Source organism: Mobula birostris, chromosome 4, assembly GCF_030028105.1.
Source record: "Mobula birostris isolate sMobBir1 chromosome 4, sMobBir1.hap1, whole genome shotgun sequence".
Lineage (NCBI taxonomy): Eukaryota > Metazoa > Chordata > Chondrichthyes > Myliobatiformes > Myliobatidae > Mobula > Mobula birostris.
The window spans coordinates 71,461,019-71,605,197 of NC_092373.1; the positions used below are offsets into that span (position 1 = coordinate 71,461,019).

At 41.8% G+C, this 144,179-nt stretch overlaps 3 protein-coding genes and 1 pseudogene across 13 annotated transcripts; 2 read left to right on the forward strand and 2 right to left on the reverse strand.

The window, feature by feature from the left end:
• Positions 1-16,752: 16,752 nt before the first annotated feature.
• On the reverse strand, positions 16,753-27,765 carry LOC140197031 (G-protein coupled receptor 55-like; annotated as a pseudogene).
• Positions 27,766-30,568: 2,803 nt separating this feature from the next.
• LOC140195940 (ubiquitin carboxyl-terminal hydrolase 47-like) lies at positions 30,569-65,775 on the forward strand. 2 transcript variants are annotated; one of them, XM_072254630.1, is made up of 14 exons: positions 30,570-30,793; positions 30,869-30,951; positions 38,706-38,802; positions 38,966-39,111; positions 43,192-43,283; positions 44,180-44,311; positions 44,790-44,885; positions 48,116-48,247; positions 49,607-49,648; positions 53,278-53,394; positions 57,616-57,747; positions 58,641-58,699; positions 58,830-58,885; positions 64,348-65,775. In XM_072254630.1, the coding sequence occupies exons 1-14, from the start codon at positions 30,783-30,785 to the stop codon at positions 64,569-64,571; spliced, it is 1,419 nt and encodes a 472-aa protein (XP_072110731.1). In that variant the 5' UTR covers positions 30,570-30,782; the 3' UTR covers positions 64,572-65,775. The 2 variants fall into 2 exon arrangements, with proteins under 2 accessions (XP_072110732.1, XP_072110731.1); XM_072254631.1 differs by lacking the exon at positions 53,278-53,394 and having other exon boundaries at positions 30,569-30,793.
• A 12,760-nt stretch (positions 65,776-78,535) lies between these two features.
• On the reverse strand, positions 78,536-100,957 carry LOC140196395 (ubiquitin carboxyl-terminal hydrolase 47-like). Of its 9 annotated transcripts, none has more exons than XM_072255522.1 (15): positions 100,637-100,957; positions 100,153-100,541; positions 98,343-98,445; positions 96,713-96,828; positions 94,339-94,427; positions 91,395-91,526; positions 89,651-89,746; positions 89,169-89,306; positions 88,262-88,303; positions 86,551-86,659; positions 86,387-86,418; positions 86,236-86,285; positions 83,391-83,516; positions 82,134-82,189; positions 78,536-79,842 (listed from the first exon to the last, which is right to left on the reverse strand). In XM_072255522.1, the coding sequence occupies exons 3-15, from the start codon at positions 98,372-98,374 to the stop codon at positions 79,718-79,720; spliced, it is 1,143 nt and encodes a 380-aa protein (XP_072111623.1). In that variant the 5' UTR covers positions 98,375-98,445; positions 100,153-100,541; positions 100,637-100,957; the 3' UTR covers positions 78,536-79,717. The 9 variants fall into 9 exon arrangements, with proteins under 9 accessions (XP_072111623.1, XP_072111621.1, XP_072111620.1 ...); XM_072255524.1 differs by lacking the exons at positions 100,153-100,541; positions 100,637-100,957 and adding exons at positions 82,532-82,551; positions 99,342-99,816 and having other exon boundaries at positions 79,757-79,842; XM_072255525.1 differs by lacking the exons at positions 78,536-79,842; positions 100,153-100,541; positions 100,637-100,957 and adding exons at positions 79,881-79,959; positions 82,532-82,551; positions 99,342-99,817.
• An 11,588-nt stretch (positions 100,958-112,545) lies between these two features.
• On the forward strand, positions 112,546-130,128 carry LOC140196397 (E3 ubiquitin-protein ligase DDB_G0292642-like). Of its 2 annotated transcripts, none has more exons than XM_072255528.1 (4): positions 112,546-112,954; positions 118,379-118,476; positions 118,571-118,744; positions 128,913-130,128. In XM_072255528.1, exons 1-4 carry the CDS (start codon positions 112,894-112,896, stop codon positions 129,591-129,593), a joined length of 1,014 nt encoding a protein of 337 aa, XP_072111629.1. In that variant the 5' UTR covers positions 112,546-112,893; the 3' UTR covers positions 129,594-130,128. The 2 variants fall into 2 exon arrangements, with proteins under 2 accessions (XP_072111629.1, XP_072111630.1); XM_072255529.1 differs by lacking the exon at positions 112,546-112,954 and adding an exon at positions 117,928-118,217.
• The last annotated feature ends 14,051 nt before the right edge of the window (positions 130,129-144,179 follow it).

Sequence of the window (144,179 nt, forward strand, 5' to 3'; positions counted from 1 at the left end):
GGCAGGCAAGGAGATAAGGTGAAATAGGGAAAAGGGAATGGGAAATGGTGAAGGAGTAGGGGTGGGAGGCATTACCAGAAGTTTGAGAAATCGATGTTTATATAAGGTGTTGTTCCTCCAAACCAAGTGTGGCCTCATCATGACAATGGTGGGGTGGTGGGTGAGGACAAGAGGAACCCTATCCATGGTAGGGTGGCAGGAGGATGGGGTAAGAGCAGATATGCGTGAAATGGAAGCGATGTGACTGAGGACAGCTTTGACGGTGGAGGAAGGGAAGCCCCATTCTTTGAAAAAGGAGGGCATCTCCTTTGTTCAGGAATGAAAAGCTTCATCCTGAGGACAGATGCATTGGAAATGGAGGAAGTAAGAGAAGGGGATGGCGTTTTTACAAGTAACAGGGTGGGAAGAGGTGGAGTCCAGGTTGACTTGCATGAAATGGAAGAGATGCTGGTTCTTTGATTAAACAGTCTTTGTTGTTTACATAATTCATTAAGGGTTATTTGTAAAAGCACTTGAATGGCATATGTCATTACGCCACCGTGTCATGAGTGTGTGCCTCATTAAAAGTAAAACTAGAAGTACGCATGTTATGTCTGGGCTCCCATGTTTTTCTTTTGATTAGTTTTGGAGTTAGAAAACCTAATAATTTCTGCCTATCCCTCTTGTACCCAGAGCAAGACATCACATCATGACCCTACTGGGCTGCTCTGTCCAATGCCTGTGCCTCACTGTCCCTGGTCCCACATCTTGGTGGATTTCTTCAGAGATTTGCCCCTCTCAGATGGAAACACTACCAGTATGGTGATTGTTGATTGTTCATTGCTCTCCCCGATGCCAGAAGAGATTTTAGTCACCCCTCTTCCCTGACCAGGAGATTGATGTTGTTGAACAGTTGGTCCATTGCTATAAGTGCACGTGGGGACAGGCCAGGGATTCTCTCCTGTCTGCTCAGAAACAATTGCTGATCGGCTCCACCAATAGGTCAGATCTCTCAAGTCAGGGGAAAAAGTCCGGCCGGCATCTAGTGATCGTCTTCTGAAAGTTGAGAGCCATATGTTTGTCCCACATTACGTGGGACCATTCGCAGTGGAGAAAGCCATCAACAAAGTCTCATATAGATTGCGTCTGCCATCATCAATTCAGGGTTCCATGTTTCCAAGGTCAAGCTGGAGACTTCCTCCTCCCTTGATCCCGTCAGCCCCTCTCCACCTCCTCCGTGCTTGGTGTTCCCTGGTCTATTCTATGCAGCACCTCCTTATATCTTGTTGGGTGCGGGGTAGGATCTAGTATAAGACCATAAGACATAGGAGCAGAATTAGGCCATTCAGTCCATTGAGTCTGCTCCACCATGCTATCATGGCTGACCGTGGATCCCACTCAACCCCATACACCTATCTTTTCGCCATATCCTTTGGTGCCCTGACCAATCAGGAAACAACTTCCGCCTTAAATATTTCCATGGACTTGGCCTCCACCACAGTCTGTGGCAGAGCATTCCACAGATTCACTACTCTCTGGCTAAAAAAAATCTCTCTTACCTCTGTTCTAAAAGGTTGCCCCTCAATTTTGATGTTGTGCCCTCTAGTTCAGGATACCTCCACCATGGGAAGCATCCTCTCCATATATACCTTATCTAGTCCTTTCAACATTCAGTAGGTTTCAATGAGATCCCTCGCATTCTTCAAAATTCTAGTGAGTACAGGTCCACTATCTCATGATAAAGTATCTCTTGGATAGGGACTGGTGTGGCCCTGAGGAATGTTTTGGGTTTTGGCTCAAGATATCCTGGACAAATCCCACGCTTGCAAGTGGTCCATATCCTCCATTCCCCGCCTGTTCAGATATCTCCCTAGGTGCTTCTTAAACGATGCTTTCGTATCTGCTTTACCACCTGCTCTGGAAGAACATTCCAGGCACCTACCACTCTCTGTATGAAAAACATGCCTTGAAAAGTTTTGATTTCTTATCTCTCACCTTAAACCTTTGCCCTCTAGTATTCCTTGGAAAAGAAAGAACTTTATCTACCCTATCTATGCCTCTGCTAATTTAATGTATTTTAAAATGTTACGTCTCAGAGTCCGCCACTCAAGAGAAAATAATCAATGTTTGTCTAAACTCTTCTAAAAGCCAATGCTCTCCAATCTAGGCTACATCATGGTGAAGCTGATCTACCATCATTTCCCAGACCTCCTATCCTTCCTATAATGTGAAAACCAGAAATGTACACATCACTCAAAATGTGGCCTAATAAAAGCTTTACACAGCTGCAGCATAATTTCCCAAAATTCTTTCATTTTTAATATCTTTTTTTTATTAATTATTATTAAAGATCAACAAAAATCATTAAAGTAATCAAGTCAATATGTCAACATGTACAGTGAAGAATTAAATTAGCAAATGATTGATTAACAAAGCTAAGCGATATATCAATAATAATAAGAAAAAATAAAGTGTTAAGAATTTTTTTTTGAAAAGAAAAAAAGCGAAAAAAGAACCGCTACTGACTAAGAAAAAAACCCTACTAACTAAAAAAAAAACAGGAAAAACCCCATTGGGAGCACAACCCCGGAGCTATACGCCATATATGCTTCCATAAAAGAAAAACATCAATCCACCAACTCAAATCCATTTAAACAAAAATCGGAAGGAAACCATAGTAATTAACTCAAATCAGATGATAGTAGCAGGCAAATGAATCCCACCTTTTCTCAAAATCAAATTTATTTCCCCTAAATGATTCTGCTTATATATATGATGACATTCCTTTTAGAGTGACGGACTCTTTTAAATATTTCGGTATTATTATTACTAAAAACCATAAAGACCTTTATAAATTTGGCTCCTTTAGTGGATTTTATGAAGCAATTATTTTGTAGATGGAATCCACTTACACTTTCGTTAGCTGGCAGAATTCATGCAGTTAAAATGATGATTTAACCAAACTTTTTATATGTATTTCAAAATATCCCTTTTTTTTAACTAATAAGGTTAAGGTTAAGGTTAAGGTTGACTCCATTATTTCATCTTTTGTTTGGAATAATAAAAGACCAAGAATTGGTAAATATCATTTACAAAAATTAAAAATGGATGGAGATCTTGCTTTGCCTAATTTGAGAATGTATTATTGGGCTGTTAATATACGTTATATGTGTTTTTGATTATATTGGGCTGATAAAAATGAAAGACCACCTGGGGCTGATTTGGATTGAAAGCTGTGAAACAGTTTCACTTAACCTTGTTAATAGGAACTTCTCTACCTGTACAACTGGTCAAAATTGCTAACTTAAATTTATATCCTGTGATTAAGCAGTCATTACGAATTTGGTTCCAGTTTCGTAATTTTTTTAATCTCAAAAAATTTAAACTTTTTAGTTTAATTTTTTGAAATTATTTATTTAAACCTTCATTAAGTGATCCTCCCTTTCTTCTTTGGAGGAATAAAGGAATTTATTCCTTCCTGGATCTGTTCCAAGATGGCCGACTGATGTCTTTTGAGAAATCAGTAACTAAATACTCTCTCTCGTATTCACATTTCCTGCAATATCTTCAGGTCAGACACTTTTTACAAGAATATTTAAGTAATTTTCCATATATACAGGATTCTGACCTGTTAGATATTATTTTAAAAATGAACCTTTCAGTGAAAGATTTTATTCGAAAAATTTATAATTTATTGTTACAACAGCACAATTACCCTTCACAAGATTAAGCAAGATTGGGAGAGAGAACTTAACATGACCCTAATGACAGAGGATTGGTTGCGGATTTTGAAGTCGGTTAACTCTTCTTCGATCAGTGCCAGTCATTTTAATTCAATTTAAAATTGTACATTGTTACTATTTGATAATTTCCCAAATTTATAATCAATGCCACAACCAAAGTAACAATGCAGATTGCCTTCCTTAACCCACCTACCTGTGCTGTCGCTTTTAGAGATCTAGGGGCTTGCTCCCCAAGATTCTTCTGTGCATCAGAGTCCTGCCATCTACTGTGTACTTTCCCCTTCAATCTGAACTCTCAAAATGTATCACTTATTATTGTGTGGATTAAACTCCATCTGTGTTTTCTCCACCAAAATTTCCAACTGATCATACCTACACAATGGAGTATTATATTCAGTACCGGTCAGCTTCTTACTGAAAGGATGTGAAAGCCGTTGGAGAGGGTGCAAAGGAGATTTAATAGGATGCTACCTAGATTAAAGAGCACATCTTATGCGGAAAGACTGAGTGAGCTTGTGCTTTTCTCTTCTGTTTGGAGTAAAGGAGGATGAGAGATGACTTGATAGAGGTGTATAAGATGATACGAGGCATAATCAGAGTGGACAGCCAGTGCTTTTGTCCCAGGGTGGAAATGGCTAATATGAGAGGGAATAATTTGAAGGAGATTGGAGGAAAGTATGTGGGTGGGGTGGGGGGAAGAGTTTTCAGGGGATGGTGGGTGCATGGTATGGGCTGCCAGGGACACTGGTAGAGGCAGATACATTAGGGACATTTAAGGTACTCTTAGGCACCTGATTGAAAGAAATATGCAGGGATATATGTGTTCTATGATCTATAACTTGAAATATCCTTTACCAATTTCCTCCTCTCCACAACTCCAGCAATTTTCATGTCAACTGCAAACATTCTAATCAGACCACCAACATTTTCATCCAAATTATTAAATATTAAAAACAACAATTTCCTTATCACTTACTTAAGTGTACAATTTCCTTGTTTGTCTCTGTTACTCTTCCTAACTAAAAGAACAATATTGGCTATTATCTAGTCTTCTGGCATCTTTCCATGGCTAAAGATGACATAAAGTTCTATGCCAAAGCCTCATAAACCTTTTCCTTTGCTTTACTTGGTATCCTGAGATAGATCTGATACGTCCCTGAGGACTTACACACCTTAATATTTTTCAAAATACCGAACATCTTTTTCATATTATTGTCATGCACTGGAATATTAACACACCCCTCCCTAAGCTCACTATCATACATGATCGTCTCCTTGGTGAATATGATGCAAAGTACTCAAAAGGGATCTCAATCACTTCCTTTAGTTCCATGCCTAAATTCCCTCCTTTGTCCCTGTCTCACCTAAATTCCTGGATCCAAGGATGATGTGTTAAAATACTTGATTAATCCTGCAAGGAAATTATGTTGCTTATGGTATGGTGTGCTCACGAAGGACTGGACCCAGGTGTGGAGGAACAGCAGGATGCCCAGGAAGAGATGGAAACAAGAGGTTAAAACATCGGAATCAGAGCCTCAGAGCAGTAACTGAGCGACACCACAAGGTAGTTCATTCTCTCTGACAGAATGAGCCCACTAAGGCACTCCTCTTCTTCTCCGTCTTGTTTTACGGCAGTTGGCACCCAGCTTAATGGTGCATTACTGCTACCTTCTGCTCCAGAGTGTGCAATAGACTTACATTATAAATCCCTTCACCCACTAAGGCACTGAATGAGAGTCCTCTTTAAATAATCACAGACTGCAGGAAACACATACCAACCACAGTAAATTGACAAGATTAAACTGAAAGCAGAAGAGCTTTACAGCTCCAGTTAAGATAATAATTAGTAAATACAGGTGCTCAGAAACCACAGAAGTTCAACGCTTTATGGAAGCCACAGGGCTCATGACAGTTTAAAGTTAGTAGATACAACTCTCAGGCTATTTCAGTCTGCGTAGTTAACAATGACTTTTGATGTACTCCCTCACAATGAGATAACCTATTGCAATTAATATCTTAGCATTATACTCCTGTTGTTTTCTTGAGAAAGGAGAGAAATAACAACAAACACAATTAAGCAATTTTCACAATGTTTTTAGTATTTTTGTCATTTGCTTGTAGTGTGGTGGACTCAAGGTGGACAGCTGCATTCAGGCAACACTTGTGTTGCTTGGATTTCCAGCATCTGCAGATTTTCTCGTCTTTGACCGTGGAGAAAAGTTTCAGTCAGTTAGCTGAATTCACCTGCATGAGTGCATGGCAGTGTAATTCTCCTGAAATGTACAGCCTAAAGCTCCACTCCTTGAACACACCAGTTAGAATGGTTAACCACCTTATTGTTAGCACTAATCTTGACTATTCCAGTGCAGTCCTGATGGTCCTCTTTAATTCTAGCCCTTCCATTAGAGATTTATCCAGTATTCGCTATCATGTTCTAACTTTCACCATCCACTCCAACTATATCTCTCAGGCTCTTCCTCTCACATCAATCTCTTGAATTTAAAATCCCAACCTTTCAGGTCTTTAAAGGCCTCACTTCTCTCCTCTGTGATCTCCTGCAGATCTACATGAATCCAAATTATGAACACTCATCCATTTCTGGACCCATTTTGATTAACATGTTACTGGCATTGATCAAAATTAGGAATGCTTATGAATTCTCCCCAGAAACCCTCTATTCTGTCACCCTTTGAGACACTTCTTCAATTATTCCTCTTTGCTTAGCTTTTAGTCATCTGCTTGTAATGCCCTGGGAAAGTTTTCACTGCTAATGTAATGGTTTTTCTGTAGCAGCAGTGATTGGGTTATGACTAGAGATAATGGGGGCTTTGGAATGTGCGCCGTTCAATTAAGGGAGTGTTTTTTTCTTGTTGTATGCCTGACAGCGAGGTGTTCTAGGGCTTTTGTTCGGCGGGAGATGATACCTGAAAGGAGTGGACTTGGAGTGGGGCTGGGAGTCGACTAAACCTGGGGGAAATCGATGGAGGACCGCCAGCAGGGAAACTGTGAGCTCCAATGTGTGCATTACACTGTTTCACGAAAATGGGCCCTTTTCTTTTTGTTTTTCTTTACTAACCCTCAAGTCAAATTAAGAATTATAAAGCTAAATCGTTTAATTGCATATGGTGTACTGCTTGTTATTTTGTGGTACTGATTTGTAACAGGGGGAACAAATCACGCAGCATCCACACAAACAAGAGGTTTTGTACCTTAGATTTCACATGTTTGTCTGGGCCAGAGACTGCCTTCCCTAGACTAACACCACCGGCCGAACTTGGGGGTTACATGCTCTTTAAATGATGCAACACTTCTTGAGCCATTTTGCTATATTAAAAATCAAATTAATACAAATCAATTTTATCCCCCAGTTCATATTATCTCTTTTATTTGCTGTGCAGTAGACATGACAATTTCAGAAGATTTTGAGAAATTCATATAACATGTTCCTTTTACGATGTAATTAGCTACCGTACTCCCGTCCTCTGGTTTGTGGACCTGTTTGGCCCACATGGCAGGGTTAAATACAGTAGCCTGAATCCATCTTCTAGAGTATTTTTATGAATACTCCATGTAGAAAAGTTACTTAGCTGCAAGGACTTCATTTTCAAATTACTAACCAGCTCTCAGTCAAGGCAGTGATTTTGTGTAATGGTGAGCTCTCTTAACAACTGATTAATTGGCTGTAGAACACTTCGGGAGTTCTCAGAATACAAAAGGCATAATACAAATGGTGGCACAGCTGTGTAGCGATTAACATAACACTATTACAGCACCAGTGACCCGAGTTTTGATGCTAGGGAAATGGTGATGTTGAATGACCTGTAGAATTCCTATCAGTAGGTCATTTGTGGTGGTTGAGAAAACTGAGTGACAGGTGGGCAGACAATGGTTAAATGTTTGTCAACAGGTTACAGAAGGGGATAGAGGCAAGAGACGGACCTTGAAATGTGCCAGTTTGCATCATTTGGCTATGGACGGTTCCTAACACTAAATGGCCAGCAAGTTTCAGATTGATCAAAATGCATCTTTCACTGAACTGATAATCTTTCAGCTGTGATTGATATGTATCTTGTAGTGTGTTCACAAGAACAATTTTCAGAACATAGACACCTTAACAGAAGCTTATTATTTATGGAGACTTCCTTTGGCACCTTTCCACTGCTGGACTGCACAACCACCACCTGGATGAGGCAGTTCCCCTTTAATTTAAGCCAACACAGCCCATTCATTTATGTTGTGAAAGTCTGTATCTGTATGGATTAGCCAGTCAGTCCATAGGCCAAAGATGCTTCAACAGAAATACTAGCAGTGACGTCCAATGTGCATTGCACATTATTGGATGTTATTGCTCATGTCTGGACTCCTCCACACATGATCTCATCAGACACACTTAGGACCCAGAAAGAAAATGATAGAATTTGCGGAACTTAACCTAAGTCCTTGATTTTAGTTTTGTGAATGATTTTATATTCATGTTGAGTGAAGTTGCAGCCAAAAATTGTGGTGTTCACATAATCTATATTCCAAGCAACCTTTCTAAAGTTCATCAAGAATTAGTGCAAATTCAGGACATTCACATGACCATTGCTTTTGCGGGTGATTGAGATATATTAATGAATAACAAGGAACATTGCATTTAGAAGGTCTTTGGATATGTAGGTGAAAAGTTGGATCTGCAGGTGATAGAGTAGAGGGATAGGTAAAGATGGGTATAGACTAAGAACAATGATTCGCTAATGATCAACACTGCTGCTGGACAAGTCAAAAAGAAATCCTACCCAGCAAAAGGTGACGTATGATCCAGTTTTCTCTGAAAATGCTAGATAAAGGTTCAAATGAGGAACTATCTGGTCATACCAAAGCATTCTGAGGTATAACTAAGTATGGGAAGGATAGCGTAGGGGACAGAATGTTCGAGAGAAAGGGGAAGATGTCAGTATAAGGAACTGATGTTGTATCCAGGCTAGCTTTGCAGAAAATAATTACAGCTAACCAATGATGATTTTACATCTAATAGTATCTTAGCATGTGACTGAAATATTGTCTTAACTTGTAATCGTAAGATTTCCTGCATACGTGATCAATATTATAAATTGTGAAGAATTGTGATTCGGGGGAGGGCAGTGTCCGGACTGGCTCTTTGGGAGATCAGCCTGTAACTTCCCCCATAGCATGCTATGAATAAAAAGTAAAGAATAAAATGTTGTATTACTGTGTTTGTGGTATCTGCGCTCTTGCATTGGGTCAATCCGCCTTGACAAATAGGCGAGCCAGCCAGGGGTCCAAGACGAGGCATACCCATGAGACGACGTCAGTGACCGGCTCGGTGGCAATGACCTGAGACAGATGGGCCCACTGGGTAGGATTTACCTTGATCCTTCTCATTAATTGTCCACCTTGACGACCCCTTCGTCTGGCGGGTAATCCTCTGATGGACTCCTTCTGAAACCTGAGTTGAGGATCGCGCGAGTACCACAGGTTAAAAGAGGGGTTCGAGTTGCCGACGAGGTATAAGGCAAGGTAAGGGGTTCGAGTCCCCGATGAGGTATTGTGAGTATTAAAGTAGTGATCTATTACGTTTTTCTTTGGGTGTGTTACTGCAAATCGGGCAGTGGGTTAGTGGCAGTAGCCTATTACATTTTGGAGCTGGTAACCACTCTAATTGACGGGGGGGGGGGGGTGGGGTGTGTAGTGCGGTAAATTGACCAGCACAGGGCAGAGCAGACGTTTGGCCAAACACAGGGGCAGAGGCTCTCCCCTGCAGTCTATCCGGATGTTGTAAATTCGTTTTGTGGTACGCTTATGACAATTTGCCTGTCTCAGCATCCAGCCTTAGACCGGTTGTTAAGAGGAGAAATCTCCCACGTGAAGGTCAGGACCCTGAAGTGGGAGTGAGAAAAGGAGGCAGCTGACCCACCTGATTAGGAGGTATGGGGCAAATGTTAGATAAATCTGTAAATAACATGCCATTGTTTAAACTATGTAAAGATGACCCTGAGAGAGAGGATGATTACCGAAGGTTATTGGCATGCCTAGATAAGAAATTGGGGAGTGAAATTTGGCTTTTGGTTGGGACCTGGAACTTAGATAAATGTCTGAAGGCAGAAGAAGCAATTTGGAAACATAATGCCGGACAATGATGGAAGGTTTTAATGTCCAATTGGAAAAAAAACAGCTGAAGAATTAAAAAACAGATCTAAGCACAGTAGTTGGGAGCACAATGCACGTCGAAGAGGGATGAAGGAAATGTGGCAATGAAGGAAATTTGAAATCGTGGGAGACATTAAAAGGACTGTGTGAAGGTTAATACGAATAAGGGAAAACAGGATAGGGAAATGAAAGACAGGCAGGTTAAGGATAGACGAAAATGTAAGGATGAAGCCGGAAAAAGTAAAACTGAGGTACTTCTTGACCTGTCTGGACTGCCCATGCTGTTTGATGACAATGAGACTGAGGAGGAGGAGGTCTGGCGCACCCGACCCCAGCCCATTGCGCCACCACCCCCATATGATGTTACCGCTACCCAACCCCAGCTGCCTCAGAATACACCCTCCTCAAGCCCAATAGCCTCCCGAACCAGGGGACAACTTTGGCAAAGGGAAGGTAGTAGGCGCCAGACTAGGAGGCAATGAGACCTTTTCGTAGGAGATGGGCCCCTGGTAGACCCTGAGACCGATACTGACTATGACTCTGGTGCTGATAATGATGATCCCGAAGACTCCAGTCCACCACCCATGCTAGACCAGGTAATAGCAGTCCAATGAGACCCAGAGGGAGTAGGATCCCAAGGCAATTTCCTAACAGGACCGTTCCCAATCCTAATGCAAGACAGCAGGGCCAAGAGGCTATCCTTCCCATATTTAGTCATACCTCAGAATGCTTTGGTATGACCAGATAATTCCTTATTTGAACCTTTATCTAGCGTTTTCAGAGAACAATGGATCATACGTCACCTGTTGCTGGGTAGGGTTTCTTTCTGACTTGTCCAGCGGCAGTATTGATCATTAGCTAATCATTGTTCTAAGTCTATACCCATATTTACCTATCCCTCTACTCTATCATTCCCCCCTTTTATCATTTTATGATAACTAATTAAATGGGAATCGAGAAGGGCATCATCAGCCTTTCCGTGAAAGTTCTGCAGCCAGCGTTTAGGCAAGTCATTATCACGCAACACACAATAATTATAGCAATGAGAACAATCAGCCCGTGCAGTAAGTAAGCCCCCCAAGATCCTCCCAGCAACCATCCTAACCAGCCATCCCCTTTCTCAGAACCTTCCCTGAAGTCATCCAATTGTTCCTTAACAGACTGGATGGCTCTGATCCAGACTGATCCAGACTGGCTCTTTGGGAGATCAGCCTGTAACTTCCCCATAGCATGCTATGAATAAAGAGTAAAGTTTGAGAAAGTATTGCTTGTGTTATTGTGTTTGTGCTATCTGCGCTCTTGCATCGGGTTGATCCGCCTTGACACAGGGAGCAGATGAATTCACACTGAGTGGTTTTGCTTTGACTGGCATAATCATGATGAGCCAAGTAGCTTCTTAATGTGTCAAATTTCTCAATTTCTCTTTAAAGAACTTCAGCAAAATGTGGCAGTGAACTTCATGTGCTGTGCGAATTTCCTCTTTCATAGATTATTGGCACCATATTAAAATATTTATATAGGTTTTCATGATCACAATGTACAGTTCAGATCATAAGAAAACAATAGACCTTGATCTACAATCAGATCTTGAACAGTACATAAAACCCTAAATGTCAAAACACTGAGGAACAACAAATTGACAATTATAACTCAACCTACGGCAGAATCTGAATTTATAACATTTTATTTTCAAGCAGAATAAATTTAGAACCATAACTGATTGTTTAAGTAGTTTAAACACATGTAAAAATGAGTCAATCCAGAAGAATTTGATATATATTCTTCAGAAATTTTTACTGCCACAGTTAAAAAATCAGCAACAAATTTCAAGATGGTATGTTGATGCCTATGAGAATGGCATTGGGATTGTGGTGTACAATCATCTTGAGTTTATTTTTCCTGTCTTTCCTGTGCTTCCTTCTAGAAAGCGCTATAGGGCTATTAAAAGAAGACTGTCATACCCTCGCAAAAGTTTCTTCCCCCAGACAGTTAATCTGATCAACCATTCCAGTTAGCCTATCCCCACATTCCCTATCTGTACTGCACTGTAAACACTTTAAACCACTTTTTATTATGCTGCTTACATTGTAAATATATACTGGTATTTATGTATTTATGTACATCTTATTCCATATCTGTACTTCTAACTTTAGTGTTATCTAATTCTTTATTCTGTATAATTGTTGAATGTTGTCATTGTTGATGCATGTTGCGCCAACACAACACAGCAATTCCCTAATACATGTAAAAATACAGTATATGATGAATAAAATCGATCCTTGATATGTGGACATGAACTGTGTTGTTCATGATTTAGTTAACAGTACCTTTAAACCAAGTGCATTGCCAGCCTCAGACCTGCTCAGTGAGCAAACACTACCATTTGAGACTTTCATCTAGTTTGAAATGCTTCTCACAGTGACACATATTACCTCATATTCAACCGTGATCAGTATTCACTCAAACACTTTCCTCTTTCTTTTGCTGGACATGGTACTGTATAATCAGAAGCTACTGCAGCTGACTGGCTGGAGAGAAGTGCATCTCCTTTCTCACATTAACAGGATTTGGGAGAAGACCGAAAAGAGAGTGAAGATGGAAACATGCCATGATTCATTTTGGTACTGCTGGCCAGTTTAACTGTTGCATGTAAATTAAAAGGCTAATTTTAAAACAGGATGTCCACGCGGGGGGTCCAATGGGGAAAATGGGAACTACGAGGGCTCAGGCTTGGGTCCATTTTGTGGCCTATAGAACACTGAAATGTTTGATACAATAGCAGGCTGATCAGAAAACCTATATCAAGGACTAATTTTGCATTCACTTTTGCAGGCTTTCACTCACATATCTTCGAATTACATTGTGGGAAACCTCTTACTCATTATTTGGTTCATGCCAGAATGCCCATCCCTTCCAACACAGCAGTGGAGAGTGACTCCATTAACGCACTTCTGAGCTCAATCATAATGTAGCAGCTTATGGTGCTGCTTTGAGGGACAAACAAGCAGAAGCCGTTTAAACATCTGGGCAATCCATGGAAGGTCAGCCTGCCTTTGTTCTAAGCTCCAGTTGGTTCAGGTGACCACCATCGTGGCTTTGAATGCCATTGTTAATGGTGCTTGCAGGAAATCAGAGCACTGCAGCAGTCTGCACTGTGACACGGTCCTTCCATATGGAGAATTGCTTGAGTTTGTCTCCCCTGCAGCCCCCCATCAAGATGCCACTGTACATAGGTAGCATCCCAGAGGAGCATTGGCACTGACAAAGGCACCTGGAAACCAGACATAAGTGAATCTTGTACCAATTGCTTCTTAACATCACTGGTTATTTGCCTCTAAAACATGAGCCAGGCCACAAAATGCCCTGGTTGAGTTCAGGCAGAGTGAGTGACTGCCTGACAAACTGGTGATTTTGCGGGTAGTGCAAAACTGCCCTGTGAAAATCTTGCTCACTAACAGATTTCTTTTTTTTTTTCCGGATACTGTTGACTTCATTCGAAGCAAAGATCAATAGATTTCTGTAAATGAAGGGTCTGGAGAGATAAAGAGGCTATGCTGGAAAAAGCACCGAGGCAGAAGATCAGCCATGATATCGATGAAGGGTGGAACAGGGCCAAAGAGCTGAAGCCTTCTCCTATGTTTATATTTTTATTTTCATTTATCTGGTCTCAATGTGTAATCTGTATTCCACTTTGGTGTTCAAGGAAAACAAACAGCCAGATTGTTTTTAACACATGCATTTATTAAAACAGTCCATTCTATAAAGGTACAGTAAATTCCACTGTGTTGTAATGCAACGTTTAATGCACCTCGTGGTCAGGTGATGAAATTGGTGTGAGCAGTGGCTGGCTGATTCTCAGTGACTGCTCAGTCCATTGCAGCGTGTGCTAAATTTGACAATGTGTTCAAGTATATAACTACATTGGCTATTTGATCAAAATGTAGCATCGTTCACTGAGTTATCATGGATGGATGTTTGGGTTGCCACAATGAGTTATACTCCTTGACAGGAGTCAAACAGAGCTGCATCATCGTGCCTACACTATTCACCATCTTTACTGCTGCCTTCCTTCATCTTATTGGCCAGGACCTGTCTCAATCGTGTACAGAATGGATATGTGTTTCAACCTCAACCAGTTCAAGGCCAAGAGCATGGTCAGCACCACCAGTATCATGGTGCTTATAAATCCTAATTACAATGCAGTTGGACTTGAGATATCTTTCTATATTATTGCAATGTATTCTAAGGTGATTAATTTGTCAAGCAAAGGCTCAATCCAGACTTCCGTCTTACACAGATTTTCATCAGATCATCTATTTGTTTAGTTAGCAACTTCATCTTTACTAAGTGACACACATCAAAGTTGCTGGTGAACGCAGCGGGCCAGGCAGCATCTCTAGGAAGAGGTGCAGTCGACGTTTCAGGCCGAGACCCTTCGTCAGGACTAACTGAAGGAAGAGTGAGTAAGGGATTTGAAAGTGGGAGGGGGAGGGGGAGATCCAAAATGATAGGAGAAGACAGGAGGGGGAGGGATGGAGCCAAGAGCTGGACAGCTGATAGGCAAAAGGGGATATGAGAGGATCATGAGACAGGAGGTCCGGGAAGAAAGACAAGGGGGGGGGACCCAGAGGATGGGCAAGAGGTATATTCAGAGGGACAGAGGGAGAAAAAGGAGAGTGAGAGAAAGAATGTGTGCATAAAAATAAGTAACAGATGGGGTACGAGGGGGAGGTGGGGCCTCAGCGGAAGTTAGAGAAGTCGATGTTCATACCATCAGGTTGGAGGCTACCCAGACGGAATATAAGGTGTTGTTCCTCCAACCTGAGTGTGGCTTCATCTTTACAGTAGAGGAGGCCGTGGATAGACATGTCAGAATGGGAAAGGGATGTGGAATTAAAATGTGTGGCCACTGGGAGATCCTGCTTTCTCTGGCGGACAGAGCGTAGATGTTCAGCAAAGCGGTCTCCCAGTCTGCGTCGGGTCTCGCCAATATATAAAAGGCCACATCGGGATTACCGGACGCAGTATATCACCCCAGTCGACTCACAAGTGAAGTGTTGCCTCACCTGGAAGGACTGTTTGGGGCCCTGAATGGTGGTAAGGGAGGAAGTGTAAGGGCATGTGTGGCACTTGTTCCGCTTACACGGATAAGTGCCAGGAGGGAGATCAGTGGGGAGGGATGGGGGGACGAATGGACAAGGGAGTTGCGTAGGGAGCGATCCCTGCGGAATGCAGAGAGAGGGGGGGAGGGAAAGATGTGCTTAGTGGGGGGATCCCGTTGGAGGTGGCGGAAGTTACGGAGAATAATATGTTGGACCCAGAGGCTGGTGGGGCGGTAGGTGAGGACCAGGGGAACCCTATTCCTAGCGGGGTGGCGGGAGGATGGAGTGAGAGCAGATGTACGTGAAATGGGGGAGATGCGTTTAAGAGCAGAGTTGATAGTGGAGGAAGGGAAGCCCCTTTCTTTAAATAAGGAAGACATCTCCCTCGTCCTAGAATGAAAAGCCTCATCCAGAGAGCAGATGTGGCGGAGACGGAGGAATTGCGAGAAGGGGATGGCGTTTTTGCAAGAGACAGGGTGAGAAGAGGAATAGTCCAAATAGCTGTGAGAGTCAGTAGGCTTATAGTAGACATCAGTGGATAAGCTGCTCTGTCTGCCAGAGAAAGCAGGATCTCCCAGTGGCTACACATTTTAATTCCACATCCCATTCCCATTCTGACATGTCTATCCACGGCCTCCTCTACTGTAAAGATGAAGCCACACTCAGGTTGGAGGAACAACACCTTATATTCCGTCTGGGTAGCCTCCAACCTGATGGTATGAACATCGACTTCTCTAACTTCCGCTAAGTCCCCACCTCCCCCTCGTACCCCATCTGTTACTTATTTTTATGCACACATTCTTTCTCTCACTCTCCTTTTTCTCCCTCTGTCCCTCTGAATATACCTCTTGCCCATCCTCTGGGTCCCCCCCCCTCCTTGTCTTTCTTCCCGGACCTCCTGTCCCATGATCCTCTCGAATCCCCTTTTGCCTATCACCTGTCCAGCTCTTGGCTCTATCCCTCCCCCTCCTGTCTTCTCCTATCATTTTGGATCTCCCCCTCCCCCTCCAACTTTCAAATCCCTTACTCACTCTTCTTTCAGTTAGTCCTGACGAAGGGTCTCGGCCTGAAACGTCGACTGCACCTCTTCCTACAGATGCTGCCTGGCCTGCTGCGTTCACCAGCAACTTTGATGTGTGTTGCTTGAATTTCTAGCATCTGCAGAATTCCTGTTTGTGTTTGTCTTTACTAAGTGATCTGGTTTCCACCCATATCCCAAGACATGAGAGTTGGTGGTTCAATAGGCCCCCACCACGCAGGACATACCTTCTTCTCATTGCAACCATTAGAGAAGAGGTACAGGAGCCTGAAGATGCAGACTCAACATTTTAGGAACAGCTTCTTCCCCTCTGCCATCAGATTTCTGAACAGAAACTGAACCCATGAATGCTATCTCACTACTTTTGCTCTGTTTGCACTACTTATTTAATGTTTCAATATATATCTCTTATTGTAATTTATAGTATATTTTATGTATTCTACTGCCCTGCTGCACCAAAACAATAAATTTCAGGACACACCTCAGTGATAGTATACCTGAGTCTGATTCTAACTGCTAGTAATAACAATGACATTGCATCAGTTTCCTTTGCCTCTCAAGGAACTAAACTTATGGAAACAAATTTTGTGGAATCCATTTCATAGATCCTCAAACACAATATTTTGATGCATCTCCAGATGACCACTGGGAGTTTAAGAATGAATTTACACTCAATTAAACCAGTTACACAAAGTTGTCCTGTCGACTGGCATTCTGCACAAACAAGTATATGGCAATGTCATCTAAATCCACATCCCTCACGACCAGCCGCAGACCATTGTTTATCTTTATTTGATTTCTGAAACTCCCTGATAACAAGGTAGTAATTCATGGCATCCAGGACACAATTGACATTTGCTGAACACAGGCAGATCTGGAGAACATTGTGCAGAGGAACCCGGTACCTTTCAAGTATTAGGGACTCCTGAGCTAGGAAGTAAAACAGTAGTGCCTCATGGTGTGGCATGAAACAAATGAAGAAAGCTGACAGATTTGAAAGAACCACCTTCATAGATTTGTTGGTGTACTTGTTTTCATCTTTCAACGCACCACATTTCCGGAGTTCTGATTATCCGAATAGAACAGAAGACCATAGTGAGGGCTGAGCCAATAAATATAGTTTGGAGAAATGCAATGCTAGGCTTTTTCCAACCATTCGGATTATAATTGAAAAAAGCAAGTAGATCTGGGGAGTTGTCTTGAATAACTCCATGTGCTGCAAGACCAGACAATAATACAAACTGTGGCACCGGAGATGCCAGTTTTCTAGGGGAAGTCTGAAACGTCAGGCCAAAAAGGGGTGACTTATACAGATGTAATGATCCAGACAAATCTACACTATCATCAGCATACTTGCATGGGTGTTCACATAGTACAGGGATTCCAAAGATATACAGAATCCCTTATTTGGAGACCACTCGACAGTCTGGTAGGTGTAGATCTAGAAAGACAGTGAGAAAAGCAGCAGCATGTCTGACCTAATCAAATTAATCTTATAGATCACAGACTCGTTACTTGTTCTAAACTAAAGCACAGGATCCACACTGCAAATGCATTGAGAACCAAACCCAATACAAATGTTGGCAAATTGACAAAAAATTGGAAGCGTCTTATATATTCATCCACTGTTCTATTGGCTGCACGCCCCTCTGCAGTAAGAAAAGGAATGAAAAGATGATGGGTTACAAGGCAAAGATACATCCAAGCCCATGCTAAAAATTGTGCTGGTATGTGGGTGATGGTGGTGAAGCATGATTCTGTTGTTTGTCACCCTTTGAAAATCTCAGTTTTAAAATGCAAAACATGTTTCCTCAAAACTTTAGGTTTGTAACCATCATTTAACACATTTAGTATTCTCTCTGGTGCAATCTCACATGCATTACATTAGTAACCTTCTGCTGTCTACCCAGTCATATTTCACAGTTCAGAAGGAGACAAAATCTACTTATCCTGCTGATATAGGATCGACAAATTTATCATAAAATCCCACTCCCCGTCCCTCTACCCTGCACCCCTGCAGAATCTCCTTGCTGTAATCCACCTCCTAAACCAATGCAGAAACAAAACCTCACCAAGCCGACGACAGTTTGGTTCACTTTTGCTTAGGGATGAGAACTATCAGTTTACTTCCTGCTCATTGTGTAATGTAGGAGAAATGTCTGCAAATTTTAACATTCCCCTTTACATTTTTCTATTTTGCAAACTGTAATACCACAATGGAAATGGACAAAACCTTAAAAAACACCTGTGATTACACGTAAGAAAAATTCAGCAAACTATTCAGCTAAACAGTTGTTCTTGACTTCTATCTAGCTCAAAATGCTTTCAGCTGAATTCACATTAATTATCAATTGCCATACAAACTGGCCAGCAAGGTAGTGAGGTGTTCATTTCCATTAATCTCACAGCACAGTAATGTCAGGTCATTAGCAGCATTTTATCTTTTAAACAACCATCATATGCACGTTCAACCTCTACTATTCAACCTCTCATATTTGTAGCCTAGGAATCTCATTTCTTCAGAAACTAATGCAGATCTTAAAAATATCAGGCCATAGATTTTATTTTTTCTTCTTAATTTTCTTATTTCATTATAATTTGGTCTTTCTTTTCTTTTGTTTCCTCTACTTTTTTTAAAACTATTTTGAGTATCTTGGCTAATGAAAACAAAAGTTTTTTAAAACCTCAGCAGGTCAGACAGTAGCAGTGAAGAAAATTAACATTCCAGATCTAAACTTTTATTTCAAATTTCTTTTTTTTGTAATTTATTTTTTATTGAAGTTCATCATCAAACAAACATTTCCATAAGATGTATTTCAGATATTGTACATATATATCATATAATCATATTTTCCACAAACCTCCACATAATATTTATCTGAGGTATACACCTATAAAAAAAGAGAGGAAAGAAAGAACAAGCAAAAGGAGAAAAATATGTACAAGTAGGGAGTGATCTTTTTTTAAAAATATATTCATTGATTTGTGAGAATAAAATCAGGCCTATGAGGTGTCATGTAGTTGAACCATTTTTCCCAGTATGAATCAAATTGTTTCATCTTATGATTAAAAGATGCTGTTATCTTCTCCATTTTTTAAGTGTCCATTGTAATTTCCATCCATGCATTTAAAGTTGGGCTCTCCTGTGATAACCATTTCCTGGTAAGAGTCTTTTTACCAGCCACCAGCAATATATTCATTAAATATTTATCTCTTTTCAACCATTCTTGAGGTATGTACCCAAAATATATGGTCTGACTGTCAAAGGGTATTTCACATTTAAAAATGTCTTGTAGGGCATTGTGTATCCCACCCCAATAGTCTTTAATAATGGGGCAATCCCAGAAAATATGATAATGGTTTGCATTTTGATTTCCACAATTTCTCCAGCAAACAGGGAGGTTACTATCATAATGGGATTTCTGACAGGGTGTAATAAAATATCTTATCAAGTTTTTCCATCCAAACTCCCTCCATTTCTGTGAACTGGTACACTTCCATTGATACCTCCATATTATTGTCCATTCTTCCTCAGGTATAATTACTCCTCCTTCCTTCTCCCATTTTGTTTTAATGTATGAAGTTGAATGTGTTTTAAGACTTGAGAAACCCTTATGCACGCTTGAAATGATTCTACTACTGTTATCTGAATTATATGCTTTTCTAAATAGCTCTATCAAACATGTACTTGCTTTGGTTACATTTTTAACCCTCCTATTAACGTACTGTCACATCTGTAGATACCGATAAAAGTCTTGTTTTTCTAATAAGTGTTTCCCTTTAAGCATTTCAAAACTGAACATTGTTCCTTCTTTCATTATATTACAAAGAACTGTTATTCCTTTAGCTGTCCAATCCTTACATCTAGCATCCAGTTTATTCGGTGTAAAATCCAAGTCATACGCCCACCATTTAAGAACTGCAATATCTCCCTCTAGTTTATATCCTTTTATAATAGTTTTCCATATTTTAAGAGCCCATTTCACCCACGCATTATCGATAGTATTTATGTACCTTTGTAGCTTGTTATCAGCCAAAATTGTCTGTATGGAGATGAGAAGTATCCCCTCCTCAATGTTTTTTCCATTGAGCGTCCTATGATGGGTTGCACCAACATATCACAGCTCTCAACTGTGCTGCAAAATAATAATCCCTAAGAAAAGGTAGGCCCCATCCCCACCTTTTCTTTGGCTATTTGAAAGGTTTTGAGACGACCTCTAGGCCTTTTACCTTGCCATATATATCTTGATAACATTTTGTTCCATTCATTGAATTGATTCTGATTAATTTGTATTGGTAGGGTCTGAAAGAGCTACAATAGTCTGGGCAATATATTCATTTTAGTAGATTCATTCCTTGAACTGAGACTAAAAAAAAGGAATTAGGTTCCATCTTGTTATATCTTCCTTAATTTTTTTATATACAGGCTGATAATTGCATTCTGATAATTTTGACAAACCTTTTGGCACTATGATGCCCAAATATTTGACAGACTCTGTTTGCCATGCCCAGGGATATCTACTTTCAATTTCTCCTGGTGGGCTATAGTTATATGAAAGCAATTGGGTTTTATCTACGTTGATCTGGTATCCTGATAATTGACCATATTGTTCAAAGGATTTCATCAATTTAGGTAAGGAGGATGTTGGTTACCCTAGATAGATCAAAATGTCATCTGCGTAAAGGGACAATTTATGCTCTGTCCCTTTAATAGTAATTCCCCCGATATCTTCATTTTGTCTGATGTACTGAGATAATGGTTCCAGATATAATGCGAAGAGTAGTGGTGACCGTGCACAACCCTGTCTCGTGCCCCTTTCTAGGGTAAAACTATTTGATAAATATCCATTGATTTTAATCCTGGCAGTAGAGTTGTCATACAGTGCCTGTATAGTTTTAATAATTGTGTCACGGAAACCAAACCTATGTAAAACTCTGTAAAGAAAATTCCAATTAACCGAATCAAATGCCTTTTCTGCATCCTCGCTTATCACTATTGCATCAATTTTATTTTTTTGTATATGATCCGTAATGTGAAGTGTCCTTCGTATATTGTCTTGTGTTTGGCATTGTTGTACAAAACCTGTCTGATCCTTATGGGTAGAAACTCTTCTAATCGTTCGGCCATGATGGAAGTAGATAATCTATAATCTACATTAAGAACGGGTAACACTTCTACAGTATTTTGCTGCATATACAGTGTATGCATTCAGATAGATTATTAATTCACAGCTTGGACCATGGGGATCTTCCTTTTTGGTGCTTTACCCGATTCCACTTTCAGTTCAGTTCACTGAAATTTTGGTGAGGTGGTATAGATCACTGCATTGTGTTTTTCATGCGTACACGCAATCAGATTGCTGCCAGACTGGTCATCACCAGCACCTTTATGTTTCAGCAAGAAAGACTAGGAAAAGCACCGAGGTAAATGACATAATTTGTTTGACAGCTGTCCTCACTGGAAATTGGTTTGCATTTACCACCTCAATAGCCACCTCAGAGGTCACAAACTAGAGTAGATGTATGTTATCTTCAGTCCTGAAAAAAGCTCAGAAAGGTTCAAAGGTTCATGTTATTGTCAAGAACGCAGGTATAATACAACTTTGATATTTGTCTATAAGAGAAATATACTGGACACAGTGGGCATACTGGGCTGAAATATACTGGACACAGTGAACATACTGGGTTGAAATATACTGGGCACAGTGAACATACTGGGCTGAAATATACTGGACACAGTGAACACACTGGGCTGAAATCTACTGGACACAATGAACATACTGGGCTGAAATACACTGGACACAGTGAACACACTGGGCTGAAATCTACTGGGCACAGTGAACATACTGGGCTGAAATCTACTGGGCACAGTGAACATACTGGGCTGAAATCTACTGGGCACAGTGAACACACTGGGCTGAAATCTACCGGGCACAGTGAACATACTGGGCTGAAATATACTGGACACAGTGAACACACTGGGCTGAAATCTACCGGGCACAGTGAACACACTGGACTGAAATATACTGGGCACAGTGAATATACTGGGCTGAAATCTACTAGTCACAGTGAACACACTGGGCTGAAATATACTGGGCACAATGAACACACTGGGCTGAAATCTACTGGGCACAGTGAACATACTGGGCTGAAATCTACTGGGCACAGTGAACATACTGGGCTGAAATCTACTGGGAGCAGTGAACATACTGGGCTGAAATCTACTGGGCACAGTGAATATACTGGGCTGAAATCTACTGGTCACAGTGAACTGACTTACAGTGGAAGTGTCAAGACTTCTTCCCACTTATTCAATATTGTCTTTGTGCCTAATCACAGGTGAGCTGCATGTTGAGGGGGTGATGCCTCTTTCAGTTCACAGATCTTACAGCGGTCTGTTATAGAGTCCTACATGTGACATGGGTGCTTTCTGTATGATTGGGAATCAGCTACTTTGGAGAATTATCAGGATCAGTCCACCTCCTTCTCTCTTCTCAAGGAAAAGAAAACATATCCAGCTCTTCATGAGGTGAGAGACTCTGTGATCTCCTTAACTCAGCAAAAGTTTACACATGGGCCATATCTCCAGCGCAAGCTTGCAAAGAGTCATAGACTCAGAAATTCAGCTCAACAGACTTTGCCACAGACAATGCGATCCAGAATATATGATATGGCAATAATTGTGGCCAAAGTTTGTGGATGATCTCAGAACAAACTCTGCAGAAGCTTTGCTCCCCTGTCATTTATGTAGAAATGTTTCCAGGAACAACATTGTGGCCAGGGCTTCCTGGATTATTTCTTCTTCTCCCAATCTCCTGTCTAACACATTGTGTTATGAGAATGCTTGTCCTCCTCCTCTTTCAAAGTTCAAAATACAAAGTAAATTTATTATCAAAGTACATATATGTCACCATATAGAAACTTGAGATTCATTTTCTTGTGGGCATATACAGTAAATCCAAGAAACTCAATAAAATCAGTGAAAGGCCACACCAAACAGGACGGACAATCAGGCAATGTGGAAAAGACAAGAAATCAAATCAATCAAATCCAGCCAAAAATGGTTACATCCAAGAGAGACAGTGTTCTGGGGCCAAGGTGCAAAAACATACATGTGCATTCAAAATAATGAGAGAGAAGAAAAGAACATAGTCATGCAAGAAAACACATTTTTAGTTCAAGGCCCTGAATGACACGTCCTGCAAATTGTTGGTTCCCAGCACAGCAGCCTGTAACTCCACTGATTCTGATTCAACACTGAAAGGCAACATTAACAGGAGAGGCCATGCCAAACCAAGCACGGACACCACGCTACACTGCCTCTGGTGCCTCCTCCTCACCTGGACTGCAGCAGCATGCAAGACCACGGCTTCAAGCCTAGTCCCCACTACAACAGAGGCGGCACTGCTACCTCCATCCACTAAACAAGGGAAACAGGCCTGCGGGGTCTTGCAATTGCAAAAGAAGTGTTCAAGCCTGTTACTCACGACTTCTCTGCATGCTGCCTTTGTATGCCACATCCTCTGCAAGAGAATCAACTGAAAGAGAATTAAGAAAGGTATTGGATGATGCTACAGCAGTGTTCAAGGACGGCATTGTTAATTCAAACATATCAAGGTTAAAATAATGTTAAATGAAAATACCACTCTCAAGTTTTACAAAGCCCGCTTGGTTCCTTACACAGCCTGTAATAATGTAGCCAGTGAGCTTGATCACATGGAGGCTGAAGGAATTCTTTCCAAGGTTAAGTGGAGACCATGGGCAATGTCAATGGTCCCAGTAGCCAAGAAGAATGGGTCCTATCAGGATCTGTGGTGCTTTAAAATCACTATCAACCCATCACTGAAAGTGAATCAATACCTTTGCCCAGAATGACCGATACCTTTGCAAGCCTTTCTGGGGGGAACACTCAGCAAAGTGGACTTATTTCAGGCCTACCTACAGAAGGAGATGGAAGAAGAGTCCAAAGTGTTTCTCACCATAAACATTCACAAAGTGTAACACACTCAGTGTTACCTGGATGACATCATTATTACTGGTTCAGGGTGTAAAATGTACTTGCATAGGAGATAGTTTATCTTCATTACTGATTGTCAACCACTAGTGTCCATTTTCAATCCACAGAAGGGCGTACCACAAACAGCAGCAGCACGAATGCCAAGATTGGCTCTGCTTCTTGGAGGACACAATTACAAAATCAAATTCAAGAGGACAACTAATCATTGAAGTGCCAATGGACCATTCAAATTACCCTCAGTAAAGGAGATACCTGAAAAATTTACATTTACATTTCCTCTTGACATTTTCTCCTTAATTCAAATCAAGTCTCTATATTATGGCATAAATGATGCAAAGGGAAACCAGAAAAGAGTCCACACTGTCTCAGTTCTACATGGCCACCCAGAATGACTGGAATGTGCAGCAGAAATCCCAGTCCCACCATTTTATAACCAGCTCTTGACAGGGGCTGCTTTATGTGAGCACTGAGAGTCGTTGTACCATCCAAACACGCTCCTGGTCACGTAGGCGTGGTGAAGATGAAAGCGTTGGCTCGAGGCTTTGTCTGGTGGCTTAGGATAGATCAACAGATTGAGCAGCTTGCCATGCACTGCTCAGAATGCCAGCAGGTCCAGAAGAAAGGTGTCCTGAGCTGTCAGAACCACTTCCTGCAGTCCCAGAGTCAACTCCTACAACCACAGAGGGAGCCCCAGAACCTGAGAATGTCTCACAACCACGAGTCTCACCTGCCAAGCAGGGTGACTCTTCCCCGACCCCCCACCACATCAAAAAAGATGTTATCCCTCAAGAGTAAGGACTCCTCCACAGCAATTAGATCTTTAAGCCCGAATGAGACAAATTAAAATTTACCAAGCAGGGAGCAGTGTTGTGTATTAATTATTGAAGTAATATTGTAAATATACTGTTTGATTAAGAATTCTTTGTTTGTTTAAATAATTCATTACGGGTTACATGTAAAAAGTACGTGAGTGGCATATATCATTACACCACCAGGTCAGATTCAGAATCAAAATCAGAACACAAAAAAGAGAAAATCTGCAGATGCTGGAAATCCTTCAGTATTCTGTATCTCCTTCCTGACAGTAACAATGAGAAGAGGGCATGTTCTGAGCGATGGGGGTCCTTAATAATGCACACAACCTTTCTGAGACACCGCTTCTTGAAGATTTTGTTTTGTTGCTGTAGTGGTAGAGACCACCCTAAACCACGAGGGGCCGCCAAACACAAAATGTATTTGTTTGTAGAACGTGTAAAGGCAGTATCCACAATTGGTCCCAAGAATGTGGAGGTAAACTTCTGCAGTCTTTCTAATGAAGGCATTTCTACGGTGCTGTTAAGCAAGGAAACTCGGGATTTAGACGCAGCTATGATGGAGGAACACTGGCATATTTCAGTCAGGACCTATGTACCCTGTAGGTGGCGCCATCCCCTTGCCTGTGAAAGTAGACACTTTCCTCAAGATAACACAATTCAGCAAAGATGGGCAAAGAACGATTAAGAGGGTGATTTTGAAAGAAAATGTGCAGCGACCATAAAAACAACTATAAAGGAGTGAACAGAAGGTTTATGCAGACAAATGTAGGTTCCATGTTGCCCAAAACAGGCAAATTAAAATTAGAATCAAAATCAGAATCAGGTTTAATATCACCAGCATATGTCGTGAAATTCGATGTGTTTGCACTAGAAGTACACTGCAATACAAAGTAATAAAGACTATACATGACAATAAGAAGCATATATAACATACATTTAATAAGTAGTGCAAAAAGAGAGGGAAAAATACTGAGCAAGTGTTCATGGGCTCATTGCCTATTAAGAAATCTGATGGTGGAGGGGAACAAGCAGTCCCTGAAACTTTGACTCTGTATTTTCGGGCTCCTGTACCTCCTCCTTGATGGTAGCAATAACAGGAGGCATGTCCTGGGTGATGAGGGTCCTTAATGATGGACGCTACCTTTTCGAGGCATCACCTTTTGAAGGCATACTGGATGCTGGGGATGGAGCTGGATGAGTTTACAACTTTCTGACCCTTTGCATTGTCCCCTCCACACCAGACGGCGATGCAACCAGTTAGAATGCGCTCCATGGTACATCTGTACAAAAGTGTGAGTCTCTTCGGTGACACTCCGATTCTCAACTCCTAATGAAATACACCCACTGTCGTGCTTTCTTTGTAATTGCATTGATATGTTGAGCCCAGGTTTGATCCTCAAAGATGTTGACACCCAGGAACTTGCAACTACTTACCATTATTAATTCCAGTTAGAAATTGGAATTGATTTATTGTTGTCACACACTAGGATACTGTGAAAAACTTGTCTTGCATACTGTTCATACTGATCAAATCATTACACAGTGAGGTAGAACAAGGTTAAAAAATAACAGAATGCAGAATAACATGTAACGACGACAGAGAACATGCAGTTCAGTTAAAAAAAAGGTGCAAGATGATAATGAGGTAGATTGTGACCCATTATATTGTAGAAGGGAACCACTCAGTCATCTTGTAGAAGTGGGATAGAAGCTGCCCCTCACCATAGCGGTACAGGCTTTCAGGTTTTTACATCTTCTGCCCGATTGAAGATGGGTGAAGCAAGAATATCCAGGATGGGTGGGGTCTGTGATTAGGCTGGTTGTTTTACTGAGGCGGCGAGAAATAGAGACAGAATCTATGGAGGAGAGGCTCCTTTCCGTGATGTGTTGAGCTGTGTCCACAGCTCTCTGTAGTTTTTGCAGACACATGCAGAACAGTTGCTATATCAAACCTTTATGCATCAAGACTGGGTGCTTCCTATGGCGTGGCACATCAAGTAAAAATTGGTGAAGGTCGATGGAGACATGCCAAATTTCTTTAGCCTCCTGAGGAAGTAGAGGCATTGGTGAGCTTTGTGGCTGTGGACCAGCACAGAATATTGGTAATGTTCTCTCCTAAGAAAATTATAATTAAGAACAAAGAAATGGTGGAGCAATTAAACACTTACATGGTTGATCCCTTCATAAATGGGATAAAAATAATACCCCAGTGTATTACAGAACCAAGGATTTATAAGGATCATGTAATGAAGTAAATTATTATTGGCAAGGATAGTGATTGTGAAATTACTGGGGTGGAAGGCCGTTAAATCTCTCCGGATGGATTATCTAATTCCCAAGGTACAACAGGAAGTGACCCTAGAAATCATGAATGCTTTGATGGTCATCCTTCAGAATTCTTTCAACTTAGTAAGCTTGGATGATGTCAGATGTAAATACCATTATTTTTAAAAGGAAGAGAAACACTGGGAATTGCAGACCAGCAGGCTCAACACTGGTGGTGAGGAAAATGCTGGAAAATGTCATAAAAGATGTGATAGCAGAATGGCTGGAAAGCGTTAATGGAAATGGACAGAGTCAGCATGAGTGAAAATAACAGAGTCCTGATGAAGGGTCTTGGCTTGGAACACTGACTGTTTATTCCTTCCCATAGATGCTTCTTCACCTGCTGAGTTCCTCCAGCATTTTGTGTGTGTTGCTCGGAGAAATTCAGCCGTCGGCTACAGATTTCCAGTTCCTGAGGAGGAGGAGGAGGAGGAGGAGGAGGAGGAGGGTGTCAGAGTGGCACCAGCTGTAGTAGAGCCACTGCCTCAGAGTTGTCGGCATGCATGTTCATACCTGACCTCCAGTCCAGTCTCTCTGTAATTGCATAGGCTTCACGCCCCTCTACCACACCCCCAGTGCTCAGGTTTCCTCCCATATCCTAAAGGTGTGCTGGTCAGTGGGCTAATTCACCACTGCAAATTGCCCTGATTCTGGAGGTGAGTACTGGATGCTCCAAGTGAGTGCAGCTGTGAAAAGAAGAGATTACAGGGGAAAGTTAGGGGTTGTTGAGTGAACTGGCATAATCAAAAGACTGGACTGGCTTCTGTCTATTTAAAACGAATGATGAAATTTGCAAATCTACTGGAGGCTTTTAGAAATGTAATCAGCAGAACAAGTAAGAAAGAATCAGTGGGTGTATATTTGGACCTTAAGGAGTCTGTAGAAAAAGTTCCAGATGAGATATTAAAGCACATAGGATTGGCACTGAGTGAGAATTGGTTGACATAGAAGAGAAAATAGGAATAAATGGGTCTTTTTCTGGGTGGCAGCAAGTGACTAAAATACAGTTTCAGGAATTGGTGCATGGAGCTCCAGGCCAACAACATACACTCAGTGGCCACCTGCAGATTTGCTCATTAATGCAAATATTTCACCAGCCAATCATGTGGTAGCAATCTAATTCATAAAAGCATACAGATATGGTCAAGAGGTTCTATTATTGTTCAGACTATACAACAGAATGGGATGAAAATGTGATCTAGGTGATTTTGTCCTGAAATGATTATTGGTGCCAGATGGGGTTGTTTGAGTATCTCAGAATCTGCTGAATTCCTGGGATTTTCGTGCACAATTCTCTTGGTGTACAACTTTTATTTAACCTTAGGACAAAAGAAAACAAAGCAAAAGTGAGAAAATGGTCAGAGGAGGCTTATGAGGTGATCCAGGGTTGTTTTGATGTGACAGACTGGCAGGCACTCTGTGTGCCACATGGAGAGGATATTGACGGGCTCACAGAGTGCATCACTGATTACATCAACTTCTGTGTGGACTACAATGTTCCGACAAGAACTGTCCTTTGTTATTCAGATAAAAAGCCATGGGTAACAAAGGACATTAAGGACATCCTGAACGCTAAAAAGAGGGTGTTTAGAGATGGAAATAGGGAGGAGCTGAGGGCAATACAGAGGGACCTGAAAGCCAGGATCAGGGACGCTAAAGACAGGTACAGGAGGAAGCTTGAGTGGAAACTCCAGCAGAACAACATGACAGAGGTCTGGAGGGAGATGAGGACCATCACTGGGTTCCGGCAAACTAGCAACAGAGGAGCTGAAGGCAGTGTGGACAGGGCCAACGAACTTAACCTGTTCTTTAACAGATTTGACATTGTGGCCCCTGCCCATCCCCCATGAGTCATCTGTTGTCGGCCCCCAACCAACACATATTCCACTCTCCCCTCCTACCCCTCCTCACAGTTCCCCACCCTGCTCTCACGACCATACCCCTTCCCCACACGAAACCACCACGGTGGGCTTCACAGCTGAACAGGTGAGAAGACAGCTGAAATGTCTCAACCCAAGCAAGGCTGCAGGACCGGATGGTGTCAGTACCAGGGTGCTCAAAGCCTATGCCCCTCAGCTATGTAGAGTACTTCGCCATGTATTCAACCTGAGCCTGAGGCTCCGGAGGGTTCCTGTACTGTGGAAGACGTCCTGCCTCGTCCCTGTGCCAAAGACGCTGCGCCCCAGCGGCCCCAATGACTACAGACCGGTGGCATTGACCTCCCACATCATGAAGACCCTGGAGAGACTTGTTCTGGACCTGCTCCAGCCTATGGTCAGGCCACACTTAGATCCCCTCCAGTTTGCCTACCAGCCCCGACTAGGAGTTGAGGATGCCATCGTCTTCCTGCTCAACTGTGTCTACACCCACCTGGACAAGCCAGCAAGCACTGTGAGGGTCGTGTTTTTTGACTTCTCCAGTGCATTCAACATCATCCGCCCTGCTCTGCCGGGGGAGAAGCTGACAGCAATGCACTTGGATGCTTCCCTGGTATCATGGATTCTTGATTCTGGCAGACCACAGTACGTGTGGTTGCAACACTGTGTGTCCGACAGAGTGATCAGCAGCACTGGGGCTCCACAGCGGCCTGTCTTGTCTCCCTTTCTCTTCACCATTTACAGCTCGGACTTTAACTACTGCACAGAGTCTTGTCATCTTCAGAAGTTTTCTGATGACTCTGCCATAGTTAGATGCATCAGCAAGGGAGATGAGGCTGAGTACAGGGTTACGGTAGGAAACTTTGTCACATGGTGTGAGAAGAATTATCTGCAGCTTAATGTGAAAAAGACTAAGGAGCTGGTGGTAGACCTGAGGAGATCTAAGGTACCGGTGACCCCTGTTTCCATCCAGGGGGTCAGTGTGGACATGGTGGAGGATTACAAATACCTGGGGATACGAATTGACAATAAACTGGACTGGTCAAAGAACACTGAGGCTGTCTACAAGAAGGGTCAGAGCCGTCTCTATTTCCTGAGGAGACTGAGGTCCTTTAACATCAGCCGGACGATGCTGAGGATGTTCTACGAGTCTGTGGTGGCCAGTGCTATCATGTTTGCTGGGGCAGCAGGCTGAGGGTAGCAGACACCAACAGAATCATAGGAAGTCATTCCTGCCTGTGGCCATCAAACTTTACAACTCCTCCCTTGGAGAGTCAGACACCCTGAGCCAATAGGCTGTTCCTGGACTTATTTCCCGGCACAATTTACATATTTACATTTACTACTTAACTATTTATGGTTTTATTACTATTTATTATTTATGGTGCAACTGTAACGAAAACCAATTTCCCCCGGGATCAGTAAAGTATGACTATGACTATGATATAAGGACTGTTTTTGCTTAACATGCGCAATAAATTGAAGCAAAATTCCAATAAAAAAGAACAATTTCGAATGTAACCTGTGTGGCACTGAGCAGTGTCCTACATTGGCTCTCCAAACAACACAGTCCCTCATCTAAATTCCAGCGTTAAACTGCTGGCATTTCTTCAAACGAAACTGAAATTACATTTTGGCTGATGTGTGTATCTGATTAACACCCGAGTCGGGAGCGTTTATAATCGGACTACAATTTGTTCAGCAGTCAGAGAAGCTCGGACCTGAGTAACGCACCATGTCGAAAAAGTAAGTAATCTTAACTTCCGACACGAGTGTGAGAGGTTAAAAAGCGCCAGATTAACGCATTTTGTTTGATTTCAGATTAGGAGGTGTGAGAAAAAGAGAAAAACCTGCAAAACAAACAAAAACGAAGAAAACGTACCCAGACAAGAACTACTCTAAAGGTGAACGATAGAACTGTCACGTTACGAATTTATTACGGAACGATTTAGTGTTCATTGGGGCGACCTTATTGCATCCCTACCTGCTTTTAAAATAGTGAATTATTGAAAGGGGCAGGGAATTAATGAAGAAGCACCCTGTACTGTTAACACTTACACTTCCTGTCTTTAAAATCGTTCCATGATAGGCAACAGGGCTATCATGCACTGTTGGTGGGTGTGGGAGGTCGAGATGGGGCTGTTTTGCTTTCTTTCAGACTTCCGCAATTCTCTCAACATTACGTAATTCTGAAACTCCCGGTAAAGGAGGCGAGCAAGGTTGCGGCCAGCAACAGACAGTCAAACCACTGCTCAAACCGCTGAGTTCCCCAGCAGATTATTTGTTGGCAAACAAGCGAAAATCTGCTGACGCTGGAAATCCAAGCAACACACGCAAAATGCTGGAGGAACTCAGCAGGCCAGGCAGCATCTGTGGTAAAGTGTATTGTCGGCGCCTCGGGCCGAAACCCTTATTGTCCTAGTTTCCAGAATCTGCGGTTTCTTTATGTCCATCCTGCGGTCAGAGCAAGGGCTACCGAACTTAATGACATTTTAAACCATTTGATTATTTAATAGTTTATATTTTTAGAAAACTCCTTTTACATAATACATATGATTTTTGGTAAAAGCTGCGAGAATCACTTAACTGCGATTTGCTTTTTAAAGGCAAAAACTCTTATACCTGTTGAGGTCAGCTCTGCTACAATTGCCCGCCCCTTGCCTTCGGACGTACAGTGAACTTGAGCGGGAGTAGCATTTCATCTAAATATTATCTCTACACATGTATTTTTCTGGGGAAAAAAAACCCGAGAAAAGAAACCAGAGACTGTTGTTGCTTCTGGGGACGTGGCTACAAGCTACGTTAAAAAAAAACCAGAGAAGACTCGTGTGAAAGGTGGGCTTTCCATCCCACTTTACATCTTCCTTCAATTTGTCTCACCCCTGAGGAAGAGCTGGTGGATCTGTCAGATCCTTGACTCCTCTTGGTTTCCCAGCTCCCGAGAGGCTTGGGTAACCAGGAAGAGGCAAGGGTTAAAACCTTACCTATGCCTTAAGGATCCTTGTTGACAAGGATGAGGCTCCTCATATTTAACAAGGTTGTTTTGGCTGCTAGTGTATGCACTGTGCAATGTCATCTAGGTAATATAGAGACAAATGTTGCCGAGAAGGCCAGGCAGCATCTGTGGAAAGAGAATCAGAAATAACAGGTCCAAAAAATTAATGTTTCTCTTTCTATAGATACTGCTTGACCTGCTGAAAGTTTATGGCATCTGCAGATTTATTTAGCATTTTTGTGTCACAACCACGGATTTGGCAGTGCAGTAGATATGGCAATTGTGCTTGTGAATTTGCACGTGTCAGGTAAGTATTATTTAATCGTGATAGCATTTAACTACATTCTTGTCGAGACCTGGACAGAGCATAGCAAATCCTTGTTGCTGTTTTGCATTCGGCCTTCCCTGAGCCATTGGCTGACTCTGAAGACTAGCGGTATTTGTTTAATGTTTAGATGTTCTTTTCAGCCGCAGTGTAGGCTCTTAGTTTCCCTTTTGAGAGTTTTAGTTATCGGCCCTGTTTTGGCCTAGTGTTTATTGTTTTATTTTCCCTTTTTTCGAATTAAAGTTTGTGAACTATTGACCTGCTTCAGTGTCCCTCAGTCCGCACTCGGGCCATATCCGAACCTTGGTGACATTTTGCTCTTCTTGACCGCCCACGAGAATGAAGATTGTTAGTTTAATTTAGATTCAGATTTATTTTGAATATGCACATCAAATCATACAGTGAAATGCATTGTTTGTGTAAACAGCCAACACATCCAAGGATGTGCTGAGGGCAGCCCCCCCCAGGTGTCGCCACACAATCCAGCACCAACATAGTGTGCCCACATTGTTCAACACAACACGCGACACAGAACAAGACAGCAATCACAAAACCCGACATGAACAGCGAAATAAGCCCCTTTCCCGTCCTCACATCCCTTCTCTCTCATTCTCGCGCGCGCGCGCGCACCCCCAGTACCATTCAAATTAAAACAAGCTTGTGATTTGTACCTAAATGCTTTAGACTGAGGGAAGAACTTAGAAATTGCAGGGGCCCTAGTAGTGGTATTCAAAATATTCGTAGCCATGGGTGAGGTGCCATAGGATTGGAGGATAGCTAATGTTGTATCATTGTTTAAGAAAGGCTCTAAGAATAAGCCGAGAAATTACAGGCCAGTGAGACTGACGCCAGTAGTTGGTAAGTTTTTGTAAGGTATTCTAAGGCACTGGATATATATTGTAAGAATGTGGATAGACTGGGACTGATTAGGAATAGTCAACGTGGTTTTGTACATGACAGGTCATCTCTAACCAATTAGAGTTTTTCCAAAGCAGTTACCAGTAAAGTTGATGAAGGAAGGGCAGTGGACGTTGGTTATATGGACTTTAGCAAGGCAGTTGACAGGGTTCCACATGGGAGGTTGGTCAAGAAGGTTCAGTCGCTCGACATTCAAGATGAGGTAGTTAATTGGATTTAACATTGTCTTCGTAAGAGAAACCACAAGAGTGGTAGAACATCGTTACCTCTCCGACTGGAGGCCTGTGACTACTGCTGTGCTGCAGGGATCGGTGCTGTTATTGTTTGTCATCTATCTTGATGATCTGGATGACAATGTGGTTAACTGAATCAGCAAATTTGCAGATGACATCAAGACTGGGGGTGTAGTGGACTGCAAGGAAGGTTATAAAAGCTTGCAGCAGGATCTGGACCAGTTGAAAAATGGCAGAACAAATATAATACGGACAAGTGAGATATTGCACTTTGGGAGGACAAGACAGGACTTACACAGTGAATGATAAGGCACTGAAGGGTAGGGTAGAACAATGACGGGGTGTAGATCCATAATTCCTTGAGAATATCATCACTGGTAGATAGAGTCATAAAAAGAGCTTTTGGCCCATTGGCCTTAATAAATCGGAGTATTGAGTAAAGGAGGTTCATTATGATGAAATTGCACAAGGCGTTGGTGAGGCCTAATTTGGAGTATTATATGCAGTTCTGATGACCTACCCATAGAAAAGATATCACTGAGGTTGAAAGAGTACATAGAAAATTTACAAGGATGTTACCAGGACTGAGGATCTGAGTTATAGGGAAAGGTTGAATACAGTAGGACCTTATACCCTGGAGAGTAGGAGAATGAGGGGAGATTTGATAGAGGTACACAAAATTATGAGGGGTATAGATAGAGTAAATTAAGCAGGCTTTTTCCACTGAGGGATGGGAGGCGTATGAAGGGCTGTGGTGCAGGTGTGGATTGAAGGGTCTTGGTGGAATAATAGTTCAGCCTGGACGAGAAGAGCTGTAGTGTTCTGTGACTCTTCACATGGTCACCCAGTCATTTTATTTACCATACATCTGCTGGTGGAGGGGAGGAGGAATAAGGGAGGCTGAACTGAGCAGTCTCTGAAAACTCATTGCTCATGGATTCTGATACAGTCAATACACCAGCTTTGTGCTGCCTGTTCATTTCCATGTGCTGTGTGCAGTCTGTATAAACTGTGCCATTCATTGCAATAATGTCTTCATAGGTGGTCTTAAAGCTAGCCTACATGACTTAAAATATAGGCTCCATTATTAAAGCAGAGGGAATGATATCCCTTTATTACTGCTTCATGTCAAGAGTTGAAATGTAGTGGTGATGTGCATGCACTCACTGTCTCACATGGCTGCCTCTGCAATTTGTTAAAAAAGATAAAGTTATTACTGTGGATTTTCTTTTACTTGGATTTCCAGCGTCTGTAGATTTTCTCTTGTTTGTGCATGTTATTACCTCCTTATTTCATAGTGGAAATATTCCAGCCTGGAACAGCCTGGACAAAAAGTTTCAGGGTCAACACTTTCTGGCAGTGCCCTTATATCTAAGGTTGCAGCTGTGGCAGGAACTGATGACAATTTTAGTGAAGATAGCCTGTTGGAGGGGTCTTTCATTGACTCAGTTATGGTTATTGGATGTATTGAATATGCCTGGAATAAAGTGAATCTCAGGGTTTTACATGGTGACATATATGTACTTTGATAATAAATTTACTTTTGAGCTTTGGTGCAATAGAAGCATATTAACTGCTAAGGAATTATACTACAAATAGAGGGGGTACAAAGAAGGTTCACCAGATTGATTCCTGGGATGGCAGGACTTTCATATGATGAAAGACTGAATCGACTAGGCTTATATTCTCTGGAATTTAGAAGATTGAGGGGGGGATTGAAACGTATAAAGTTCTAAAGGGATTGGACAGGCTAGATGCAGGAAGATTGTTCCCGATGTTGGGCAAGTCCAGAACGAGGGGTCACAGTTTGAGGATAAAGGGGAAGCCTTTTAGGACCAAGATGAGGAAATACTTCTTCACACACAGTGGTGAATCTGTGGAATTCTCTGCCACAGGAAACAGTTGAGGCCAGTTCATTGGCTATATTTAAGAGGGAGTTAGATATGGCCTTTGTGGCTAAAGGGATCGGGGATATGGAGGGAAGGCTGGTACAGGGTTCTGAGTTGGATGATCAGCCATGATCATACTGAATGGTGGTGCAGGCTCGAAGGGCTGAATGGCCTACTCCTGCACCCATTTTCTATGTTTCTATGTTACTCTGCAATTATTTATTCAGTAATACATGGGTTTAGTTAAAGAGGAAGTGGTGGTATGTAATTAAGCCGCTTTTAATACAAGGCTCCATAATAAAGGGTTGGATCAGCTGATCCAGTGTTTGCTAGACGTAATGGGCACTGTGTGGTGTTCATTAAGCCTGCCAAACCTACAACTGAGTTCAGTTGACTCATCTCTTGGTTAACTTTGCATTTTGGCTAGCCATAGCAAACAGGAGTAATTCTGTGACTGGCCAATGTGGTGTTGATGATATCAGCATTAAAGTCACACCTTGCAAAAACCTGTTTGAATGCATACCTATTTATTAAAAGATTCATTCATACAACCCTTCCTATTATTCTCTGCTGTGTCCACGATGGCCATCTTGAGCTTTTGGTTGCAGGTCGTTTTAAATCCCTTCCCATTCCCACCTGCCTGCCTGCAGCCTTCTCCATATTGATGGTGAGGCTAAACACAAATGAAGAGAACAGCAGCTCATATTCCACTTGGGTAGTATACAATCCATGGCCGGAGCTTTGAATTTTGTATTTTCAAGTAATCCTCCCCCTCTGTGTTCCTTTCCCACTAGTCTACCAGGCACTCTCTCCCTTTGTTCATCTTCTCTACCCCTCCCCTCCTGTTATCAAGTCTCTTCACCCTCCCTCACCTGATTCTACCTGCCCACCATTCACATGCCTATCTATCAGGGTTTCTTCTTTCTGCTCTCTCAGTTCACTTTTCCCATTCTCTTCCCCACCAGGTTCCAACTGCCATCATCCCCATCTCCTCTGATGCCACTTACCACCTACCAGGCTGCTGTCTCACCTCTTTATATTGGCTACCTTGCCTGGACATTCTCGATACTCATGTGGTTGCTGACCATTCCTTTGCCTCCAAAAATGCTGCTTGACCCACTGAGCTCCTCCAGTTGTCTGCTTTTGCTCATTCTCATGTAGATGTAGGTAGAAAGTATGATCCATTAAATGACATATGTAAATCATAGGCAAAATTTTTAAATTGCACCAACATAGGAAAAAGCATTTTTGTTCACATTTGACAGATCTACAGAACATGTATACAGGTTAAATATACAGAAAGGAGCCAGAAAAAAGCCAGCAATATCATGAAGGATCTCACCCATGGACTGCTTGATCCACTCCCATCAAGGAGCGGGCTATGTAGTATCCAGGCCAGGAGCAACAGACTCAAAAACAGTTACTTTCCCCAAGCAGTAAGGCTGATCTGCATCTCCACCCACTAAACCACCCCACCACACAGCCCACCGTCTCTTCTTTAGCATTTCCTGTCGGAGTCACTTGATGTACAGACCTTCCTGCACCTAGTGTCACTTTATGGACATACAATCAATATATGTATGTCAGCTACCTTGTGTACTTGTATCTATTGTTTTTTTTATTATTATGTTCTTTATCTTATTATATGTATGTTTTTTTTTCTGCTGCATCTGATCCGGAGTAACAATTATTTTGTTGTCCTTTACACTTGTGTCCCAGAAATAATATAAAACAATCTTTCATCTTGAATCTTGGTAGAATATTGCTGTTCACCGGATTTGATAATCATTGCTGTCAATGTGCCCACCTGTGTTCACTGGTTGTTTAGAAGTCTCTGAACATGGCAATTAACCGTAAACTCAATCTGCAACACATGTATCCTATTTGCTGATATAAAGCAAGTTGTAAAATTGAGTAGTGGAAAGTAGTACAAGAACAAATCTACAATGGAAAAGCAACCAAAGAAGCAGAGTTGGGACAAAGGTTGACCTACATCTCTTCTGAAACAGTGATCTGAAAGGAATTGCATCCTGAAACCAGCATTAACAGGGCACTCACTGGACAGGAAGGATTTAACTCCACATTCTCTTTTACTCAGTAGCTAACATTGGAGATGGTTGCCTAGGATGATGAGATGTAGGAGAAAAATATTTGGATAGAGAAATGGAATACAGAATCTTAATAGATTTCAAAGAAATATCTGAGTTCTTTTGGTAGATTTTTAAAAAATTGTTTACTGTTTCCATTTTGGGAGGTTAAGCATTTTTATAGTTTTCATCTTAACCTTTTGTCTGACTGGTTATTGGAACAGAATCTAGGATAATATTTTTTATATGGTTTTATATCACACTCAGTGCGCTGGACTATTTTGGGAGCTCTCATTTTAACCCTGTTAAATGATATCTCATTGTTGATCTTAAGTTGTAGGCTGTAAACAGTAGGAAATTTTAGAGAGAAAAAGTTGATAATATGATTGATGTATAATTAGAATTGATCAAATCTGTATTTGTTTTCAAAAGGATTGTTGTACTTGGCAGGATTTACACAGAAGCAAGGTCTTAAACTGGACCTTGTAGAATATTTACACAGCATCATTATCCATCCTCCAAATCTTTCCCCACCCCTAATTTAAATACAATATTGGATCCATTCCTGAAAGGCTTGGAAAAAATTAAAGCTTTGTAAACAAATCCATTTATAGTTCAGTAAAGCCCCTCTGAACATTGTTGTAATTGCAGCAATGATTTTCTCTAATTTATTTTTGGCTTAAGCATAATTCACACCAATTTCATTAAATCTGTGATTTGTCCTAATTGGGAAAAATTTGCAACATAAAATTTGTCACTTAATTGTAAAAGATATACTTACGGTGAAAAATTTAAAGAAGAAATATCGGTAGTGAGAGATTGTTCATCTGAGAATGGATAAAACCATTTTATCAGTGGAATGCAGTCAAAACATTTGCTTCAAATTTTAATTTGCATAATTGCAGGTTGAAATCTTTATTGGGACTGCATGCAAAAAGAGCAAAAATATAGTACTCTGTGGGCAAGGATTGTGGAGTATTTAATTTTGTACCTCTAAGTAGCAAATATCCAATTTATATTTCATATTTTCAAATTAAAACAGGAAATGTGAAACTCACCTTCAGTTTCAAAGTAAATCTAAATATGAGTTCAGCAGCTACAAAGAGTATATGGGTTAATTGCATGCTTGTGAACACACATGCACATATGTGCACACAAACTATTTAATTTTTGACATGATCTGTGTTAACAAAGCTCTTATTGATGATCAGATTTTGCTGGGATACAGAATAAGGGAGCCACCTGTTACCTGAATGCACTGCTTCAAACTCTCTTCATGTCTAATGAAGTGAAGGATGCTGTCATCAGGTTTGTACACTTGGTAATAAATAATCAATATTCCAGCTATAAATTAGATAATTATTGTGATGCCTTTAATATGTATGATTTAATTGGAATTTAAACACTTATGTAAAATCCTCCTTTAAACTGCAAAGTCTTGAAATTATTCATCATATGTGCTTCCCCTTAGATTAAAAAACAGAACTGAGCCAAATAAAAAGGCCAAACAGAAGAAGAAGAAGAGCATTGCTTACCAACTTGCAGTATTATTTGAAGAACTAGATGCTAAAAAAACAGGAAATACAGATGAGATTACAGAAGTCTTGGGCATAGATGGTGAGTAAGAACGGACAAATCAGGAAATTTCAGAATGTATATAGTGAATAAATTATATAAGATGACATATTGGAATAAAAATACAAGTAGTAAAAGCTGAAATAGACCTTGGGCCTTAGCCCCGCACATCCACTCTGCCATTCAGTTGTATCAGGACTGATCTTTTACCTTGGAGAGGTCTTTTTATGTTAACTCCATATCCTTTGATTCTCTTAAAATCCTAAAAACTCTTCAATCAGCAAATTAGCTTCAACAGCCCTTTACAGCAAGGAATTTCAAATTCTTGCTTCCCTCTGGCTGAAGAGGTTTTATTTTCTCAGCCTTGCCTGGATTGGTAAACCTGCTTATATTATGATGGTGGCTACTGGCTTTTGGATACCCCAACCAGATCTAGCCTGAGATCACCTCTAGAATTTTATACACATCAATAAAATTGCTTCTTAATCTAAAACAAAACACAAATGCAAATTACTCCCCGTTACTTCATTGGGTATCTCCTGTACCTAATAAAGTGGCCACTGAGTGTTTGCTCATGGTCTTCTGCTGCTGTAATCCATCCACTTGAAGGTTCACTGTGTTATGCATTCAGAGATGCTTTTCAGCACATTATTGTTGTAATGCATGATTATCTGAGTTACTGTCACCTTTCTGTCAGCTTGAACCAGTCTGGCCGTTCTCCCCTAACATCTCTTATTAACAATGCATTTTCGCCCACTGAACTGCCACTCACTGGAGGTTTTTTGTTTTTCTCCACATTCTCTGTAAGCTCTAGAGTCTGTTATCTATAAAAATCCCAGGAGATCTGTAGTTTCTGAAATGTTCAAGGTATTCCAAATGGCAGCAACAATCAGTCCATGGTCAAAGTCACTTGGATTATCTTTCTTCCCCATTTTGATATTTGGTCTGAAGAACAAATGAACCTTTTAACCATGCCTGCATGCTTTTATGCATTGAGTTGCTGCCACATAATTGGCTGAGTAGATAGTTGCCTTAACAAGCAGGTGTACCGAATCAAAGTGGTTACTGAATGTAGTGCAGACATTGGAAATCTGAAATCAAACAGAAAATATTGGAAATACTTAGCAGTTCAGCAGCTTGTATGGAAAGACAGATTGACTTGTCTTTGGCTTGAAGTGTTCAATCTGAAATAGTTTTCTCTCTCTGCAGAGGCTGCATAATTTGAGTATTTCCAGCAATTTCTATTTTATTTATACTCATTTAAAACTTTTAAAATGTACTATATATGAATTAATCATAGAGTCATTGAACAGCACAGAACAGAAACAGGCCCTCCAGCCCATTTGGGCCATAGCCCTCCATAACCCTACCATCCATGTCTCTATCCACAGCCTCTTGAGTGTATTAGGGCAAATTAGTATATGAAACTCTTTTATATTGATTCAAACTTACTTTTATGCTGTTTTAGATTTGCCATTGTTTAAACGTGAGTAAAAGCATTATGCATATTTCAGTGGAATAAAGCAAATTACAGTGGTATGAGAGAGGAGCTGGCCAAAGTAAATTGGAAGGAGATGCTGGCAGGGGTGACAGCAGAGCAGCAGTGGCGTGAGTTTCTGGGGAAAATGAGGAAGGTGCAGGATAGATGTATTCCAAAAACAAGGAAATACTCAAATAGCAAAATAGTACAATCATGGCTGACAAGGAAAGTCAAAGCTAAAATAAAAGCAAAAGAGAGGGCATACAACAAAGCAAAAAATAGTGGGAAGACAAAGGACTGGGAAGATTTTAAAAACCTACAGAGCAACTAAAAGAATCATTAGGAGGGAAAAGATGAAATTTAAAAGCAAGCTGGCAAAAATATCAAAGTGGATAGTAAAAACTTCTTGTATGTTTTAAAAAAATATTGAGTGGAAATAGGACCGCGAGAACATGAGGCCGGAGAAATAATAACGGGTGACAAAGTCATGGCAGATGAACTGAATGAGTTTTGCAGCAGTCTTCACTGTGGAAGACACTAGCAGTATGCCAGATGTTTAGGGGTGTGAGGGGAGAGAAGTGAGTGTAGTTACTGTTTCAAGGGAGAAGGTGCTCAAAAAGCTGAAAGACCTGAGGGTAAGTAAGTCACCTGGACCAGATGAACTGCATCCTACTGTTCTGAAAGAGGTAGAGGTAGAGACTATGGAGGCATTTATAACTGATCTTTCAAAAATCATTGGACTCTGGCATGGTGCCAGGGGACTGGAAAATTACAAATGTCACTCCACTCTTGAAGAAAGGAGGAAGGCAGCAGAAAGGAAATTATAGACCAGATAACTTGACCTCAGTGGTTGGGAAGATATTGGAGTCAGTTGTTAAGGATGAAGTTATGGAGTACGTGGTGACACAGGACAAGATAGGACATAGTCAGCATGGTTTCCTTAAGGGAAAAGTCTGCCTGACAACCCATTCGAATTCTTTGAGGATATCACGTGTAGGATAGATAAAGAGAATATAATGAATGTTGTATATTTGGACTTGCAGAAGGCCTTTATCAAGGTTCCACACATGAGGCTGCTTACCAATTTAAGAGCCCATGTCATTACAGGAAATTTACTGGCATGGTTAGAGCATTGGCTTATTGGTAGGAAGCAGCGAGTGGGAATAAAAGGATCGTTTTCTGGTTGTCTGCCAGTGACATGTGGTGTTCCGCAGGGGTCAGTGTTGGGACTGTTTCATTTTATGCTGTATATCAATGACTTAGATGATGGAAAAGAGATTTTTTTTGCCAAGTTTGTAGATGATACAAGATTGGTAGAGGGGCAGGTAGTGTTGAGGAAACAGGTAGACTGCAGAAGGACTTAAACAGATTAGGAGAATGGGCAAGAAAGTGGCAAATGAAATACAATGTTTTTAGAAGAAGCAGATATGCAGACTATTTTCTAAATGGAGAAAATCCAAAAATCAGAGATTCAGATGAATTTGGGAGTCCTTGTGCAGAACACCCTAAAGGTTAACTTGCAGATTGAGTAGGTGGCGAGGAAGGCAAATGCAGTGTTAGCATTCATTTCAAGAGGATTAGAATACAAGAGCAGGGATGTGATGCTGAGGCTTTATGAGGCACTGGTGAGGCCTCAACTTGAGTATTGTGAACAGTTTTGGGCTCCTCATTTAAGAAAAGATGTGCTGGCATTGGAAATGGTTCAGAGGAGGTTCACAAGGATGATTCCTGGAATGAAGGGGTTATCATACAAGGAACATTTGATGGCTCTGGATCTATACTCACTGGAATTTAGAAGGATGAAGCGGGGAATCTCATTGAAACCTTTTGAATGCTGAAAGGCCTATACGGAGTAGATGTGGAACAGATATTTCCCATGGTGGGGGAATGTAGGACAAGAGGGCACAGCCTCAGGATAGAGGGGCATCCACTTAAAACAGATGCAGAGAAATTTCTTTAGCCAGAGGGTGGTGAATTTGTGGAATCTGTTACCACGGGCAGCTATGGAGGCCAGGTTGTCGGGTGTATTTAAAGCAGCTTGATAGTTTCTTGATTGGACATGGCATTAAAAGTTACGGGGAGAAGGCAGGGGAATGGGGCTGGGGGGGGTGGGATCAAAGGATCAGCTATGATTGAATGCTGCAGCAGAATTGACGGATCAAATAGTCTAATTCTGCTCCTATGTCTTATGATCTTGTATCAGACCAGTGTTCCATAAGATAAATTGAAGGCCATGATAGACTAATTTAAAGTTTGTTCATTATAATTGGCATTCTGTAGCTCATTACCAGAAAATAATATTTCCAGTAGTTGAATTAAAACTTTTAAGCATTGAGAACAAAGCCCATAATATGCCAAGTTTCTAGTCTTCTAGCTACTTATGTTTATTGATTGAGCACTTATTGCTTAAAAAGTTCTTCAGCATTGATTGTGGTGATTTCTCTTTGTATTGTTTATTTCACTACCACTCTGGGTGTCCATTCACTGCATTCTAATAGGCTCCTGGTGCCATTGGTTAATATTCTGATTGCCTCTCATTGATACCACCACTGTTTCCAATACTACTGTTACTTCCTGTATTTAACAATGCAATGCTGTTATTTAAAATGAAACAACAATGGTTAATTTGGCTTATCTTCAAGTTACCAAACAACAAGATGTAGTAGAACATTTCCGACGGATACTGAACAAGCTTGCTGAAGAAAGTGACGCGGAGGCTTGTACTATTTTACAGGTAAGTCATAATAGATTTCAAAAACTCATAATCACATCTCAATAAAATATATGTAAGTGGGATATGATACTGTTTTTTCTTTGGTTTCTACGCAAATAGTTTAGGCTGTCTGAATTAACACGAGGAAAGCTAATAGTGTTTAAATGTGAATATATCTTTCACATTGTGACATTTTGTATGTTAAATTAGATTGATTTTGTCATTATCTGGAGTAACGATGTGGCTAAATAATTCAATAAATGCAACTCAGCCCTTGCTTAACATCCATTCTCTTTATCTCGTGAAGATGACCATTTGTGAGCATTGATTCTGAGCCTGAGCAAAATCACTTGAAATAGGGCTGATTCCTATCATTGCTAGCAGTTAGTTGATAACACAAAGAACCATAAGACGAATTCACCAAACTTGTGCAGCCTGGGAAGAGCTGCATTTAAAGGGCATTGGTGCTACACTGCTACCCCAAATATAACAGTGACAGTTCCAAGATCCTCTTGGTAGGAGATAAAAATGCCACTGTTGTTGTAAACTTGATGAGCAATAGGATAATTAAGTCAATCAAAAGATCCTAGCTTTGTCTGGTAGATAGGGCATCAGTGTGGAGCTTACACAAGAAAACACTAGGAGGGCTTTCGCTGCCCATTTGTTACCTCTAATTCTCTGAACGCATTAAGATTACAAGCTCACTGTACTACAAGGGTGATGGTTGGTATTGAGTACCACCTGTGGCATTTTTTTTTAAAAAGAGAAACTGAAGGCAAGAATAATTTTTACTTCATTTTTTCATTTTGGAGATGTACATTAAATATGGGAGAAGGGTAGTGAGGCTCGTGGAGGGAGGGGAGTGGTAACGAAGATAGAAATAATGAAAAAGTGAAAATTATAATTTTTTTCCCCAGATCTACAAAAGTAAATTGATTAATTCCCTGAGATGTTTGGAGTGCAACACTGAGATCCCGGAAAAATGCCCTCTTCTGGTTATTCCTTTGCCTGTTCACTTAAACGATTGTGGCAACAGCATCCAAAGTGTGGTAAGCAGCTCACGAATATTCTTATTTACAGATCTGACAAAGCCTGACAACAATAGATAGGATTGCAACAAGAAACCAGACGGAACTTACAAATGTGAATACTACAGCTTAATATGCTACAAATCCTTGAGGAGTCCTCTTGATGGCAAATAAAGGCTTCAGTCACTGATGGTCTTCAGTGACACTTCTTTTCGATGGCATTCAATGTAAAAAGCCACTGATCCATTAGCTGAGGATTAGTGGTTTTCTTGTGCATATGTAATCTGAAACCGTCAATCTTGGCTAGAGAGAGAACGCAATAAGTTAATGATCACTCCATCCCAAATCAGAAGTAGTTTATATTTGTTGGTTTCTCAAGGAGAAATACCAATGATATTACATTGCTGCAAATTGCTAATTTCCCAGATAATTTGTAGACAAGTTAACCAGTTTTAAATAAAGTCACATTTAAAATAAACCTTTTAATCTTTGATTTCAGGATGCAGCCCTTCAAGACTTTTTCAAAACTGTCATTTTGGATGGAGACAATTTGTGCTATTGTGACAAATGTGAAAAGAAAACCAAGGCAACGATGGTGAGTAAATCTTTGTTCCTTTGTTCTGCACATCCAATTCCTTGTTTTGGTGGGCAGTTTTTCAGATTGATCAGAAGACAGGGCCAAGATCATTACCAGCACCTTTCTGGAGTTAAACGTGAATAACTGATGGGCCGCACTGTCAAGTCATTCAATGCTTGTTTAATGTTATATGAGCAAGCTTTGCTGGATACCAACTTTGGCAATGCCATGGGAGTGAGGATGACTTGCTTTTACTCTGGTTTTGTGGTTTTTGAAGTAGTGAATGAGCCAATGTGGGACCTGCATACTTTTCCATAGATGCTGGCTGATAGGATGGGCTGGTAGGAAGATAGTGAGGTGTGCTAAACTTCAAAACCTCGCTCTGCAACAGGATTTAAAAATGCAAACACGAAGAATTCTGCAGATGCTGGAAATTCAAGCAACACACATCAAAGTTGCTGGTGAACGCAGCAGGCCAGGCAGCATCTCTAGGAAGAGGTACAGTCGACGTTTCAGGCCGAGACTCTTCGTCAGTTAGTCCTGACGAAAGGTCTCGGCCTGAAACGTCGACTGTACCTCTTCCTAGAGATGCTGCCTGGCCTGCTGCGTTCACCAGCAACTTTGATGTGTGTTGTCTGCAACAGGATCCTTGACTTCCTCATCAGGAGACCACGGTCATAATGGATCAGCGATAGGATTCCGATCCTGATTCACTCATTATCACACGGACATGGAAACTTACAGTGAAATGTGACGTTTGCATTATCAGCCAGAACAGCCTAAGGGTGTGCTGGGAGCAGCCCACAAGTGTTGTCACACATTCTAGCACCAACCTTTGATGCTCACTATGTTTGCAGAAAAATGCAAGCAACAGCAGCTACAACAACAGAACAACAGCAACACTAGTTCCATTCCTCCCTCCCACCCACCCACTCATAAGAACATAAGAAATAGGAGCAGGAGTCGGCCATCTGGCCTGTTGAGCCTGCTCCGCCATTCAATAAGATCATGGCTGATTTGACCATGGACTCAATCTCCACCGACCTGCCTTTTCCCCATAACTCTGAATTCCCCTACTATGCAAAAATCTATCCCACCTTGTCTTAATAACTATGTTTACCGAGGTAGGCTGCACTGCTTCATTAGGCAGAGAATTCCACAGATTCACCACTCTTTGAGAAAAGCAGTTCCTTCTCATCTCCATCCTAAATTTACTCCCCCAAATCTTGAGGCTATCTCCTTATTCTAGTCTCACCTACCAGTGGAAACAACTTCCCTGCCTCTCTCTTCTCTATCCCTTTCATAATTTTATATGTTTCTATAAGCTCTCCTCTCATCCTTCTGAATTCCAGTGAGTACAGTCCCAGGCGATTCAATCTCTCCTCATAGTCCAAGCCCCTCATCTCTGGAATCAACCTGGTGAACCTTCTCTGCACTGCCTCCAAAGCCAGTATATCCTTCCTCAAGTAAGGAGACCAGAACTGCATGCAGTACTCCAGATGCATCCACACCTGTACCCTGTACAGTTGCAACATAATCTCCCTGCTCATAAATTCAATCCCTCTAGCAATGAAGACCAACGTTACATTTGCCGCCTTGATAGCCAGCTGCACTTTTTGCAATTCATGCACAAGCATTCGGATAGTCCAGGTAATTATAGACCAGTGAGCCTTCCATCTGTGGTGGGAAAGCTGTTGGAAAAGGTTCTTAGATGTAGGATCTATGGGCATTTAGAGAATCATGGTCTGATCAGGGACAGTCAGCATGGCTTTGTGAAGGGCAGATCTTGTCTAACAAGCCCGATTGAGTTCTTTGAGGAGGTGACCAGGCATATAGATGAGGGTAGTGTAGTGGATGTGACCTACATGGATTTTAGTAAGGCATTTGACAAGGTTCCACACGGTAGGCTTATTCAGAAAGTCAGAAGGTATGGGATCCAGGGAACTTTGGCCAGGTGGATTCAGAATTGGCTCGCCTGCAGAAAGCAGAGGGTCGTGGTGGAGGGAGTACATTCGGATTGGAGGGTTGTGACTAGTGGTGACCCAGAAGGATCTGTTCTGGGATCTCTGCTTTTCATGATTTTTATTAACGACCTGGATGTGGGGGTTGAAGGGTGGGATGGCCAGTTTGCAGACGACACAAAGGTTGGTGATGTTGTGGATAGTGTAGAGGATTGTCGAAGATTGCAGAGAGACGTTGATAGGATGCGGAAGTGGGCTGAGAAGTGGCAGATGGAGTTCAACCCGGAGAAGTGTGAGGTGGTACACTTTGGAAGGACAAACTCCAAGGCAGATTACGAAGCAAATGGCAGGATACTTGGTAGTGTGGAGGAGCAGAGGGATCTCGGGGTACATGTCCACAGATCCCTGAAAGTTGTCCCACAGGTAGATAGGGTAGTCAAGAAAGCTTATGCGGTGTTAGCTTTCATAAGTCGAGGGATATAGTTTAAGAGTCGCAATGTAATGATGCAGCTCTATGAAACTCTGGTTAGGCCACACTTGGAGTACTGTGTCCAGTTCTGGTCGCCTCACTGTGGAAGCATTGGAAAGGGAACAAAGGAAATTTACCAGGATGCTGCCTGGTTTAGAGTGTATGCATTGTGATCAGAGATTACGGGAGCTAGGGCTTTACTCTTTGGAGAGAAGGAGGATGAGAGGAGACATGATAGAGGTATACAAGATATAAAGAGGAATAGGTAGAGTGGACAGCCAGCGCCTCTTCCCCAGGGCACCACTGTTCAGTACAAGAGGACATGGCTTTAAGGTAAGGGGTGGGAAGTTCAAGGGGGATATTAGAGGAAGGTATTTTACTCTGAGTGGTTGGTGCGTGGAATGCACTGCCTGAGTCAGTGGTGGAGGCAGATACACTAGTGAAATTTAAGAGACTGCTAGACAGGTATATGGAGGAATTTAAGGTGGGGGGTTATATGAGAGGTAGGGTTCAATGGTTGGCACAACATTGTGGGCCGAAGGGCCTGTACTGTGCTGTATGTTCTGTGTTCTATATTTGTGTATTTGCTTTAGCGAACAAAGAACTGAATGCAGATAACATGCAGGTACCTTGTTTTACTTGGTATACTTACAAGGTTTCTACTTTCTAACACAAAGTTACTGCATCCTCATGATATATCAGAAAGCAATGCAGATTGAGCTAAAATGTTTGCAGGACATTACAGACATAATTAAGCCCTGGACTGAATCTGATTTGACATCTGCATTGATGATTGCTTGCCATCCTTTTATTTACAGAAATACCACTGTAAAAGGTTGCCACAGATATTGGTTCTTCAGCTGAAAAGGTTTGAGTTTGATTACTCCATGCAGTCTTTCAAAAAGTTGCACAACAAAGTGGAGATTCCACAGCAGTTAAAATTTTGGAAGGTAAATAATTACAATTTTTTTTAAGCTCCCCTTCAAACTTTGCCTTTCCATGGATTGTTTTATGAGTGGAGTCAGTGGATTTCCTCCTGCTGTACTACCAAAAAGTAGATTTGCTTCCTTGACTTAAGTGTAGAAGTGAAACCTACAAATTCACCATCTCTTTGTTGGCTGCAATTGCCAAGCCATAGAGGGTGTTAGTTATACTCTGTTCACATCATGGATGCTTGTTGGTGAAAGGAAAAGAATTAGACATCTGAACATTTATGTGATGCAGCTTGTCAAATATTCCAAGTTAGGAAACATTTACTTATACAAAGGCTGGTGAATCCTTCAAATTCAGCCCAGAGGAACATGAATGTTCAGTCACTGTATCTGACCAACTCCTTCTCCTATCTCTAATTTTCTCATGTGAAGTTGCACTGATACATGCTTATACATTTGTGAATAGATATATCAATGGCTATAAACAGCAATGCAATATGCCTGTCTACTCTTTGCAACAGCACAATTCTATAAAGAATGGCTGTGTTTTGCACTTCCATTGTCTTTTTATTTAAGATTTCTGCAAACAAATATTCTGCTTGGCTTAAATTTCATTATAAGACCAGAACAATCTAATCATGAGTTGTGAGCCTCTAAATCTTGCTGGTGAATTATTGCCTCTGCCATTTGATCTAATAAATTGCTGCTACTCCTTACCCGGAACATTTGATTAGTGCTTCATACTTTCGACTTTTAATTACCCATTGCACTGGTTGAGAAAGTTTCATACAATAATGAAGAGTTTAGGGATCTCCTTAACCACAGTTAATTGAATGGCAATTAATCTGCATAGTACTCTTGCTATAAAATGCTGTTCTTGCAGCCAGTGAATTTTTATAAAAGATTTGAAATATGCTTTCTTTCTTTTCATGTCTCCTTTCCCTCTACCCCTATACCTCTCAGCATCCACACCTCCTCCCTTTGCCTCATCTCCCTATGCCACCCTTCCAGTAGCTAATTTGTCTGTGATACGTATGATATCTTTGTTATTGCCATTTTCTTCTCAGTCTTTTCTTGTCATTAATTGTATTCTTGCTGGTTGCCCCCATTTTAGTAATCCCATTACCCTACTCTATGAATTCAGCAAGTCACAGCATAAAAAGAAGCTTATTAGCTGAAAGATTTAGAAAAATCTTACCACTGCTGTTGACCACAAGATGTCTGGCTTCAGCAAGATTGTGTCAATGATGTGTCCAAGAAGGCCTATGCAGGAATCTGTGAATTGAAAGAAATGCACTAAAAAAAACCCTTGATTTATTGAAGTTCCTACAAGACAAACAGAATGTTCAAAATTCAAGCTTTGTATTTTATTCACAGACTGAAAAAGACGGGAAAACAGAATGGATTCCATATTCCACGGTAAGATATTTGTCTAATTATGTTATTGTGCAACAAATGTGACAAAGTTTATCTTGCTCTTGTATTAAGGGACTATTTTGTCACATGCAGAAAGATCAGAAAGCTTCCCCCCACCTTTCTTTCTCCCTAGGCCTCTCGTCCCGTGATCCTCTCATATCCCTTTTGCCAATCAACTATCCAGCTCTTGGCTCCATCCTCGCCCCCCCCCCCCCCCGTCTTCTCCTATCATTTTGGATCTTCCCCTCCCCCTCCCACTTTCAAATTTCTTTCAGTTAGTCCTGACGAAGGGTCTCAGCCCGAAACGTCGACTGTACCTCTTCCTAGAGATGCTGCCTGGCCTGCTGCGTTCCACCAGCAACTTTTATGTGTGTTGCTTGAAATTCCAGCATCTGCGGATTTCCTCGTGTTTACATGAATAATTGGTGTTTTGCAGTGAAGGGATAGACTTGAATGTATCTATGCTACTGAGTACTTGGTGTCACAGGCAGGTTTACTCTGTGGACAGTGCTATAATATGTGGACAATGCTATAAATAAGCTTATCATTCATGCAGCTATAAGTTGGAGTTAATAGTGAATGTGGAGAGTGCAATAAATTGCAACTGTATTTAAGCATTTCAAACAAATTGAACTCTTGTACAATCTGGTAGCTTTTCATTGATATTTTCAGTGATTTGTTTTACATCCTTTGAAGTAATGAGGAAGAACTTAGCGATGCTGTCATGAAAATTGTGTAGCATGGGAATCATCCACAGTGTTAATATAATTATATTTTGATTTTACGTCCCTAGATGTTGACTGTACTTGAGACAAATTGTGGATGGATTACTCCACTTTATCAATTGAAAGAATTTTCTCTAAAAATTAAAAAGCTAGTGTGACTAATTGCATTGTCTGCTTTTTATTGTCAGACTGCAGAAACAAACGTGTTACTGTCTTTTTTAACAATTGCAAGACACTGCTGGTGCTGTAGGTACTGCAGGTCTACCCCTTCAGTGGAGGAACTAGAGGACGTGGACTTAGTGCGGACTATGTTGTTGCTTGTAACTGAAAGGAGTTGGAGGCGGTGTGCAGGCGAGTGATTGTCTTGGGTGTTTTTTCTTGTGATTGCAAGACCCTGTTGGATATTGGTAATGAAAAATACAGCAAGTCCGGTTGACTAGTTTATTAGCGAGACCAATGGCGGGGAGCTGCGTAGCCTTGGTTGTAGTGTGGGCTAAGCCTTATTCTGCGGGGTTGCTTTTTTGCAGCCTTCCAGAGGAGGAAACGCTGGAGGCGGTGTGGCACGGTGTCTATGCTTGTCTGGGGAGGCTGGCTCTTCCTGTTAGGTGCTGCTCTCTAGAGTTTACTCAGTGGAAAGCAAACTGGATTGCATTTGTCTGAGAGCTTGTTCTTCCCGACAACATCCATGCACCATCGTTCCACACGACATGATACTCGGGATATACAATTTTTTTTTTCTGTTCGACTATGTTTATTGCCGTCTTATATGTGCTACATGTGCCTTGTGCTGTGTATGACTATTGGTACTGCGTTTTGCATGTTGGCTATGGAGGATACTGTATTGTTTGGCTGTATTCATGGGTATTCATGTATGGTTGAATGACAATTGAACGAATTTTAGACAAGCATATATACATAATAAAGCATAAGTGTGTTGCTGTCCAACATATGCCTCTTATGGCTATCTAAAAACAACAAAAATGAACAGTGTTATGATTGTGTACTGTGTAGCTGAACAGTAAACTCAGCACAAAAGTAGGCTGATCCATTTTCATCAAAATGATTTTCCAATGATTTGCTAAGTCATATCATTGCCAATCTCCCTCACTGACACTGAAATTTAACTTTTATATATGTATAATTTTATTTCTTTCACTTCTTCATAGGATTTTAATGGTTTATTTTAATAGCTATTTTGATTTTCTCTTAATCCATTTTCTTTTTCTGAAGTTGTATTCACCATTCTAGTTAATACTTCCAGATTCAGATTTTGTGATGTCTGAAGAAGTGTTACTGTGGATATGTATTCTGGATAAGTAATGTCAAAGACTGCACTATTGACTCCAACATGAAGGATTTGGAATTTCACTTTATTTAAATGAAGTAATCTGTTCACTGTTAACTTTTGAAGAATGAAATCCACTAACATTACTTGGACAGGCTCGCGTATGACTCCTGACTCCAGAGCCATTTAAATGCAGTCAATATATAACTGTCATGTGAAATAGTCAAGTATGTGACTTAATAACATTTTTAGGGCTATAAATAATATTTAAGCTATCTTTCATAAAGATCCATTCACTTGAGCTGTTTTCAGCACCCCCTAATGTGAACGCATGCTGCAGAGACAGTGAATATTCTTCCTAGGTATGTCTGTCTTGCAGTTCTTCAATGCTCCCGAGTCATTTTCTGTCCTCCCATAGATCTTCTATTAATTCTAGTCCATCAGTTATTCCTGTTTCTTTTCCAAAAACCTCTTCCAGATTTTGATTCTGATAAAATATCATCATGAAACATTAACACTTCATCTGCCTTCACAGATACTGCCTGATCTGCTTTTAATTTTTTTCTCTCTTTAACTCACTTAGTCCTCTCTGAGGTCTCTCATTATTTTCAATGGTCCTCTCCCCAATCCACTTGTGAGGTTAGAATTGATCGTGCAATTTGCTTGAAAGCAGTTGTTCATTACATACCATAGCTGTAACCCTTGGAGTCATTCCAACTTGCAAGAAACTCCCTGTGTAGCCTACTGTCTTGCATGAAAAGCATTTCTAGCCCCAAAGAAATTAAAGAGCAAGTCAGAGAAATAACAATCACTAAGAGGTTTTCAACCCAAAATTGGAAGTCACAATTTGCTGGATGAGACATTTCAGCACTTGGGTCAAAGCAGACTTGCCAGCGAACTTGATGAGATTGCAGTGTTCTTATTTGTTTTTCAATCTCAAGTAATTTTCAGAATATTTGGTACATAGGCAAAGCCTCATAAAATCCCAGTATTTGCACTGTGATCTTAGAAGCTGGCAGTCCGTCATGCAGTTTACTTACAAGCACATGTTTCACATCACAGATGTTGTACTGAGTAGAAGAGTGGTGAACTTTGAACCAAGAAATGGCCTTTTTTTTTGGAGCCTGTTGATACCGTATGTGGATGGTATAGCCAGATCTTTATTGCTGCCAGACTGTGAAGAAGCCTCGATACTAGGGAACTTAGGAGAGTAGCTAATGTCGTTTTATTTGTCCTGCTAATTAGTTTGATGTGTTTGGGGAGATATCAAAGCACTGCATTAAAATTGCCATTGTGGCATTTTTAATCTCAAATAAATTAAAAGAATACTTATGATTACTAAACTGTAGCAAATTAATTGTCTCTCAAATCAAAATTTGAGCCCACAGTTTCCTGGGAAAACATCTGTTTATTTGTTTCTCAGACTATTGATAGCAACCGTCAGACTAAACCAGATTTGCTGTTGAAGTTGATTAGGTAACGTCCGACAAGTTTGGTGCTTTGTCCTTTAGCAAATGTTGCCAGGCCATTGTAAATAATGTGGTGGAAAATAGTCTTCCAAGAAGGCATCATAAGATGTTGCTCTTATTCACTGAACAGACTTTGGTTCCAAATTTTCATAGAAATCCAAAGAATCAGCAGAGGAGCAATCTTCTCCATTTGGACCTGAATTTTCCAAAAGACCTAGAAGAAACAAAGTTGAACAAAAACTGAAGTCGCAGCTGGATGGGAGCCAGAGGGTAAGCAGTGTTGAGAATGGCTCATGAAGTGAGGCTTGCAGATCAGTCTAGTAGATGAGGAATTATAATACTCTTGTATTTTCATCTCTTCTTAGGCCTATGTTGAATTCACAGGCTTTTCCAGTTTTGGGGCGGAACCATAATATTTGATGCATAAGCATAGGTTTTAAAGGTGTTGTCCTCTATCTACTGTTTTTCCTTGGCTTCCTTATATTTTCAATGAAGGTTCTCAATGATTTCAGTCCATTTCTTTCTCCTCCATTTTGAGAGGCCATGGGACTTCATCAGTCAGTGAGGCTTTGAAGACCTTTCTGAAGGGTTTCCTAATTTCTCATGCTAATTTGCGAATTCAGGGCTCCGGTTTTTGAGTTTATTGGGCATGTGGATGGCCCGGCCAGCTGCTTGGAGATGGCCAGTTCTGAGTGACACCTCAATGCAGGTGAATTTGTTGTTTTACTCATCCTGCAAATTGATTTGGTGGTTTTGGGGACACTGTAGTTGCTTTGCTTTGAAATGCTGCTGAAGTAGTTCAGCCCTCTGAAGCGGGTAGAAGATTGGATTTCATGCCCAGGGGAATGTTTATTTTTCCCTTAGGAGTAGACAGACATTCTGAATGTTTGCAAAACTCAATGCTTGTGTACTTACAGAAAGACAGAAATATTGACATTACTACTTAGCAAGATTGTTCAGATGAGTGGTTAGGTTGCTGCACAGGTAACAAGAAACCTGAGTGGAACATGTGGAGCTAGAAGTTCAAACCCCTCTACAATAGCCACAAAAAAGTCTACTTTACCAAATTTGGCCACTCTTGCCTGTTTTCATAGTCATACAGCATGGAAACAGGTGATTTAACTCATCTTGTTCACACTGATCAGTCAGCACCCATCTGTATTAATCCTGTTTTCCTGCACTTGACCCACAGCCTTCAAATCTTATGCAATTTAAGTATTTGTCTAAACACTTCTTAAATGCTGCCAGTGGCTTTGCTTCCACCAATTTCTCAGGCAATGTATTCCAGATTCTCTGCACTCTCCGTGCGAAAAAAAAGTCCTCCTCAGATCATCTTTAATTCTCTTGTCCTTGAACTTATGTCCGTGCCCTCTAGTTTTATCAACCTCTGATATGGGGGAAAGTTTCCTGCAGTCTCTGCTATCAATACTTCTCATAATTTTATATATCTCAATCATGTCCCCTCTTAACTTCTTCCATTCCAGGGAGAATAGACTTAGTTTCTCCAGTCACTCATCTTAACTGAAACTATCCATCCAGGACAATATCCTGGTGAATCTCCTCTGCAGTCTGTCCAGCACTATCACATCCTTCCTATAGTGGGGTGACCAGAAATGCACAGAATACTTCAGCTGACATCTTTATACTTTATATTGTATTGTCGCCAAACAATTGATACTAGACCATACAATCATCACAGCGATATTTGATTTTGCGCTTCCCGCTCCCTGGATTACAAATCGATAGTAAATATTAAAAATTTTAATTATAAATCATAAATAGAAAATAGAAAAATGGAAAGTCAGGTAGTGCATAAAAACGGAGAGGCAGGTCCGGATAATTGGAGGGTACGGCCCAGATCCGGGTCAGGATCCGTTCAGCAGGCTTATCACAGTTGGAAAGAAGCTGTTCCCAAATCTGGCCATAAGAGTCTTCAAGCTCCTGAGTCTTCTCCCGGAGGGAAGAGGGATGAAAAGTGTGTTGGCTGGGTGGGTTGTGTCCTTGATTATTCTGGCAGCACTGATTGGTTTGTGTGATGTGCTGGGCTGTGTTCACGATCTTCTGCAGCTTCTTCTGGTCTTGGACAGGACAACTTCCATATCAGGTTGTGATGCACCCTAGAAGAACGCTTTCTACGGTACATCTATAAAAATTAGTGAGGGTTTTAGGGGACAGGCCAAACTTCTTCAGTTTTCTCAGGCAGTAAAGGCACTGGTGGGCCTTCTTGGCAGTGGACTCTGCTTGGTTGAAGCAAGTCAGGTCATTTGTGATATTGACCCCGAGGAACTTAAAGCTTTTGACCTGTTCCACTTGCGCACCACCGATGTAAGTTGGGTCGTGTGGTCCGCTACTCCTTCTGAAGTCAACAACCAATTCCTTCATCTTGCTGATGTTGAAGGATAGGTTATTGTCTTTGCACCATGCTACCAGGGTTCTTAATTTCCTCTCTGTACTCAAACTCATCATTACCCGAGATACGGCCTACAATTGTTGTGTCATCAGCAAACTTACATATTGAGTTCGATGGAAACTTGGCTACACAATCTTTCTATCTAAATCTTTTTATTAATTTTCAAAATTATAAACTCAATAACAAAGTTGGTACAAAGAGATTGGAATAATCTTAATCAGCATGTACAAAAAGGATTTTAAGTAACATAGGTATAATAGACTTCCAAACTCACAATGAAATTAGTCATAAAAAAAGAAATAAAAAGAAAAAAATATATATATATAAACAAAGAAAAATCCCCAAAAGAAAAAGAGAAAAAAAAATCCAAAAAGAAACAGAACAAAACAGATCTAGACCAATATCTTGAATCAGACACGTTCAGTAATGTCGTCAACTCCGCTCCTCTATTCATATAATTTAAGTTTTAAAAAAAAGATTTGGAAAGGTCAGATTACATCATATGGAAATGTTGCATAAAAGGTTTCCAAGTTTCTTCAAATTTAACTGAAGGATCAAAAGTAACACTTCTAATTTTTTCCAAATTTAAACTTAATATAGTTTGAGGAAACCATTGGAATGTAGTAGGAGGATTGATTTCCTTCCAGTTCAACAAAATAGATCTTCTAGCCATTAAAGTAACTAATGCTATCATCTGACAGGCTGAAGAAGAAAAAGATCTATGTTCAACCATTGGCAATCCAAAAATTGCTGTAATAGGATGAGGTTTTAAATCAAAACATAGAACTGTTGAAATAATATCAAAAATATCTTTCCAATATTTTTTCAAAAGAGGACAGGACCAAGGAAACTTGTCTACACAATCATGGGTGTACAGTGAGTACAGCAGGGGGCTGAGTACACAGCCTTGTGGGACACCGGGTGCTCAGAGTGATTGTAGAGGAGAGCTTGCCCCCTATTTTTACAGCCTGGGTCCTGTCTGTGAGGAAGTTGAATATCTGACCAATATTTTATACAGTTGCAGTATAATCTCGCTGCTCTTTTATTGACTGCTCCAACTAATAAATGCCAGTATCCCATAAGTCTTTGTAACCTCATTTTCTATCTGCATTGTAACATTCAGTGATCTTTGGAATTATTCACCCAAGGTACCCTTTGTTCCTTGATACTCCCTAACACTCTTTCATTCATGGTGTATGTCCTGGCTTCACTAGCACACCCATCATGCATTACCTCACATTGATCTGGATTAAAACCCTTCTGCTATTTCTCAGCCCATTTCACTAATACATTAATGTTGTCTGTATGTAGCTCCAGATTTACCATTCTGGTTTACACTTGACTTTCTTCCACCTCAACCAAACAGGACAATTGGTGTTGACCAATAAATACCCATCTAGGCAAAGCTGCTTATATCCCAGGAATGAATCTTGATTCATAGAACTAAATGCCTTTTCTACAAACTTGGGTCAATTGTTCCTACCAAAGATTTCTCACTAAGTTTTACTGAGGAAAATGGTCCTTGTATCACCCAATTTTCTGCTTTAATATTTCATAGAAGATGGAGCTTAATTACCAGGGCATAGAAGGAGGCAAGAGGCCATTCATTCCATCAGGTTCATCCAAGCAATCTCTTCAGTCTCATTTCCCCTCTGATTCCCTATACTTCTGCAACTCTCTCACATGACAATCAACTCTCTCTTATGATTCTTTGGCCATTTATCTACACTAAGAGGTAAATTAATTTGAATATGGCTAAGTAACCTACCAGTATATTTTTGTGAAGTGGAGGAAAATCAGCACGGGAAACCTACATCGTCACACATAATCGCAGCACTGACAGCACGTAACAGTAGGACTGAGCCCATGTTCCTGGATCCATAAGGCATCAGCAAAATTGGCTGCACTATCAAGCCACTCTCTCCAGTAATGTTTTATTAATTATATAAAATAGTCAAAAATATGAATAGGGCCTACATTAGTTTTGGATATAATAAAGCCTAACACCAGCATTATGTTGGTGATTAAGAACTTAAATGTGTGACATATTTTCCTTTATTATCTTGACAATCTCTCTTCAGATTTTCACAACGTACAAACTGTTTGCAATCTGTGATCATGACGGAGAATTTGGCTTTGGCCATTATGTTGCTCACATTAGACCAGATACTTCCAATACATGGTACAGTTTTGATAATACTCATGTCTCTGAGGTAGGTATCATTGTTTTTGCTGAGAATATCTATGTGAATTTTAGAATGTACTTTACACATTATCAATCTGTTTCATAATCCAAAACAATGTGGAAATTATGGTCAGTTAGCTGACAACAATTTTGTACAACAGTGTTAAGGATGAAATTATAGGAAATCAAATTCATTTTGATTTTATTTGACCAAGATTTCAAAGAAGCACCATTGCAGGTTTTACAGTAAAATTTCACCTGTCGTTCTGCATCGCTCTAAAATAAATTTTACTTTGAACATCAGTATGTTGGAATGTCTACCTGTTAGTTGTCACTTAGCCAATTCCAGATGATGAATGGATGAGGCTGTAGGTGCATTTCTATCCTGCAGATGCTTTGTAATCCTATTATCACTCTCCTATCAGAGGCAGTGAATGGGGCCAAAGGTATCAAGGATTGAAATTTCTTGAGAAATCTGTTTAAAATTTAGTCCCACTTTCAATAACCTCTGATTACTCCGTGATCAAAAACAACAGTTTTAATATTTCAGCTTCTACTCAGAGCCTCTGCCAGCTCCCTAGCTGGATGTATTGTCAGACCAGCCAGAATCATGCTTAGCATGTTTCCTGGATTCCATTTCTAGGCAATTTTCAGTATGCAGAAGATCACATAGAACCAAGGCCAGGGGTTGAAATTTGAGGTAAAATGGAAAAAAAAATCCAAAACCTATTGATTTAGGCAGAAGTTCCGTAAGTTTTCTCCTGTCCTTTTTTCCCTTTTCATGTACAGCATTTTTTTGCTACTTCTGTGTAGTTTTTGAACAATGTTGAACAGTCCAACAATATTTTGCTCTTGATTGTTTAAACTAAATTCCTTTTTCTGACATTAATTGAGAAACTAATGGGTCTATTTATTTTATAGATGGAAAAGTTCTTTCCTGATGTATGCCAAGACAATACAGTCAGCATGCCTTGTAGAAGGTAGCAATGCAGTGTTTCTGGTTCGATTTTCATAAAATGTTATCTTTTCTGTTGCATTTATCACAGATCTCAATAGAACAAAATGTACAATGAAGGCTAACTCAAACCAATTTATGCGTTTATACCACAGATCATCAACAGCATATTTGCTAATGTACAGAAAGGAGAACGTGAACAGCAATCAAGGTAGATGGTTTTCCGTTCTGATATGACATTCATTAGTTATTATTCAGGAATAATGAAATCATCTACATCCAAATGCAGCAACCCAGACAATGTTCAGGGTCAGGCTGATGGGTGGCAAGTAACATTTGCAGCACAAAATGCTAAGCAGTCATGATATCCAATGTGAGAAAGCCCACATACGATTCCCTGATTTTCAGTGATGAACCCACCAAAATCAATATACTGAGGGATCTACCATTGACCAGAAACTAGATTGTACATATACACAGCGTGTCTGCATGATCACAGTGTTGCAGGGGCAAAGAATTCTTGCCACAAGTCACTCACCTTTTAACTCTCCAAAGCCTGTCTACCAAGACTATGATGGAATACTGTCTACTTACCCAGGTGAGTGCAGCTTCATAAACATTTGAAGCTCGACAGCACAGGAATTATAACAACTCTCTTGATAGGCACCCCCCCCCCCAACATTAATTCACCTACTCCTCTGCTAGTGCACAATAAAAGCAGTTTGTATCATCTCCAGGATGCATTGCAGCAACTCACCAAAACATCTAAACCCATAACATCTACTAGCTCGAAAGACAAGGGCAGCAAGAGCATAGGAAAGCAGCTACACACCATCCTGACCTCGCACTTCATTGCCACTGAATCAAAATCCTGCAGCTCTGTGGCTAACTTCATTAAAAGGACTGCAAAGATTCAAGAAGGCAGTTCACCTTCTCAAGGTAGTTTAGGGATAGACAATTAAATGCTGGCTTAATCTGTAAAGTCCATATCCGAGATTAAAGATTCAAATTTTAACTTTATTTATCAAGCATACATCAAAACATGTATATAAACGCATCATTACATTGACAACCAACACACCCAAGGGTGTGCTGGGGGGAGGGGCAGCTCACAAGTGTCACCACAAATTCCAGAGACAGTGTGCCCACATTGCTTGGCAGAATGTAATATAAAATAATTTTTTTTAGAAATGCACCGATCTTTTTTTCAAATGTAAGAAAAGCACCAATCAAGTTCAGTGCTAAGAATACAGGAGGCTGGAAGTTCTCAGCAGTTTGGAGGCATCTGTGGAAAGACAAGTAAAGTTAATGTTTCAGGTTGAGGATCTATGACCACAGCTGAGATAAGTTAGAAAGCACCATGCCTCTTGTGTTACCAAAATTTTTCTTAACTTGCATTAAAAGGCCTCTTCAACCTTCCTGGCATGTGAAAGTTTAAAAAAACAGAAGTGCTGGAAATCTGAAATGAAAGAAAAAGTGCTCGAGAAAATTTGACATATAGAGAGGTAGTTCCACCCGAGGGCAGGACCTCCAGGGTTGTGACAGTCAGGAAGGGAAAAGGGGTTAAGGAGCCAGTGCAGATTCCCCTCAACAACAGGTATATTACCTTGGATACTATGGGTGGGGATGACCTACCAGTGGTCGGTCTCTGGCACGGTCTGCGTCTGTGACTCAGAAGATGGGGGGGGGGGGTGGGGGGCAGGGAAAGAAGAGGCACACTGTGCTGATAGGGGAACGGACAGGAGGTTCTGTGGGTGAGAACGAGATTTCCAGATGGCATGTTGCCTCCTGGGTGCCAGGGTCTGGGATATCTCGGATAAAGTCCTCAGCATTCTCAAGTGGGAGGGTGAACAGCCAGAAGTCATGATCCATGTGGGTACCAATGACATGGGTAGGATGAGTGATGAGCTTCTGCATAGGGAGTTAGGTGTTAAGATAAAGGGCAGGGCCTCCAGGGTTGTGATCTCAGGATTGCTACCTGTGCTATGTGATAGTGAGCCTAGAACTAGGAAGATTATACAGTTTAATACGTGGCTAAGGAGTTTGTGTAGGAGTAAGGGCAGAAAATTTTTGGATCATTGGTCTCTTTTTCAGGGAATGTGGGACTCGTACAGAAGGGATGGTTTGCACCTGAAATGGAGGGGGACTAATATCCTAGTGGGAAGGTTAGTTAATGCTCACAGTGGGGTTTAAACTAGAGTTTCAGGGGGATGGGAACTAGGGTGCCAGAACAGTTAGTGGAGAGGTTGTGGAGAGGTTGTGGAGACAGATGTTGGTAAGACCTCGGGAAAAAGTTAGGAATCAAAACATTGAGCATGGTGTGACTAGTGTTCTCAGCTATGTATATTTCAATGCAAAGGTGAATAATAATGCTGAAGATGAGGTAGCTGGTTTTCAAACAGGCAATGTATCATGAGGAGAGGCTGCTGAGAGGGCAAAATTGAGTTGACAGGATGAGTTGCAGTGTCAAATGTAGACAAAATTAAAAAGGGTGAATGCAGAACTGAAGGTGTTGTATCTGAATGTGCACAGAATACAGAATAAGGTAGATGAATTTGCAGCATAGTTGCAGATTGGCAGGTATGATATTGTAGGCATCCCCAAATCATGGCTGAAAGATTATAGCTGGTAGCTTTATGTCCAAGGATACAGATTGTATTGAAAGGATAGGCAGGAAGGCAGAGAGGCAGAGAGGACAGCGTTGTTATGTTAGTAAAATATGAAATCAAGTCATAAGAAAGAGGTGACATAGGGTGGGAAGGTGTTAAATCATTGTGGACGAGGGTAAGAAACTGCAAGGGTAAAAAGACCCTGATGGAAGCTGTATACAGACCCGCAAACAGTAGAAAGGATGTGGCCTACAAATTACAAGAGGAGATAGAAAAGGGCAATGTTACAATAGTCATGGAGGACTTCAATATGCAAGATGTTGGAGTCGATTATTAAGGATGTGGTCTCAGGGTACTTGGAGGCATATGATAAAATAGACCATAGTCAGCTTGGTTTCCTCAGGGGAAAATCTTGCCTGACAAATCTGTTGGAATTATTTGAAGAAGTAAGAAGCAGGATAGACGAAGGAGAGTTGGTTGATGTGTACTTGGATTTTCAGAAGGCCTTTTTACAAGGTGCCTCACTTGAGGCTGCTTAACAAGCTGCGAGCCCATGGTATTACAGTGAAGATCCTAGCGTGGGTAAAACAGTGGCTGATTGGTAGGAGGCAAAGAAAGGGAATAAAGGGAGCTTTTTCTGGCTGGTTGCCGGTGACTAGTGGTGTTCCATAGGGGAATGTGTGGGACAGATACTTATTACATTATATGTCAATGATTTGGATGATGGAATTGATGGCTTTCTTAAAAAGTTTGTAGATATGAAGACAGGTGGAGTGACAGGTAATTTTGAGGAAGTAGAGAGGCTACAGAAGGACCTAGACAGATTAGGAGAATGGGCAAAGAAATAGCAGATGGAATGCAGTGTCTGGAAGTGTATGATCATGCACTTTGGTAGAAAAAAATGAAAGGGTTGATGATTTTCTAAATGGAGAGCAAATACAAAGATCTGAGGTGCAAAATGACCTGTGAATTCTTGTGAAGGATTCCCTAAAGGTTAATATGCAGCTTGAGTCTGTGGTGAGGAAAGCAAATGCGATGTTAACATTCATTTCAAGAGGACTAGAATATAAAAGCAAGGATGTAATGTTGAGACTTTATAAGGCACTGGTGATGCCTCACTTGGAGTATTGTGAGCAGTTTTGGGCTCCTTACCTTAGAAAGGATGTGCTGAAACTGGAGAGAGTTCAAAGGAGGTTCACAAAAATTATTCCAGAATTGAATGGCTTGTCATATGAAGAGTGTTTGATGGCTCTGGGCCTGTATTCGCTATAATTCAGAAGAATGAGGGTGAATTTAAAAACGCAAACACGAGGAAATCTGCAGATGCTGAAATTTCAAGCAACACACATAAAAGTTTCTGGTGAACGCAGCAGGCCAGGCAGTATCTCTAGGAAGAGGTACAGTTGACATTTCAGGCCGAGACCCTTCGTCAGGACTAACTGAAAGAAGAGCTAGTATGAGATTTGAAAGTGGGAGGGGAAGGGGGAGATCCGAAATGATAGGAGAAGACTGGAGGGAGAGGGATGGAGCCAAGAGCTGGACAGTTGATTGGCAAAAGGGAGATCAGAGGATTATGGGACTGGAGGCCTAGGGAGAAAGAAAAGGAGGGGGGAAGCCCAGAGGATGGGCAAGGGGTATAGTGAGAGGGACAGAGGGAGAAAAAGGGCTTCATCTTCATCTTTACAGTAGAGGAGGCATTTTAATTCCACGTCCTATTCCCATTCTGATATGTCTATCCATGGCCTCCTCTACTGTAAAGATGAAGCCATACTCAGGTTGGAGGAACAACACCTTATATTCCGTCTGGCTAGCCTCCGACCTGATGGCATGAACATTGACTTCTCAAACTTCCTCTAATGCCCCACCTCCCCCTCGTACCCCATCCGTTTTATATATATATATATATATATATATATATACACACACACATTCTTTCTCTCACTCTCCTTTTTCTCCCTCTGTCCCTTTCACTAAACCCCTTGCCCATCCTCTGGGCTTCCCCCCCTCCCCCTTTTCTTTCTCCCTAGGCCTCCTGCCTCATGATCCTCTCATAACACTTTTGCCAATCAACTGTCGAGCTCTTGACTCCATCCCTCCCCTTTCTGTCTTCTCCTATCATTTCAGATCTCCCCCTCCCCTTTCCACTTTCAAATCTCTTACTAGCTCTTCTTTCAGTTAGTCCTGACGAAGGGTCTCGACCCGGAATGTCAATTGTACCTCTTCCTAGAGATGCTGCCTGCCCTGCTGCGTTCACCAGCAACTTTTATGTGTGTTGAATGAGGGTGACCTCATTGAAATCTATCAAATGGTGAAAGGCCTTGATAGAGTGGATGTGGAGAGGATGTTTCCTATGGCAAAAGAGTCTTAAGACCAGAGGATGCAGCCTCAGAATAGAAGAGCATCCTTTTAGAATGGAGATGAGGAATTTCTTTAGCCAGAAGGTAGTGAATCTAAAGAATTCTTTGCCACAGGCAGCAGTAGAGGCCAAGTCTTTATGTATATTTAAGGCAGATGTTGATAGATTCTTGATATGGGAAGAAGGCAGGAGATTGGGGTTGAGAGGAAAAAGTGCAGCAGACTCAATGGGCCAAATGGCTTAATTCTGCTTCTATATTTCATGGTCTTGTGGTCTTAAAACCCATCAGGTCAGCCAGTATTTGCAGAAGGCAAAACTTGCAATGTTTCAGGAAAGTGACATTTATCTAATTTTTCCAGCATTTTTAGTTTTTAATTTAGATACAAAATCTTGATAGCAGTTGTTCATGGCAGTTAAATGCAGCCAAATTTCTATTGACCCATATTCAAATATTTTCATGAAGTTTTTGTCTGCTTTAAGCAGACCTCTGCAGCATCCTGCAGATTATAAGTATTGAGAAAAAGAAGTTTTCAGCTGGTAATTAACCCAACACCATTTTAACTGGTCAGGTGGTGTTAAAATTAGCGTCATTCACTTTGCAAGGCACTGTGTTTCATGATTAACGAGTTTGTCCATTTTGAACTTAACTCAGCACTTTCATATATTTGAATAGGATTATTTATACCTTTCACCATGTCAAATTTCTAGACCACATCACTAATGCAGATGAGGGAGCTGAAAGAATGAAGGCACAAAGAATATGTGACAGAAAAAACAACTATCCAACACAAACAAAAGACAGAAGGAAAATGGCAGAATGTGAAAAAACGGAAGAAAATCAAGTGGAAGAGTTGCCTCCAGACCAACGTAAAAAGAGCAAGAATGGATTCAAACGAATGTTCAGTTGTATCTCTGGGAATAAAGATTATTAAAGGGAAATTAGGATGAAAAATTAATGAATTGAGCAATATAAAAATGCATCATCCAGTTTCTTCAAAATAAATTTGTATTCATATGGAAATTCACAAGCAAATTGTTTGAGTGATTTACTTAAGCCAGATTTGCACAAGCTTTTTCCTGGTTCATTCATAATTCATTGATTCTTGTCCTTATCTCTCACTTACAAGTGCCTGATTTGGCAGAATATATAACATTTTTAGCCCTTTTTAAAGTGCAGGTTTAATTTATTCTTGACCAAGCTTCTGGTCATTTGCCCACACATATCCTATTGCTCAATGTTAATATTTTATCTTGATAATATTTTGTGAAATGCTATAAGTTCCTGCTCTATGAGAGGTGTGATATAAACTGGAATTGTGGTGGTAGTGTGTTTGTTAGTTTCAAGGACTTCATTATTTTATTCTTTTTGAAAATACAAAGAATTCCAGTGACTTGACAATGAACAGTTGACACTTATAGTCAGCCTGGGCTGAGGGTAAGTCGAGAAAAGGGAAAAACAGAGGGATATTTGAAAGGAGCAACTTTATTCACCATAAACGTTTACTCATTTTAAGAATTTGCTGTGTTCTGTGTGAGATGTAACAAAAACAACATTTAATGATTATAAAGAATAATGAATTGTATATATATCACCCTTGTTAGGATTTGTACTCCTATGATGTAGGTATTTAATTTTAGCAGTTCTGTAAGAGCAGTCTTGTTCTGTTCTCAGCCTATTTGGGTTTCAGCTAAAGGGCTTTGTTGTTCAACTTAGGAATCTTGTGTCAGCCAATCAGGATGGTGGAATGGGGCGAAGGTTCTAGAGAACGCTGGGTGGAGAGGTCTTTATGATGGACTGTGATGTGGGTCGAGGTTTTTTTGGTGGGAGCTGGGAGAAGACAGGAGAGTGGATGGCTGAGGATGCTGTCGTTATTGCACAAGGTGCTTTGTGCAGATGAAGGAATTCAAGGAGGAAGGATGAATGCTCCCGAGTGGGAGCCCATACATTCGGGATGGATTTCCAGTGACACTTGGAAGGTGATGCATGCTTTCATGCAGACCAAGGATCCAACGTATGAGTTAAAGACAATTTCACGATGAGCTCCAACTTATAGGCACCTTTCACTGTTTAATTAAGATGGTTCCTTATGTTTTTTTTCTTTTTTTTAATAACTGGTTAACATTTATAAATATGCTTTATAATTGTATGCAGTGTACGGTGTATTATTTTTTGCTGCCAGGCGATTGCACGGGACCAGTATACACACAAATTGGGGTTCAGGTGGGCAAGACATAAGAAATAGGAGCAGGAGTTGACCATCTGGCCCATCAAGCCTGCTCCACCGTTCAATAAGGTCATGGCTGATCTGGCCATGGACTCATCTCCACTACCTGCCTTTTCCCCATAACCCCTACTTCCCCTACTATGCAAAAATCTATCCGACCTTATCTTAAAATATACTTACTGAGGTACTCAGAACTGCTTCATTGGGCAGAGGATTCCACAGATTCACCACTCTTTAGGAAAAGCAGTTCCTTCTCATCTCGTCGCTAAATTTACCCCCCCCCCCCACCCCCAAATCTAGAGGAAATATCCCCTAGTTCTAGTTTCATCTACCAGTGGAAACAACTTTCCTCTTTCTATCTCATCTAACCCTTTCATAATTTTATATGTTTCTATAAGGTCTCCTCTCATCCTCCTAAGTTCCAGTGAGTACAGTCCAGGGTGACTCGATCTCTTCTTGTAGTCCAACCCCCTGATCTCTGGAATCAATCTGTTCAGCCTCCTCTGCACTGTCTCCAAAGCCAGTATATCCTTCCTCCAGTAAGGAGAGCAGAACTGCACGCAGTACTCCAGATGCGGCCACACCAGTACCCTATACAGTTGCAGCATAACCTCTCTGCTCTTAAATTCAATTCCTCTAGCAATGAAGGCCGACGTTCCATTTGCCTTCTTGATAGGCTGCTGCACCTGCAAACCAATCTTTTGTGATTCATGCACAAGTACTCCCAAGTCCCTCTGCACAGCAGCACGCTGCAATTTTTTACCATTCAAATAATAATCTGATCTTCCATTTTTCCTTACAAAATGGATGACGTCTTATTTACCAACGTTGTACTCCATCTGCCAGACCCTTGCCCACTCACGTAACCTATCTATATCTCTCCACAGACTCTCCGTAGCCTCTGCACAATTTGCTTTTCCACTCAATTTAGTGTGATCAGCAAACTTGGATGCACTACACTCAGTCCCCTTGCCTTACCGTATATGGTGAACAGTTGTGGGCCAGCACTGACCCCCTGCAGCAATCCGCTCATCACTGATTGTCAACCAGAGAAACACCCACGTATCCCGACTTTCTGCTTTCTGTTGGTTAATTCATCCTCTGTCCATGCTAATATATCACCCCTGACTCTATGCATCCTTATCTTATAGTTAAGTCTTTTATGTGGCACATTATCAAATGCTTTCTGGAAATCTAAGTAAATAACATTCATCTGTTCCCCTCTATTCACTGCACTTGTTACATCCTCAAGGAATTCCAGTAAGTTTGTCAAACAGGACCTACCTATGCTGAATCCATGCTTCGTCTGCCTGATGGATCCATTTTTTTCCAGATGCTTTGCTATTCCTTCTTTAATAATGGCTTCAAGCATTTTTCTAACTACAGATGTTAAAACAATTGCTCTATAGTTACCTGCCTTTTACCTACCCTTTTTGAACAGTGGCGTGACATTCGCCGTCTTCCAATTCATCAGGACCTGTCCAGAGAATTTTGTTAGGGAGGGAACATCGACTCAGACCATGAGGTCTGCGTCGGGCATTTTCATGACTTACAAGGCGCAGATTGGAAGTCTGTGTGGGGCGCCACTCCTCGCACAGACACTAGAGCAATGTGTGGTTAAGTGCCTTGATCAAGGACACAAACACGCTGCCATAGCTGAGGCTCGAACTAGTGACCTTCAGATCACTAGACGAATTTTGGTAAGTTATCACCAAAGCCTCAACTTTAACCTCTGCCATTTCTTTCAGTACCCTGGGATGCATTCCATCAGGATCGGGGGACTTGTCTATCTTTAGGCCCACAAGTTTGCTCAGCACTACCTGTTTAGTGACAGCTATTGTACCAAGGTCCTAACCTCTCATCACATCCATATCATCAAGGGCACAGCCTCAGGCTAAGGGCATCCATTTAAGACAGAGATATGGAGAAATTTCTTTAGCCAGAGGGTGATGAACTTGTGGAATTTGCTAAAACATGCAGCTGTGGAGGCCAGGTTGTTGGGTGTATTTAAGGCAGAGATTGATAGGTTCTTGATTAGACATGGCATCAAAGGTTAAGGGGAGAAGGCCATTGAATGGGGTTGAGGAAGGGAAAGAAGGATCAGTCATGATTGAATGGTGGAGCAGACTTGATGGTCTAAATGGCCAGATAGCTGTGAGAGTCAGTAGGCTTATAGTAGACATCAGTGGATAAGCTGTCTCCAGAGACAGAGACAGAAAGATCTAGAAAGGGGAGGGAGGTGTCAGAAATGGACCAGGTAAACTTGAGGGCAGGGTGAAAGTTGGAGGCAAAGTTAATAAAGTCAACGAGTTCTGCATGCGTGCAGGAAGCAGCGCCAATGCAGTCATCGATGTAGCGAAGGAAAAGTGGGGGACAGATACCAGAATAGGCACGGAACATAGATTGTTTCACAAACCCAACAAAAAGGCAGGCATAGCTAGGACCCATACGGGTGCCCATAGCTACACCTTTAGTTTGGAGGAAGTGGGAGGAGCCAAAGGAGAAATTATTAAGAGTAAGGACTAATTCCGCTAGACGGAGCAGAGTGGTGGTAGAGGGGAACTGATTAGGTCTGGAATCCAGAAAGAAGCGTAGAGCTTTAAGACCTTTCTGATGGGGGATGGAAGTATATAAGGACTGGACATCAAGTCTTCCCTTCCTCCACTATCAACTCTGCTCTTAAACGCATCTCCCCCATTTCACGTACATCTGCTCTCACTCCATCCTCTCGCCACCCCACTAGGAATAGGGTTCCCTGGTCCTCACCTACCACCCCACCAGCCTCCGGGCCCAACATATTATTCTCCGTAACTTCCGCCACCTCCAATGGGATCCCACCGCTAAGCACATCTTTCCCTCCCCCCCTCTCTCTGCATTCCGCAGGGATCGCTCCCTACACAACTCCCTTGTCCATTCGTCCCCCCCATCCCTCCCCACTGATCTCCCTCCTGGCACTTATCCGTGTAAGCGGAACAAGTGCGACACATGCCCTTACACTTCCTCCCTTACCACCATTCAGGGCCCCAAACAGTCCTTCCAGGTGAGGCAACACTTCACCTGTGAGTCGACTGGGGTGATATACTGCGTCCGGTGCTCCTGATGTGGCCTTTTATATATTGGCGAGACCCGACGCAGACTGGGAGACCGCTTTGCTGAACATCTACGCTCTGTCCGCCAGAGAAAGCAGGATCTCCCAGTGGCCACACATTTTAATTCCACATCCCATTCCCATTCTGACATGTCCATCCACGGCCTCCTCTACTGTAGAGATGAAGCCACACTCAGGTTGGAGGAACGACACCTTATATTCCGTCTGGGTAGCCTCCAACCTGATGGCATGAACATCGACTTCTCTAACTTCCGCTAAGGCCCCACCTCCCCCTCATACCCCATCTGTTACTCATTTTTATGCACATATTCTTTCTCTCACTCTCCTTTTTCTCCCTCTGTCCCTCTGAATATACCTCTTGCCCATCCTCTGGGTCCCCCCCCCCCCCGTCTTTCTCCCTGGGCCTCCTGTCCCATGATCCTCTCGTATCCCTTTTACCAATCACCTGTCCAGCTCTTGGCTCCATCCCTCCCCCTCCTGTCTTCTCCTATCATTTTGGATCTCCCCCTCCCCCTCCCACTTTCAAATCCCTTACTCACTCTTCCTTCAGTTAGTCCTGACAAAGGGTCTCGGCCTGAAACGTCGACTGCACCTCTTCCTACAGATGCTGCCTGGCCTGCTGCGTTCACCAGCAACTTTGATGTGTGTTGCTTGAATTTCCAGCATCTGCAGAATTCCTGTTGTTTGCTCTTTCTTTTCTAATTTTTTCTATTGGGCTGATTCAGAACTACAAAGATGTCCACAGTGTCAAGATTTCCGGTGCCTCTCTAATCATGTATTCCTCTTCCGATTTCATGAGCTCACATTATGGTTAACCCCTTACTCACCAAAGGGTTAATTCTCAATTATGGCTCATACTATTAATTTTGTCTCTTGGAATACAAATGGTTTAAACCATCCAATAAAACGGAAAAAGGTTTCCAAAGTGTTCCAAAGACTGAATGCTCATATTATTTTTGCACAAGAGACTCATGTAAGGAAAGAGGACAATCAACGCTTCTTTAAGTTTTGGAAAGGTAACAATACCACTCAAATGCTCAAGCCAAAATTAAAGGCGTTTCAATTTTTATTGATCCTTCAATTACATTTATTCATCAAGACATTATTTCAGATGCTAATGGCAGATTTCTGTTACTTACTGGGGTACTTTTTAATAAGAAGGTCGCTATGGTTAATGTTTACGCTCCGAATGTGGATTATCCTCAATTTTTTAAACACTTATTCACTTCCTTTCCCAACTTAAACGAGTATATGTTGATAATGGGTGGTGATTTTAATTTATGTTTGAATCCCATGTTGGACAAATCCATAGCTAGTCCGGCTTTACCGAATAAGTCGGCTACTATTATTAACTCTTTTATGTTGGATTCTGGGATTTCAGAAATTTGGAGATTTCTAAATCCAAATGATAAGGAATTCTCCTTTTTTTCACATGTTCATCGTTCTTTTTCCCGAATTGATTATTTCTTGATTGACTCTCATTTGATTCCATATGTAGTTGATTGTAATTATGACATTATTGTTATTTCAGATCATGCTCCAATGAAACTTTCCATCAAGTTAATGGACACCTCTTGTACTGGCAGACAATGGCGATTTAACCCTATTTTGCTTCAAGATCAGGACTTTGTCAAATTTATAAAGGAGCAGATTGATTTCTTCTTTTCAACTAATACTATGGAAGAAGTTTCCAATGGAACTGTTTGGGACGCCTTTAAAGCTTATATCCATGGTCAGATTATTTCCTATTCGGCTGGTTTGAAAAGACGTGTTAACAATGAAATACTTTTTTTGGTTGATAAAATTAAAGAAGTCGATTAAAAAATATGCTATTTCTCCCAGTAAGGAGCTGTACAAACACAGAGTTGAACTCCAATTGGAACATAGCTTATTATTAACATCCTCGATGGAAAATCAATTAATGAGAACTAGAAGTGATTTTTATATTCATAGCGATAAATCGGGTAAATTACTGGCTAACCAATTGAAATTTGATTCGGTTAAACGTCAAATTACTAAGATTCGCAAACAGGATGATACTTTCACAGTTGATCATGCTGGGATAAACCAAACCTTTCAAGAATTTTATACCTCTTTATATCACTCTGATTTTCCTCATGATTCTAATTTCATGCATGATATTTTAAGTAAATTGAGTTTTCCGAAATTATCACCCGAAGAGTCCCTATCATTAGAAACTTCCATTTCAGAGGAAGAAATAATAACTGCAATCTCATCATTGAATTCCGGTAAAGCACCCGGACCAGATGGGTTTACAGTGGAATTTTTAAAATTGTTTTCCTCCATTCTTTCTTCTAAATTGTCTAGAATATTCAAGGAAGCAATCAGTTTAGGTAAATTACCACAATCGTTTTATGAAGCCTCTATTTCCTTAATTCTTAAAAAGAATAATGATCCTACTGATTGTGCATCATACAGACCGATATCTCTTCTGAATGTAGACTCTAAAATATTTTCAAAAATTCTAGCAACTAGGTTGAAGAAGGTGTTACCTCAAATTATTTCTATGGATCAAACCGGATTTATTAAAAATCGCTATTCATCCTTTAATATTAGGAGGTTAATGAATATCGTTTATACCCCCTCATTTACTACCCCGGAATGTATTACCTCATTGGATGCTGAGAAAGCCTTTGACAGAGTTGAATGACCTTATTTATTTAATGTTCTTGAGAAATTTAATTTTAATTTGACATTTATATCTTGGATTAAATTGTTATACTACTCCCCGGTAGCCTCAGTTTGTACAAATAATTATAGATCTTTTTTTCGTCTTTTTCGTGGCACTAGGCAAGGTTGCCCTCTTAGTCCTTTACTATTCAATATTGCTCTTGAACCTTTAGCAATTGCTATTCGTGACTCGCCAAATATTGTTGGTATTACCCGTGGAAACGAAATACATAAATTATCATTATATGCAGATGATTTGTTGTTATACATCTCTAACCCGGAGAAGTCAATTCCTGCTATCTTAGATCTGTTAGCTCAATTTAGTAACTTCTCTGGTTACAAATTGAATCTTAATAAGAATGAATTATTCCCTTTAAATAAGCATGTACCTACTTATGGACGTTTACCATTTAAATTGGTTACTGATTCATTTATCTATTTAGGGATAACAATTACGAAATAATATAAAGATTTATTTAAAGCTAATTTTTTACCTTTAATTGATCAGATTAAACTTATTTACCAAATGGTTGCCAATCTCTTTGTCTTTGGTCGGATTAATGCTATTAAGATGATCATTTTGCCCAAATTTTTGTATATATTCCAATCGGTTCCAATTTTCATCCCAAAATCTTTTTTTGATAACGTAGATTCAAAAATTTCCTCATATATTTGGCAGAATAAAAATCCTAGGTTAGGTAAAAGGTATCTACAGAAATCTAAAAAGGAGGTGGGGCTCGCCTTCCCGAATTTTAGATTTTATTACTGGGCAATTAATATTTGATATTTAAAATTTTGGTTATGAGATTTGGACGTATCTTTAAACCCTCACTGGGTAAATCTTGAATCTAATTCATTACAAGGGTTTTCCTTGGGTTCAGTTTTAGGAACTTTACTTCCTTTTACTTCTTTTAAATTATATAAACAAATGAATAACCCAATAGTTAAACATACTTTACGTATATGGTTTCAATTCCGAAGATTTTTTGGGTTTAATCAATTTATTCTAGCAAGTCCTATTATATCAAATTTTCTTTTTCAAGCTTCCACGATGGATCAAGCTTACTTTGATTGGAAAATCAAAGGTATAATATCTTTTTGCGATTTATTTTTGGATAATTGTTTTATGTCTTTTGATCAACTCTCTAATAAATAAAACTTACCCAGATCTCACTTTTTTAGATATTTACAGATTAGAAACTTTTGAATTACTGTTTCCCCTAATTTTCCACACCCATATTCAATGGACATTTTGGAAAAAAATCTTAGATTTAAATCTCTCTCAGAAAAGTGTAGTAGCAATTATATATAATATAATTATGAATTTATGTCCTGATGCTTCTAATAAAATTAAAGCTGACTGGGAAAGAGAACTTGAGATTAATATACCCACTGAAAAATGGGAAAAAATTCTTCAGTTGGTGAATTCATCCCCTGTATGTGCTAAGCATAGGTTGATAAGTAGTCCACAGGGCTCATATGTCCAAAGATAAACTATCTCCTTATTACTCTTATATTAATCCAATATGGGACAGATGTCATTTCGAGATAGCTTCTTTAACCCACATGTTTTGGTCATGTCCTTTGTTGGAGAAATATTGGAAAGATATTTTTGATATTATTTCAATGGTCCTAAATATAGACTTACAACCTCATCCAATTACTGCTATCTTTGGACTACCAATGATAGACTTAAATAATTTAACCTCTTCATCACGAAGGATGATTGCATTTCTTACTTTAATGGCTAGAAGGTCCATTTTGTTGAATTGGAAAGAGATCAACCCTCCTAAGGTATTTCATTGGTTTTCACAAACTATGGTGTGTTTGAATTTGGAGAAAATTAGAAGTGCAGTTTATGACCCGTCCATTAAGTTTGAAAAAACTTGGAGGCCATTCATTCAGCATTTTCATTTGATGTAATTTGATCATTTCCAAACCTGTTCTATCTCTCTGTACTGTTGTTGGAGGGGAATGGAGTCGTCGACACTAAGGTTTTCTTCTTTTCCATTTTTAAGTTGTTAGTTTTGCCCAAGTCTTTTAGTTTAGTTGATTAATTTTGTTTTTCTTTGGGGATGGGGTTTGTTTTTTTTTCTTTTTCATGATTTTTTTTTCAGTTTTTTTTTTGATTTGTAAAATCCGTTGTCAGTTCTGCATGATTGGGAGCTTTGTTAACTTACACTGTTTGATTTTACAATTACTTTTCTTAAGTGTAACAATATATCTCCTACTATTTGTATTATTGCTATGTTTTGTTTCTATACTTCGAAATTAATAAAAAGATTGAAAAGAAATTACCTAGGGTTACCCATAGCTCTCAATTTTTCTAAGCTCCATGTACCTATCCAGGAGTCTCTTAAATGACCCTATTTCTTTTATTCATTTCTGCCTCCACCAACACCACTGGCAGCCCATTCCACGCACTCACCACTCTCTGCATAAAATAACTTACCCCTGACATCTCCTCTGTACCTACTTCCAAGTACCTTAAAACCATGCCCTCTCATGCTAGTCATTTCAGCCCTGGGAAAAATCCTCTGACTATCCACATGATCAATGCCTCTCATCATCTTGTACACCTGTATCAGGTCACCTCTCATCCTCTGTTACTCCAAGGACAAAAGGCCGAGTTCACTCAACCTATTCTCATAAGGCATGCTCCCCAAGCCAGGCAACATCCTTGTAAATCTCCTCTGCATCCTTTCTATGGTTTCCACATCCTTCCTGTACTGAGGCAACCAGAATTGAGCACAGTACTACAAGTGGGGCCTGACCAGGGTCCTATATAGCTGCAACATTACCTCAGCTCTTAAACTCAATCCTGCGATTGATGAAGCCAATTCACCATGTGCCTTCTTAACCATAGAGTCAACCTGTGCAGCAACTTTGAGTGTCCTATGGATTCAGACTCCAAGATCCCTCTGATCCTCCACACTTCCAAGAGTCTTACCATTAATGCTAGACTTTGCCATCGTATTTGACCTACCAAAATAAATTACCTTACACTTATCTGGGTTGAACTCCATCTGCCACTTCTCAGCCCAGTTTTGGATCCTATCAATGTCCTGCTATAACCTCTGACAGCCCTCCACACTATCTAAAACACCCCAATCTTTTTTGTAATCAGCAAATTTACTAACCCATCACCCCACTTCCTCATCCAGATCATTTATAAAAATCATGAAGTGTAGGGCTCCCAGAACAGACCCCTGAGGCACACCACTGGTGACCAACCTCAATGTGGAATATGACCCATCCACAACCACTCGTTGGCTTCTGTGGGCAAGCCAGTTCTGGATCTACAAAGCAAAATCCCCTTGGATCCCATGCCTCCTTACATTCTCAATAAGCCTTACCTTATCAGATGCCTTGCTGAAATCCATATACACTACATCTACAGCTCTACCTTCATCAATGTGTTTAGTCACATCCTCAAAAAATTACAATTAGGCTCGTAAGGCACAACCTGCCTTTGACAAAGCCATGCTGACTATTCCTAATCATATTATGCCTCTCCAAATGTTCATAAATCCTGCCTCTCAGGATCTTCTCCATCAACTTACCAAGCACTGAAGTAAGACTCACTGGTCTATAATTTCCTGGGCTATCTCTACACCCTTTCTTGAATAAGGGAACAACATCTGCAACTCTCCAATCCTACGGAACCTCTCCTGTCTTCATTGATGATGCAAAGATAATTACCAGAGGCTTAGCAATCTCCTGCCTTGCTTCCTGGAGTAGCCTGGGGTAGATCCCGTCTGGTCCCAGTGACTTATCCAACTTGATGCTTTCCAGAAGCTCCAGCACATCCTCTTCCTTAATATCTACATGCTTAAACTTTTCAGTCTGCTGTAAGTCATCCCTACAATCGCCAAGATCCTCTTCTGTAGTGAATACTGAAGCAAAGTATTCATTAAGTACCTCCACTATCTCCTCCGGTTCCGTACACACTTTTCTACTGTCATACCTGATTGGTCCTATTCTCTCACTTCCTATCCTTTTGCTCTTCATATACTTGTAAAATGCCTTAAAGTATTCCTTAATCCTGTTGCCAAGGCCTTCTCATGGCCCCTTCTGGTTCTTCTGATTTCATTCTCAAGCTCATTCCTGCTAGACTTATAATCTTCTAGATCTCTATCATTACCTAGTTTTTTGAATGTTTCATAAGCTTTTCTTCCTGACTCGGTTTACAACAGTCTTTGTACACCATGGTTTCTGTACCCAACTATCCTTTCCCTGTCTCATTGGAATGTACCTATGCAGAACCCTATGCAAATATCCCCCTCAACATTTGCCACATTTCTTCTGTACGTTTCCCTGAGAACATCTGTTTCCAATTTATGCTTCCAAGTTCCTGCCTCATATTTCCTTTACTCCAATTAAATGTTTCCCTGGGGGGTCAGACAGGCAATTCTGTGGATGCAGGAGAGAAACACTGATGGTAGTTTGCCTGGCAGGTGCCAGGGTCCGGGATGTTTCTGATCACATCCATGATATCCTGAAGTGGGAAGGAGAACAGCCAGAGGTGGTGGTACACATTGGTACCAACGACATAGGTAGGAAAAGGGAGGAGGTCCTGAAAACAGACTACAGAGAGTTAGGAAGGAAGTTCAGAAGCAGGACCTCAGTGGTAGTAATCTCAGGATTACTGCCAGTGCCACGTGACAGTGAGCATAGGAATAGAATGAGGTGGAGGATAAATGCCTGCCTGAGGAATTGGAGCAGGGTGCAGGGAGTCAGATTTCTGGATCATTGGGACCTCTTTTGGGGCAGGTGGGAATTGTACAAAAAGGATGGGTTGCACTTGAATCCCAAAGGGACCAATATCCTGGCGGGGAGATTTGAAAGGCTGCTGGGGAGAGTTTAAACTAGAATTGCTGGGTGGGGGGGCGGGGTGGGAATCCAAACTGAAGTGATGGAGGAAGGAGCAGTTCGCTCTCAAATAGAGAAAGAGGAAGGATAGGCAAGGGATAGAGAATAAATTTGCTCAGAACGATGGTTTAAGATATGTCCACTTTAATGCAAAAAGTATTATTGAACAAAGCGGATGAGCTTAGAGCGTGGATCAGTACTTGGAGCTATGATGTTGTGACCATTACAGAGACTTGGATGGTGCAGGGGCAGGAATGGCTACTTCGAGTGCCAGTCTTTAGATGTTTCAGAAAGGACAGGCAGGGAGGCAAAAGAGGTGGGGCATGGCACTGCTGATCAGAGGTAGTGTCACGGCTGCAGAAAAGGAGGAAGTTGTGGAGGGGTTGTCTATGGAGTCTCTGTGGGTGAAAGTTAGGAATAGAAAGGGGTTAATAACTCTACTAGGTGTTTTTTACAGACCACCCAATAGTAAAAGGAACATTGAGGAGCAGGTAAGGAGACAGATTCTGGAAAGGAGTAATAATAACAGGGTTATCGTGATGGGAGATTTTACTTTCCCAAATATTGATTGGCATCTCCCTAGAGTGAGGGGTTTAGATGGGGTGGAGTTTGTTAGGTGCGCTCAGGAAGTTTTCTTGACACAATATGTAGATGAGCCTACAAGAGGAGAGGCTGTAAGTGATCTGGTATTGGGAAATGAACCTTGTCAGGTGTCAGGTCTCTCAGTGGGAGAGCATTTTGGAGATAGTGATCACAATTTTGTCTCCTTTACCATAGTATTGGAGAGGCATAGGAACAGTCTGAAAAGGTGATTTTCTCACCGCTGAGTCCCCAGTGGCTGTTAGCGAGGGGCTAACGAGCTGCATCTCTAGAGACGCCCAGTAAAAAGGTGTTTCATATAAAAATAATGTTAGAAGTTAAAGTATCGATATGGAATAAAATATGCATACATATCAGCATGTAGTTACAAGATAAATGGCATTATAAAAAGTGGTTTAAAGTGTCTACAGTATAGGCATCTTCTTCTGACCGAGCACCGGCTCCTTCACCACTATAGCTGCGGCTCCGAACAATGAACAGATTCACTGATGCGGTAAACCTGCTGAACCCGTCATTCTTTGAGTACAGTGTTGTCTTACACTCATTAAAAAATACACATTTTAAAGGGAAAAGTGCATCTTTAGTTGGCCCCAGGAGCCTGCTCCGTTGGAACACGCTCCCACCTTCCCGGAGGTCAGTTTGGCTGCACATTTTCCAGCCTGTCTATAGCAGTCAGTGCCTGCTCTACTTTGGAGAAACCAAGCATAGACTAGGAGACTGCAAAAGTCATCTTCAGCTTCTATTTGCTTATCATTTTAATTATCTTGCCCACTCTCCCACTATTGTCCGTCCTCAGCCTCCACCATCGTCATAGAGAGGAAGAATGTCAAATTGGAAGAACATCATCTCATATTCTGTTTAGGTGATGAGCAGATCATGGAATCTAGAACAATGATGAGTGTTAAAGTTTCCTACCTCAGGTATCCACACTCCAGTGCTCTTCCCTCACACCCGCTCACTTCTCCACCCAGTTTTCTTCTTGCATTGATCCCATTTCCAGATCCCTCCTCCCTCTCCTTCCCTCACCCAGTTGCATCTGCCCTTCACCCCTTCCCATCTGTTTCAACCTCTTAACCTGTCAGCCTCTGACCCTCCCTTTACTACCATATACCAGCAATCTTCCTCTTCCCGCTCAGTGTTGATACCTGATCTTGACCCAAAATATTGACTTTTACTATTTATCTCCACATAGGTGGTTTGATTCGCTGTTTTCGGCCGGCATTCTGTTTGGATGTTCCAAATTCCAGTAATTGCAGTCTCTTTTTTTTTAAAAAAAGAGATGATGAGAACATACCAGAAACTCATTTTGAAGTGAACAAAGAACCAAGTGATATATAATCATCTGGTTCATTTTTAGACAGATTCTATGAAAAGTGGTGTTCAGAAAACTGGAGGGTTATGGAGCCTGAAGACAGTGGCTGCAGTCTTCCCAACATACAGTCAGGGCGGCACGGTAGCGCAGTAGTTATCACAACGTTTTACCGTGCAGGCGAACTGGGTTCAATTCCCGCTGCTGCCTGTAAAGAATTTGCACGTTCTCCCCGTGACCGTGTGGGTTTCCGCTGGATGCTCCCATTTCCTCCCACGGTCCAAAGGCCAACCAGTGGTAGGCTAACTGGACAAAGTAGACTGTCCTTTGATTACGCTAGGGTTAAAACAGGGGCTGCTCATCAGCGGGTCTATTCCACACTGTATCGCGATACAGCAGTCTGTTATTATAGAGACAGTGAAAATATGAAGATATGGACAAGACAATGGTGTGGCCAGTAGAGCTGCTGCCACTTCACAGATCCAGAGACCAGGACTCAACCTCAGCTCTGGTTGCTGTCTGTATGGAGGATGCACTTTCTCCCTGTGACCTCATGGGCTTCCTTTGGCTGTTTTGGTATCCTCCTACTTCCCCAAGGAGTGTGGGTTTATTGGTGAATTTTGTAGAATCCGGATGAGTTAATGGAAATAAAATGAGATTAGTGAAGAGTTGTTGTAAATGGCTGGCAGAAGAACTGAACGGATTTAATGGGCTGAAAGCCCCATTTCCATGCTCTTTGATTCTATAACTTGCCAACTGGCAGAGAGGCAGAGATAGCCATGGTCAATCTACACATTAAAACTGATTTTACAAGTGCTTGCATTTGAATAAGAAATACAAGGGCATCATCCTCTGAAGAACGCAATTCTCATGACGTCTTAACTGAAGATCTACTCTAAACTGGGACAGGTTATTTCAATTCTTCACTATTAGTGTGAAAGAGAAAGAAAGGTTGTGGATTACACATTTTTTGCACAAATTTCAATTGTTAATGAAGAGATAAGCATTGTGCACATTAACGATATCACCATTTATGTAAATGATGTCCAGAAAATATTGCACTGTGGTGAATTGTACTCAGAAGTGGCCAGTGCAATGTTTGTCACCTGGACCATAAGAAACTAGACCATTAATTAAATTGTCCAAACATCGGGTTGTTCCTCACTCTCAGATAGCTCTGGGGCCCGTACCCGAATCTTCCAATTTGGCTTGACACGTAAATCAATCAGACATCAGGAATTCCCTTGCTCCCAACTCTGCCATGCCTCGCCTTCAGCTCCTCCTCCTCCTCTCGCTTCCGCTTGCCTCCACCATGCCTCGCCTCTGCATTGTCCTCCTCTTGCCTCCGCCACGCCTCATCTTTGCATCTTCCCGTCTCCTGTCATCGAGCCTCGCCTCTGTAAGATGGAGCAGCAGGTCAGAGTATCTACCAACTGAAGCTGTCAGCACACAGACACTGTGATTGGTCGTCGGTGGATTAATTGCCGTGATTTTCCATCCATTGACATTGAAGTCTGGAAATCACAGATTATACTGTTTCAAACACTACTTGCTCTGTCTATTAGAATTACAGTCTACAATTGTTCAGAAACATGTTAACTATTATTATTATAGATTCATAAAGACTAAGCACTCTACGTTAACTGATCGTGGACTTCAGGAAGGGTAAGTTGGGAGAAGATACGCCTGTCCACATTGAAGGGACAGTGGTAGAAAACAATGACCAGCTTCAAATTACACACACAAAATGCTGGTGGAACGCAGCAGGCCAGACAGCATCCATAGAAAAAAACAGTCTACATTTCGGGCTGAGACCCTTTGTCAGGACTAACTGGAAGAAAACATAGTTAGAGATTTGAAGTGGGAGGGGGAGGGGGAGATCTGAAATGATAGGAGAAGACAGGAGGGGAGGGATGGAGCTAAGATCTGGGAAGTTGATTGGCAAAAGGGATACAAGGCTGGAGAGGGGAGAGGATTATGGGACGGGAGGCCTAGGGAGAAAGAAAGGGGGAGGTGAGCACCAGTGGAAGATAGAGAGAAGGCAAGGAGTTATTGTGAGAGGGATAGGGAGAAAAAGAGAGAGAAAAAAAAAAGGAATGAATGAATGAGTGAGTGAGTAAGTAAGTAAATAAATAAGGGATGGGGTACGAAGGGGAGGAGGGGCATTAACGAAAGTTCGAGAGGTCAATGTTCATGCCATCAGGTTGGAGGGTACCCAGACAGAATATAAGGTGTTGTTACTCCCACCTGAGTGTGGCTTCATCTTGACAGTAGAGGAGACCGTGGATAGACATTTCAGAATAGGAATGGGACGTGGAAATAAAACGTGTGGCCACTGGGAGATCCTGCTTTCTCTGGCGGACAGAGCATAGGTGTTCAGTGAAAAGGGTCTCACAGTCTGCAGCAGGTCTCACCAATATATAGAAGCCCACATCGGGAGTACCGGACGCAGTATATCATCCCAGCCGACTCACAGGTGAAGTGTTGCCTCACCTGGAAGGACTGTCTGCGTCCCTGAATGGTGGTGAGGGAGGAAGTGTAAGGGCATGTGTAGCACTTGTTCCACTTACAAGGATAAGTGCCAGGAGGGAGATCAGTGGGGAGGGATGGGGGGGACGAATGGACAAGGGAGTCGCATCGATCCCTGCGGAAAGCAGAAAGAGGTGGAGAGGGAAAGATGTGCTTAGTGGTGGGATCCCGTTAGAGGTGGCCGAAGTTACGGAGAATTATATGTTGGACCCAGAGGCTGGTGGGGTGGTAGGTGAGGACAAGGGGAACCCTATTCCTAGTGGGGTGGCGGGAGGATGGAGTGAGAGCAGATGTGCATGAAATGGGGGAGATGCGTTTGAGAGCAGAGTTGATGGTGGAGGAAGGGAAGCCCCTTTCTTTAAAAAAGGAAGACATCTCTTTTGTCCTGGAGTGAAAGGCCTCATCCTGAGAGCAGATACGGTGGAGATGGAGGAATTGCGAGAAGGGGATGGCATTTTTGCAAGTGACAGGGTGAGAAGAGGAATAGTCCAGGTAGGTGTGAGAGTCCGTAGGCTTATAGTAGACATCAGTGGATAAGCTGTCTCCAGAGATAGAGACAGAAAGATCTAGAAAGGGGAGGGAGGTGTTGGAAATGGACCAGGTAAACTTGAGGGCAGGGTGAAAGTTGGAGGCAAAGTTAATGAAATTAATGAGCTCAGCATACATGCAGGAAGCAGCGCCAATGCAGTCGTCGATGTAGCGAAGGAAAAGTGGGGGACGGGTACCAGTATAGCTTGGAACATGGACTGTTCCATAAAGCCAGCAAAAAGGCAGGCTTAGCTAGGACCCATACGGGTGCCCATGGCTACACCTTTAGTTTGGAGGATGTGGGAGGAGCCAAAGGAGAAATTATTAAGAGTAAGGACTAATTCCACTATGGTCTGAATTGTTGACTGTTTATTCCCATCCACAGATGCTGCTTGACCTCCTGAATTCCTCCAGCATTTTGTATGATGTTCTATCCAATCAATTAATAAAAAAGTTAGAATTTTTTTAGGTTTATCCTGAGGTGGACAACTCATGATTCATCAAAATGCATGAAAAAGCAAGAAAAAAATGATGTTACAATACTATAATCAACAAAATTTATAAACCCATTGCATGGTATTATGTAAGTCAATGATAAATTTATTACCAGTGAATTCTACAATCATCATACCTGCTTTGGGGTTTGTATCGATCAGTCTGTACATCAGCATGTAAGCAGTTTCGGACCTGGAAAATATTAAATAATTTAGATTTTAAAAAAGAAGAGAGCATACAATATGTCTTCTACCAATATGGATCGATATGTACATTGTTCCTATCAGCTTTTATAATTTCCCAGCTTTTAGCCCTTCTATCTGGTTTGTAGGTCAATTTAAATACATATAAAAATTTCTACTTCACTAAACAAGTTATCACATAATGAATATATCTAATGAACAATATGAAACTGCAAGTCCTTTGAGTGATTTCTTTCAAGTGTAGTTTCTTTTCATAAATAATGTAACAATACTTGTTAACTCTAAAATTTCTTGCACAATAGTTTATGCATTAAATAAATTTGGTCATTACCTTCGACTGATATTCTTTTCCTTAATGAAATGTCATGATGAATAAATATTCATTGACAAAATGCAAAAAAAAAATCAAAATGTTACTGTCTGTCAGGAAGTTATATGACACAAATTCAAATCTAAAAGCACTAACACAATGAATGTAATGATTATTCAGAAATAACCAACAATAAATTCAGTGAAATAATGGCCTATCTCAGTTCTGAGGAAGCTTATCTGTCAGCTTTTCTCAGCTCTATACATTCTTCATTAGAGGGAAAGACATAAAAATGACCATTTTTTATATTTCTCCTTCCAAGTTGCACACTCTCTCAATGTCGAGCTATATAATCATTTTTATATAATTTCTGGGTCTAATTCTAGGAACCCTCCACCTCACAGCATTGTAGGAACAGGTACACTTAGAGTGCAGAGATGAAACAGGTGACTCAGCACTCTCTCAGGGACAATGACAATGTCATTCTACAAATGAATAAAGAAAAAGCCACTGTCTGGTAGCTCACATGATCGGTCTGATGTGTTTAATGTTAATCCTGTACTACTATAAGTGTTTACATTTGATCTCCAAAACAAGCTGGCATGGAATTATCAAGAGCTAAGTAAATAAAGTTCCAACTCAGCTCCTACAGTGATCTCGTACTTTATGAATGGGATGATTAACCTCCAACAACATAATCATCTCCCTTTGTGTGAGGTATAATGCTGTTTTTGAAGTAACTTAATTTCATTCCAGAACACAAATTGAGAAAATGCCATAGAATAAAACACAGCCAGACCATGTGCTTTCCTTGAACTGAGAAACTAATTCTCAATGAGTGAATTAGAAAATGTTTCAGTCTGTTCTTAAGGTTTTTTACCTTTTTAACATCTTCATCATTAAAATTGTACCAGTCACCAGAGTCTGATTTGATTTCAGCATAATAGTGGCCACTTCCATATCTTCCTCTGTGGTGCCAAATTGCAAACAATTCATACCTTTTCTCCTAAAGCAGAGAAATGCAACAAAAAGATATCATTAATATCACTTTTCTGTGCACTGGCCAGTCATTTGCATTTATACCACTGATAAATTGACCAGACTGAGTTAATTTTGATGCCATCAAGCAGACAAGACATATTCAACATTTTCCTGTCAAACAAGTAACTTCTTTACCACAATATAGGGATGGCCAATATCTGTAAACATTTTGGAAAATGGGCTACTTTCCTGAGAAGCACTGGCCACAATTCAGCTGAAAGATGAAATTGAATACCAAAAATGCTGTGAATCCTCAGCAGGTCAGGCAGCATCTGAAGATCGAGAAACAGATTCCTGTTTCTCTTCCCATAGCTGTGGCCTAACCTGTTGAATATTTTCAGATTTTTTTCAATATGTATGTCAGATTTGTTGTACTTTGTGGAAGGATTTCTGCTGAAGGATACTCAAGAACGAAAATTTCTCATTAGATGATGTCATACACAAAGAGATTTCCACGTCTTTTGATTCACAGTTCAGCATGAATTTTTAAGTATCTTTGACTTTATCCATGTATAAGACTATGTAATTGTCTTAGCCTGAAAATATATTTACTTAAGTTAAAAAAAAAGGATATTATACTTCGAGCATAGCAAAAAAATTGCTTGTATGAGGAGTTCAATCTTTCCACCTTCCTCAAATATTAGAACCTGAAACTAAAATAAAATACAAAGGTAAGCATCATTGAAAACCTAATAAGCTAACCACCTGGTCTTCGATTGACAGAGGCCTTTCTGAGAAAACACTCAAAAAATGTTTCAGAAGCTGGGAGGGGAGAGGATAATATTTCCCTGAGCTTTTGAGCGAATGAGAACGAATACATCATTTCACACAGTTGTTAAAGATGAAAGAGTGCATGCCCAATATCAAGAGTAAAATTGCACAAAGCTTGTTGAATTGATCCAGCCTGAATGGATTTCAGTGACTTGGTGTCTGTGGGAGAAAAAATCAATTATAGTAGGAATTGTGAGCGGTTTCTCAAAGAAAAGATAGAAGAGCACTTGTCCATGTTGAATATTTGCTGTTTCTTTGTTTACATTCTTTACTCTGACCAACATATGGTTCTAGACACAAGGCAATAATTGCCCTATGTTCTACTATATACGTTGGTTGTTGCTTTGCCCATTTCTTGTGATAACTCAAAAATATGTTGTGGCCTTTGAGGTAGTTATATGCTCAAAAGCTATGCTGTTTATATCAGTGAGGAATGCATCACTGATATATTTATGTCATAGAGATCGAACAGTTCTCTGAGCCATCAGGAGAAACCTCTTCATAGGCATCAAGTGGACAAAGACTACCTTTACACAAAAAATTCAGGAACACCTGTCTGGTACTGAACTCTGGCGTATGTTGCTGTGCACAAAGGCCATTACTGACGACACAACTGCCAAATACTCAGGGAGTGTGCACACCAGCTTACTGACACCTTCATGGGCATCTTCAACTCTTCACTCATCCAGTCTGCTGCCCGCACGTTTCAAATCAGCCAAGATCATCCCAGAACAAAAGAAATCTACACCTTCAGCACAAAATGGTGGCACAGTCACCAATAACCATGAAGCACTTTGAATGGCTGGTAATCGCACATATCCAAAACTCCATTCCTGCTACATCCGACATTCACAGAACCGCTCTATGACAGATACCATGGCATCTGTCATGCACCTGGCCCAGATACACCTGGAAAACCAGGACAGCTACATCAGAATACTGCTTCTGGATTTCATTTCAGCATTCAACACAATTGCTGAACAAACTCCTCAGTCTAAATACACCACTGTGCCACTGGGTGTTGGACTTGCTAACCAACAGACCTCAGATAATCAGGATGCACAATTGATCCTCTCTCCCCATCATCCTCAACACAGGGGCCCCCCACCTGTGGCCATTAGTCCCTATACCATGCTCAGTGCAAACTGTTTTCAAATAGTGTCCGTTACATGCACTTATGTTGAAAAAGCATCAATTTTTGTCACTGACAGTTGGTGGGAGATAAGGAGCAAGTCAATTATTAATTGTTTTGCTCACTGATGTTTCAAATATGCTGGCTTGGAGATGCCAGAAACTGCCGGGAGTGAAAATGAAATAATTTCACTACTTCAGAAAGAACTATGCAGAATTTGAAAGTATTGACAATCAATTTGAATATTGTAATGACACTGAAGATTTGGAGGATGCAATTTTCCAGAAGTATTGTGTGAAGACAGTACATTGTCTATACTAGGAATCTGTACTAATTTTTATCATTTACAGTCAAAAAAAAGAACAAGTACACTGGATAAATGTTTCTGTCGATAACTATTAGGAACTAATACAGTTTTGTAACACTGCAGTAGCATTGACGGCTGTTCTGTGTTTCAGTAAAATACATAATTTGTTGCTCTTTTAAATAGTAATTTGTCTTTTTGATTCCTTTTTAATGATTTTCATGAAATGTCCACTAATTGGGACAGCTGCTCAAATGGGCAAATATATACTGTTCCCGATCTGCCCCAATTACTAAAGTCACAGCTCCAGTGACATTGGTCACTGATTAAGACGTCTCGTGCTATTGCATGGAATTTGCATTTACTCCGCATGGGAATCACTGGGCACTCTGGTTTACTCCCACATTCCAAGGATGTGCTGGCAGTGAGCTTGATTAGCTTCTGTAAATTACCCATGGGTAAGTGACTTAAAATTACTCTGATTTGCTGAATTGATCCGGCCTGGGTGGATTCCAGCGACTTGGTAACTGTGGGGAAAAAGGATCTATCGTAACAGGAACTTTGAGCAGTTTATTGAAAAAAATGTAAAAGAGCTCTTGTTCATGTTCAATATTTCCTATTTCCTTACCTCTTGTCCTGTTGAAACTTGCTGCGAGCAATCTAAAGTAGAGAAAGAATTAAGTACATCAGTCGAGTTTCTGAATATTCCCTCGTGGTCAGTCATGTTTCTTGCAGCAGGTGCTCGAGCCCACCAGCCATGCTGATGCTTTGTGCCCGCAGCTTCCAACCTACCTTGAGGGGTCTCAGGATTTCCTGCTGTAATGTCCACAGAACATTCCTGCTTCACTTCTTGTGGCTGAGCAGGTATTTCTTTGCCTTTTACAACATCCACATTATTCACCTGTGTGAGAGCATGAAAGAACGAAAGAAGGATATTAATTTTTCAATAATTGGACGGAGTCCCTTAACAGGGATGTCCTGCTCACTCAGTTTATCTCAGAAAAATCCCAAGATTCTGATATATTCCATGTTCCAATGCACTCAGTACATTGTCTACTCTGACCAACACATGGTTCCAGACACAAGGCAATAATTGCCCGATGTTCTACTATATTACTTGGTTGTTCTTTTGCCCAGTCTGGAAGTTGTTGGAAATTTTCTCATGTTATCTCAGAAATCTGTTGTAGTCTTTGAGGTAGTCATGTCATCATACCCTATGGTGTTTATGTTCAGTGTGGAATGCATCACTGATTTATTTACTGCACAGTTCTGACAGAAGCCAGGAGAAACCTCATCTCAGGCAGCAAGTGGACAATGACTAGATTCACACAAGAAATTCAGGAACGCCTGACCAATAATGTACCCCAGCGTATGAGGCTGGGCATCAAGCAATCAGCCACCATCATCCCTACAGCCAAACACACGAGTAATCACATTATGTTTGCCATGATACAACAGTGGTGGGGCTCATTACCAACACTGTTGGGACGGCCCATGGAGAGGAGGAAGAAGAGCTCAAGGCCTGGTGCCAAGCAAACAACCTCTTCCTGACTGTCAACAAGACAAAGGAGATGGTCATCGGCTTCAGGAGAACTCTCACACCTCTTCAAATGGACGGCACTGCAGTAAAAACTGTGAGCAGTTTTAAATTCATGGGAGAACACATCGCACACAGTATCTCATGGTCCCAAAACACATGCTACACAATGAAAGCTAACCAATGCCTCTACTTTCTGAGGAGCATGAAGAGAGCAGGACTATGCAGATCTCTACTCACGTCATTCTACAGATGTGCAAGAGAGAGCATCCTAACATGCTGCAACAGTGCAGGGTGTGGAAACCACACTGCATCAGACAGGAAGGCTCCACAGCGGGAAGCCAAAACTGCCCAACGCATCACGGGCTTTACAGACTAACACTTGGTCCTGGTGCAGGTCGATGAGAATACGCAGCTTAAGTGACTTCAGGATGGACTAGATTGGTCAAAGGGCCTCTTTCTATGTTATACTTTTCTTTGACTAATTTTTAGGGGAGCGCTGGCAGGTCAATGAACAGCAGTCATATACTGTGAAATTTACTTTAGTTTTAGGTGATCATTCAATGTGAAGACTACCTCAGTATGTTTTTGCTATTAACTGATCAGCTGAAATAAATAATTTTATCATGACACCTTACTACTGCTGAGTGTGGCAATGATAGACTTCCTACTGTAGGAGTCCCTGTTTGCTGAACCCTGTACAAACACTGGAATCAAACACTTGAAGCATAGCTGCCCCCAGAATGCTACAACCGAGTCTACATTTCCAAATATTGAACAATAGATGTTTTTGTTTGGAAAAGATTACCCTATCCTTTCTCCTCCCATTCTTGCACAGGGATTTATGCCATCATGTGGCACTGTGGCAACTAAAGATGTGGATGTATTCCCCATCTAACTGAGAAAATACTCTCCGAGTGAGCCACAAATTCCTACAACATGAATACATTTATATGCATGTCTTACCCTGTTCACTGTTAATTTTCGACACCATTCATTACGAGCATCCTGTAAATAAAAGTAAATGTCAATTAAGATATAAAATTAATGTAATTGCAAATACCAGAGGATAGTTTCAACTTTGTCACTGAAGGTAAACTCAGGTGAGAGCATCATGTGCCAGATGTATTGTTTTGCTGACTTCAGTGATTAAACTGGTACAACCAATGATCTCACATGGCAAATGCTGTGAAATCACAGTTAGATGTGTTTTGTAACAGTCTTGGCAACACAAGAGAGACTGTCGAGATCAAACATTGAAACCACACAGTCTATTAGTGACACAGTTCTGTTCTTTCTCACTTCTTATAGGAATCACATGGTTTCAGATAGAATGAAGAATATGAGCATTGTGTTGCCCAGGTATGATAAATATGGAAGCCAGGCAAGATAGACCAGAGTAGCTACAATATCTAGCACTGGATGTATCAGAGCCATACATACTTCATTGGCCCAGTTCTATTTCCAACCTAAAACACAGTGAATATTCAGAGAAAAATCAAAATGCTCCAAACTCTAACTCTGAGAAAAAGCTGAAGCTTATTTTAAAAAAAATATTTGATACATCAAATATTAAAATCTAAAAGAATAAAAATAGCAAGAAGTGGAAGAAACAACAGTAACTGGCTAAGAGTTACTGTCAACAATGAAGAAATGTGGAAAATAAAAAAAAACATTACAAAGAACTACCTGATAGTTACTGCCAATCATAAACTGGAGCCCCGACAGAACAATGCTTTTTAATTCCCTTGGGTTCCTGAGTTAATCATACTACAAATGAATGATGCAAATTACAACATTCCGGAATGCACCACAATTTAAAATTCAATATTATTTTAAACTGAAGTATTGTTACTAATGACAAAAATGTTACCTGAGATCTTGTAAATTCCAAAACAGGTGGAAAAGTAATGCAACCTGTAATTTTCTGAAATGCCATGTTGTTGTAATCGAATTCAAAGCGTTTCAGTTGAAACGTAAGAATTTGTGGCAAGTGCTTAAAATAGTATCTCTGAAAAATGTAAGGTAGAGATGAGTTTTACTTTTCCTGCTTCATGAATGCAAAGCTGAAAATTAGCAGATCTCCTTGCTATACATTTCAAACGTTGCAGCCATCCACTCTTTGTGTTGTAAATCCTCACGTGAATACATTTCATATGGACTTCCCCATTGTATGTACTTGACAGATCTTACCAGTGAAGACATTGCACTGACATCTGGCAGTACTAAAGGACTCAAGGAGATGACTTGTCCATGAACAAATATTATTTTTACCATTCAGCTGCTTCTACTGTTCCTCTGATTTGCAGCATGAAGAATTACAGAAATACCAGGATGACTGATTGGAATACTTACTGATGTTGTTTCAGTCTTCATATCACAGATGTTACAATAACATTTGTTGTCACCTTCCATTTTTTCCTCCTTCAAAAACTGTTCAAGACTCTTTTCCTTGAAGAAGAAAGGAACAGGATAGTGAAAAGGTACCAGATGATGTCTATTTTGTTCAGAGATACAGCGTGAAACAGGCCCTTCAGGCCCAATGAGCTGCCCCACCAGGCAACCCTCCTGTTTAACCCTCGCCTGATCAGAGGACAATTCACAATGACCAGTTAACCTACTACCCAGTAAGTCTTTGGAACGCGAAGGAAACCAGAGCACCCGGAGGAAAGCCACATGCTCACAGGAGGGATGTACAAATATCTTACGGATGGAATCAGAACTGAACTCCAAATTCTGTCACCCGAACTGTAGTAGGGTCGCGCTAACCGTTACGCCACCATGGTGTCCCATTTCCAAAACACTTTGTCAGCTGTTGCATCGGCTTCAATGCATGCTGTAACTGGTAGTTACTGCACAAATAGACCCTCTACTCAATGCTAAAACCTAGTATATTAATAATAGGCAAATTGTCAATGGCAATACCACTAGATAGCAAGATGAGATGGTTGCCCTCTCTTGTTAGATGTGACCAATACAAGGCACAGGTGAGGCACAGTTGTTACCTGAAAACTTAACGTACCAGGCTGGTAAATGTGTGAAAATACTTCGAATTGCACAGACAGTTACGTACAGTTAAAAACTATTGGTCAACATGAAATTCTATTACGAGAAGTAATTATTTTAGAAATTAATCCTGAATGCTTAAAATAGTTAAAATGTTTAAAATTATTGAAGTTGACAATCAATCATGCTTATACTAACTCTCAGAGATGTTGCTTTTCACCAAAATGTAACTCGATTTATTTAGTCTTGTCCCAAGTCTAAACTGGTGCAGGTCAGTGATCAGATTTTCCATCATAACTACTGGGAAACTCCAATTCAGCCACTACTCTCCAGGAGAGTTTCTATGCTGGAATGCAGTCAACTTGCCAAATTGTTGACAAAACTAGCCAATTGATTTCTCAACACTTTGCGAAAAGCTGATATAAAAAAGAGTGAATATGCACGATCATCCTGAGGTCAAAAGAAATTAGGTGTCCTAAAATGTTTTGATAATTTTCTGGATTAAGTATTTTATGTTTTGAGGTAGGAAACAATACAGGTGGTCAGTCAGTTAGTTAATTAGCAATACAGTGTGGAGTCAGCCCCTCTGGCCCTTCGAGCCACGTTGCCCCAGCAACCCCACAACCCCAATTAACCCCAACCTAATTACAGGACAATTTACGATGATCAAGTAACCTATGACCCCATACATTAGAGACTGTGGGAGCAACAAGGAGCAGCTGGGGAAAACCCATGCAATCCACGGGGAGAGCGTATAAACTCTTACAGAACGGTGTTAGAAATGAACTCCAAACACGGGAACGTCCTGTGTTGTAATAGCATCGCACTAACCGCTCCGCCATCATGAATTCCAAAGCTCCTCATGTTAACAATCCAATCCTTCTTGAATTTACAGAAATAGACGTCTAAAGATGTGACACTGTTCTGAACATCAACTATAGTGAATTATCATTGTGAGAGTTAATCTGTAAATTGTCCAGACTCATTTTCATGGAATCAAGAAAAAAATGTGATGTCAAACTCACTGTAGGAATGTAATCAATTACTCTATTTTTTACAAAAGTAACTTACTTCCTTGTACTTTTTAACTTACCATTAAATCAAACTTTTCTGCAGCATTAGCTGAGCAAACAAATAGAGGTATATCCAGGAAAAAAGTGTCTTCTTCCATGGATTGTGTGCATTTTAAACACTTCAATGAGCTAACCATTGTGACCTGATAAATCTACAAGACATAACCCAATGAGAACTGAGCCTGTGATCCATCAGTTAGAATTTTATACAAGAAAACTGATACTTTATAAATTACTCTCAAAAATACTGATTCCTCATTTGTTTGATTAAGGTGTACAATAAATATTCTTAAGGGATGAACACCACGTAAATATGATACCTTGTGAACAAGACTGTATGGCTGCTCTTGTTCAGTTTCACATGGAGTGTGGCACAAAGAGGAAATGACCGGCCATTGTTCTCCCTGTGACACTGGAGTCATTGTTCTCATGAATCAGAATCAGGTTAATTATCACTGATACTTGTCGTGAAATTTGCTGTTTTACGGCAGCAGTACAGTACAAGATGCAAAAATTACCATAATGTACAAGAAATAAAAGAATTGTGGAAAAGAGGAATTGTGAGGTTACGTTTATGGGTTGACTGGCCATTCGGAAATCTGATGGCAGAGGGGAATCAAAATCAGATTTAATATCACCAGCAAATGCAATGAAATTTGTTAACTTTACAGCAGCAGTACAATGATATACATGATAAACAAACAGTGAAAGCAAACTGAATTACAGTACACATATATGTATATGTCTATTAAATAGATAAAATAAGTAGCGCAAAATACTGGATATAAAGTAGTGAGGTAGTGTTCACAGGTTCAATGCCCATTTAGAAATCGGATGGCAGAGAGGAAGAAGCCATTCCTGAATCACTGAGTGTGTAGCTTTTAGCTTCTGTATCTCCTTCCTGGTGGTGACAGTGTGAAGAGGGCCTGTCCTTGCTGGTGGGGATCGTTAGTGATGGACTCTGCCTTCCTAAGGCACCGCTCCTCGAAGATGTCTTGGATATTAGAGGCTGGTGCCCTTAATACAGGTGGCTGATTTTCCATGTTTCTGCAACTTATTTTGATGATGTGTAGTGGTGCCCCCGTCCCACATATCAGGCAGTGATGCAGCCAGTCAGAAAGATTTCCACAGCACATTTGTAGATTTTGAGTGTTTATTTGACAAACCAAATCTCCTCAAGCTCCGAAGGAAATATAGCCACTGGCTTGCCTCATATACCTGCATCAATATGTTGTGTCCTGGTTAGGTCCTCAGCGATACTGACACCCAGGAACTTGGAATTGCTCACTCTCTCCACTTCTGATCCCTCTTGAGGGTTGGTTTGTCTAGAAGGTGTGTCTAAAGCTCTGAGGGTGAGTCTTCAGGCTCTTGTACCTCCTCCCCATGTCCCAGATGGTGAGGGTCCCTAATGATAGATGCCGCCTTCGTGAAGCACCACCTTTTGAAGATGCCCACGATGGTGGGAGGCCTGTGCCTGTGATGGAGCTGGATGAGTTTACAACCCTCTGCAGCCCCTTTTCACCCTGCACATTGGAGCCTCCACACCAGGTGGCAATGCAACCAGTCAGAATGCTTTCTCCAGTACATATGTAGAAATTTGCCAGAGGCTTTGGTGACATAACAGATATCCTCAAACTCTGCAGCCTTCTTCATGATTGTATCAATGTGTTGGGCCTGGTATAGATCCTCTGAGATGCTGAAATTCAGGAACTTGAAGCCACTCACCCTTTTCACTTCTGACGCTGAGGACTGGAGTGTGTTCTCCTAACTTCCCTTCCTGAAGTCCACAATAAATTTCCTGGTCTTGCTGACATTAAATCCAAGATTGTTGTTGCTACACCACTCAACCAGCCTATACCAGGCTCTATCTCACTCCCATGAACTTCTTATTGCCGTCTGAGATTCTGCCAACAATAGGTGTGTCATCAGTGAATTTATAGATGGTGATTGAGCTGTGTCTAGCCGCACCCTATTCTCTAAAGAATTCATGGCCTGTCAATACTTCAAGACTTGACTGATGTTGTGAGAATTGTACAACTGCATTATAAAAGTGACCGATGGGATAAATATCATTTTTTTCCAGGAGTACTGCAGAAGACATTCAATTAATATGTTGAAGAGGAGATTAACTTTTCATCAGGGAGATAACAAATGTGATCAAAGGTGATGAAGGTATAGTGATAGATAATTATCAAATGATTGCCTGTGTTTAAACCCTTCCTCCATCTTCCTCAGCACTCTCCAGTGACAAGACATTTCACTGTGCAAAGATGGTGTGGTTAACCTTGAGGAATGTCAGACACTCTGTGACCATTGTGTGTGCTTGAGATGGAAATTTGAGCTGACTGCAGGGGAGGAGGCCGTAAGGGTGGGTCACTCTCTGGAAGGTCAGTGCATGAATAGTCATAACCAGAGGCTCTGGCAGAGAAAGACCAGATCAGTGAATGAATTGTAACGATGGCAGAAATACATCAATAAAAAACGGTTTATGAGTGCAATACAAATCGTTCATTGGACACAGAGTCATACAGCACCGAAACAGGCCCTTTGGCCCAACTGATCCATGCTGACCAAAATGTCCATTCAAGCTAAACCGAGTTGCAAGTACTTGGCAAAAATCCTTCTCAACCTTCCCATGTACTTATCCCACCATCTTTTCAAGGCTGTTATTGTAGATGACTCAACCATTTGGCTTCACATCTTACCCAGGATTTTAAAAACATTCAAAAATTATTTACAGTATGTCCTAGACCATGGGAGAATGGGTGATCAACTTAAGATTGAGCAAACAGTTGAAGGAACATTTAAGGAAATAGGTTGTAAAGAATGACAGGTACTTGTACAGAAATAATGCTAAAGAAGGAAACAGGAAAATGAAAATAAAAGTACAGATCGAATTACAGGTAAACCGAGGCACATTTTAAAAACAAATCAATTATCAGTATCACAACAGATCAATTTTACCTTCAGAATTTTATGGTCCTGATCCATTTTGCTACTCAGCTTGTTCACCAGACTGCGAAAACATTCCTCTATATCTCTCTGTATGTAAACTTCACAAAATGGTTTTAAAAAGGTGTTAAAGTAAGCATACAAGTTCAAATAATACGGTTGCTTATATTAGCAACGATTTCCCAGTTTAATGTTCTGTGATTATGAATTTTATAATACAAATTGCAGATGTATGAATTTGAAGTAATAAATTGAAAATGTTAGAGGCATTCAACAGGTCAAACAGCCTCCCTGGAGAGAGAAAAGTAGAGCCAATGTTTTAGGTTGACGACCTTCCATCAGATTTTGATGAAAAATTATCAACTTGAAATTTTTGCTATGTATTTGCAGAAATCCCTTCAGTACATCAAGTCTGTACCAACCACCCATTTACACAAATCCCATTTTATTTTATTTATTTGTTCAGTGACTCCCTCATTGAGTGCCTAGACAACAATTATTCCATTATGTATCACTGGTAAATTTCTGGTTTACGGGCATCCTGGCCAGACTCCTTGTGCACATCCTCCCTTCATCCCTTCCACCACTTTCTGCCTGGTCTTGCTGAAACCCAGCAGGAAACTTCTGGGACTAACGGTAATTCCGTCACTCAGACTGGGGATGTTATACTGATCTCACCTTTTGCTTAATACCCAAATCTACCAGCTAACAGATGCAAATCTTGATAATTACCATAAGAAATTCTGCAGTTTAAATTTTAAAATAAATATTGCAATGGGATTTGAACTCAGCTCTCTGGATTGTGAGACCAAATCTCTACTAACTTAACGTCTGTGCCACCTATTATTTCATCCCTGATGAATAACTGGAACTCCAAGTTAATTTACACATGCACTTGCAGAGCATATGGAGTTTGAAACAATTTTTAGTTCATCGAATTGCCTTTCTTTTGTGAGTCCACAAAACTGACCCCAACTATGGAAGATTTCAATCATAAATATACCAAGCAGCAGTGTTGGCGCGTGGCCAAGTGGTTAAGGCGTCGGCCAAGTGGTTAAGTGCTCATGTGCCAGTCATGCATGCAGCCTGTTATAACCGTTTTGACTAGTATTCTTATTTTTTTCTTCTTACTTTTTTAACTTAGGTTATTTGTTGTATTTTTTTTCATGGTAACATGTTGAAGCTGCACCCTCTCTAACATGCTGGTGGAGGGAGTTTTATTTGTGCTTTTAGCGCTGGAAATAGTTACATTCGGACACGTCTCATAAGCGGAACAGCAGTATGGTCGCATTGTTTATTGCAGGGACCAACTGATTGAGCATATACCGGCTGGTTTAGTGAGCAGAGCGGCAGACGCCCCTGCTGAAATCTGGAGGAAAACACACAGAGGATGCAGAGGGAGATCACAAAGGTGAGGAAAGAGGACCAGGTCGAGACAACAGAGACTTTTGGTGAAGAGGAGTTCGGAGGGTAATAAAATGGACGAGTTGACAGCGCTAGACAGGCGTCAGAGAACATTTCGGGAGTGCAGTGTTACGTGTTTTACTGGGGCTGCACAAGACATACCTGATCAAAACTTTTCCATGGATGGCTTCCAGACCGTTCAGGCTGACCGGAAGTGCACTGACAGCGGTAAGCGTAAAGGAGTTGGGGCTTACTGTTCTGGTTAACAATGGATGGTGCAATCCAGGTCATATTACGATTGAGGAACGTGTTTGTAGACCGGATATTGAACTTTTTGCTGTTGGACTCCGGCCATATTCTACCGAGATACAACACTGGGCGTCACGGGAGGTTGTTCCTGCCTGTGGCCACCGAACTTTGCAGCTCCTCCCGTGGAGGGTCAGACACCCTGAGCCAATAGGCTGCTCCTGGACTTATTTCCATCTGGCTATGTTTGCATATTGTTGTTTGATTGTTTGTGGTTTTTGTATTGCTATATTTATGCTCTATTCTTGGTTGATGCGACTGTAACGAAACCCAATTTCCCTCCGGATCAATAAAGTATATCTATCTATCTATCTACTGATCTGAAGGTCGCTAGTTCGAGCCTCAGCTGTGGTAGCATGTTCTGTCCTTGAGCAAGGCACCTAACCACACATTGCTCTGCAACAACACCGGTGCCAAGCTGTATCGGCCCTTCCCTTGGACAACATCGGTGCCGTGGAGAGGGGAGAGTTGCAGCATGGGCAACTGCCAGTCTTCCATACAACCTTGCCCAGGCCTGCACCCTGGAAACCTTCCAAGGCGTAAATCTATGGTCTCACGAGACTAACGGATGCCTATATATCAAGCAGCAGAATGGTATGGATTTGAGAAACTTTCTTTAGATCAATAAGCTGGCATACTGCTAACTGATGAAAGCATGGGTGTGTCTATTGCTTACCACTCAAATTCAATTGGGAGGTCAACTGTTCTGTGCTCAAGGACCGTTCATTCCCATCTGATAATCGTTCAAACAGACATCGCAACTCGCAAATTAATGAATCTTCTTCTTTGCAGCTGCAAAAAATATGAAACAGTGAAATTTTACATTGCTTAAAACCTCTGAGAGGGTCAGCAACTTTAAACTCCGCAGTGCTATCATTTCCGAGGACCTGTCCTGGGCCCAGCATTTCAGTGCAATTCTGAAGAAAGCACGGCAGCACCTCCATGAAGATTGAGGATGACATCTCAAACTCCAGCCAACCTCTGTAGCTGTGTAGTGACGAATTTATTGACTGGCTGCATCATGGTCTGGTACGGAAACACCAATGCCATTGCACTGAGAATCCGATAACAAAGTAGTGGATACAGCCCAGTCCATCACAGGTAAAGCCCTCCTTGCCAGTGAGCACATCTACATGGAGTTCTGTCACAGGGAAGCTGCATCCATCATCAGGAACACCCACCGCCCAGGACATGCTCTCTGCTCCTGTCGCCATCAGGAAGATACAAGAATGCAAGGACTCACACAGCCATGTTCAGGAACAGTTATTACCCTTCAACCATCAGCTCTTGAACCAGAGGATAACTTCACTCAACTTCACTTGCCCATCACTGAACTGTTCCCACAACCTCTGCACTCACTTTCAAGGACTCTGTATCTCATGTTCTCCATATTTATCGATTTTTTTTCTCTTTTGTATTTACAAGGTTGGTGTCTTTTGCACACTAGTTGTCTGCCCTGTTGGGTGCAGTCTTTAATTGATTGTATGATGGTTATTGAATTTACTGAGTACACCTGCAAGGAACTGAATCTCATGGTTGTATTTGGTGATATATATGTACTTCGGTAATAAATTTACTTTGATCCACATTATGTGTTACCCCTTTGATAAAAATAACCAATTATTTTAATGTGATTTTCCCTTTACAAATTCACGATGATGATTTTACCAGTGTCTTCCAGAAAATCATTGAACTCAGAACTTTTTCCCAATGATGTGGTCACCACAAATATCAATTCGGTACACTTCTTAATTTTGAAATGGCCCTGTACCTACAGAATAAATGTTACTTTCCTAAGTCCCCCATTATTTTTAGAATTGAGTTAATCAATCATGATTGTATAATCAATAAGCAATAGAAACTACTGCTGCTGTAAACCATGAACTCCCATTTTCCCCCAATAGGACCACCCTGAGCTGCTGACTGTTTCCGACATGTTCTGTCCTTGTTTTAGTCTTGAATAAAAGTACTGAACTTACAGACATCACTATTACATTCCTTCCCCTGGTAATCCCTTACATGTAGTTATCTAGGTTGCATTCCCCATTCCAAATAAACGTTCATCACCAACTTATAAATTAACTTTTTATTAATCTGGATATTTATTTTCCCCAAAACACAGTGTCCTCCAGTGTAGAAATGGCATCTTTGGCCTAACTGGTCTGTGTTGACCAAGATTCACATCTCAGCTAGTTCCATTTGCCTTTGTTCGGATAATATCCCTCTAAATGTTTCTTACTGAAGTACCTTTATACACAGTACTTCTATATAAAATAGAGTAGTCATTATGCAATACGCAATCCTACCTGGCAATGCATTCTTTAACCTCCTGGGTCATAAACCATGTCTGAAGTAATGTGTTCAGATAACACGTGGCTCCCTGATTTTTCAATCCAACAAAATGTTTACCTGTAATGAAACCAGGAAGTAAATGGAAAAGTTGTTTAATATCCAAATTACCTCAATTCAGTTTCAGGTGGTTCCCTGTAACAATCCTCACAATGTACGAAAGTATAGCAAAAAGCTTTATGATAAACAGGGAAATTTCAAAACAGCACACACAGAATGCTGGAGGAACTCAGCAGGACAGGCAGCATCGATGGAAGAGTTCTGCTGAAGGGTCTCCACCTGAAATCTTTGCTCAGATTTCCAACATCTGCACATTTCTCTTGTTTGTGAAAAGACAAAGTATAATTGGGTAAAAGAAGATGATATATATTTGTATTGTAGATTACATGAGATAAAGCCCAGAGTAGGCTCTGCCAACCCTTCGAACTGCGCGGCCCAGCAACCCCCAAATTAACCCTAACACAATCAGATGACAATTTACAATCACCAATTAACTTACTAACTGGTGTCTGAGAGTATTAGAGATGTTCCACCAGCAACTGAATCAGACTCGAAAAGAAGAGATATTAAACAGTATTTTGGAAACAGAAAGATGCCGAATTTTTGAGAATTATTCAGAGAATGTCAAGAGCCAAGAGTGCAAAGGTTGAATAAATGACTACCAGGTTAAAACAGTGAAATGAGCAGTTCGAAGTTCAGTGCTACAGTAATACAGAAACTCTTGAACAGCATGGAACACTGGGGCAGAGGGAAATCATTTGAGAACTTTCAAAATGACGCCCAACACCTACAATGTGAATGTGGTATAACTACTGATCGCGTTCTTTTAACTTCTTCATCCACCACTGAACGCTGATCCTTGAGTTGTGACGTGCCATTCTACTTTGAATTGACTTCTCACCCTCGCCTGTCGCCCCCCACACCCCCCCAACTCCACACTGCTTTCATCACCTTACCTGGTTTGCTGCCCATCGTTTTCTTGCGGTCTGTAAAACATTAACAAGTTAAGTTACACACATCAAAGTTGCTGGTGGACGAAGGGTCTCGGCCTGAAACGTGGACTGCACCTCTTCCTACAGATGCTGACTGGCCTGCTGCGTTCACCAGCAACTTTGCTGTGTGTTGCTTGAATTTTCAGCATCTGCAGAATTCCTGTTGTTTGCGTTTAAACAAGTTAAGTTGCTATGTACGAGAAAGGGGGGGAGAGGGGGAGGGGGAAGGGAGGGGGAAGAGAGGGAGAGAGAAAGAGAAAGAGAAAGAAAGAAAGAAAGAAAACACTGTTCTGCAACGCATTATGCTTAAATTCAACCAGAGAATTCGTCTTATCAGGAGCTCAAAACCGAAACATTTGTTTTTACAGTAGCATATAGACGGTTAAGGGTGATTTACGCTTCATACTTTGATAGCCGATAGACTTTAGGAACATATAAACAAACACTTTCAGTTTCACCTTTCTGAACCATGGGGCGGTCTCTACAGAGCGGAAAAAATAAGGAGTTATAGGTTTAGTATACTATGGCGCCCACTTGCGCTCGTTACAAGCACGTTGTACAGAAAAATATTGCTTTACAGTATAGGCAATTGAAGCCGGATCTTTCAGGTGGGATTTAAAACCAATTTGTTTTGATTTGGATTTCAGGAGCGGGGAGCCCATCGACTATGTCCTGGGCCCAGTAGTATTGGCCATCCAATTCCGTGTGTGAGAGCGGAGGACGACTTTAATCCACCCCACTCGCCTTTGAATGCATATAATATATTTGGACAAACCTTTGCGGTTACGCGAGTCTTTATTCCTGGTCCTCTTGCAAATGCTAGCAGCCGAGTTGTAACGAGAAGGAAGTTAAGCCATTCGGACAGGAAACTAATTGGCCGATAGGCACCCTCCCCAGAGAGCTGAGAATTGTTGGCAGACCGCAAATGGCGCATGTACAGTCAGGCGACCAAGGTTGATTATGCACATAAACACCGGGCTGGTGGGCTGAAGTCCTGGGTCAATTCGGACAAGTCATTAAGTTTGTTCAGAAGTTTGCAGATCCTCAGTAAATTTCACTCTCGATCAAATCAGGAGAGTACCAGACATGGAATGGGATTTTGAGAAGGTGCAGCTGAATGGTGGATTCGGGCAAAGTTTCCCACCCTATGAATCTGATGTGGTGCTGAAAATAAGGGGTGATATCACAACATTAGCGGGAAACAAGACTTTTTTTTTGTGCTAAGAGTTGTATTTGTTCTTTTTGTTGGTATAACTCACTGGCTCAGAAGGTGCTGTTGAAGTAACATAATGAGAAGCCCAGATAAATGAGATTTCTTGGAATCATATCGCTCAGTTGCAGGCCTCTTGCCCATGTCATCCATGTTGATCATGATGCCTATCCATGCAAATTCTATTTGTCCGCGTCAGGTCTGTGTTCCTCAATGCCCCTTCTGTCCAAGCAACTTGTCCAAATCATTTTTTTAAGCTTTGTAATTGCATCTGCCTCTGTTGCTCCCTGCAGAATCAGAATCAGGTTTATTTTCACTGACGTATGTTATGGCATTTGTTGTTTTGTTTCAGCAGTATAGTGCAAGATGTAAACAATCACTACAGTCACAATAACTGAAGAGATCCCGCACAGTGAGTACAGGAAGTTAGAGAAGAGGCTGAAGAGCAGGACCTCCAAAGTAGTCATCTCTGGATTACTGCCGGTGCCACGTGTTAGTCAGGGCAGGAATAGGATGATGAGTGGAACAGATTAATGAGTGGCCGAGGAACTAGTTCAGGGGGCAGGGTTTCAGCTTCTTGAATATTTGGAACCATTTCTGGGACAGGGTAACCTGTAAAAGAGGGACAGCTTGCAATTAAACTGGAAGGGAACCAATATCCTGGCTGGTATATTCACGAGTGCTACTTGGGAGGGTTGAAACTACTTTAGCCAGGTGTGGGAAGCAGAGCACCAGGTCAGAAAGTGGAGGGATGGAGAGGAAAGTAGATGTCAGAGCAAGTGAAAATGGACAGGAGCATAGTAATAGATAAGATGGAATGGATAGTGTGAAATGTGTGTATTTTAATGCTAGGTGTATTATGGGTAAAGGGAATGAACTTCTAGCATGGATCAGTACGTAGAACTGTGGTGTTGTGGCCATTACAGAGACTTGGTTGAAAGAGGGACAGGAATGGGAGATTAATATCCCAGGGTTTCAATGTTTTAGGAAAGATAGAGAGGGATATAAAAGAGGAGGGGGAGTTGAATGATGACTCAGGGTAAGTATCACAGCTGCTGTCAGAGGGGACGTAATAGAGGGCTCATATAAATGGGTAGAATTTAAAAAAAAATAGGAGACACTCTGATGGGATTGTACTGCAGACTCACAATAGTCACTGGGATATTGAGGAACAGATATGCAGGCAGGTTTATATACAGGAAGGATGTCGAGCCTTTGGAGAGAGTGCAGAAGAGGTTTACCAGGATGTTGCCTGGATTAGAGGGCATGTGCTATCACAAGAGGGGCAGTGTTATTTCTCCACAGATACTTATGGGTGACTGGATTGTGCTGCCTTGTGTGGTGGTAGAGACAGAAACATTAGAGAGTTCTGAGAGACATTTAGAAAGGCATATGAATGTGAGAAAAAAGAAGGATATGGACATTGTGCAGGCAGGAGGAACTAATTTATTTAGCTATTTGTCTAATTAATTGGCTCAGCTCTGAATTATGGGCCAAGTGGTCTGCTTCAGGGCTGTACCATTCTGTGTTCTTTGTTCTATAAAGATAAACAGGTAGATGGATGGTGCAAAAGAGGAGTCATAAAGTACAGTTCATAGGTTCATGGACCATCCATAAATTGATGGTAGAGGGGAAGAAGCTGTTCCTAAAACATTGAGTATGATTCTTCAGGCTCCTGTACCTCCATGACGCTATTAGGAGATGGAATGTCCCAGATGGTGAGGGTCCTTAATGATGGATGCCTCTTTCTTTAGACACTGCCTTTTGAAGATATCCTCGATGGTGAGGGCTGAGCCTGTGATGGATCTGGATGAATTTACAACTCTCTGCACCTTTTTCCAATCATGCGCATTGGAACCGCCATACCAGGAGTGATAAGACCATAAAACAATAAGACATAAGAGCAAAATTCAGGCATTTGGCCCACCAAGTCTGCTCTGCCATTCAATCATGGTTGATTCTTCTTTCCTCCTCCCTGGCCTTCTCCCAATAACCTTTGACACCATGGCCAATCAAGAACGTATCAATATCCGCCTTAAATACAATCAACGACCTGGCCTCCACAGCTGCCTGTGATAACAAATTCCACAAATTCACCACCTCTGGCTAAAGAAATGTCTCTGCATCTCTGTTTTAAATGGATGCCCCTCCATGCCCCCTTGTCCTAGACTCCCCCACCATGGGAAACATCCATTCCATATCTACTCTTTCAAAAGGTTTCAATGGGATCAGCCCTCATCCATTCTAAATTCCAGTAAGTACAGACCTAGAGCTATCAAATGTTCCTTATATGATAACCCTTTTATTCCCAGAATCATCCTTGTCAATCTCCTCTGAACCCTTTCCAGTGCCAGCACATCTTTTCTTAGATAAGGAGCCCAAAACTGTTCACAGTATTCAAGGTAAGGCCTCACCAGTGCCTTATAACCCCTCAGCATTACATCCCTGCTCTTGTTTTCTAAACCTCTTGAAATGAGTGCTAGCATTGCATTTGCCTTCCTCCCCACAACTCAACCTGCAAGCTCACCTTTAGGGTTCTGCACATGGACTCCCAAGTCCTTTTGTAACTCAGATTTTTGGATTTTCTCCCCATTTAGAAAATAGACTGCTCATTTATTTCTTCGAACTAAGTACATGACCATGCATTCTTCAACATTGTATTTCATTTGCCACTTCCTTGCCTATTTTCCGAACTCAAGTCATTCTGTAGTCTTCCTGTTTCTTCAACACTACCTGCCCCTCCACCAATCTTCATATCATCTTGGCAGCAAAGCCATATATTCCATCATCTAAATCATTGATATATAGCATAAAAAGAAGTGGTCCCAACACCGACCCTTTCAGAACACCTCGTTACTGGCTGCCAACCAGAAAAGGATCCTTTATTTCCCCAGTTGTTGCCTCCAGCCAATCAGCTAATGCTCTAACCATGCTAGTAACTTTCCTGTAATACCATAGGCTCAAACAAACAGCTCTAACAAACGTGCCCATGAGAATATTAGTCCCCTTTGGGTTCACATGAAACCCATCCCTCTTGTGCAGGTCATACCTCCCTCAGAAGAGATCCCAATGATTTAAAAACCTGAAGCCCTGACCCCCTGTACCAACTTCTCAGCCACACATTTATCTCTCAAGATGTCCTGTTTCTGCCCTCACTATCAGGTGGCACAGGTAGTAATTGAGAAATTACTACTCTGGAGGTCCTGCTTCTCAGCTTTCTGCCAAGCTCTCCAAGTTCTCTAATCAGGACCTCTTTGCTTTTCTTTCCTTGGTCACTGGTACCAATATGTACCAAAACATCTGGAAGCTCTCCCTCCCCCTCCAAAATGCTGTGGACGTGATCTGAGATGTCCCTGACCCTGGCACCTGGGATGCCACATATTATCCGTGTTCTGTCCAGGTCCACAGAATCTCCATTCTGTTCCTCTGACTATTGAATCCCCTATCACTAACGCTTTCTTCTTCCCCCCGCTTTCTCTTCTGCACTACAGGCCCATGCTCGGTGTCAGTAACCTGCTCTCCGTAGCATTCCCCTGAGAAGTCATCCCCCACAACTGTATCCAAAATGATACACTTACTGTTGAGGGGAATAGCCACAGGGGTGCTCTGCACTAACTAGCTATTTACCATCCCATTCCTTCTCCTGACAGTCATACAGCTACCCACCTCCTGCAACTTAGGGGTGACCACTTCCCTGTAACTCTGATCGGTGATCTCCTGTACAAGCCGAAGGCCAATCAGCTGCTGCTCCAGATCCTTAACATGGTATACAAGGAGCTGCAGCCGGATGCACTTCATGCAGATGTAGCTCGCTATGAGACACTGAGTCTCCCAAGTCTCCAGGTGAACAATGGCCACTTAAACTACAATAAGTATAATTTGGAAGAGGGGACTGAGTGTAGAGTAGCAAAATTTGCTGATGACACTAAGCTGAGTGGAAAAGCAAATTGTACAGAGGATGTGGAGAGTCTGCAGAATGATATAGATAGGTTAAGTGAGTGAGCCAAGGTCTGGCAGATGGAATACAATGTTGGTAAATGTGAGATCATCCACTTTGGAAGGAATAGTAGAAGAGCAGATTATTATTAAATGGTGAAAGATTGCAGCATGCTGTTGTGCAGAGGGACTTGGGAGTGCTTGTTCATGAATTGCAAAAAGTTGGCTTGCAGGTACAACAGGTTATTAAGAAGGCAAACAGAACGTTGGCCTTCATTGCCTGAGGGATTGAATTCAAGAGCAGAGAGGTCATGCTGCAACTATACGGGGTACTGGTGAGGCCACACCTGGAGTACTGTGTGCAGTTCTGGTCTCCATTATCCAGGATATACTGACTTTGGAGGCAGTGCAGAGGAGGTTCACCAGGTTGATTCCAGAGATGAAGCGGTTAACCTATGAGGAGAGATTGAGCTGCCTGGGACTCTCTGGAATTCAGAAGAATGAGAGGGGATCTTATAGAAACATACAAAATTTTGAAAGGGATAGATAAGATAGAAGTAGGAAAGTTGTTTCCATTGGTAGGTGAGACATTGCCTCAAGATTCAGAGGAGAAGATGAGGAGAAACTGTTTTTCCCAGAGAGTGGTGAATCTGTGGAATTCTCTGCCCAGGGAAGCAGTTGAGGCTTCTTCACTAAATACAAATGTTTGTATATTTAAGATACAGTTAGATAGGTTTTTACATAGTAAGGGAATTAAGGGTTATGGGGAAAAGGCAGGTAGGTGGACCTGAGTTAACAGACAGATCAGCCGTGATCTTATTGAACGGCAGAGCAGGTTCAATGGGCCGGATGGCTTACTCTTGCTCCTATTTCTTATGTTCTTATGTACCACTGACACAGCAAAAAAAAGGAGGAAAACGGAGACTTACATGTACCACTTACCCAGAGTCGAAGCCTCCTGTGAGCCAAAGCTTGATGCTACCTATGAGAAACGTACTTGCTGTGCGCTGCTCACGCTGCTGACTGCAGCCATTCAGAATGCTCCCCTTGGTGCATCTCATGAAACTTGATGGAGTCTTTGGTGACATGCCAAATCTTAATGAAGCACAGGTGTCGACATGCTTTCTTCATGATCGTGATTGTATCAATGTGTTGGGCCCAGGCTAGATCCTCTGAGAAGCTGATGCCCAGGAATTTGAAGCTGCTCACATTTTCCACTGTTGACCCCCATGAGGAACAGAATGTGATTTCCTGATTTTCCCTTCCTGAAGTCCATAATCACTTCTTTGATCTGTTACTGTGCAAGGTTATCTCTGAGGCACCACTCAGCCAAATAAAAGGGTGTAGAGAAAGCCCAGGAAATTATAGACCAGTGAGTCTTACTTCGGTGGTTGGGAAATTGATGGAGAAGATCCTGAGAGGCAGGATTTATGAATATTTGGAGAGGTATAATATGATTAGGAATAGTCAGCATGGCTTTGTCAAGGGCAGGTCGTGCCTTAAGAGCCTGATTGAATTTTTTGAGGATGTGACTAAATACATGGATGAAGGAAGAGCAGTAGATGTAGTGTATATGGATTTCAGCAAGGCATTTGATAAGGGTACCCCATGCAAGGCTTATTGAGAAAGTAAGGAGGCATGGGATCCAAGGGGGCATTGCTTTGTGGATCCAGAACTGGCTTGCCCACAGAAGGCAAAGAGTGGTTGTAGATCGGTCATATTCTGCATGGAGGTCGATGACCAGTGGTGTGCCTTAGGGATCTGTTCTGGGACCCTTAATCTTCGTGATTTTTATAAATAACCTGGATGAGGAAGTGGAGGGATGGGTTAGTAAGTTTACTGATGACACAAAGGTTCGAGGTGTTGGCTAGTGTGGAGGGCTGTCAGAGGTTAGAGCGGGACATTGATAGGATGCAAAACTGGGCTGAGAAGTGGCAGATGGAGTTCAACCCAGATAAGTTTGAAGTGGTTCATTTTGGTAAGTCAAATATGATGACAGAATATAGTATTAATGGTAAGACTCTGGGCAGTGTGGAGGATCAGAGGGAACTTGGGGTCTGAGTCCATAGGACACTCAAAGCAGCTGCGCAGGTTGACGCTGTGGTTAAGAAGGCATACGGTGTATTGGCCTTCATTAATCATGGAATTGAATTTAGGAGCCGAGAAGTAATGTTTCAGCTATATAGGACCCTGGTCAGACCCCACTTGGAGTACTGTGCTCAGTTCTGGTCGCCTCACTACAGGAAGGATGTGGAAGCCATAGAAAGGGTGCAGAGGAGATGTACAAGTATGTTGCCTGAATTGGGGAGCATGCCTTATGAAAACAGGCTGAGTGAACTCAGCCTTTTCTGCTTAGGGCGACAGAGGATGAGAGGTGACCTGATAGAGGTGTATAAGATGATGAGAGGCATTGATCGTGTGGATAGTCAGAGGCTTTTTCCCAGGACTGAAATGGTTTCCACAAGAGGACACAGGTTTAAGGTGCTGGAGAGTAGGTACAGAGGTGATGTCAGGGGTAAGCTTTTTACACAGAGAGCGGTGAGTGCGTGGAATAGGCTGCCGGCAACAGTGGTGGAGGTGGATACGATAGGGTCTTTTAAGAGACCTTTGGATAGGTACATGGAGCTTAGAAAAATAGAGGGCTATGGGGAAGTCTAGTAATTTCTAAGGTAGGGACATGTCCAGGCACAACTTTGTGGGCCGAAGGGCCTGTATTGTGCTGTAGGTTTTCTATGTTTCTATGTTTCTCTCACTCCTGTATATCTCCTCATCACCATCTTCCAGATAACCACTACTCTTTAAGTGAAAAATCTATTCATCAGATTGCCTTTAAATTTCTTTTCTCTCTCCATAGAACTCTGCACTTGAGTAGCAGACTCCCCTACCCTTGTAAAACAATTCTGGCTCCCTATCCTATCTATGCTCCTCATAATTTTATAAACCTCTATAAGATCAGCACCCCACCGCCTAAATTCATGTGGGAATTAACCCAGCCTCTCCTTTTTCTCATTATAACTACAGCCCTCCAATTCAGGCGACATTTGATGAAGACACAAGAGACTGCAGATGCTGGAATCTGGAGCAACAAATAGTCTGATCAGCAGGTCGAGCAGCATTGGTAGGAGGAAAGGAATTGTCAATATTTTGGGTGGAAACACTGCATCCAGATCCTGAACATCTGGTGAATCTCTTCTGCACTCTCTCTGTGGCTACCATATCTTTCCTGTAATGTAGCAACCAGAACTGTACAGGATATTGAAGTGGAGTCTCTCTAATGTTTTGCACAATTGGAAATGGACATCACAATAATTATACTCAGTGCCTCAGCTTGTAAAGGCCATGATTCAAGATTGAAGATTATTATCACAGGTACATCGTCACATGCAGTGAGATATGTTATTTTCATGCTGGGGCAGCATTCAAGTGTTGCCACACATTCTGGTGCCAACATAGAATGCCCACAAAGCTTGGCAGAACAACACAGGACACAACAACAGCAAAACCCACCCCATTCCTCCCTCTCATCCACACACATACACAATCCTCTAACCCCAAGACAGTCCGTCTTCATCGGCATTCAGCCCCCAGCGGACCCAGGATCAGATTCGGACATGCAGACATTGGGTCGTCAGCTACCCCAGTGGACTCGCATCAATTCACAGATCCGGGCTCCTCAACCTCTGGAATTCTGATTGAACCTCAGGCCTCGATCCTTGTCTTTGATCCCAGAACCCACCAATCACCAAACACCAGGCTTCAAACTCTGAGCTCACTGATGGCAGAAGCCTAAATACTGGGCCTCAAATTCTGGTCTGATTTGTGATGTCAGTGGGTCATTGGACTTCATTCTTCCCGTCTACATGGAACTCCAACTCTGGAACCCGCTGACATCTTGCTGGCCTGGGGGTGGGGGGTGGTGATACCAGCCTTTGTCCACACCAGCCTGCAGGTCCAACATCTGGCTGGACAATCCGGCCCAACCTGTGTGTGCCCCAAGTTCACATCCCTGGCCTTTGAATGTGGAGCAGGGACTTCAGACTCTAGTCTGTCCTCTAATTACCCCACATCTCTGTCCCTAAACTCAAACCGGATCCCTAACTTCCCTCTCTGTCCACAAAATCATCCTCATGAACCCAAAAAGAAATGAGCAATTTCAATAGAGATCATAGTTTGCTGCCATCTTATGTCTCTTTGCCAGCTTATCAAATGGCACTCTCTTCTGGCAGATTGTTCCACATAGCCACCATGCACTGTGTAAAACAAACCTGTCTCTCAGATCGCCTTTAAATCTTTCTCCTATCATCTTTTACACAGGTCCCCCAGAAAAAGACTGTATTATCTCCCCTATCTATGCCTCTAAAAACTATATAAATCTGTACAAGGTCACCGCTGAGTCTCCTTTGCACCTGGGAAACTGTTCCCAGCTTATCCAATCCCTCTTTCTAACTCAAACCCTCTGGTATAGACAACATTTCGATGAATCTTTTCTGCGAATCTTAATCACATCTTTCTTATACATTGGCAACCAGAACTAAACACAACAGTCCAAGTGTACACAAACCAATGATTTGTCCAACTGTAACAATATATCCCAACTCCTCTACTCAAGTTCTCCACTAATGAAAGCAACCATACATATGTCTTCTTCACGCCTGTCTACTTGTGTTACCATATTTAGAGAACTCTTGTTACTGCATCTCTAGCTCTCTCTGTTCTACAACATTCTCCAAGGCCCTGCCATTTACCGTGCAAGTCCAGTCACATTTTACCCAGCCAAGATGCAACACCTCACACTTGTCTGTGTTAAATTCTGTCAGCCATTCCCTTGCCCTCTTTTCCAGTTGATCTCGATCCTTTTGCAAATTTAGACAACATTCTTCACAATACAATATCTCTAAGTTTAGTATCATTTGCAAACTTTCTAAACATGCCACCTTTATTCTCTTGCAAATTATTAGAATATCTAATGAACTTTAAAAGATCCTGCATTGAGTCTTGTGGCATCACACTGATAACAGCTACCCAGTTTGAAAAGCTATGGTCCACTGCCACCTAACATCAAGCTAATTTTGTATTCAGACAGAAGCCTCAAACTCAAGCAGATCAGCTCCAAGTCCAGGGCTAATGAAGTAACCTATTTTATTGTTCATAAAGAAGTCAAAGTTCAGTTGATTGTCCTATGCACAAGTACATGTATGCACATGCTTACTTGCAGCTGCATCACAGGCACATAATATCAGAGACAAAACTTTCACAAGAAGAACATAATTAAACATAAATGATACAAGAAAAAGTTCAATTTAGAACAAATAAAAACAAAGAATCTTCTTACCAATGTTAGGGAATCAAGAACTGGAGGACAAATGTTTAAGATGAGCGGGAAGAGATTTAGTAGAATTTAAGAGGCAAATTTTTCACCCAGAGACTGGTTAGAATATGGAATGAGCTGCTAGAGGAAGTGGTTAAGGCAGTGGTTAAGGTTAAGTGGTTAACAACATTTAAAACTTACTTGGACAGGTACTGTACACAAAAACAAGGAATGTGGGCCAAATACAAGCGAATGAGATTAGTTTAGATGGAAATGTTGGATGACATAGACTAATTGGACCAAAGTGCCTGTTTCCATGTCATTTGACTCTTTTGACTCTGAAGCCGATTGCAGAGTCAAGTGGTCAATGTGGTCATGTCGTTGCTGCACTGAGTTTTCAATTACATTTTATGTTTTCTAATGTATCTGAATACATTCTCCTGAAACCCTGACACCTACTTATCCATCATCTGCAGCAGCTGAGAGATCCTTCCCTTCGTGCTTCATGTACAGATAACTTGACAATTGTTTGGTATTGTCACATGTACCAGGATACAGTGAATGCTTTGATTCGCATGCCATCCAGACTGGTAATTCTAACCATCAGTACTTTGAGATGATACAAAAAGGGGAAAAACAAACTGCAGAACGTAGTTTTACAGTTACAGAAAGAGTGTAGACAGGTAGACAAGGAGTAAGGGCAACAATGACCATGATCAACTTGTTTGCATTACCTATTTTCTTTGAACACTGTTGCCCACCTATGATTGCTTACAAGATATTTTGTCCCCTTTGCCCACTTTTTCTCCATATTACTTCCTGTGGTTTCATCAATGGCTCGTTGGCTAATTCACCGTGGATGCGTCGACAGAACCAGCCTTACTTGGGTTCTCCAGCACTACATTGGGGAACTTATGCTCAGATCTGAAACAAGAAGAGAGTTGGAGTGGAATCCAAGACTTCAATCATTTCAGTCCAGGAAGTTAGGATTGAAAATAATGCCATTGGCACCATCTTGTCAAATTGCCAGATGCTGGACACATTGGAACACAGTACTCACTGCCATTGAAGGAAAGGAAAACTTTTACAGCAAAAAAAATCAAGATTAATGTCATAAAATTGAATAGGAAAAGGGTTCATTTAATATTGGAGAATATATATGTTATACAACCTGAAATTCTTGCTCTACACAGATATCCACAAAAACAGAGGACAACCCCAAAGAATGAATGACAGTAAAACATTAGAACCCAAAGCTCCCTCTCACCCTCCCCTGCACAAGCAGCAGCAGAGCATCAACCCTCCCCCTCCCCCTCCCCCACTTATTTCAGCAGGAAGCATCAGCACCCACCACCCACCAAACAAGCAATTGCAAAGCCCCAAAGGGAGACCATGATCCAACAAAAACTAATCGTTCACCAGTCAATCCAACATGCCACAGGCTCACCTGATCCATAACAAGGGGCAGGGAAGTGTCACCACCTCTCTGAAAATGTGCCAACTGTTGAAGAGGGACGAAAAATATTCTAATAATGGCATAAAACCACATTTTTTAATAACTAAGCAAGGACTTGCACGAGGAAAAAAAGCAGAACATTCCACACGAACAATCTCTTCTGATTTCTTCGACTGTTCATTCCCTTCCATAGACGCTGCCTGATTCGCTGCATTCCTCCAACCCATCCTACACCCCATCCCCGTATTGCTCCAGTTTCCACCCTCTGCGCTCTCTTCTGTCTCTTCTACACGAAGCACGAAGCGTTCAATTGAACCCAATTTCTCATTACTAAGGTCAACATATACACAGAAGGTATACCAATCAATGCACTCAAACTGCTGGAGGAACTCAGCAGGCCAGGCTGCGTCTATGGAAAGGAGTAAATAGTCGACGTTTTGGGCCCAGATCCTTCATCAGAATATAAACCCAATCTACTTTTGGAATCACTAGTTTATATACACACATTAAAGCCACGATTGCGTCTCATGTCTCTGAATCATATCGCAGGCGATATAAACACAGGTCACTGCAGTTCAATTCTTCTTCAGCATGCATTTTCAATCTTCTATTCTACTGCTCCTCCAACTAGTTCTGTTATGACGAGTATTGTGGATTTGTCCCTGATCTGGTAATGGGAGAATGATTTCTCGTTTTCCAGTTGCTTGTCGCTGAAATTCAGGCGCAGATCATCCACACTCCCGACACCTTAAAAAGAGAGAAATTGAGAAAAGAGCGAACCATTAACCAACCCTGATTAATAAATAGTTAGATATGAAAACTAAACATACTGAAGTTCAGCATTGACTCGAGAAACTGAATTCAAAGTAAACAATGCCGCCTCGATCGGCGAAGCTACTCGGAATATCTAGCTGCCCATTGTCAACTTCCTCGTTAGGCTATCTAACCAATTTTCATCTCAGAAACCGACATGATATGTTATTCAAGTACCTAATAAAGACGGCATTTTAGTTATCAGCATTTTTTTAAAGTTAACGATCTTCATCGCATTAAATTCATCTTCCGACTCCGATATATCAACCATAATTCTTTCGCCTCTCAAACCAATGACGCACACTTGATAGATCTTTCCCATTTTGGTCTCAGCAACTTCAATTGCTGCTGCAATATCCGTGAAGGTCCATTAAAATGAACAGAATTTAGTTTCACTTGCTTTACGTAACTCCAGCGGAAGGGCTGGGCTGTTCAATGTTTCGTGAACCGACTAGGGGAACGAGGTTAGCAAGTCAATGTCAGAAATGGACATAATGTTGGGATATCTCTGGGAGGGGTGGGCATAAAACAGGGCAAACTTTCCTGTGAGCCGTATTTTTAACAGAGCAACAAGAAGTGTCCAAATAAAACGTTAAACACGAGGACAAGTGATAATTCGGAGACGAATTGCACCCGGAAGAAAGTTAACAGAATAAACCGCCTCCTTTTCGAGGAAGTGGTCAGAGGGTTTAAATTTCACTGCAGTCGTTTGGCGTAACCTACAATCGTAGTTTCTGATCGACAAAAACTCCCCTGTTGTGCAGGTGCATCGGATAGGAACAACTGCGGAGGAATGAGCCGCGATTACGTTTACAACGGATTGAAATTTGTTAAGCGACCGGACGGGATCACAGGTAAATATACATCGCAGCATGACTAAAGTAAGGACTGACCCCCAACGTCGAGTTTGGGTGGGCAAACTCACTCTAGTGCTTGTGCACAAGTTGTAGTCATCCCAGATTTACGGTGCCGCTGGGGCTGAAAGCGTACGGGCGATTCTAAGTGGGTCTTCGGCTGGTCGAGGTCCCAGGATGGAAAGGGATCGCCAGATTAGGCCGGAACTGGTTAGGTAAACTTGGATAGTGAGATGTTGGCGTGTCTGGAGATCTCTGAATAATATTCCAAAGTTTCTTTTATATATTTGAACTATTTTTGGTTTGCCACGCAAAAAAAAATCGTTACTACAATTTCCCACTCCCATCTACCGGCGGTATTCTTTTAACCATTCATTTGCTAAGAACCTATTTAAATTTGCCTTAAACTATTCAAAGATTTTGATACCACTACGCTTCTGTGAAGAGAATTCGAACGACTTTGAAAAATATAGTATATATTTTTATATTTTTTTCTGTCTTTAGCGGGCAACGCTGATCTTTAAACAGTAACCACCCTCCACCCCTCCACTCCCGCACCAGTTCTCGATTCTGCCACAACATCCTGTCAAGATCTTTCAGGATTTTTGACATTTAAATTATGTCCCTCTCACATGCTCCAGTAAACTCAGTACATACAAACCATAGTCTCTTCAAAGGACTATCTGCTAGTTCCGGGCATTAGTTCAGTATACATTCCCTGAGCTGCTTCCAATGCATTCTAAGTCATCTGAGCGCAAACACGAGGAAATCTGCAGATGCTGGAATTTCAAGCAACGCACATAAAAATTGCTGGTGAACGCAGCAGGCCGGGCAGTATCTCTAGGAAGAGGTACAGTCGACGTTTCGGGCCGAGATCCTTCGTCAGGACTAACTGAAAGAAGAGATAGTAAGAGATTTGAAAGTGGGAGGGGGAGGAGGAGATCCGAAATGATAGGAGAAGACAGGAGGGGGAGGGATGAAGCCAAGAGTTGGAAGTTGATTAGCAAAAGGGATATGAAAGGATCATGGGATAGGAGGCCAAGGGATAAAGAAAGGGGAAGCCCAGCGGCTGGGCAAGGGAGTATAGTGAGAGCGACAGAGGGAGAAAAAGGAGAGAGAGAAAAAGAATGTGTGTGTGTGTATGTATATATGTATAAATAAATAAATAAATAAATAACAGATGGGGTACCAGGGGGAGGTGGGGCATTAGCGGAAGTTTGAGAAGTCAATGTGCATGCCTTCAGGTTGGAGACTACCCAGACGGAAATTAAGGTGTAGTTCCTCCAACCTGAGTGTGGCTTCATCTTTACAGTAGAGGAGGCCGTGGATAGACATATCAGAATGGGAATGGGACGTGGAATTAAAATTTGTGGCCAATGGGAGATCCTGCTTTCTCTGGCAGACAGAGCTTAGGTGTTCAGCGAAATGGTCTCCCAGCCTGCGTCGGGTCTCGCCAATATATAGAAGGCCACATCGGGAGCACCGGACGCAGTATATCACCCCAGCCAACTCACAGGCAAAGTGTCGCCTCACCTGGAAGGACTGTCTGGGGCCCTGAATGGTGGTGAGGGAGGAAGTGTAAGGGCATGTGTAGCACTTGTTCTGCTTACAAGGATAAGTGCCAGGAGGGAGATCAGTGGGGAGGGATGGGGGATACATATGGACAAAGGGGATGTGTAGGGAGCAATCCCTGTGGAAAGCAGAGGGGTGGGGGAAGGAAAGATGTGCTTAGTGGTGGGATCCTGTTGGAGGTGGCGGAAGTTACAGAGAATTATATGTTGTACCCGGGGGCTGGTGGAGTGGTAGGTGAGGACAAGGGGAGCCCTATTCCTAGTGGGGTGGCGGGAGGTTGGGGTGAGAGCAGATGTGCGTGAAATGGGAGAGATGCATTTGAGAGCAGGGTTGATGGTGGAGGAAGGGAAGTCCCTTTCTTTAAAAAACGAGGACATCTCCTTCATCCTGGAATGAAAAGCCTCATCCTGAGAGCAGATGTGGCGGAGATGGAGGAATTGCGAGAAGGGAATGGCATTTTTGCAAGAGACAGGGTGAGAAGAGGAATTGTCCAGGTAGCTGTGAGAGTCTGTAGGCTTATAGTAGACATCAGTAGATAAGCTGTCTCCAGAGATAGACAGAAAGATCAAGAAAGGGGAGGGATGTGTCGGAAATGGACCAGGTAAACTTGAGGGCAGGGTGAAAGTTGGAGGCAAAGTTACTGAAGTCGACGAGCTCAGCATGCGTGCAGGAAGCAGCACCGACGCAGTCGTCGATGTAGCAAAGGAAAAGAGGGGGCAGATACCAGTATAGGGTTGGAACAGGATTGTTCCACTAAGCCAACAAAAAGGCAGGCACAGCTGGGACCCATATGGGTGCCCATAGCTACACCTTTAGTTTGGAGGAAGTGGGAGGAGCCAAAGGAGAAATTATTAAGAGTAAGGACTAATTCCGCTAGACGGAGGAGGGTGGTGGTAGAGGGGAACTGGTTAGGTCTGGAATCCAAAAAGAAGTGGAGAGCTTTGAGACCTTCCTGGTGGGGGATGGAGGTATATAGGGACTGGATATCCATAGTGAAAATAAAGTGGTGGGGGCCAGGGAACTTATTGTAGACTTCTTGTGTTATGTTTTCATCAGCAATGATCTTTGCAAACTTACTCATGAATTTATCTGCTTCTTTGTGATCAGCAGATGCTTTATCTTTAAAATTTTTTAACCTTTAAAAATTTCCTTGGCATCCTTGTAAATCTCCTCTGCACCTTTTCTATTGTTTCCACATCCTTCCTGTAGTGAGGTGACCAAACTGAGCACAGTACTCCAAGTGGGGTCTGACCAGGGTCCTATATAGCTGTAACATTAAGGCTCAGCTCTTAAACTCAATCCTACGGTTGATGAAGGCCAAAGCACTGTATGCCTTCAGCTTGAGTGTCCTATGGACTCGGACCCCAAGATCACTTTGTATCTCCAGGCTGCCAAGAGTCTTACCATTAATACTATATTCTGCCATCATATTTGACCTACCAAACTGAACTACCTCACACTTAACTGGGTTGAACTCCATCTGCCACTTTTCAGCCCAGTTTTGCATCCTATCGATGTTCTGCTGTAACCTCTGACAGCCCTCCACATGATTCACAACACCCCCAACCTTTTGTGTCATCAGCAAATTTACTACCCCATCATTCCATTGAAAACAGACCATATTCTTTCGTTGAAACAAAATTACCTTTTACCTTTAACCCATAAGTAATTTATGTACACCGTGAAGTATTAGGCCAACTATTGTTTACTGTTATAATCACTTCTAATTTGTGTGTATTTTCTTTTTGTTACTTGCACTTGCTGTTCTGCGGATTACCAATCAAACATAGAAACATAGAAAACCTACAGCACAATACAGGCCCTCCGGCCCACAAAGTCATGCTGAACATGTCCCTAACTTAGAAATTACTAGGCTTACCTATAGCTCTCTATTTTTCTAAGCTCCATGTACCTATCCAAAAGTCTCTTAAAAGACCCTATCGTATCTGCCTCTACCACCGTTGCCGGCAGCCCATTCCACGCACTCACCACTCTCTGCGTAAAAAAACTTAACCCCTGACATCTCCTCTGTACCTACTCCCCGGCATCTTAAACCTGTGTCCTCTTGTGGCAACCATTTCAGCCCTGGGAAAAAGCCTCTGACTATCCACACGATCAATGCCTCTCATCATCTTGTACACCTCTATCAGGTCACCTGTCATCCTCCATCGCTCCAAGGAGAAAAGGCCGAGTTCACTCAACCTATTCTCATAAGGCATGCTCCCCAATCCAGGCAACTTCCTTGTAAATCTCCTCTGCACCCTTTCTATGGCTTCCACATCCTTCCTGTAGTGAGGTGACCAGGACTGAGCACAGTACTCCAAGTCAGCACAGTACTCCAAGTTGTTAATTTAACATTGTTAATTTATGCTGAGTTGCTCTTCCCTCTTGTGACAGTGGTATCCTACTGTACTACATCTTGTGTTCTTTTTCTTTGAATGTAAAATTGAAAGCCTGTTGGGTTTGAGCTGCCAGTTATGGTTTGCAATGAAGTTCAAAAGTCTGTCCCTTTGGGTAAGGTGTGGCTTCTTAACTATAATCCTCAGCCCAGGAAAGTTCCAGTCCCATATCCTACATCACGGACCTATGACACAGGATTTGCCAGGAAAGTCTGCCATATTTGATGGGAATTCAACAATGTTGCTAAGATATCAGTGTTGTACAAATATTACTTTCAGATAGGAATACATCATATAACAGCTCTGACACTCCAAACTCATGTCCCAACTATCAATACAATGGTCTCTTCCAGTGATGCAGATATGACCTGTAGGGTTTTGGTGCACTGAATGGCAAGAGGACACAAACCACGTGAGACCCTGGAAGGAAAGAGGGTCCCTAGAATACTATCAGGGGAGTTGGGTTTGCCTGAAGAGTGGGGTGTTGAGATCTAGTCAGCACATATACAGAAAGATATTGTGTTTTCTTGGAACACACATAAAAGTTGCTGGTGAACGCAGCAGGCCAGGCCTCATCTCTAGGAAGAGGTACAGTCGATGTTTCAGGCTGAGACCCTTCGTCAAGACGTCCTGACGAAGGGTCTTGGCCGGAAACATCGACTGTACCTCTTCCTAGCGATACTGCCTGGCCTGCTGCGTTCACCAGCAACTTTTATGGGTGTTGCTTGAAATTCCAGCATCTGCAGATTTCCTCGTGTTTGTGTTTCCTTGGCCTAATTTTGGCAGAAATAACTTGACATGCCAGTCACTATTAATAATTTGAAAGGACTTTCAAATCAAAATAACCTTAATCAAATGGTTCTTACCTCTAATGTTTTCAGAAATATAAACACTAAATTTAAGGTGATACTATTACATTGTCTTTGTTTAAATCCCTTGGATACTTTAGGGAGAACACAGAAATTAGCAGATGTTTGGAACGTGCTGCTGTGGAGGTGATAGAAAGAGATATGTAGCAGTATTGAAGAAGAATTTAAACAGACACATGAACTGGAAGAGTTTGGCAGAACACAGACCCTATGCAAGCAGATGGGATTAGTTTAATTTGGCTTCATGGTTGGTGCAGACATGATGTACCAGTGAGCCTTTTCCTGTTCTGTACTTTTCTATGTTCTATAACAGAAAACAACCCAGAGCTCCTTCAAATCACACCAGGATGCACTCCAATTAAAATGAAAATATATGTTTTGTAACCATTGGAAAATCTGTTTCTTTCTTCACGCACATTTCAGGTAGTCTCTTTACCAATCAGATCAAATTTATTGAACCATTTTATTTTGTTTTATCTAAGCAAATGCTTTCAATGAAAGCACTGTTCAAGCATTTGTTGTTGTTGTATACTTAGCGCCTTAAACAAATTCTGTAGTAATTCCAATAAAATGTTCTATTGCAGGAGATGATGACCCAAATGTTTACAGAGTGGAAATGTCCTGTGGACATGCTGTAGATCCCATTTCACTCACGGAATGGTGTCGGACCCGTATAAGTGAGGTGGATATCACAAACAATCCTTTCTGTTATATCTCATGCTCAATCCACTTTTTAAATGGGAATGCTTTACAATATTTTTGAATGTCTTTTCCAGGGTCATTTCAAATTCCACTGCCCTGCATTAATAGATGAGACAGATGAAGGATGTGGAAAGGAATGGTCCTACATGGAGGTGTGCAGACACGCATTGCTCTCTGTTGAGGAACGGCAGATTTTTGAAGAGAGGCTTGTCACTCTCGCTGCTTCAAGTTACTGTGAATACAAACAGGTAAAGCAGGACTGGCATCTAACTAACTGCTAATAAATAGGGGTCATTACTGGATTTGAGAAAGCTGTGAAGCTTGGGATGGTGTGAGAGTCTGAAGAATGAGGTAATATTCAGGGAGGTTGACAGGCAATGTTTTAAAAAGGACCAAAACACAACAGAAGTTTTAACATAATAAGCCAGGGTTCTCACAAGGGTTTCCCAAAGACTATAACAATGAATAGGTTAACTGACCATTTTTCTGCAAAAGGGAACTGAGAGATTACCTGATCAGAGTGTTTAAAATTATAAGGAGATTTTAAATGATCAATGTAGAAAAGATATTTTCACTTGTAGAAGAATACAATTTTAGATGCCTTAACACAGAGCTTTCATCAAGAAATTCCACCTGGAATTCAGGAGAAGCTGGAGAAAAATATGTCGTAACTGAGAACAATTGCAAAGAAGGTGAGGAAGGTGGATGAGTACATGAAGAAATGAAGATACACTGAGGGGCTGACATGAAATAAACTGACAAGCTTTATATGTGAAAATGAGGAAACAGTCCGTGTTTCGGGTTGAGGCTCTTCTTCAGGATTGGAAAGGAAGGGCTGAGGACACCAGAATAAAAACGTGGATGGAGTGGAAGGAGGACTTGCTAGAAGATGATAGATGAACTCAGATGGGTGGAAAAGGTAAAGAGCTGGAGAATAAGGACTTTCTCATCAAACCCACAAACAAATGGTTTTTGGACTGTTGTCGTGTATCAGATGAACCTCTACCTTGCAGAGCCCCGTAGGCAGGACCCCACTCTGGTCCATCAAAAAATTGTATCCAACACCATCACTAACCTCATCAACTCTGGAAAACTCAAACTTCCCTTACCCTGCACTGCTTATTTCTAGCTCCCACCCAAAATCCATAAATCTGAGTGTCTGAGTAGTCCTATTGTCTCTGCCTGCTCCTGCCCCACAGAACTCATGTCTGCATACCTCGACTCCATTCTATCCCACTTGGTTCAGTCCCATCCCAGCTACATCCACAACACTTCACATGCACTTGATCTCTTCAACAACTTTCAATTCCCTGGCCCCAACCACCTTATTTTCACCATGGATGGCTATACACTCTACTCCCCCATCAAGAAGGCCTTAAATTTTTCTGCAAAAGAAGACCCAACCATTTTGCCTCCACCACCACCCTCACCCTAAACAGTTTCTTCTTTGGCTCCACCCAATCTCTCCAAACTCAAGGGGTAACTACGGGCAACTGCATGGGTCCCAGCTATGCCTGCCCTTTCAATGGCTATGTGAAATACTCCATGTTCCCAGCTTTCCCTCGTAATGTTCCCCAACTGTTCCTGTGATACTTTGATGACTGCATTGGTGCTCCTTCCAGCACCCATGCTGAGCTTGTCAATTTCATCAACTTTGCCTCCAACTTCCAAGCTGCCCTTAAGTTCAGTTGGTCCATTGCTGACACCTCTCTCCTTTCTTGATCTCTCTTTCTCCATCCCTGGATACAAGCTATCTCCCCACAAATTTTATAAACCTACCAATTTCCACAGCTATCTTGACTATCTCTCTTCTCACCCTGTCTCCTGTAAAAATGCTGTTCTCTTTTCTCAGTTCCTTCATTTCCACTGCATTTGTTCCAGGATGAGGCTTTCCTTTCCTGGACATCAGAGATGTCCTCCTTCTTCAAAGAATGGGATTTCCCTTCCTCTACCATTGATGCTGCCGTCACCTGTATCTCTACCACTTCTAGACACCCACTTCTGAACAGGATTAGAATTCCTCTTGGCCTCACCTATTATTCTCCACAATTTCCACCATCTTCAATACTACCACAAAACACATATTTATCTCTATCCCCCACTCTCTACATTCAACATGCATCACTCCCTCTTTGATTCCCTTGTCCATTCATCCCTCCCCTCTGATCTCCTTCCTGGCACATATCCTGGTACACAACAAAAATGTGATACAACCCCCTCCTCATTCACCTCCTTCTTTTCCTCCCTTCAGGGCCCTCAGCAGTCTGACTAAGTGTGGAAACTTCACCTGCGTCTATTGTACTCAGTGATCTCAATGTGGCCTTCTCTACATTGGTGAGACCTGATGGAAATTGGGGGACAACTTTGTTGTGCACCTCTTCTCCACCACCAAAAGCAGAATTTCCCCTTGACCAAACACTTTAATTCCTATCCCCATTCATGTTCCAACATGTTGGTCCATGGCCTCCTCTTTTGTCACAATGAGGCTGCTCTCAGGTGGAGGACTAACAACTCATGTTCTGTCTCCATCCTGATGGCATGAACATCGATTTCTCCTTCCAGTAAATTTTTTCTCTTACCCTTGCCTCTCAGACCAAAGACCATAAGATAAAGGAGCAGAATAAGGCCATTCAGCCCATTGAGACCGCTCTGCCAATCTATCATGGCTGAATGCGGATCCCACTCAAACCCCCATCTATCTGCCTCCTCGCCATATCCTTTGATCCCCTGATTGATCAGAAGATGATCAACTTCTACCTTAAATATATGCATAGACTTGGCTTCCACCAGTCTGTGGCAAAACATTCCACAGATTTACTATTCTCTGGCTAAAAATATTCCTCCTTAACTCTGTCCCAAAGGGTCACCCCTTGATTTTGAGGCTGTGCCTTCGAGTTCTAGATAACCCCACCTGAGGAAACATCCTCTCCACATCCACCCTATCTAGTCCTTTCAACATTTCAATGAGATTCCCCCACATTCTTCTAAATTCCAGTGAGTACAGGCCCAAAACTTTCAAACGCTCCTCTTCTTCTATATCCCACTCCAACCTCTGACCTCTCCTCACCTGCCTATCACTTCCTCCTGGTGCCCACTTCTACTTCCCTTTCTCTCCTGGTCCACTCTCCTCTCCTATCAGATCCCTTCTTCTCCAGGCCTTTACCTTTGCCACTCACCTGTCACCTTCTAGCTAGTCCTTCTTCCTTTACCCCACCTTTTTATTCTGGCGTCTTTCCCTTCCTTTCCAGTCTTGAAGAAGAGTCTTTATTCATTTCCATAGCCTCCTGACCTGCTGAGTTCCTCCAGCATTTTGTGTGTCTTGCTCTGGAATTCCAGCATCTGCAGAAACTCTTGTGTTTAAGCTTTATATGTAGATCATACACATCCAGGTATTGTATTGCTTCTAGACTGTTAATTCTTGCCAATAGTTCAACAAAGATTTGTCAACATTTTTTTTATTGGTGGTCGTGAATGTGAAAGTTCCAGTCATGTTCTAACAATGGATTCTGCATGAATTCTGTCAGAAGGAGTTTGTGGAATTCACAGTATGTAGATTAGATAAATAGTTCTCTGACGCTGCATCAGGTTAGACGAGATACAGGATCCATGAACTTTTCAGTGGAGTGGTGTCACAACAACAACCTTGCACCCAATGCCAATAAGATGAAAGAGCTGATTGTGGACTCCAGGAAGGGTAAGATAAGGGAACATGAACTAATCATCATAGAGAGATCAGAAGTGGAGAGAGTGAGAAGTTTCAAGTTCCTGGGTGTCAGGATCTCTGAGAACCTAACCTGGCCCCAACATATTGATGCAGCTATAAAGAAGGCAAGATAGCAACTATACTTCATTAGGAGTTTGAAGAGATTTGGTATGTCAACAGAAACAGTCAAAAACTTCTGTAGATGTACCGTGGAGAGCATTCTGACAGGTAATGGGGGTCGGCCGATGGGGGGGTGGGGGTGGGGCTACTGCACAGGAACAAAAAAAAACTGCAGAGGGTCGGAAATTTAGTCGGCTCCATCTTTGGTACCAGCCTACAAAGTACTCAGGACAGCTTCAAGGAGTGGTGTCTCAGAAAGGCAGTGTCCATTATTAAGGGCCTCCAGCACCCAGGGCATGTCCTTTTCTCACTGTTACCATCAGGTAGGAGGTACAGAAGCCTGAAAGCACACACTCAGTGATTCAGGAATAGCTTCTTCCCCTCTGCCCTCTGATTCCTAAATGCATGTTGAACCCTTGAACACTACCTCACTTTTTCAATATATATTATTAATATACGTAGACTGTAATTGATTCATTTATTTATTATTTTTTTTCTTCTTCTATATTATGTATTACACTGAACTGCTGCTGCTAAGTTAATAAATTTCACGACACATGCCAGTGATAATAAACCTGATTCTGATTCTGATTCCGAAATTGTTGGTAGAGTGAAAATATTACTTACCTTCAATTATTTGTATTTTACTCTCACTGGCCTGTGGCACAGACAGCAATCCACAGATTAATACCCTGGAGGTCCTGCTTTTCAGCTTTCTACCTAGCTCCCTAAATTCTCTCTTCAGGACCTCCTCCCTTTTCTTATCAATGTTATTGGTGCCAATATGTATCAAGACTGCTTCCCCTTTAGAATGCCATGGACCCAATCTGAAATGGCCTGACCCTGGCACCCGGGATGCATTATACCATCTAGGTGTCTCTATAGTGTCCACAGAATCTCCTGTCTAATGGAATCCCTGATCAATACTGCATTCCTCTTCTCCTCCATTCTCTTCTGAGCCACAGCACCAGACTCTCCTTTCCTAGGTTGTTGGACATAAGATATATACCATTCCTTACTTTATATTGTGGAGATCAGCACACACGATGAACCAAGAACAGGAAGGATTTAGAGACATATGTATCAAACACAAGCAAATGAGCTTTTCCGTCTGGTATGGTGGGGTGCTACTGCACAGGATCAAAAGAAACTGCAGCAAGTTGTGAACATAGTCAGCTCCATTGTGAGCACTAGCCTCTGTGGCATCCAGGACATCTTAATGGAGCAATGCCTCAAAAAGGCAGCATCCATCATTCAGGATCTCCATCACCCAGAACATACCCCATCTCATTGCTACCATCACGGAGGTTCATGAGCCTGAAACACACACTCAGTGGTTCAGGAACAGCTTCTTCCCCTCTGTCATCCAGTTTCTGAATGGACATAGAACCCATGAACTCTACCTCGCTACTTTTTTATTTTTATTTTTTTCCCTACTTATTTAATATATATATATATATGTATTTACAGTAATTCATGGTTTTCTCCATGTGATCCTGAGATACATCCTGTGGATGCGCTGGAACACATCATCAGTGATATAACCTGGGATCGTTGGGTGTTTCGAGTCTTTCAACATCATACACCCTCGCCCAGGCGACCCCGCTGAGGTTTATCAGACCCCAGCTTGTGTCCCAGCAGCACTGGCCCATGGATCACCCCTCCTGATCCACAGCCATCTGGAGGCTCTCTCAGCAGCCTCTGTGATGGTCCTGATAGCTTTCCTCTTGCCAGACCCAGTGATGCCAAGTAGGGTGTAGACTCTGCAGAGTGAGCGGCCGGCAAAACCTCTGCACCCTACTCCAATGGGCTTGCAGCGAGCCTTCCAGCCCTGCCTCCAGCACTGCTCCACCAGCTCCTGGTACTTGGCCCGCTTCTGCTCATTTGCCTCCTCAATGCAGTCCTCCCAGGGGACTGTCAACTCGATGAGGACAACCTGCTTCGAGGACACTGAAGAAAGGACCACATCTGGCCTCAGTAAAGTTGTTGGTATTTGGTCGGGAAACTTCGGCTGCCTCCCCAGGTCAACTTGAAGCAGCCAGTCTGCTGTGGTGCTAAGCAGTCCCGATGATGATGCTGGTCTGGGCTGATGTAGGGGCTGTGCTCCGGCTCTGAAAAAGGAGATGTTCTTCCTCTGACCACTGTTTGCTAGTGGTCATGGCCATTGCAATGCTCTCAGACAGTGCCTTCAGCACCTGGTCATGATGCCACCGGTAGCAACCTTCCTCCAAGGCTTCAGGGCTAAGGATGTGCTCCAGTAATCCTCTTCCTGGACAGAGATGACATGCTGGTGTATCGCTCTTGCCCCAGACATGGAGGTTTGCAGGGCTTGGCAAGACATCATAGACAGTCTGGATCATAAATTTAATGTGCTGGGGTTCTGCCTGCCAGATGTCAGTCCCGGAGATTTTCCGCTCCAGCGCACCTTCCCACCATGTCCATGCTCCCTGCTGCTGCATGCCCACCATCCTGCTATTCCTCTCCTCTTCAACACCAGCCCACACTTCCTCCTGGACTAGTTGGTGTCTGTCCTTGCCTTTGGCCTTGCCATAGCGAGGTTGTGAAATGGAGCCCAGCCCCGCTCGCCCAGTTGACACTGTCCCCACCAGAGCCCTGTGGCTCAGCCGGGACTCTGCTACCACCAGCCCTCCCTGTGCCTTCCACTTCCCGCCTGTCCATACCTGGATGCCTGCTGCTGCCACTTTACGGTCCTTGGAATCCCTCTTGTGCGGGGAACCCTGAACTCCTCATCCAGGCTGCTGAAGGGAAGTCGCTGCTTATTGCACCATCCGTACAGTGCTGCGCTGCTCAGACTACGAGGTAAGCTCCTCCACCTTCGAAGGTAGTTGCTGACCTTCCTCTCCAGCAACTCCACAGTTGTCACAGGCACCTCGTATACCAGCAGTGGCCATAGGACTCGGGGTAGGATGCCACGCTGGTAAGTCCAGGCTTTGAACCTTCCAGGTAGGCCTGACTTGTCCACCGTGGTGAGCCAGCTCTCAAGCTCCTTGGAAGCTGATTGGATGGCAGCTGCATCTCTGAGGCTATAGTCAAAGAACCTTCCCCAAGCTCTTGACTGGCTTCTGGATGATAGATGGAATTGTAGTGCTATCCAAGATAAAACAAAACTTGTCCACCACTTTGCCCTTCTTCAACACCATGGAGCTGGATTTAGCTGGTTTGAAGCTCATCCTTGCCCATACGATGAGCTTTTCCAGGCCCTGGGGGATCCACCTGCTGCTAGGAACTGATGTTGTCGTGACAGTGATGTCATCCATAAAGGCTCTGATCGGGGCTGCTGAACACTTAGTCAGCGGGCCTGTACGCTCTGCCTCAGCTGCCTTGACCATCATATTCATGGCAAGGGCAAAGAGAATAACGGAGATTGTGCACACAGTTATAATCCCCTTCTCCAGCCTATGCCAGCCTGATGTCATAGCTCCAGAGGTGACTCAGTCTGAAGTTCCCATGGTAGTTCATGATGAGGTCCTCGATCTTTCTGGGAACATGATGTTAGTCCAGTGCAAACTCCACCACTTTGTGGGTATTGACCCATATGCATTGGCGAGATCTAGCCAAAGCACGACCAGCTCTCCCTTCCCCGTGTGCGCCTCCCTGATCAGTTGGGTGACTACTCCAGTGTGTTCCATGCACCCAGGCACTCCGGGAATTCCACCCATCTGCACTGAAGAGAAAATCTGTTATCCGGCAGGACAAGACACTAAAGAAGATTTTCCCTTCCACACTAAGCAGCGAGATAGATCTGAACTGCTCCAGGTTCGATGAATTTTCCTCCTTAGGGATCCAGAACCCCTCTGCGTACCTCCACTGGTCTGCCACTGTGCCCCTGCGCCAGATCACTCGCAGGATCTTCCAAAGAATATTGCGAAGCTCTGGGCAGTGCTTGTACCTTGTAGGTTACTCCGCTGGGTCCTGACGCAGAACTGACTCTGGCTGAAGACACAACCTCCTGGTCTTCCTTCCAGGTGGGCTCCCTCACATCACTATGGGGAGTGGTTGGCTTGTAAGGGCCCTGTATGGGGTGTCAGGGAGGGGTAGCACCTCTGGTGGGGGAACATGTCGTGTCCCTTTCAAGGCAGTTAGTCCACCTTTGGTCCCCACATAGCACTCAGCTCTCACCTGTGGCTCCCCGTAGCTGTTTGCATGCGACAGCAGCCACACCCCGGGCAACGATTTCGACAAGCCGGCTAAAGCAGGTGAGGGTAGCCAATGGGTCTCAAACCCTCAGTGAGATAGGGAATTGTCTATCCCAGCATGTGAAGACAGACTCCAGCGGATTGGGTGGAAGAGACTAGTGGAAGGTCCAACAGTCAAGAAGGCTGTCTCTGCAAGTGTCGTGGAACGTGTAGAGCAGGACAAGGCATAGAAGACGTCCTGGTCATCCACTGCGCCTAGTCCCATCTCCAGCCGTCTAGACTCTGTCTAGCCACTGGATCCAGATGGGAATTGGGAAGAGAGAGTGAGGCTGACACTACACAAATCTCCCTCACTTAAATCCAAATCATGTGCTAATGTGGAGGCCCGGTTCTTGCTCCCTTGCAGGGTCGCTCAGGATGTTATGAAGGAAATGGTCTACTTCTTCCTTATAGCACACAAGGCGGCCACTGTGTTTCTGCCCTAGGAGCTGTTTTGTAAAATCAAACGGGTTGGCTATAAAGGCAGTTTGCTTCCTGGCTCTTTCTCTCCCTCGCCCCCCTGTGCCATTCTGCTCCATGCAGGGTCATTAGATTCTTCCGCTAGATGTTCTGGAGCTCATCCGGGGGAGGTTTCTCCTCCTGCATTGCTACCTTGAACTGCCGTGTCAGGGACCGGAGCTCTTGGCGCAGTTGGTGGATCTGGGCTGCCCTGCGGTTCATAGTGTATTGGGATCTGGTGGTCTTTCCCTCCTCTATTCCAAACCTCTCTGTGGCAAAGCTGACAATGATGGTGGTCATTGTCCGAAGCCGTCTGTCAAATGAGCTTCTCTGTCTGGTATGATGGGGTGCTACTGCACAGGATCAAAAGAAGCTGCACGAAGTTGTGAACTTAGTCAGCTCCATTGTGAGCACTAGCCTCTGTGGCATCCAGGACATCTCAATGCAGTGATGCCTCAAAAAGGCCGCATCCATCATTCAGGATCTCCATCACCCAGAACATGCCCCCATCTCATTGCTGCTATCACGGAGGTTCATGAGCCTGAACAGCTTCCCCTCTGTCATCCAATTTCTGAATGGGCATTGAACCCATGATCTCTACCTCACTACTTTTTTATTTTTATTTTTTCCTACTTATTTAATTTAACTATTTAATAAAAAAGACCAAAGTTTTGGTGATAAGCAAAACTGCAATTCAAGCTGACATCTACATCAGAAACAACAAGATCGAACAAGTGTCCTCCTTCATATACTTTGGTGCAGAACTGAATGACACAAATGAATGCAGCAAGGAAATAAGGTGAAGGCTAGCAATGGCACGCACAAGCACTACCAAACTCTGGAACATCTGGAAAGATAGATCTGTGAGCACTGACACCAAGACATGCCTCCTCAAGAGTCTCATCTGGCCATTAACCATATATGGCTGTGAAACATGGACCCTTAAAGCAGCTGATGAAAAGAAGTTGACAGCATTTGAGATGTGGACATTCAGACGGATCCTCAGGGTATCATACATTTAAAGGAGATCCAACAATTTCATCCTAGAAAAGACTGGCACAAAACCAATACTTCTGGAAACCGTTATCCAAAGGAAAGTTCGCTATTTTGGACACATCTGAAGAACTGATGACACAATGGAACGCACTGTGCTTGAAGGCAGAGTAGAAGGAGGCTGCTCCCGAGGCAGACAGAGGACAACCTGGATGGACAACATCAAGAGGTGGACCAGCCTCACTGCCAGAGATGCAAGAGGTTTGTCTGTCGACAGATCACAGTGGAAGAAAGTGGTTGGCGAGGCTCTGGCAGAGTGTGGCACATGATGATGATGATTTTTTATATATATATACTGTAATTCATAGTTTTCTCAATGTTATTATTTATTGCATGTTACTGCTGCTGCAGAGACTACAAATTTCATGACACATGCCGGTGATATTAAACGTGATTCTGAAATGCGATCAGTTCAGACGGATGGCTTGGTTTGCACGGAACAGTTGGACCAAAGGGCCAGTTTATGTGCTGTATCAATCAATGACTCTGTGACTCAAAGATGTGATTCCGCTGTAAATCAATGTCAGGGGAAACACTGTCCCACTCTGTGACTGTGGTATAAACCCATTTGATCAAAGAATTAATCATCAGATAAATATCACTCCAGAAATCTCTCAGTGTATTTAGTACTTAGCCAACTGATTAGGTGTAACACTTCCGGGGGGGGGTCGGGGATCTAGATATTGTTACTGCGATAATGATTTCATGTGGAAATTACAGCAAACTTTTAATTTGTGTGGAACATCAAAAATGATCAATACAGGAGATGCCATAACTTTAATTTTGAAGAAGCACTTTTAAAAACTAAGAATACATTATTATATACAGTGGATTATCAGAAGTGTATGTCCTTAATTACTAATTTCATCATCTGTCTTTGTTTAGTGTCCGAGGTGTGGGAGTTATGTGGAACGGAAAGATGAGACGAACATATCAGTGACTTGTTCAATCTGCACGGCCAACGATGGAATCCCTTTTGAATTTTGCTGGCAATGTATGAAGAAGTGGAAAGGCCCAGCTCCACGCTCTGATAAATGTGACAATGAAGGATGCATTAATATCCAGCTGGAAGCCTTGAAAAATTGTGCCACAAAAACTTTACCTTACAGCAATATTCAAAATTGTCCTATAATCCGTGCTTGTCCCACTTGTGGTTTGCTTATAGAGCATCAAGATATGTGCAAATATGTCGTGTGCATCAGATGCCATGTGGAATTTTGCTTTGCCTGCCTTAACACAAAGGCAACTTGCACTGAATCATCTGAGTATTCTTTTCATTGTTCTATACCTGTAGCCCCAAGGCAAACAAGTATTCCCATGTGGAATCGTACTCAAGATCAGACCTCTAATTCCACATCAGATTCCAATTCGTTTGGCGGTCCGAGCCCCACTCCGAGCCCCACTCCGAGCCCCACTCCGAGCCCCACTCCGAGCCCCACTCCGAGCCCCACTCCACGTCCCACTCCACGTCCCACTCCATGTCCCACTCCACGTCCCACTCCACATCCCACTCAAAATCCTGTTCAGAATCCTTCAAATTCTAATTCTAATTGCACAATTCTATAAGTAAACAACCTAGATCGGAGATTGCTGAAGGTACAAAAAATGCACAACAGTCAGTTAAACATTGTTAGAGCGTATTGTGGAATTTGTTTGATCCTTCGTTTTCTTAGGACAGATTGTTTCATTCATTGTTCTGATGGTGATGTGATCTGAGAATACACAAGTAGAATAAATAATTGTCATTTCATCTTCCATAAAACATCCATCCCTGATTTAAAGTGGACTAATGCATTATGTGTATATATAGGTTAAGTGCACAATAATCATGTCTCTTCATTTTTCTGCAACATTCTGTGTATAATGTGATGAAAACATGATCGATCGCCTTTGTATTTACTATGTTCTTCTGCATGTGCGTGCCAGTCGACCTTTTTGCTTTATTAAGTTTAAAAGTATTAACTCGTGATACACATCAATATTCAATTATCCAAAAATGAGCTGGTGCATTAAGTAGTGTATCATCTTGAGTTGTAATGTTATTAAAATATATTCAACTATTTTATAATTTCTTGTAAAATAAAATCTATGTTGAGCAGAATTGTGCAAAAAGGAATGTGGTGTGAGTCCATTTAAATGAATAAATGGAAATAGAAACAAAAATAAATGGTTCAAATCACAAAATACAGCCCAAAACCTCTGACGTTTTACCCACTCACATCTGTCAGATGTTTAATCCATAACAACGTACTTGCAATGAGTCTTTATAATTTAAATTATTCAACATATAGAAAAATGCTGGTTACTCACTGAGAAACACAGCATCACAGGAGACGGAGAACTTATCCTTCAGTGGTGTATACAGTCTTGAGACATAGGTTGAAGACATGAAGGGAAAAATCTAACAGACACCTGAAGAGCAACTTCTTCATGCAGAAGGAGGTGAGTGTATGAAACCAGTTGCCAGAGAAATTACTTGATGAATGAGTTGCATGGAAGAGCCTGTTCCTGTGCTGAATTACTCTATCAGTCCGTGATTGTTGCCCTTCACAGTGGTTTAAATATGTACTGTATGCATTTAAGTGTGTGGTTCACATATTTAGTAATTCCATAGACTAAAATCACCTTAGAATAATAAAATTAACAGATAGTAAAGATATGAGAAGATAGATTATAGTTATACCATTGCTAAAGCCCACATCCCTGCTAAGATCCGTATCTAATATTTACAACATTTTAATCAGTGGTGAACCTGATGTTAACCTGCTACCAATATAGTTGTACGGTTAACATTTGTAATGATAGAATTGCCCACTTCCTTCTGCTATACTGTTCACATCAACTTGCTTTCATCTCTGTCTCCAGTCACTGTATCAGAGCTTTTGCTGGCCATCTGACATGTACACCAGCAGTGTTCTGCAGAGATTTCAAGGCTGGCAGGTTGGTTTACAAGATGTATGTGTAAAATCCCTGAGAAACTTTGGGTGAGATGCATTGCTAATTTTTGATTGACTTCTCTTCCTCACAACTTGCTCTTGTAGCTTCATTGGGTAGGCTGACAACTAATGTACCGATGTCAGACAGGGAGAATGGGGGACCCCAGGCAAACAGAGAACCAGAGTTCGACAAACCCAGACAGGGCCTTATATACTGCAATTGTGGTAAGCTGTCCTGTACTCATACCTTTTCTCAATAAAACCCAACATCTGTCTTCCTAATTACTTGCTTCACCAGCATGTTGGCTTTGATTAATTTCAGTGTGAAATCACCTGGGATCCTTTGAAAATAAACATTATTCAATCTCTCAACATTTCAAAATCACTCTACTTTTCTGTATTGTGCCACATTTCTGTGCCCTCAGTCAGTTTGCCTTTATCCCACTGAAACCCCTTTTCATCCTCCTTCAGAATCTTAATCCAACCCAGTTATGTCTTGTCAGCAAACCTAGAAATACAACATTTGATCATCTCTGTCAAAATGTTGCTGTAGCTCCTGAATCGTTGAATGCCAAGTGCTGATCCCTGCTGTAATGGATTAGACACAGCCCGACAATCTGAGAGGGACATTCATTCCTACTCTTGGGTTTCCGTCCAATTCCCAATTCCCAGTTCATGTCAGAATATGACACCTAACTCCAACTTGTCTTGACAATGTCTTCAATGGGACTTACTGAAAACCTCCAGAAAGTCAAAACATGATGCCTGCTGGATCCCCATTATCTATTCTGTAGATACATACTCAAAAACTCTACGAAAATCATCAAATATGACACTTTATTCATAAATCTTCTCATTCCTTTTGTTTTGCTCTGTTATGTTATTGCATCTTTCATTATAGGTCCCAGCATTTTCCTTGTTCATCAGGCTGTCAGATTGCTATCGAGTGTGTTCCTGAGTTGATGCATGTTTGACCACAGGAGCAGTGCTGTGATATACCAGGATTGCTTAAGGACATTAAGTTTCTCAACCAGCCATTGAACTGGGGGACATTTTATAATGATCACATGATAGCACAGCCAAATCCATCTATCAAACTCTGGCTTCTCTCTTGCTCCTTTATAAAATACTGTGATCACATTTCCGAACCTCCAATCTCCAATCCACCTCTGTGAGAATTTCAAATAACCTCTTTGATGTGTTCGCTGAGGCTCCCTCTCATTGCCAACTCTTTGTGATATCTGCTGCTCTCTGACTCATCACCATAGCCATTTATGCCCCACCCACCCTCTATACACCTCACCTGGTCTCACCTCTCACCTACCAGCTTGTGGTCCAATGTACTCATTACGTTCATCTGCCATTTCTTTGTACCCAATTAATATCTCCCTGGCATCATTTTCCAGTGATCTCACCTCCCTTTATTCTTTATATAATTGAAAAAAATGTTCAGTGTTCTCCTTTATATTTTTGGCTAGTTTTCCCTATTATTTCATCTTTTCCCTTCTTATGGCTTTTTAGTTGACTTTTGCTGGATTTAAAAACACTTCCCAATCATCCAACCTCCCACTCACTTTGGCTACAGTATATGCCCTTTCTTGGCTTTTATACAGTTCTTAACTCCCTTTGTCAGCCTTCCCTGGCCATTTGAGAACTTCTTCTGTGGGTCATATCTATCCTTGTCTTGTCAAGTATTCCCCGAAATGTCAGCCATCACTGCTCTGCCATCATCTCACCCCCCCCAAGTATCCCCCTCCAATCCACGTGGGGAAGCTCCTCTCTCATGACTCAGTAATTCTTATTCCATTGCAATACTGACTCTACTGACTTATGTTTCTCCCTCTCAAATTTCAGTATGAATTCAATCATATTATTATCATTGCCTCCTCAGAGTTCCTTTACCTTAAGATCCCTAATAAAATATGGATCATTACACAACACCCAATCTAAGAAAGCCTTTCCCTGAGTAGGCTGAAGCACAAGCTGCTCTAAAAAGCCAGCTCGTAGGCAATCAACAAATTCCCTCTCTTGCGATCCAACACCAACATGATTTTCCCAATCCCCTTGCATATTGAAGTCCCCCATTACAATTGTGGCATTACCCTTATTACATGCCCTTTCTAGTTCCTTTTGCAATCTCAACCACACATCTTGGCTACTACTTGGAGGCCGATATATGAATCCCATAATGCTTTTTTCCCCTTGCAGTTTCTTAATTCTACCCACAAAGATTCGACATTCTCTGACCCTATGTCACCACTTTCTAAAGACGTAATTCCATCTATTACCAACAAAGCCACACCACTGCCTATATCTTCGTGCCTGTCCTTTCGATACAAAGTATATCCTTTGGTATTACGCTCCCAACTCAGACCTTCTTTCAGCCATGACTCAGTGATGCCCATGTCAGCTTGTAGCATGGATGGGAAGAGAAGGAGAAGTGTATCTGAGTGTCAGTCATTACATCGTTTACTGTAACCACTCAGCTTTGAGAGGGCAATGAATAAAATATTCTGTTCTTGTCATTTACTGTAATCCCCAGCTGGGACAACTGCACAGCCAGACACAATCCAATCTGGCACACCACATACTGTATGTAGATAGCACCGAGACGGTCTGAGGAGACAGAAATGATGGATATGGAACAAAGGATTCCAATTACATCTCTTATGAGGTACAAATATAAATACAGTTCAATTCTAATTAATGGCAAACTGTTACAAAGAATTGTTATTGTGATAAATCATAGGTATCAGTTAAACAATGCCAGAACTCCTCTTTGAGTCTGCAATTGGAGCACTCCTTTCAAAGTGTAGTGAGTTCAGGGAAGAGCGGGGTTTCCCTGTGGCCATTCCCCTCAACAACAAGTATATTGATTTGGACACTGTTTGAGGGGATGACTTACTTGGGACAAGCTGCAGTAGCCGGATCTCTGGCACTGAGTCTGGTTCTGCAGTGCAGAAGGGAGGGTGGAAGAAGAGGAGAGCGGTAGTGATAGGGGACTCGATAGTTAGAGGTACAGACAGGAGGTTCTGTGGTCGTGACTGAGACTCCCGGATGGTTTGTTGCCTCCCGGGCGCCAGGGTCAGGGATGTCTCTGATCGCGTGCACAGCATTCTGAAGTGTGAGGGTGATTAGCCAGATGTCATGGTACACATCGGTACCAATGACGTAGGAAGAAAGAATGAGGGGGTCCTGAACAGTGAGTATAGAGCGCTTGGTAGGAAGTTAAAAAGCAGAGCCTCGAGGGTGGTAAACTCAGGATTGCTACCTGTGCCATGTGCCAGTGAGGGTAAAAATGGATGCTCTGGTGGATGAACACATGGCTGTGGAACTGGTGTAGGGGGCAGGGTTTCAGATTTCAGGATCACTGGGACCTCTTCAGGGGCAGGTGGGACCTGTATAAGACAGATGGTTTACACCTGAACTACAAGGGGACCAATATCCTTGCAGGGAGGTTTGTTAGTGCTATTGGGGAGGGTTTAAACTAGACTTGCAAGGGGATGGGAAGTCTAGTTTAAACCCTAGAACATAGAACAGTACAGCACAGTACAGGCCCTTCAGCCCGCAATGTTGTGTCGACCCTTAAACCCTGCCTCCCATATAACCTCCACCTTAAATTCCTCTGTATACCTGTCCAGTAGTCTCTTAAATTTCACTAGTGTATCTGCCTCCACCACTGACTCAGGCAGTGCATTCCACACACCGACCACTCTCTGAGTGAAAAACCTTCCTCTAATATCCCTCTTGAACTTCCCACCCCTTACCTTAAAGCCATGTCCTCTTGTATTGAGCAGTGGTGCCCTGGGGAAGAGGCGCTGGCTATCCACTCTATCTATTCCTCTTAATATCTTGTATACCTCTATCATGTCTCCTTTCGGCCTCCTTCTCTCCAAAGAGTGAAGCCCTAGCTCCCTTAATCTCTGATCATAATGCATACTCTCTAAACCAGGCAGCATCCTGGTAAATCTCCTCTGTACCCTTTCCAATGCTTCCACATCCTTCCTATAGTGAGGCGACCAGAACTGGACACGGTACTCCAAGTGTGGCCTAACCAGAGTTTTATAGAGCTGCATCATTACCCCGCGACTCTTAAACTCTATCCCTCAACTTATGAAAGTTAACATTCCATAAGCTTTCTTAACTACCCTATCTACCTGTGAGGCAACTTTCAGGGATCTGTAGACATGTACCCCCAGATCCCTCTGCTCCTCCACACTACCAAGTATCCTGCCATTTACTTTGTACTCTGCCTTAGAGTTTATCCTTCCAAAGTGTACCACCTCACACTTCTCTGGGTTGAACTCGATCTGCCACTTCTCAGCCCACTTCTGCATCTTATCAATGTCTCTCTGCGACAATCCTCTACACTATCCACAACACCACCAACTTTTGTGTCGTCTGCAAACTTGCCAACCCACCCTTCTACCCCCACATGCAGGTCGTTAATAAAAATCACGAAAAGTAGAGGTTCCAGAACCGATCCTTGTAGGACACCACTAGTCACAACCCTCCAATCTGAATGTACTCCCTCCACCATGACCCTCTGCTTTCTGCAGGCAAGCCAATTCTGAATCCACTTGGCCAAATTTCCCTGGATCCCATGCCTTCTGACTTTCTGAATAAGCCTACTGTGCGGAACCTTGTCAAATGCCTTACTAAAATCCATGTAGATCACATCCACTGCACTACCCTCATCTATATGCCTGGTCACCTCCTCAAAGAACTCAATCGCGCTTGGTAGGCACAGAGGAGAAGATGGCGGCGTGACGCAGCTCGCAGCGGCCACTCCCCTGAAGCAAAGTACTGATTAAGTACCTCTGCTGTCTCCTCTGGTTCCATACACACTTTTCCACTGTCACACTTGATTGGTCCTATTCTCTCACGTCTTATCCTCTTGCTCTTCAAATACATGTAGAATGCCTTGGGGTTTTCCTTAATCTTGTCTGCAAAGGCCTTCTCATGGCCCCTTCTGACTCTCCTAATTTCTTTCTTAAGCTCCTTCCTGCTAGCCTTATAAACTTCTAGGTCTCTATCATTACCTGTTTTTTTGAAGCTTTCATACGCTCTTCATTACTTCTTGACTAGATTTATAACGGTCTTTGTACACCATGGTTCCTGTACCCTACCATCCTTTTCCTGTCTGATTGGAACGTACCTATGTAGAACTCCTCGCATACATCCCCTGAACATTTGCCACATTTCTTCCATACATTTCCCTGAGAACATCTATTTCCAATTTATGCTTTCAAGTTCCTTTCTGATAGCCTCATATTTCCTCTGACTCCAATTGGTGTGCTTGTGTTCAGGAACTGCTGTTTTGAGCTGGTAGTTGGTAAGTTGTGAGTGATGGGACAGTTCAGGATTGCTCTGCTCACTGTGGTTTCAAGCATTCGGCTTGGAGGTGTCGGAGACGACTGGGCATGAGAGGGAAACCATTACACTATTTCAGGTTGGGAACTGCGGTGTGATTGGGGGTGTCAGCAGTCATCTTGAATGTTGCAGTGAAAATGAAGATTTGGAGGATTCAATCTTCAATGGCATTGTCTGCATTAAGTCCATTATCTGCACAAAGTGTCTGCACTGATTTTGTTCATTTGCAGTCTGTTGTAGTAGCATTGTGGTGTATATTTAATGGATTCGTGTATTTCATTTAAATGCATAATTTGTTACTCAGTTGAATGTTTTTTTTTCTTTTTTTATACCATTTTATCTGTTTCCATGAGGGTTTGGCTGGTTGAAGCAGACAGCAATTGGGCCAAAATGCACTGGTTCTGATGTCCCAGTTAACCAGAATCCACTGCACTTGCAGATCAAAATAATACTGTACTTCTATAGTTGAGTCTAATTATCTTAAAAATTTAAATATGAGAATTTTGTTTCAATGCTATTTTGCTTCAACCTCATTTTAATCAGTCAAATTTATAATCACTGACATGTATGATAAAATTTGTTGGTTTATGGCAGCAGTGAAAATGAGATCAATAGTGCAAAAGAGAAATAGTAAGGTAGTTCTCATGGACTGATCAGAAATCTGACAGCCGAGGGGAAGAACATAATTCATGACAGCTGACTCGTATATGCCCATTAATTTGGAGAAAGTGTCAAAAGCCTAATATTCAGATGCTCATAACAATTAAGTAACCATCAACACTATTGACTACTGGGTGATAAGCTTTTCCTACTTCTATAAGTAGTAGTGTGTGTCCAGTCTGTGACTGTGGTGCTCAGTGTGAGTACCTGCCAATGTCAGCACAACCCTCCCCACCACTGAAAGCACCCACATGAGATGCTGCCTCAAGAAGGAGACATCTATCATCATGAACCCCACCATATGGAACATGCACTTTTCCAGCTGCTACCATTGCGAAGGGGTCACAGAAGCACAAAGTCTCACAACACCACATTCAAGTTACAACTCATTTCCTACAACCATCTGATTCTTGAAATAAATTGCATAACATTAACCGTAGCTCAACAATGGTACAATATGGAACATCTCTTGTACTATCATGCACTTTAAAGTTCAAAATTCAAAGTAAATTTATTATCAAAGTACATATGTGTCACCATAGAACAAAGGAATACAATAGAATTAAGGAAAAGCTACAAAGACCAATGTGCAAAAGACAAACTGCAAATACAAACAAACCCAAATAATAATAAATAAATAAATAGTACTGAGAACATAGGTTCTAGGGTCCTAGAAAGTGAGTACACAGTTGTATTCAGTGAACAGTTCAGTGTTGTTGTGGGTTAGTAAATTTGCTGATGACACAAAGATAGAGGGTGTTACGGATAGTGTGGAGGGCTGTCAGAAGTTACAGTGGGACATTGATAGGATGCAAAACTGGGCTGAGAAGTGACAGGTGGAGTTCAACCCAGATAAGTGCGAGGTGGTTCATTTTGATAGGTCAAATATGATGGAAGAATATAGCATTAATGGCAAGACTCTTGGCAGTGTGGACGATCAAAGGGATCTTGGGTTCCGAGCCCATAGTACACTCAAAACTGCTATGCAGGTTGACTCTGTGGTTAAGAAGGCATATGGTGGATTGACCTTCATCAATCGTGGGATTGAGTTTAGGAGCCAAGAGGTAATGTTACAGCTATATAGGAGATGTCAGGGGTAAGTTTTTTTATGTAGAGAGAGGTGAGTACGTGGAATGGGCTGCAGGCGGCGGTAGTGGAGGGGGTCTTTTAAGAGACTCCTCGATGGATACATGGAGCTTAGAAAAATAGAGGGTATGGGTAAACCTAGGTGGTTCTAAGGTAAGGACATGTTCAGCACAGCTTAGTGGGCCGAAGGGCCTGTATTGTGCTGTAGGTTTTCTATGTTTCTATGTTTCCATGTTACACCTGTATCTGCAAGGTCAAACTACTGGTGAGTCAGTATCCTAGCAAAAACTACACCAAGAAGACAAATGAACACTCCAAGCAACTCTGCGAAAAGGTTATTGAAAAGCACAAGTCAGGAGATGGGTACGAGAAAAATTTGCAAATCACTGAATATCCCTTGGAGTACAGTTAAATCAATCATCAGGAAATGGAAAGAATATAGCACAGTTGTAAATCTACCTGGACAATGCCACCCTCAAAAAATGAGTGACTGTGCAAGAAGGGGTCAAGTGAGGGAGGGCACCGAGAGACCTATGACAGCTGTGGAGGAATTACAAGCTTCAGTAGCTGAGATGGGAGAGACAACAACTGTTGCCGGGTGCTTCACCAGTCACAGTATAATGGGAGAGTGGTAAAAAGGATCCACTGTTGAAAAAACATTCATATTAAATTTTGGCAAGTGTTTGCCAGAAGGTATGTGGGAGACATTGGAGTCAGGTGGAAGAAAGTTCTCTGGTCTGATGAAACCAAAATTGAGCTTTTTGGCCATCGGACTAAACACCATGTTAGGTGTAAGCCAAACACTGCACATCCTCAAAACCTAACCATTCCTATCATGAAGTATGGTGGTGGCTGCATCATGCTGTGGGGATGCTTCACTGCAGCAGGCCCTGGAAGGCTTGTGAAGGTCGAGGATAAATACAGGGAGATCCTGGACGAAAACATGATGCAGTTTGGAAGAGGACTACAACTTGGGAGAAGATTTGTTTTCCAGCAGGACAGTGACTCCAAACATAAAGCCAAAGCTACACAGGAATGGCTTAAAACAACAAAGTTAATTTCCTGGAGTGGCTGAGTCAGAGTCCAAACCTCAATCCAATTGAGAGTTTGCGGTTGGGCTTAAAAAGGACTGTTCATTCATGATCCCCATGCAAGCTGACAGAGCTTGAGCTGTTTTGTAAAGAAGAATGGAGAAAAATTGTAGTGTCCATGTGTGCAAAGCTGATAGAGAGCTATCCACACAACGCAAGGCTATAATTTCTGCCAAAGATGCATCTACTAAATACTGACTTAAACTGGGTGAATACTTATGCAATCAAATATTTTCTGCTTTATATTTGTAATTAATTTAGATCACATTGCAGAGATTTGTTTTCACTTTGACATGAAAGAGTCTTTTTTTGTTGATCAGTGTGCCAAATTATTCCACTGTGATTCAATGTTGTAAACAATTAAGACATGAAAACTTCCAAGGGGGGTGAATACTTTTTATAGACACTGCATATGATGAATAAAATTGCTCCTTTAAAATATCCATCAATTTTGCCATTTTCAACTTGCTCTCAGCCATGGTTTACTGCAAGTGTCAGCTGTACACTGGCAAGTCGTTTAGTTGTTTTTATTTTCAAAAGGAGGAAAATAGTCAAGTCCTTGCAACTAAAAAACACACGACCATGACAATTCTAGCTTATATAGCACCTGTAATATTGTAAGAACTTATAGAATTTCACAGAATATTATCAAGATAGAATATTAACATTGGGCCATAGTATATGTAAGGCCAAATGACCAGAAGTTTGGTCGATGATTAGTTAAACCTGCACTTCGAAAGGGGCTAAAAAATGTCTATATTCTGCCAAATCAGGCACTTGTAAGTGAAGGAAGGACAAGAATCAATGAACTATGAATGAACCAGGAAATAGCTTGTGCAGATCTGCCTCAAATAAATCACTCAAACAATTTACCTGTGAATTTCCATATAAAAACAAAATTATTTTGAAGAAACTGGATGATGCAGTTTAATCCTAATTTCCCTTTAATCATCTTTCACTCTAGAGACACAACGGATTCTTCCAAGTGCACTTAATATAAACTTGCTCTGATTTTTTCAATCATGTTTTGGAGGCAGCTCTTTAATTTGATCTTCTTCTATTTTCTCACATTCTGCCATTTTCTTTCTGTTTATTGTCTGTGTTTGATTCTTGCCTGAACAGTCTTCTAAACTCAAATAGGAAGTTTTATTGTTCTGTTGACCATTGCTTTTTCCATCACATGTTTTTGTGCCTTAATTCTTTCAGCTTCCTCATCTGCATTAGCGACATGGTCTAGATATATGACATGGTCAAAGGTATAAATAATCCTATTCAAATATATGAAAGTGATGAGTTCAGTCCAGGATGGTCAAACTCGTTAATCATGAAACATAGTGCCATTCAAAGTGAATGAGGCTAATTTTAATACCACCTGACCAGTTAAAACAGTATTGAGTTAATTAACAGCTGAAAACTTATTTTTCTCAATGCTTGTAATATAACCTGGAAGTCACTGCAGATGTATGCTTAAAGCAGACAAGAATTTCATGAAAATATCTGAATATGAGTCAATAGAATTTTGGGTGCATTTAACCTGAGTGAGCAACTATCAAGAAAAAATGCTCGAAGATCACTTGCCTGATATATTGCAAACTTTCCCTTCTGCAAATGCTGGCTGCTCTGATGAGTTTTCTCGAACACATTTTGTCTTTCATTTCAGATTTCCAGCAGTTGTGTTTTTTATTTCACTTTCACATGCCAGGAAGGGTGAAGAGGTCTTTAGTTGCAAGTAAAGAAAAACTTTGGAAACATAAAAACTGCAGATGCTGGAATCATGAGCAAAAAAATAATCAGCTGGAAGATCTCAACAGGTCAAACAGCATCTGTTAGAGGAAGGGACATGAAGTTTCAGGTTGAAACCCTGCGTCAAGACTGAGAGTGGAGAGGCCAGATGGCCAGTATAAAGAGGCGAAAGAGAGTGACATAAAAGGGATTCCTTGGTCATTTGGTGCACTGAAGATGTATGCAAGATGAGGTATCAGGTAGAGGAGGTGGGAGGGCTGGAGTTTGAACAATATGGCAAGCAAATTTTAGATAGAGACAGAAAGAGAAAAAAGGAAAGGTGGGGCGAGGGGAGTGAGAAGATAAAAGACAGTTGCTGGAGAGGGAGGAACACAAAGCATTACCAGTGCTGGACTCTGGTAGTTAAAGGAGATGAGAATGGGAACCATTAAGGGAGAATCGAATGACTGTTCAACCAGATGTGGAGGGGGAGGGGGCAGTTAAAATGGCTTGTTCGCCCACCTACTTCAACAAAAAAAAGCATCAGCATCCTCCACTCACCAAGCAAGCAACAGCAAAGCCCCCAAAGAGAGACCATGATCTGCAGTACAACAAGAACTAATCATTCAATGGACAATTCAACATACTACAGACTCTCTCTCTCTCCCTAATAAAGGGACAAAGGTGACCCCCTTTCACAGTGAGAAAGGAGACCAACAAAGACAAACAACTCATTGATTTATAGTGTTAAGGTCTTCTGCATCACTATTTTCTCTCAGTTCTCGGACCCAAGAGTCGGCAACAAATTCTCTCACACCAACGAGAGGAAGTGAGAGCGCGCGAGAACGGAGCCCCCAGCAGCTGATCCGCTGTTCCATTTTCTCCCGCAACACTTCAGCTGGCAACACCAGCATAGAATTGGCTCGTCCCCGTGCCAAAGAGCCTTGGAACTACAAAGGTGCACTCATCATCTAGGCCACGTCATGGGGATATCAAAACAAACGGCCGGATGTGAGCCCCTGGGAACAGGTCCCAATGCCACAAAGAACTGAAAATTGAGTGTAGCTCCAGGTCAGGGTCTTTGACAGAACCCTATGCACCTTGAAAAGGTAAAAGAGAGATATTAAAGGTAGAAATTAAGCTGTTTCCACAATTGAGCTTGAATGGGTCGCTGTTGAGCACCATCGAAGTTTGTGTTGTGAGGGTGACTAATTGAACAGTAGCATTAGAAGAAATCCTATACTAAATACACATTGCCCTTTATCACTATCCAACTTCTCATTGAGCTTCAAGGAAATCCATTGTTCTCATATCTGTAGTTTTGCTGTTATTCTCTTTCCTCCCACCCAGATCAAGCATAGTATTACCAGTTCTCAACTGCGTCCCACTAGTCTTCACATTCAAAGAATTAACCTCTGCAAATCATCCTCTGAATGTGATGTCATCACCAGGAATACTTTTCTGATGAAGGTTCTTGGCCTGAAAGTTCTGTTCATTTCCCTCCATAAATGTAGCCTAATCTCATTACAACCATGGATTTGGCTGTGCAGCAGATTCGGCAACTGTGCTCGTGAATATGAATGTATCAGCTAGTTATTATTTAATTATGGTGGTACTTAACTCACTTCATTCCATTGTAGTGCTTGATGAGGCTTGAGCAAAGCACAGCAATGTTACACTGCCTGCTTGCATTCAGCCTTGCCTGAGAAAGTGGATATTGAATCAACCGACGCTGAAGATTAACATTATTCGTTTCATACTTAGATATTCCTTTCAGTTGCAGTGTTGGCATCTAGTTTTCCATTTGCAAGTTTTAGTTAATGGCCCTGTTTGGGCTAGTGTTTTTTGTTTTCCTTTCCCTTACAACCCTGTTCACATTAAAGTCTGTGAACTGTCAACCCACTTCAGTTTCTCTCTCTTCGCATTTGGGCCATATCTGAACGTACGACAGACCTGTTGATTTCCTCCAGCAGTTTGTGTGCGTTGCGCCTAAATTTCCAGCATCTGAACTCTCTCTCATGTCTCCAGATGCACTTTGCCTTCTTCGCCCAGAAGTTTTCCAAATGGGTCATTGCCTCCTTGGCTCACCAGTTTACTTTTCTCCTTCTACCAGCACCCACTCTACTACTTGTGGCATCTTCCTGTGCAATCTCAAGGGCCAGAGCAAGAGCTGGCAGGTGATAGTTGGATTGAGGAAGTGTGTGGCAGATAGAGAAGGGATGAGTAGGTCATCTAATTCAGATGAAGGAGGGCATCAGCCTGACATGCATCTTTTATCTGCCTTGTTTTTCTCTCTACTGATATGTTGAGCTTTTCCACCGTTGTCTGTTTATTCCTCTCAGACTTTTAGGTATTGCAGTGATTTGCTCCTCTATTTTGTCTTTCACGTTGTCTGTTTCACATTCCCGGCATTGTTTTCTTTCCTTCTCCTTTAGTTCTTTTTGTTTTCATTCATGACCTTCTATTTATACTGCAGTGGACAGTTTATCCATGATTATTAAACCTAGCAAGTCTTTGCCACCATCTCTCATCCAGCATATCATCGTCACTCTAACCCAACCCCTAGAATCTTGAATTTTGATATTCAAGATGAGATAGTGAACTGGATTAGACATTGGTTTCATGGGAGAAGCCAGAAAGTGGTAACAGATGGTTGTTTCTCCGACTGGATCAGTGGTGTCTGTGACTAAAGGTGTTCTGCAGGGATTTGTGCTGGGTTATTTGTTGTTAGTCATCCATACAAATGATACAGGTGATAATCTGTGGTAGAAATGGTTAAAACTAGTGTATGATGGGATATTTGATCATTCTGGAGCAGCTGGGTTTAAGACTGCTGATGCGCATTGAGAATAACCTTGGATGATAAGCGCTGTACCGGGAACTCCAAAAAATAAGATACTAGGCACCTGGAACCAGGAGGGAGGATGCCTCTGGGGTAAATTATGAATTTACAGGAAGCAGGAAGAACTGTTAGACTCATGCCGAGAGATAATTGACATGTCCTTTAAATGATTGATCATATACTGACCGTGGGATGCCAAACAAAGTTATGTGAAGCTGTTTGTCTTGCTGTATAAATATGAATTTGGGATAACCTAAAAATCAGAGTTCTGGCGGCGGTGGAGACTGCTGCAGACTCTCCATGATATTATGTTAGTAAACCCTTAAAACGAAACTCAAAGTCACTCTGGTGCTCTTAGTGTTTCCACGACAGAATCTGGCGACGAGGATGGGGTCTCCATTAAGATCAGGGACTACCCTATCTGAAAGGGGGGATGAATCTA

Excerpts from the sequence above, each read along its gene's own strand:
- LOC140195940 (XM_072254630.1), top strand. Across the intron at positions 30,952-38,705 it reads AGACAAGAACTACTCTAAAG|ATTTTGCTGGGATACAGAAT; the intron begins GTGAACGATAGA and ends ATTGATGATCAG. Across the intron at positions 48,248-49,606 it reads AGCAGTTAAAATTTTGGAAG|ACTGAAAAAGACGGGAAAAC; the intron begins GTAAATAATTAC and ends TTTTATTCACAG.
- LOC140196395 (XM_072255519.1), bottom strand. Across the intron at positions 91,527-94,338 it reads AGGACCATAAAATTCTGAAG|ATTTATCAGGTCACAATGGT; the intron begins GTAAAATTGATC and ends TATGTCTTGTAG. Across the intron at positions 89,307-89,650 it reads TGAAGACTGAAACAACATCA|AGATACTATTTTAAGCACTT; the intron begins GTAAGTATTCCA and ends TACATTTTTCAG.
- LOC140196397 (XM_072255528.1), top strand. The coding sequence starts at position 112,894 with ATGAGCCGCGATTACGTTTACAACGGATTGAAATTTGTTAAGCGACCG. Across the intron at positions 112,955-118,378 it reads GCGACCGGACGGGATCACAG|GAGATGATGACCCAAATGTT; the intron begins GTAAATATACAT and ends GTTCTATTGCAG. Across the intron at positions 118,477-118,570 it reads GTCGGACCCGTATAAGTGAG|GGTCATTTCAAATTCCACTG; the intron begins GTGGATATCACA and ends TGTCTTTTCCAG.